Source organism: Tamandua tetradactyla, chromosome 9, assembly GCF_023851605.1.
Source record: "Tamandua tetradactyla isolate mTamTet1 chromosome 9, mTamTet1.pri, whole genome shotgun sequence".
Taxonomy (NCBI): Eukaryota; Metazoa; Chordata; class Mammalia; order Pilosa; family Myrmecophagidae; genus Tamandua; species Tamandua tetradactyla.
In genome coordinates, this window is record NC_135335.1 from 46,607,444 (window position 1) to 46,744,445 (window position 137,002).

Consider the following 137,002-nt stretch of genomic DNA (forward strand, 5'->3'; position numbering starts at 1 on the left):
TGGTAATTGCATGCTTAGTTTTCTTAAGAAACAGCCAAATTTCAAACTGATTCCACGGACCTACCAGAATTTGTTTACCCACTCACCTATTGAAGAATATCTTGGTTCCTTCCAGTTCTTAGTCATTATTAACAAAGTTGGTAAAAATAAGTATGTGTTGATTTTTCTGTGCATATGTTTTCAAACCAGTCGACCAAATATGCAGAAGTGTGATTACTGGATTGTATGGCAATACTGTGTTTTCCTTTACAAAGATTTGCCAAAGTGCCTTTTAATGTAGCTCTACCATTATGTATTACCAAGACCAGTTCACAGTATGATGTTGGGCAGTGGACTTCTCAATCCTGTGTATCCTTAGTGGTGGATGCAGCTTATGTTCCTTCCTATCCCTGAAGCTTCTCCAGCCAGCATTGATCTCTAAATCCTCTCTTGTGTGCATTTCATCTATTCCACTTATGGAAACTAACTCTATATAGGCTTGTGAATGTAGATGTGTTTCTAACGAAATTCCAATAATATTATTGGGTTTTGAGTTAATAGTTTAACTAGACTAGATTATTTTTTAAGCCATTAGAGTGGAATTCATATCTTACATGTTTTTGTTTTCTTTCACACCTGGAATAAATACCTTAATAATAGGCAATTTAAAAATGTCTAACGTGTATAGGGAAGAGACCATGTTTTTATTTATTTTTGTATCACCAGTGCTTAATATTGTGCCTGGCATTCATGTTGTGAATAAATGCTAATGTGAAATTATCTTTAGGTTGGAGTATCCTATAAACTTGTAAGTTTGAAATATTTCCTTGTGAAATTAGCCTCTACTTCTTCAGATTATTGTTTCAACTCTGCCTGAGCAGGGTGGAGTCAAGGCTGATTGATTTTCCTGAGGTCGTTTATAGTACCAAGCCCAATTTACCTGGACTCTAGAACATCTGAACCTAAATGCTCTTACATATTATTCAAGAGAACAAATAGTTTAGAGTACAGATTTTTGATATCAGAGAACTTGAGTTCATATTTCTATTCTGCCCTTCCTAGTTGTATTATTCTAGATACGTCTCTGTTTTGTTTGCTGTAAATTCAGATGGTAATGACTCCTCCTGCATGGGGATATTGTGAAGGTTAAATAAGGTTATATGTATAAAGTATTAGTACAGAAAAATGTTAATAAATAATTAAAAAATAATAACAACAGCTATTATTAATAGTAATTATCCTCTTTTTCTAACAGCTTTTCACCTGGTAAAATCAGCAGGCATTGTAAAGTTAAATTTTGAACATGTGGAGAGATTCATATTTCTCCATATTATATCAAATTTTGTTGGTTTTACTCTTTCAATATCAGCTCACTGAGAGATTTTTTTTTAATTTGGTAATCCTAATATTCTGTGTTTGCTCTCCTGTCTAGTTTATTTTTTTATAATCCACAAGCAAGTTATTTAAAAATTGCCTGGCATTATAAAAATAGTTGGGAAAATTTAACTTGAGTAGTTTGTCAATAAAATTTCAGCACTGAAATCTCTTCCTAAGTTTAAACATTTAGACTTTGAAGTTTAGCTCATCTTGGGATCATGTGACAAAGTGGAAAAGCCAGTGAATTACAAACAGGCAGATTTGAATTCTAAACCTAGTTTTCTCATAAGATCACTTTTTTACCCTTACCACTTTATCTGACAGTATTATTATAAAAGATGAATGACTAATATGTTTTTCAAAGATATTTAGGTTCACCAGGAATCAGAGATGCATAATAAAACAACATATGATTTTTAAACTGTTTAATTGGTGAAGATTAAACATATTTATACTGAGATTGACAACTGCTGTTATATACTGATGATGCAATTCAAATTGTTATGTACAGTTATTCTGGAAAGCAGTTTGGCGGTATGTATCACTAACAATGATATGGCAAATTCTCATTATATAAACTTCATTTTTAAAGAGGAGGGTAAAAAGTTGCATATGTAGGTTCATTCTAATTTTGCAAAAATATCTATATATATGTAGATGTGGGAAAGAGATTATAAATGAATATCTAGAAATTCTTTTAAAAATGTACTGATATGGTTATCTCTGATTTTAGTGATATTGTGTGACTTACCAAGTCTCCTTTGTACCTTTATTATTATAACTATATGTGTTATTTTTATCATTGGGGAAATTATTTTTTATATATTTAATTGCAACATATATACAAAAAAGCAATAAATTCAAAGCACAACACAACAATTGGTTGTAGAACAGATTTCAGAGTTTGGTATGGTAACAATTCCACAATATTAGGTTTTTACTTCTAGTTGCTCTAAGATACTAAAGACAAAAAGAAATATAAATTTAATGATTCATCAATCATACTCATTTGTTAGACCCTACCTTCTCTGTATAACTCTACCATCACCTTTGATCTTCCTATCCCACTCTCTAGGGGTATTTGGGCCATTCTAACTTTTTCACATTGGAAGGGGCTTTCAATAATATGGGGTAGGGAGATGGAACTAGCTGATGTTCTGAAGAGGCTGAGCCCTCTAGGTTTCAGGATTTATCTGGCCCAGGGACACATCTGGAGGTTGTAGGTTTCTGGAAAGTTACCCTAATGCATTGGACCTTTGTAGGACCTTGTATATTGCCCTAGGTGTTCTTTAGGCATGGCTGAAATGGTTTTGGTTGGGGATTGGCAAGTTATGATAAGTAGCAATGTCTAACTAAAGCTTGTGTAAGAGTGACCTCCGGAGTAGCCTCTCAACTCTATTTGAACTCTCTCAGCCTTGATACTTCATTAGTTACACTTTTTTCTCCCTTTCGGTTAGGATGGAATTACTGATCCCACAGTGCCAGGTCCAGACTCATCCCTGGGAGTAATCTCCCATGCTGTCAAGGAGACTTTACTCCTGGATATCATGTCCCATGTAGGGGGTAGGGCAATGATTTTACTTGCACAGTTGGGCTTACAGAGTGAGGCCACATGTGAGCAACAAAAGAGGTCCTCCAGAAATAACTCTTAGGCATACCTGTAACTAGGCTAAGCTTCTCTGCTACCTACATAAGCTTCACAGGGGTAAGGCTGAAGATTAAGGGCTTCCTCAAGATCAAGGGCTTTGGAGGGGGAAAATCTTATTTACACTGTAATACAAGATTTTGGAGATATGCAGTCAGGGGAAATTTTCTTTAAAGTACTAGAAATATTAAGTTATGTATATATATATATATATGTAGTGATCCAGGAGCTTTGGAGGGGGAAAATCTTATTTACACTGTGATACAAAACATTGGAGAAATGCAGTTAGATGAAATTTTCTTTAAAGTGCTAGAAATATTAGGTTATGCATTTATATAGTGATCCAGAAACTCCATGTTTACAATATGTCATGTTGGTTATTTTTTGGAAAAGTATTTATAAGTCACTGCTATATTCCAGTCTAGAATTTTCTACTTTCACCAAATAGTGTAGAGTCTAAATCTATAAGTAAAAAGTCTTACAAAGTTAAGAAAAAGTTTCTTTCATGAACTACAACAAAGTATCACTATTCTAAGGAATTGATCATATAGTGATATATGGGGGAAATATCCCTATTACAGGCAATAGACTGTGACAGTATTATTTTAATATTCTTTCATCAAAAGCAACAAATGTACCACACCAACACCAGGGTCAGTAATAGAGGGAGAAAACGGGGTATGGGGTGTTTTGGGTTTTTATTTTCATTTTTGCTTCTTTTGGATTAGTGAAAATGTTCTAAAATTGATAGTGATATGAATATACAACTATGTGTAATACTATGAGCCAAGGATTGTATACTTTGCATGGATTATATGGTATGTGAATATATCTCAATAAAATTCACATTAAAAAAGACATGGAGGAATCTTAAATGCATATTGCTATGTGAAAGAAGCCAGTCTGAAAAAGCTACATATTGTATGATTTCAACTATATGATATTCTGTAAAAGACAAAATTACAGAGACAGGAACAAGATCAGTGTTTCCAAGGATTGGGGGCAGGGGGGAAAGGACTGAATAAATGGAGAGCAGGAGATTTGTAGGGCAATGAAACTATTCTAAATGATACTGTAGTGTCAGAACCATGACATGCATTTGTCACAACACAAAGAGTGAACCATAATGTAAACTAAGGACTTCAGCTAATGATAATGTATTAATTAGTGATCATCAATTGTGACCAATGAACCACGTTAATGCAAGATGCTAATAATAGGGAAACTGTGGAAAGAGGGAAGTATATGGAACTCTGTACTTTCTGCTCACTTTTTCTGTAAGCCTAAAAACTGCTTTTAAAAAATAAATCTATTCATTTCCTGGTGCCTGCCCATGCAAATAAATAAATAAAGTCTACTACTTAAGAAAACATTACTGTTTGCTTCCATTAAAGCCAGGAGAGTAACAGTATAATAAATTTTAGTTTTGGAGTAAATAATTGTGCTGGTTTGAAAGGATGTATGCACCCTTGAAAAAACATGTTTTAATCCTAATTCCATTTTGTAAAGGCAACCATTTCTTCTAATCCCTATTCAGTACTGTATGTTTGAAACTGTATGTAGAAGAAACTGTAATTAGATTATCTCCCTGGAGATGTGACTTAGGGAGTCACATCTTGATGTGATCTTGGGTGATTAAGAGTGGTTGTTAAAATGAATTAGGTGGAGACATGTCTCCACCCATTTGGGTGGGTCTTGATTAGTTTGCTGGAATCTTATAAGAGAGGAAATATTTTGGAGAAAGGGAGATTCTGAGAAACTGGAACAATGCAGCCATGAGAAGCAGAGTCCACCAGCCAGTGACCTTGGAGATGCAGTAGGAAAATGCCTCCTGGGGAGCTTCATGAAACAGAAAGCCAGGAGAGAAAGCTAGAAGATGACACCATGTTTGCCATGTGCCTTTCCAGATGAAAGAGTAACCTTGACCATGTTTGCCATGTGCCTTCTCACTTGAGAGAGAAACGCTGAACCTCGTCAGCCTTCTTGAACCAAGGTATCTTTTACTGGATGCCTTAGATTGGACAGTTCTATAGACTTGTTTTAACTGGGACATTTTCTTGGCCTTAGAACTGTAAACTAGCAACTTATTGAATTCCCCTTTTTAAAAGCCATTCTATTCCTGGCATATTGCATTCCAGCAGCTAGCAAAGTAGAATAGTGTTTATAGTTAAGATAATAATGTTAACTTAAATAGATGTATGTGATTCACTTTTTATTTTGAAATACCCTCAAATACACAGGATAATTACAAAAAAAAATACAGTTCACATAGGGAGACTTCAGCATGCTCCTACAATTACCTCCAGATACCGAGCTCAATTTTAACATTTTTAGCACATTCATCACATCATTCTGTCTATCTATCTATCTATCTATCTATTCATTTACCTGTATCTCTATTTATCAATTGATTTTATGAATACTTGAGTGTAGATTGTATACATCATTCTCTGTGAACACTTCATACTGATGAACATTTCCTGAGAACTAAGATATTAATTTGTGTAACCACATTAAGTGTAGTTACCAAGTTAAAGCAACTAGCATTGGTATAAAGCTTATAGTAAAATTTCCAATATTTTCATATGTCCCAATATTGTCCCTTTGAGCCTTTCCTCTTCCAGTGCTAGATACCATCCAGTGTCATATATTTATGCATTTATTTGTCATTGTCTCTCTTGTTGCTTTCTTTTTTCTTCAACTATAAGAATATATACAGCATAAACTTTCACATCTCAAGCACTCCCAAGCACACCATTGAATAGGATTAATCATACTTGCAACATTGTGACACCTTCACCCCCTTCAACTACTAAAATTACCCATCTCCCCAAACAGAAAACCTACACCATTATGTTTAATTCTCCATACCCCTTTGCTTCAAGCCCCTGGCATCCTGTACAATAACTACTGTCTCTATGAATTTGCATATTCTCTAAATTTTCTTTGTATTTACAATGGGGCTTAAATATACCATCCCAAATCTGTAACAATCTTGTTTACTTTGATACCAAATTCAATACTATACACAAACGATGTTCCTATAATGAACCACTTTTCAACCAAAAGTAGGTCTTGCAACAGATTACATATTTATACATTATGAGTTCCAAACCATTTATTTATCATTACATTTTATGCATCTGCTTTTTAGATACTGTAGGAAGTAAAAACGTGAACTATAGGGTTCATAGTTTCATTTGTGCAAACTTTAACTCCTGGGCTTATTAGTAAGCCCAGGGAATGTTCATCTGGGAATGTTCATCTGGGAAGGAAAGAATTCATGACCCATTGTTAATTAATCAAGGAAAAGAAATCTTTGGTGAATTGTCTGTATCTGGCACAAGATTGATAACTCAATTGATACCAATTTTTTGGCCATATAGGAAAGGGTCTACATTTAGAAAAGAGTGCTACAGGCTGATAGGATAAGACAAGAAAGAGACAGGTCTGGAGGAGAGCATAGAAACAAAGATGATCAGAAAAGGTAACTAAAAGAGTAGAAAGAGAAAAATTTATAAGATGACATATAAAATAAAAAATACAAAATAGTTGAAAAAGTACGCTTTTATAGTAATAACATTAAATGAACAAAAAATTAAGATATGATGAGAGCTACCTTTCCCTCAACTTTATAGATGATAACATACCTTATTGTGCTTTAAGCAACAGAACATTTATGTATGGCAACATGATGTCACTTAAATTGTGATAACCCTCTGAGAGTGGAATTAAAATTAAATCATGCATAATTTACAGAAAAAATAATTTGATATTTTCATTATAGACATCATGAGTTTTTTCAAATCATATATTATTACACATTTTCAAACTAGAAATGGAGGAGCCATAAAAGCATTGTAGGATTGAATTTCTAATAAGGCAAGTATAGATAGCTATAATCCACAAAAACACAAAGCTCTTTGGGATCTCAATATATTTGTTAAAAGCGTGGAGGGTTTTTCCCTTACAAAAAAAGTGAGGGTAACCACTGTGGGTGATCCACAGACTGGACTGGTTCATTTCTTGCAATGACCTCACAGGGAGCCATTGTTATGGAACTCCAAGCACCTATATAAGTCCCTGGATCTTAGGTCCATGGTCTGCCAACCCAGGAAGCTGTTTTTGGTAACCCTTGGGACTTGGGCTAACCTTAAAGCTTATTTATATCTTTTTCTGTGGATTTTTTGTTTATTTTTTCTTTTGTTCCTTACTCATTTTTTCTCATTTTCTTTTCTTTTTTCCTTTACTCATTTTCCCTCAGGTTTTCTTTTTGTTGTTGTTATTTAAAAAATTATTTTACTTTTTCTTTGTTCTTTTTTGTTTCTCAATTTTAAACATCTTGTCCTTTTTCTTTTTCAATTCTCTTTAATTTTTGGGTATCTATTTCATTTTATTTTTAATTTTCATTATTTTTTTCCAATCAGTTTAATTGTTTCTTAGATAAATTCATCTTGTAGATGTTGGAAGAGTTTGTTGTTATGATGATTTTGACCAATTTTTCACCACCATTTCCCACTTGAAAGACTACCTAAGGACACTGGGTGCCCAGCAAAGAATCCAGGTTGCAGGTTCTCTCAGCCATATGTGCTGAGGAAGAAACTCACATTGGGAACTACCCACTCCTGAAAACCATTGGAAAAGGTGGCTTTTCCAAGGTGAAATTGGCATGGCACATCCTCACTAGGCAAAATGTAGCCATGCAAATCACTCACAAAAATTAAGATAGGGTGGAGCAACAGTGGCTCAGTGGCAGAATTCTCAGCTGCCATGCCAGAAACCTGGGTTTGATTCCCGGAGACTGCCCATGCCAAAAAAAAAAAAAAAAATTAAGATAACTTTGTCTCCTGAGAGATGAGCACATTGAGGACTTTGAAACATCCAAATATAATCAAATTATTCAACTGAGAATGACAAATCACTCTATCTTAATATGGAGTATGAGGAGATACTCTGTGTGAGGAGCAGAGGAGTACTCCATGAAGATATAGTGGCTCAAATCCCTGTGGAAAATAAGAATCCCAAGCCAAATTCAGATAGAATCCACTCTGCAGTATTGCCCCCAGAAGTGTATCACCCACAGGAACCCAAAGACATAAAACTTGCTGTTGCTGGTGGGAATATAAAATTTGCAGATTTTGGATTAAGCAACAAATTTACCAGTTGCAAGAAACTGGAAACCTTGGGTGGCTGTCTCCATAACTCTGCCCCCAAAATCTTCAAGGAGAAATTTTGTGATGAACATGCCATCAGTGTCTGAAGCTTCAGAGACATTTTATATACCATGGTGAGTGGGGATCTACCCTTTGATTCACACAGCTTCCAGGATCTCTAAGAAGAAGTACTGAGTGGGGAGTTTTATGTTCCACTGAACCTGTCCATGGACTGTAAATCTTATTTTTAAAGTCTTACCATAGGCCACAGTAAGAAAGCAATTCTACAGCATGTCATGAATGATCCCTGAATAAATAAGGGCTTTGAACAGTAAGAACTATAGTCCTATGTGGAGCCCCTCCTGGATTACTAGGACACCCAGCACACAGCACTGATGGTTTCCAGGGGCACACTAGAAAAGAGATCAATTAATCACTAACTAAAGAAAAGCATGATACAGTTATAGCAACTTACCTGCTGTTGGTTACAGGAGCACAAGGGCTCTACAATTTCTTTGAAGCCCCCACACCTCATCAGATACACTGTGGCACTCCATCCCTACAGCATGTGGAACAGCATGGTATGTCTTCCAAGCCTATTCAGCAAAAATTCATGAACCCACAATGCTCCCCTCAGATCCTTATCTAAAAACATTTATAAATACAGGCAGTTCAATTCAGGGACAAAAGTCTGGAGATAGCCAACATTCCTACCACCCCCTGCCAGGCCAGGACAGAGAGAAATCCACCACTGTCCCCTCCACACACAGCCTTTTGACTTGCAGTAGTGAAACCTGCAATACCCCTCTTCTAGAAAGGATCAACTTTGACCAGGTCTTCTTTGAGAAGGGTAGATAAAGCCAAAGCATATCAGAGTCAGGAGCCTTCAAGACTTCTGCTTCAGTGTAGACTAGCTGGTCCTGACTATGTCCTCCAGGATCACCCCAGCCAAGCCTGGAGCTATGCCCCAGGGAGAATCACTGCGAAAGACCCCAGCCTAGACCAACCCCCAGCTTGTCCCTGTGGCCTAACTGACTGCCCACCTCAACTGCAGTGGGAATGGAGAACCTGAAGGAACCAATTCTTCCATAGGTGTTTCCAAAGGAAAATGTGTCCACATGGGGCAATACCACATGAGAGATGAGCAGAATTTGCCCTGTAGAATGAGGCCACACTTCCCTTCTCACAATAGCCAGGGCCAGCAAGGGGCTATGAGGTAGTTCATGAAGTTTATCCACAGAAATATATGCTTAGGGTATATATATGCCATCAGGAAACAAGAGAAAGGGTAGAGAAAATGCCCAGGAGAGATATCTAATCCTCAGTAGGCCCAGCTGCATTAATGGTACTTTAAATGGAGGATGAAGATTATGAGCTCCTTAGATCACAAGAGATGATTCAGGAGAATTGCCATGTGATCAATGTACCTAGCTGTGAATGGAACCTGATCAAGTTCTACAGGCTGCTGTGCACATGTAGAACACTGGGCCAGGAGGATCTTCTTCAGTGGAGGTTGGAAGTGAGCAGATTGCTGTAGCAGTGCCTTCATGGGCTGCAAGTCAAAAGGGTATCTGAGATTTCCAAGACCTTTAAAACCATTGCTACCAATTTAGAAAAGGAGTTTCAGCTCCCAGGAACTGACAGGGAGACCACAAGAGGGGCCTGCAGGTCTTCGCTGTCAAGTGACCACTCCACACATCACTTGAGCATAATTCCAGAGACTCAATTCGTATGATTCCCCTAGGGCCCTGCTCTCCTTTCCTGCCCTTCTCATAGCCTTGAATAAACTGCCATCAGCCCTTTGATGGCCCCAGCTGTTGGTAGAATAAGAGCATGATGTTCCACTATAAGGAAAAGTATCCTGATTATCAACCTATGGGAGCTGACTAATATGGACAGAGCTCTTAGGGAAGTATCATTCTCTTTGGGGTTCCATCTCTGCTGGTGATTTTGTGGATGGAGCCTGTGAGGCCTTGCTGCAGGCTTTGCCGGAACATGGCCCCTTCCAAAAAATCTCTGTGGAGCTGTCCAGCGACCCTAATAGGCTGTTGTAAACTGTAATTTCAACTCTCTCAGATTCCTGATACTGGTAAGTGGTTCTGGGAAATGGTGGTGGAATCAGAAATAAGTTTGTTTCTATAAATCTGCAATGAGCAGTCAAAAATGGAAATTAAGAAAGTATTTCCAAATACAATATCATCTAGTAGAACAAATTCCTGGGAATAAATTTTACCAAGGAGATTAAAGATGTGTTTGCTGAACATAAAAAAACATTACTTTAAAATATTAAAGGTGATGTAAATAAATTGAAGGACAAAATTTATGCATGGGTAGGAAGGAAGACTTTGTATTTATGTAATGTCCATACTACTCAGAGCAATCTACCTATTCAACCCCCATGCTATCAAAATTCCAAAAGCCTTTGCTATTCTAAAATTGGAAAATAAGACCTTCAAGTTCATATGGAATTATAAGGAGCAATGAATAATCAAGATAATTTTTCAAAAGAAGAATGAACTTGTGTTGCTAAGAAGCTATACTAATTAAAACATATGATACTGGAGGCAAGATAATAGCATAGTAAGGTGTGAAATTTAGTTCATACTCCAGAGCAACTAGTAAATAGCCAGAAATGGTACAGAACAAATGCTGGGGAAACATCACTTACCAGATATCCAGCATACACCAGTCTGAACCAGTCAGAATTACTGAGATCCCACGCAGAACTTTAAATTCCCCTAGCTGTAGAGGCTGGTGCCCCTCCACCATGGGCATGGCAGGCCTGTTTCCCAAGGGGAAAGGAAAAATACTGTACTAGTAGCAAGGGTTTAGCTCAAGTAGAGAATTAATTAATAAATTCTGACTACTGAAGAGAGACCCCCAGCACAGATAAACCTGGAATAAGCATTAAAGGTACTAGGACTTTTTTCCCCAGCAGAGAGTAGGTAGGGCTGATGGGGAAAAAGTCCGGAGGATTTTTGAGTTGGACAGCACAAAATACTAGAAAAGGGCTGGACCCCAAGAAAAGGGGGCAAATAGAGCCTGGAGATACATAGGGCCACATACCAAATTGATTGAGAAACCAAGGAGTAGGAGTCCAGCTCTGAAAAGGCCATTTTGGCTTTTTTTTTTTTTTTTTTACTCCTTAAACAGTTCATGAGATAGAACTGAAAGCACTCTTAGGCTCCAGGACTGCCCCAGGCAAGGGTGGAATTAAATTTATCTGAGAGATGAAGTAAATATTCAGGAGAAAGGAGTTAATTCCCTAAAATATGTATCTTCCCCAAGAAAAAGGAGGCTAAGCCCAACTCAAGTAAAAATGCTCCTTCAAGGAATTCAGACCCCAGCGACTGGAAAACAAAAGCAATTAAAGCCATCCTACCACCTCACTTATGTCTCAACTATGTTGGGTAGAGAATTTAATGACAACAAGAGGCACACAAATATACATGTTGTGAGTGTCCCAGAAGGAGAAGAAAGGGGTAAAGGAGGAGAAAGACTAATGGAGGAAAGAATCAGAGAAAATTTCCCATCTCTTATGAAAGACATAAAATTACAGATCCAAGACGGTGTACCTCAAACAGAATAGATCCAATTAGACATACTCCAAGACACTTACTAATCATAGTGTAAATTGTCAAAGAGAAAGAGAGAATTTTGAAAGCAGAATGAGAAAAGCAATCTACACACCTACAAGGGAAACCCAATAAGACTATGTGTAGATTTCTCAGCAGAAACCATGGAAATGAGAAGACAGAAGTATGATACATTTAAGATTCTAAAAGAGAAAAACTGCCAACCAAAAATTCTATATCCAGCAAAATTGCCCTTCAAAGGTGAAGGGGAGATTAAAACATTTTTAGACAATCACTGAGAGAATTTGTGACATAGAGATCAGCTCCACAAGAAATACTAAAAGGAACACTACAGGCAGATAGGAAAAAGCAAAAGAGAGAGGAATGGAGAAGAGTGTAGAAATGAAGACTATCAGTAAAGGTAAAAAGAAAAAAAAAACAAATATGTCACAAAAAATCCAAAGGACAATATGGCAGAGAAAGGTACTGCCTTTACAGTAATAACATTAAATGTAAATGGATTAAACTCCCCAATCAAAAGACATAGACTGGTAGATGGATTGAAAAACAGGACCCATACATATGCTGTCTACAGGAGACTCATTTTAGACCAGGGGCAAAAATAGGTTGAAAATGACAGGTTGGGAAAATATGTTTCATGCAAACAACAATCAGAAAAGAGCAGGAATAGCTATACTATATCCAGCAAATTAGATCTCAAATGTAAACAATTAAAAGAGACAAAGAAAGACACTATGTATTAACAAAAGGAACAATCCAATAAGACACAACAATCATAAATATTTATGCCCTGAGCCAGAGTGCTCCAAAGTACAAGAGGCAAACACTGACAACACTGAAAGGAGAAATAGGCACCTCTACCATAATAGTTGGAGACTTCAATTCCCTGCTCTGATTAATGGATAGAACATCTAGACAGAGGATCAATAAAGAAACAGAGAATTTGAATAATATGATAAATGAACTAGATTTAACAGACATTTACAGAACATTACACCCCACAACAACAGGAATCACATTTTTCTCAATTGCTCAAGGATCATTCTCAAGGATAGACCATATGCTGGGTCACAAAGCAGGTCTCAATAAATTTAAAACATTGAAATCACAGAAAAAACATTCTCAGATCATAATGGAATGTAGTTGGAAATCAATAATAGAGGACCAGAAAATATGCAAGTATGTGGAGGCTTAAGAACACACTCTCAAACAACCATTGATCAAGGAATAAATTACAGGAGAAATCAGTCAATGTCTCAAGGTAAGTGAAAATGAAAATGCAACATATCAAAACTTATGGAATACACCAAAGGCAGTGTTAAGAGGGAAATTTATTGCCTTAAATGCCTACATTAATAAGGAAGAGAGGGCAAAAATCAAGGAAATAACTGTTCACTTGGAAGAAAAAGAGAAAGAACAGAAAACTAACCCCAAAGCAAACAAAAGGAAAGAAAAACTAAGATTAGAGAAGAAATAAATGAAATTTAAAACAATTGAGAAAACCAACAAAACCAGAAGTTTATTTCTTTGAAAAAATCAATAAAATCAATGGACCCTTAGCTTGGTTGACAAAACAAAAAGAGAGAGGATGAAAGTAAATAAAATCAGAAATGGAAGAGGAGATAACCATTGTCCTTTCAGAAATAAAGGAGGTAATGAGAGACTACTATGAGCAACTATATGCTAATAAACTAGACAATGTAGATGAAATGAACAATTTCCTAGAAATACATGAACAACCAACATTGACTTGAGAAGAAATAGATGACCTCAACAAACCAATCACAGGTAAAGAGCTTGACTCAGTCATCAACAAGCTCCCCAAAAAGAGAATCCCTGGACTAGATGCCATCACATGTGAATTTTACCAAGCATTCAACAAAAAATTAGTATCAATCCTGCTCGAACTCTTCAAAAAGAATTGAAGAGGAGGGAAAGCTATGTAACTCATTCTGTGAAGCCAACATCACCCTATTACCATAGCCAGACAAAGATACTACCAGAAAAGGAAATTACAGACCAATCTTTCTAATGAATACAGACACAAAAATCTCAAGAAAGTACTTATAAATCAAATCCAGCACCACATTAAAAGAATTATACACCGTGACCAAGTGGGATTTATTCCAGGCATGCAAGGATGCTTCAACATAAGAAAATCAATTAATGTAATATACCATATCAACAGATCAAAGCAGAAAAACCACATGATCATCTTAATTGATATAGAAAAGGCACTTGACAAAATTCAACAATGTTTCTTGTGAAAATATTTCAAAGGATAGGAATAGAGGGAACTTCCTCAACATGATAAAGGGAATATATGAAAAACCCAGAGCTAACATCACCCTCAGTGGGGAAAGACTGAAAGTTTCCCCCCATTAGGAACAAAACAAGGATGCCACTGTCACCATTGTTATTCAATATTGTGCTGAAAGTTCTAGCCAGAGTAATTAGACAATAAAAAGAAAGAAAACTGGTAGGCCATAGTTGCTCAGTGGGAGAGTTCTCACCTGCCATGCTGAAGACCCAGGTTCAATTCCAAGTGCCTGCCCATGCAATAAAAAAAAAGAAATAAAAGGTATCCAAATTGGAAAGTAAGAACTAAAACTCTCTCTTTACAGTGATATGATACTTTATTTTGAACCCCCCCAAATATCAATAGCAAAGCCACTGGGGATAATAATTGAGCACAGCAAAGTGTCAGGGTACAAGATCAACACCCAAAAGTCAGTATTGTTTCTGTACACTAGTTATGAGCAATCGGAGGAGGAAATAAAGAAAAAATTCCATTTACAATAGGAACTAAAAGAATCAAATGTCTAGAAATAAATTTCACTAAGGATACAAAAGACCTATACACAAAAACTACAAAAAATTGCTAAAAGAAAGCATGGAAGACTTAAATAAATGGAAAGACATACTGTATTCATGGACTGGAGGACAAAATAAGTTAAGATGTAAATTCTACTCAAATTGATTTATAGATTCTATTCAATATCAATTAAAATCCCAACAACTTATTTTGCAGAACTAGAAAACCAAAAACCAAATTTATTTGGAAGAGCAGGGTGCCCCTGCTAAAAATATCTTGAGAAAGAAAAATGAAGTGGAAAGTCTCACAATACCTAACTTTAAGGCATATTATGAAGCTACAGTTGTCACAACAGCGTGGTACTGGCATAAAGATAGATATACTTACCAATGGTATTGAATTGAGTGCTAATAAATAGGCCTTCTCATCTATGGACAATAGATCTTTGATAAAGCAGTCAAGCCAACCCAGTTGGGACTGAGCAGCCTCTTTAATAAATGGTATTTGGAGAACAGGATATCCATATGCAAAAGAATGAAAGAGGATACATATTTCACACCCTATAGAAAAATTAATTCAAAATGGATCAGAGGCCTAACCTTAAAGCCTAGACCATAAAAGTTTTACAAGAAAATGTAGGGAAATAGCTTATAAAACTTTAATACAGGATGCTTTCTTAGACCATACACCCAAAGCACAAGCATCAAAAAAAAGAAATAGAAAAATGGGATTTCCTCAAAATTAAACACTTTTGTGCATCAAAGAACTTAATCAGGAAACTAAATGGACAGCCTATGCAATGGGAGACAATATTTGGGAACAACGTGTCAGATAAGAGTTTCATATCTATAATTTATAAAGAGATTCTTTAACTCAACAGCAAAAAGGCAAAAATCCAATTTAAAAAACCGGCAAAAGACATGAGCAGACACTTCTCAGAAGAGGAAATACAAATGGCTAAAGGGCAAATGAAAAGGTGTCCAACTGCACTGGCTATTAGGGAAATGCAAGTCAAAACCACAAAGAGATATCATCTGACACAGGCAAGAATGGCCACTATAAAAAAAAAAACAAAAACAGAAAACAACAAGTGCTGGATAGGATGTGGATTAAGAGGCGCACTTTTCCACTGTTGGTGTGAATGTAAAATGGTACAACCATTCTGGAAAGCAGTTTGGTGGTTCCTCAGGAAGTTAAGTATAGAACTGCCATATGACCCAGCAATACCATTACTAGGGATATATTCAGAGGACCTGAAGGCAAGGAAACAAATGGACATTTGTACACCAATGTTTATAGTAGCATTATTTACAATTGCCATGAGATGGAAACAGCTCAAATGTCCATTAACACGAGAGAGGCTAAATCAGTTATGGTATATACATATGATGGCATATTACACCCTGTGAAACAGAATAAACTCCTGAGGCATGTAACATCGTGGATGAACCTTGACGACATTGTGCTGAGTGAAATTAACCAGAAACAAAAGAACAATTACTGTATGGTCTCAGTAATATGAATTAGCATTAATGAGTGAATTTTGGGAGTTGAAATTAAGGACACAGGTTATCAGGAAATAGAAATAGGGTAGAGATTAGGCATTTGGTGCTGAATGATACAGACTGTGCCACAGGACTGTCATGGTCAGGTTCATGTGTCAACTTAGCCAAGTAGTGGTACCTGTTTGTCTGGTTGGGCAAGTGCTGACCTGTCTGTTGCAATAACATTTCATAGAATTAGATCATGAGCATGTCAGCTCCATCCAAAGCTGATTCCATTTGTAATCAACCAAAGGGGAGTGTCTTCTTCAGTGAATGATGCTTAATCTAATCACAGGAAGCCTTTTAAGGAGGATTCAGAAGAGACAGGTTCTATTCCTGCTTCAGCTGGCAAGCCTCTCCTGTGCAGTTCATCCAGACCCTCCATCGGAGTCATCAGCTTCACAGCCTGCCCTGTGGATTTTGGATCTGCACTCCCACAGTCACATGAGACACTTTTATAAAATTTATATTTGCGAGTGTTCCCTGTTGATTTTGTTTCTCTAGAGAACCCTAACTAATACAAGGACTGATTATAAAAATTCATAAATGGATAGCACAATACTACTTGATTGTAGCATAATAATATAAGTACACTGAATGAAGCTGAATATAAATATAATTGAGGGATAAGGCTGGGAGCATGTATGAAATCAGAAGGAAAGATTGAACATAAAAACTGAGAAGGTAGAGCTTAGGAATGCCTAGAGTGGGCAATGATGTGATTAACTGTACAAATAAAAAATATCTTCTATGAAGGAGAACAAATTAATGTCAACATTTCAAGGTATTGAAAATGGTTTTTATATAGGAAAAGTACAATCAATTCAAGTTAGGGTTTATAATCAACAGTACCATGGTAGTATGCTTCCAGTGAATATAACAAAGGCATTATGCCCAAACTAAATATCAACAGGCAGGGTACATGACAGCTGAGTATGGATTCTTTGTAGAAGTAAAAGAACTGTCTTCATATAAATTATTGTGACAAAGTCTTGTCTATTCTCTTAGGTTGGATTGTAAGATGTGTGAATAAAGCTGTTTTAAAATGAATAGAGAGAAACAAGGGCTAGAGAAAATGCTGAGAAAGGTATATGCCTATTCACTCTCAGTAGAGAAACTAAGAGTTGTAGCCTCTTGGAGGGCAGTGTGGTGGTTCCATAGGAGGCTAGGGGTGGGATTGCCATATGATTCTGAAACCCCATTGCCCAGTGTATATGTGGAGGAACTGTGTGTAGGTCATGAATGGACATTTGCACGCTGGTGTTTATGGCACCAGTGTTTGTGATTTACAATGGATGGAGGTGGTCTGAGAGTACAGCAACTGAGGAATGGGTGGGAGAACTATAGTGTACACATACAATGAACTATTGAGCAGCTACAAGAAGGAATGAAGTTGTGAGGCATGCAATGAACCTTAAAGACTGTATGTTGAATGAAATGTCAGAAACAAAAAGAAAAATATGATCATGTCTCAATCATGTGGATTAAGTATAATATAAAAACTCTGTGAACTAAAGTTGAGAGCATGGGATATAAGGTTGGGGCTTATTGTAAAGGTTCCCAGATTGTAAGCTCTTACAGAGGTCACATATGTTCAGGAGTTGTAACTGTTATTTCTAAATTCTGAGATGCTGAACTGTTTGTGTATAACCTGGTCATTCTCAGAAATTTCTGTTATTTATGTGATACCTAAGACTCAGAGTTAGAGCTCTGAAGTCATGAAAGTCAGCAGTACCCCACCCAAGAACTGTTTAAAATTTTGAAAATGAGATCAGATTTCAACTAGGGATATGAATGAATATGATCTGGATAGGTCTGTGATAGATCAGAGTACAGGGTAAAGGATGATATCATCCATATTTTAAAACATCAACTTCTGTGTGAGACCAAAGGGAGAGATATTTAGTTGGTGCAAAATTTATATTTTGGGTAGGGCATTACCTAATTTAATTTGTATGGTCAATTTAGTTGAACAGCATAAGTGTATGGAATCTTGTATTGGGCATGAGATCTTGTTGGTTTGTCCAGGTTAATATGATGTCCTGATACATCCCAGAGCAATTTGGGCAGTGAATAAAGAACTACTTGCAAAGTCCCCTTGGGGGACTAGGTAGAAAGGAGGAAATATTCAACTTCCCTATTTGGATAATGGGTATTCTTGCAAGCAGTGGGGACAAACAAATCATTAGGCTGAGCTCTCGATCTTGGGGCTCACCCCTATGAAACTCATTCCTCCAAAGGATAGGCTAAGCCTACTTAAGATTAGGCCTAGGTGTCACCCACAAAGACCCTCTTCTTTTGCTTAGATGTGGTCTGTTTTTCTAAGCCCACTTGGTAAGTGAACTCACTGCCCTCCCCACTACATGAGACATGATTCCCAGGCGTGTATAACTCCCTGGCAACATGGGACAGAACTGGGATTTGCTGGGACCCAGCATCTTGGGATTGAGAAAGCCTTCTTGGCAAAAGGGGGAAGAGAAAAATGAGACAAAAAAATAGTTTCAGTGGCTGAGGAATTTCAAACAGAGTTGAGCGGTTAACCTGGAGGCTATTCTTATGCATTACATAGATATCCCTTTTTAGTTTATGGTGTATTGTAGTGGCTGGATGAAAGTTGAGCTGTGTTTCTGTAGCCTTGATTCTTGAGGATGATTGTATAATGATATAATTTTTACAATGTTACTGTGTGATTGTGAAAACTTTGTGTCTGATGCTCCTTTTATCCAGAGTATGGACAGCTGTGTAAATACAATATGGATAAAAAATAAATAAATAATAGGGGGTAAAATAAATTGTATAGAAGAAAATACTATTAGTCAATGAGAAGGAGGTTTAAGGGGAATGGGATGTACAATCAAATATATGTGTGAATATTTGTCAGTACAAATATTTTTAAAACAATATTATACTGCACTATGGACATGCATATAGAGCAAAGGAATAGAATTGATATTCTAAAAATAAACCTAAAGATTTGTGATAATTGATATTCGAAAATGGTCCCAAGTATATTAAAAGGGAAAATGAACAATCTCTTTAAGAAATTGGTATGGGACAGCAACAACTGCAATTTCATTCTTTTGCATTTCCACATGCAAAAGAATGACCTAAGTGTAATGCTTGTGCCGTGGTCAGTGGGTCCCTGTCTTTTGATGTATGGAACATCAGAACTGTGAAAGCAGGTACTAGGCAGAGAAGACCATGTTTCCTTTTTTATGCCAAGAGAGTGTGAAAAACTGCTCAAGGAATATCTCATCTCAGTCCACACAAGAGAATAACTTTGGAGCAATTTATGAAAGTTCCATGGCTAAATGTGGGTCATGAAGATGACAAACTGAAACCTTATGTTTACCTAATCCCCTAAGGACAAGGGCCCCAGCACACTGACTGGATGGTTTCCTTGGAAAGTTCCAGCCTTGGCTTCAATCCAGAAAGACATTTCATCCCAGCCAGTATCCAATACTCCAGAGCTCCTGATTTTGAATCTGAAGGGAAAAAGCAAGTGGGAGGTGCTCCCAACACACATGGTGGGCAGTGGAAGCAGTCGCCAGAAGAAGAAAACATATCAAGAGGCCAGGCTGTTCTAATGAGAATCATTGGAGGCCTCCAGGTGGAATATCTTCTTCTCTGCTAAGAGGCCATCACCTCTTATTTTACTGTTCCATTAGGGAGTTTGGGACCTCTTTCATGTGTAATCCAATATGGGATTTACCTGCAGAGGATATCCACACCTTCATGCCCTTCAAAAACATTGTCTCCAATGTATCTAAAAGGCTTCAGCTTTCAAGTGTTACAAGGAACTTCCTGGGAGATCAGAGCAGGGTTCTGCAGACCCTAACTGGCAGGTGGCCATTCACCCCCATTTGGCTAGCTGCAGACACTGCACTGCTATGTTTCCCTTGGAGCCCTCTTCCCCTCACTGCGTTTTTCCATCTTTTCCTTTGTTTATTGGTTCTGGAGAAATAAATTGAATTTAAATGAGACCTGAGTTTATCATAGCTGGCTAAAGCAAGGGTGTCAGCAACCATCTCTAACATTTGCCCAAAATAGGCAGGACAAAGAAAAGCTTCATAGTGATCAGAAAAGAGCATCATGTGTCTTCCCAAGGAAGGTTGTTGACAGTTGAAGCTGAAGGATAGCTGACTAAAAGGCATTGATGTGATTACTTGGGAAGCTTATTTGCCTTCCCCTGGTATGTCTTTATTTGGAAGAGGGGTTAAGAGTTGGAGAGCAGGAGATCCCATGAGAGGCAGGCCAGCAGTGGCAGCATAAGGCAGGAGAAGCAGGGCTTGTAAGCAGCGCACATCGGCGTCAGGGACCTCGGTGTGGTGGCTGGCAAGCGCTGACCGGCCTGGGACTCTTCTCCCCTGGTGCTGAGTGCTGGTTTGCAAGGCCTGGTGCAATCCTAGCCAACTCCCTTGCTTCAGTCATCTCCTCACTGCTTTCCCTGTGAGAGAAGCTGTTCACCAGGCTGAAGGCCTGCAGGGAGCGCAGGAGGGGTGTGGCCAAGATGGTGACTTAGCAATGTGCGCATTTTAGTTCATCCTCCAGAACAACTACTAATTAACCAGAAACAGTACAGAACAGCCCCCAGAGCCGTGTCAGTGACCGGACACACAGCGTATCCCAGTCTGGACCAGCTGGACCAGTTGCAAGCATCCCCAGAACTGTGAGGTCACCAAGCCACAGTGGCCAGCACTCCTCCCCCACAGGCTACTTCCCAGAGGGGAAAGGAAAGAGACTTTGCCAGCAGCAGGGGCTGAGCCCAACCAAACACCAATTCTGGATTTAATTAACAAATTCTGACTACCAAAAATAGGCCCCCAGCTCAGGTGAAACTGGTCAAAGCAGAGGCCACTCATTGGGCTAACAAAAAGAGGAAAGGGGAGGAAATGGAGGTTTTTCTGGCTGTGTTTCTACAGAGGCTTGGTTGCCTCTGGATTCAGCGGTGGGTCTTCTCAGGCTGCAACTGCCCCAGGCATAGGGAGAAACGGGCTGCTTTCAGGGCTTGTCTACCACCTGTGCCTTCCCCAGGGGAGGGGTGAAGCCCAACTCAGGTGGAATCCCTCCCTCAAGGAATTCAGACACCAGGGCTTGGCAATTTGAAGCCATTAAAACCAACCTACAACCTCTCCTCTGTCTCCGCCATGCCTCAAGCAGGGAGAGTCTGCCAAAGTTAAAGGTGCCACATCATCTTATGCTGGTGGGACCTGCAGGCAGACAAGCCCCACATACGGGGCAGAATAAGAAAAACAGAGCCCAGAGACTTCACAAGAAGGTCTTTAACCTGCTGGGTTTCACCCTAAGGGAAAACTGATGCAGGTCACTCCTTCACCCTGATAGGAGGCCAGTTTAGTCTGGGAAAACCCGGCTGGAGTCTATAATACCTACCTAGACCCTCCTAAGGGTGGAGGTGGGGGGAAAGGCACCATACAAGCAGGGCAAGAAACAAGAAAAGAATAACTGAAAAATTATCCTCTGTTAAACAAAACCTAAGCTAGAGGTCCAGAAAAAGCTAAACTGAATGTCAAAGAACAGATAGACAACAAATTCATCCAGCAAGAAAACCCTAGGTAAGAGAAGTGAAAGCAATCTCCAGAATAAACTAATTAAGGTAATTAAATGTCTAGATACCAGCAAAAAATAACAAATCACACCAGGAAAATTGAAGATATGGCCTAGTCAAAGGAACAAATAAATAGTTCAAATGAGATACAAGAGCTGAAACAATTAATTCAGAATATACGAACAGACATGGAAAACTTCATCAAAAACCAAATCAATAAATTAAGGGAGGATATGAAGAAGGCAAGGAATGAACAAAAAGAAGAAATGGAAAGTCCAAAAAAACAAATCACAGAACTTATGGGAATGAAAGGCACAGTAGAAGAGATGAAAAAAACAATGGAAACCTACAATGGTAGATTTCAAGAGACAGAGGATAGGATTAGTGAGCTGGAGGATGGAACATCTGAAATCTGACAAGAAACAGAAACTATAGGGGAAAAAATGGAAAAATATGAGCAGGGACTCAGGGAATTGAATGATAATATGAAGCACATGAACATATGTGTTGTGGGTGTCCTGGAAGGAGAAGAGAAGGGAAAAGGAGGAGAAAAACTAATGGAAGAAATTATCACTGAAAATTTCCCAACTCTTATGAAAGACCTAAAATTACAGCATACCCCAAGGAGAATAGATCCAAATAGACGTTCTCCAAGACACTTACTAGTCAGAATGTCAGAGGTCAAAGAGAAAGAGAGGATCTTGAAAGCAGCAAGAGAAAAGCAATCCATCACATACAAGGGAAACCCAACAAGACTATGTGTAGATTTCTCAGCAGAAACCATGGAGGTGAGAAGACAGTGGGATGATATATTTAAATTACTAAAAGAGAAAAACTGCCAACCAAGAATTCTATACCCAGCAAAATTGTGCTTCAAAAATGAGGGAGAAATTAAAATATTTTCAGACAAAAAAAATCACTGAGAGAATTTGTGACCAAGAGACCAGCTCTACAAGAAATACTAAAGGGAGCACTAGAGATCGATATGAAAACACAAAAGAAAGAGGTGTGGAGAAGAGTGTAGAAAGAAGGAAAATTAGATATGACATATAAAATCCAAAAGGCAAAATAGTAGAAGAAAGTACTACCTGTACAGTAATAAAACTAAATGTTGATGGATTGAACTCCCCAATCAAAAGACATAGACTGGCAATGTGGATTAAAAAACAGGATCCCTCATATGCTGTCTATACAAAACACATCTTAGACCCAAAGATAAACATAGATTGAAAATGAAAGGTTGGGAAAAGATATTTCATGCAAATAACAACCAGAAAAGAACAGGAGTAGCTATACTAATATCCAACACATTAGACTTCAAATGTAAAAATGTTAAAAGAGACAAAGAAGGATACTATGTACTAATAAAATGAACAATTCAGCATGAAGACATAACAATCATAAATATTTATGCACTGAACCAGAAGACTCCAAAATACATGAGGCAAACACTGAAAAGGGAAATAGACACATCTACCATGATAGTTGGAGACTTCAATTCCCCACTCTCATCAATGGACAGAACATCTAGACAGAGGATCAATGAAGAAACAAGAGAATTTGAATATTACAATAAATGAGCTACACTTAGACATTTGTAGGACATTACACCCCACAACAGCAGGATACACCTTTTTCTCAAGTGCTCATGGATCATTCTCAAAGATAGGCCATATGCTGGGTCACAAAGCAAGTCTCAACAAGTTTAAAAAGATTGAAATCATACAAAACACTTCCTCAGATCATAAAGGAATGAAGTTGGAAATCAGTAATAGGCAGAGAGCCAGAAAATTCACAAATATGTGGAGGCTCAACAACACATTCTTAAACAAACAATGGGTCAAGGAAGAAATTACAAGAGAAATCAGTAAATATCTCGAGGCAAATGAAAATGAAAACACAACATATCAAAACTTATGGGACACAGCAAAGGCAGTGCTAAGAGGGAAATTTATTGCCCTAAATGCCTATATCAAAAAAGAAGAAAGGGCAAAAATTCAGGAATTAACTGTGCACGTGGAAGAACTGGAGAAAGAACAGCAAACTAACCCCAAAGCAAGCAAAAGAAAAGAAATAACAAAGATTAGAGCAGTAATAAATGAAATTGAGAACATGAAAACAATTGAGAAAATCAATAAAACCAGAAGCTGGTTCTATGAGAAAATCAATAAGATTAATGGGCCCTTACCAAGATTGACAAAAAGAAGAAGAGAAAGGATGCAAATAAATAAGATCAGAAACGGAAGAGGAGACATAACCACTGACCCCATGGAAATAAAGGAGGTAATAACAGGACACTATGAACAATTTTATGCTAATAAATACAACAATGTAGATGAAATGGACAACTTCCTAGAAAGGCATGAACAACCAACTTTGACTTGAGAAGAAATAGATGACCTCAACAGACCAATCACAAGTAAAGAAATGGAATCAGTCATTAAAAATCTTCCCAAAAACAAAAGTCCAAGAACAGATGGCTTCATATGTGAATTCTACCAAACATTCCAGAAAGAATTAGTACTAATCCTGCTCAAACTCTTCAAAAAAATTGAAGAGGAGGGAAAGCTACCTAATTCATTCTATGAAGCCAACATCACCCTCATACCAAAACCAAAGATATTACAAAAAAAAAAAAAGAAAACTACAGACCAATCTCTCTAATGAATATAGATGCAAAAATCCTCAACAAAATTCTAGGAAATCGAATCCAGCAACACATTAAAAGAATTATACATCATGACCAAGTAGGATTCATCCCAGGTATGCAAGGATGGTTCAACATAAGAAAATCAATTAATGTAACACACCATATCAACAAATCAAAGCAGAAAAACCACATGATCATCTCAATTGACGCAGAAAAGGCCTTTAACAAAACTCAACATCCTTTCCTGTTGAAAACACTTCAAAGGATAGGAATACAAGGGAACTTTCTTAAAATGATAAAGCAAATATATGAAAAACCCACAGCTAATATCATGCTCAATGGGGAAAAACTGAAAACTTTCCCCCTAAGATCAAGAACAAGACAAGGATGTCCACTACCACCATTGTCATTCAACATTGTGTTGGAAGTTCTAGTCAGAACAATTAGACAAGAAAAAGAAATACAAGGCATCAAAATTGGAAAGGAAGAAGTAAAACTCTCACTGTTTGCAGATGATGATAGTATATGTCGAAAAACCTGAAAAATCGACAGCAAAACTACTAGAGCTAATAAATGAACACAGCAAAGTAGCAGGTTACAATATCAACACTCAAAAATCTGTAGTGTTTCTATACACTAGTAATGAACAATCTGAGGGGGAAATCAAGAAATGAATTCCATGTACAATTGCAACTAAAAGAATAAAATACTTAGGAATAAATTTAACTAAAGAGACAAAAGACCTATACAAAGAAAACTACAAGAAATTGTAAAAAGAAATCACAGAAGACCTAAATAGATGGAAGGGCATACCGTGTTCATGGATTGGAAGACTAAATATAGTTAGGATGTCAATTCTACCTAAATTGATTTACAGATTCAATGCAATACCAATCAAAATCCCAACAACTTACTTTTCAAAAATAGAAAAACCAATAAGCAAATTTATCTGGAAGGGCAGGGTGCCCAGAATTGCTAAAAGTATCTTGAGGAAAAAAAAAACAAAGCTGGGGGTCTCACACTGCCAGACTTTAAGGCATATTATGAGGCCACAGTGGTCAAAACAGCATGGTACTGGCGTAAAGATAGATATATTGACCAATGGAATCGAATAGAGTGTTCAGATCTAGACCCTCTCATCTAAGGACATTCGATCTTTGATAAGGCAGTCAAGCCAACTCACCTGGGACAGAACAGTCTTTGCAATAAATGGTGCCTAGAGAACTGGATATCCATATGCAAAAGAATGAAAGAAGACCCATATCTCACACCCTATACAAAAGTTAACTCAAAATGGATCAAAGATCTAAACATTAGGTCTAAGACCATAAAACAATTAGAGGAAAATGTGGGGAAATATCTTATAAATCTTATTATTGGAGGCAGTTTATAGACCTTACATCCAAAGCAAGAGCATTGAAGAACGAAAGAAAGAAATGGGAACTCCTCAAAATTAAATACCTTTGTGCATCAAAGAACTTCATCAAGAAAGTAAAAAGACAGCCTACACAATGGGAGACAATATTTGGAAATGACATATCAGATAAAGGTCTAGTATCAAACAACAAAAAGACAGCCAATCCAATTACAAAATGGGAAAAAGACTTGAACAGACACTTCTCAGAAGAGGAAATACAAATGGCCAAAAGGCACATGAAGAGATGCTCAATGTCCCCAGCCATTAGAGAAATGCAAATCAAAACCACAATGAGATATCATCTCACACCCACCAGAATGGCCATTATCAACAAAACAGAAAATGACAAGTGCTGGAGAGCATGTGGAGAAAGAGGCATACTTATTCACTGTTGGTGGGAATATCAAATGGTCCAACTGCTGTGGAAGGCAGTTTGGCAGTTCCTCAAAAAGCTGAATATAGAATTGCCATATGACCCAGCAATACCATTGCTAGGTATCTACTCAGAGGACATAAGGGCAAAGACACAAACAGGCATTTGCACACCAATGTTTATAGCAGCATTATTTACAATTGCAAACAGATGGAAACAGCCAAAATGTCCATCAACAGACAAGTGGCTAAACAAACTGTGGTATATACATACGATGGAATATTATGCAGCTCTAAGACAGAATAAACTTATGAAGTATGTAACAACATGGATGGACCTTGAGAACATTATGCTGAGTGAGACTAGCCAAAAACAAAAGGACAAATATTGTATGGTCTCACTGATATGAACTGACATTAGTGAATAAACGTGGAATATTTCGTTGGTAACAGAGACCATCAGGAGATAGAAATAGGGTAAGATATTGGGTAATTGGAGCTGAAAGGATACAGACTGTGCAACAGGACTGAATACAAAAACTCAGAAATGGATAGCACAATACTACCTAACTGTAATACAATTATGTTAAAACACTGAATGAAGCTGCATGTGAGAATGATAGAGGGAGGAGGGCTGGGGACATAAATGAAATCAGAAAGAAAGATAGATATTAAAGATTGAGATAGTATAGTCTAGGAATTCCTAGAGTGTATAATAATAGTGACTAAATGTACAAATTTTAAAAATGTTTTTGCATGAGGGGGAACAAAAGAGTGTCATTATTGCAGGGTGCTGAAAATAGTTGGTAATTAATATTTTAAAATGTCACCTTATATGTGAGACTGAAGCAAAGATGTTTGCTACAAAATTTATATTTTGACTCATGCATTTCCTAACATAACTTATGTAGATAGTTTGATTGAACACCATAAGTACTTGGAATCTCAGGTAGGACATGAGATTTTGTTGGTTTGTCCAGAGTGATGCCCTGATGAATCCCAGAGTGATTTGATCAGTGAATGGAAAAGTATCTGGAAAGCCCCCTTCAGGGAATGCTGAGAATGGGGAGTAATGCAACTTCCCCAAGTTGAATTCTTGATATTCTCACAAGCAGTGTGGACAGCCAAAGCTATAGACTGAGTCCCCAGTCTTGGGGTTTGTTCATATGAAACTTAACTGCACAAAGGATAAGGTCAAGTCTACTTAAAATTTAGGCCTCAGAGTTACCGCCAAGAGAGCCTCTTTTGTTGCTCAGATGTAGCCTCTCTCTCCAGCCAACACAGCAAGCAATCTCACCACCCTCCCCCTGTCTACATTGGACTTGACTCCCAGGGGTGTGGACCTCCCTGGAAACATGAGACAGAGATCTTGGAATGAGCTGAGACTCAGCATCAAGGGATTGTAAAAAACCCTAGAATGAGCTGAGACTTAGCATCAAGGGATTGAGAAAATCTTCTCGACCAAAAGGGGGTAGAGTGAAATGAGACAAAGTGGCAAAGGCTGAGAGATTCCAAACAGAGTCGAGAGGTTGTCCTGGAGGTTACTCTTATGCATTAAGTAGCTATCATCTTGTTATTCAAGATGTAGTGGAGAGGCTGGAGGGAACTGCTTGAAAATGTAAAGCTGTGTTCCAGTAACCACGTTTCTTGAGGATGATTGAATAACAATATAGCTGTCACAATGTGACTATGTGATTGTGAAAACCTTGTGTCTGATGCTCCTTTTATCTGCCTTGTCAAGAAATGAGTAGAACATATGGAATAAAAATAAATACTAGGGGGAACAAATGTTAAAATAAATTTAGTTTGAAATGCTAGTGATAAATGAAAGTGAGGGGTAAGGGGTATGGTATGTATAATCTTTTTTTCTGTTATTGTTTTATTTCTTTTTCTGAATTGATGCAAATGTTCTAAGAAATGCTGAATATGCAACTATGTGATGATATTGAGAATTACTGAATATATATGTAGAATGGAATTATAAAAAAAGAGCTGGAGAGCAAAACTGAATTTGATTGCGATAGGACAAATTCCTCCCCTCCTGTGCCTGATGTGTACAGGGGTTTTAGATCTTTCAGATTTTTCACTGCCCAGAAATTCCCCCTCCCATCTTGTCCCTCCCATCTTGTCCTGTGCCTGATGTGTACAGGGGTTTTAGATCTTTCAGATTTTTCACTGCCCAGAAATTCCCCCTCCCATCTTGTCCCTTACAGGGATCCGAGCAGGTGCAAGTGATAAAGGTTTGACATGGCTCTCCACAAAACAGGTTGCACAGAGAATTTCCTCAAAATGACAAAAAAAAAAAAAATTCTAGGGGCCACTTTTTTCTCCTGTTTCACAGTAACTTTTGAAATACATAAGTGTGATTCCTTCTACTTTGTTCTTCTTTTGAAAAAAATCGTCTTGACTATACAGAGCCCCTTGCAATTTCATATGAATTTGAAGATGTGCTTTTCCAATTCTAAAAAAATGAAGACTTTTGGAATTCAGGTTCTTTGTTTTCCTGTCACATAATGATGTCTTCTCTTTTCTCTTCTGGTTTCCTGCTGGCTTTTGGCAACCTAGATCTAGACCCAGCCTCATTCAGTTGGTCTGCTGTTCTAGTTTGCTAGCTTCCAGAAAGCAATATACCAGAAACAGAATAGCTTTTAAAAAGGGGAGTTTAATAAGTTGCAAGTTAACAGTTCTAAGGTCAAGAAAATGTCCCAATTAAAGCAATTCTATAGACTTGTCCAACCTAAGACATCCAGGGAGAGATGCCTTGGTTCAAGAAGGCCAATGAAGTTCAGGGTTTCTCTCTCAAGTGGAAAGGCACGTGGCAAACACAACATCATCTGCTAGCTTTCTGTCCTGGCTTCCTGTTTCATGAAGCTCCCCGGGAGGCATTTTCCTTCTTTATCTCCAAAGGTCGCTGGCTGGTTCTCTCTGCTTCTCATGGCTATGTCATTCGCTGCTCTCTCAGAATCTCCTGGCTTTCTCTCTTATCATTCTCTTTTATAGGATTCCAGTAAACCAATCAAGACCCATGCAAATGGGTGGAGACACGTCTCAACCTAATCCATCTTAACAACCACTCTTACTTGAGTCGCATCTCCAGGGAGATGATCTAATTACAGTTTCAAACATACAGTACTGAATAGGGATTAGAAGAAATGGCTGCCTTTACAAAATGGGATTAGGATTAAAATATGGCTTTTCTAGGGTACATATATCCTTTTAAACTGGCACAGGCCACACATCTTAACTAAAAACAACATAAATCAGAGATCCTCTTTACAATGAGTCATACCCACATGAATGTGGATTAAGATTAAGAACTTGTCTAAATTGAAGTACATATTTCAATCCGTATCACTAAAATTATAGTGGAAAATGAACATTGATAATATTAACTAGACATGTCATTTACAAAAGGCAGATAATTTTTACTCTTTAAACAATTGTGTACTCAATTTAAACAATTGCATACTCAATGTAAACAATTTATACTCTTTAAACAATCCTCTAACTTGCTATGAGTGCTCACAGACAGCACCAATTTCCACTGAGTCCTATGAAGGATTTTAGGAGGGAAATACCAAATGGGTCTTTAAATGCTTGGTCCTCATCAGCATTTAAGAGGTAGCAGACACAGCAGTTCATAAAAATACAAGCCTGCAAATGAAGAATAGTTCAAATGCTATAGAAGTTTATTTCTCTCTCATGTTAATCTCTAAGTGTTTTATCTGGTTGATGACTTGCTTTCTTCTGATTACTGATTGAGGAAACAAGGGCAATATTCTGTCTCCACCATTTTCAATGTTTCTGTACTTGTCATCATCAAGTAGGCAAATGGACAGAGCATGAAGAAATGCTTATGAGAAGTTTTCATGGATCAGTTCCAGGACACATAACTCTATCTCATATGTCATTGGCTAGTACTGAATCATATAGTAACATCAAACTCTAAATGACAATGGAAAACAGTCATGTTATATGTCCCAAGCAAGGCATAAATTGGTGTGCTGAGTAGGTTCCGAGTCACAACTAAATTTGATTCTCCAGTTTCCAGAAATATGTTTCATACCTCATCTTTCAGACCTTCATTGCCTCTCTCAGGGAGCCAACCCAGAGTTCTTATTCACAGCCTCCAGCTCCATGTTCCTGGCCCCAGAAGATGTGCATTCTTTTCCATTAGGTTTTGTGTGGCACTTTGCTGTTTGGTGAACTATGAGCTAAAAAGACAAGTAGTTGTTTGATCTCCCAAGTCCAACCCAATATATATGGAGGAACTGCATATGAAAAATCTTATTAGGAAAACTGCAATGAAAAATCTTATTAGGAAAGGGAAAAGAAAGGCTCAACAGTCCATGTCACATGACAGTTAGGAAATCCCAGTGGACAGGCACTGAGAAGGCTCTAACATTGAAATGACAGAAGTTCCCTATTTAGACCTCAATTCTTTTCTCTGGAAGGAATTTTTTGTACATTGTTCTTATAGCAGCTGCCTCTACCATTTGGGTGGCTGTTATTTTTGCATTATCCTCCAGGATTAACTTAAACTAGGCTGTGCAGCGTTTCCTTTCCTTGCAGGATGTATAGCTTTCAAGGCCCACTTTCCACCATTGCAGGTTTTGGAGCTGCGAGTTTAAAACTCAAATAGTAAAAGTCTATTTTTTCACAAAGTTCATCGTTTCTGTTGGATTGTTTTCATTTTTTTTTTTTTTGGCAATACAATTCCCTTACAAATTTGTGGATTTCTGATCTATTTTTTCCCAAAGAAAGAAATCTGTTTCGTGTTTCAGTATCCATTTCCAAAAATGCTTTAGTGTACAGTTTTCAACATTGATTTTTATCCTTGCTTCCTCACCTTCATCAACATAACACATGCTACCTGAAATGAGCCAAAATGATATGATCTTACACATATTTATCCATCCTTCTGTGTTGTATCCCATGCCTTTGTTAGAGAATTTTTCATCTTATATCTTTTACTGTTTGGGGTTTAGAAGAAGTCTGCTTTTCCAACCTGTACTCCCCCCTTTATTTTTACTTGTAGTCTGATTGCTTTTCTCCTGAAATCTTCCCTTTCCTCTGCTAATTAGCTTAAGAGAGAAAATAACAGCCAGTACACTCTATCAGCCTGATGATTTTCCACCACTCTACAGCTGCAGTCATTGTAATCATTTACTTTGTGTTTCCCTTTCCCAGCTGCTAAAACAAATAGCATGCAGTGGGTTGGCTATAACCAAACAGTATGATTTAATTGATGCACTGTTTTGAGGCTAGAAGAAGTCCAAAATCATGTGTCAGCAAGGACATGCATTCTCTCCAAAGACTGTGGTATTACAGGGATTGCTGCTGTTGATTCATGGTCCTTGACTTCTTTTCACATGGCAATACACAGAGAATTGTTTCCTTCTTTCTTTTCAGGTGCCACTGACTTCCAGCACCTTGCTTCCCTAGGCTCTTTGTCTGTGCTTAAGTATTTAATTCTTAGCTTATCCCTTTCACCTTACATTTTGTTACATGCTAGAAGCTGCACTTTCCAAACTTAGCATAGAAATGTTCTCTAATAACAATCCTGGTTATCATTTCCACATTTGTAGGTATTTTTTGTAGCTACATCCCATTCTCAGCTTCAAAATTTGTATTATTCAGGCTTCTCCAGACAAACAGAAATGAAAGGATGTGGTGTGTGTGTGTGTGTGTGTGTGTGTGTGTGTGTGTGTGTGTGTGTGTTGGGGTGTATATTGTATATTTATAGGAATGTATGTAGGATGTGTAAATATTATGAGATTTATCATAGGAATTTACTCACATGACTGCTAGGATTGATAAGTCTAAATTCCGTAGAGAAGGTTGCAACTTCAGAACAGTGATGAATATTTTGATAAATTCCCCGGGAGGAGATTTTGGCTAAAATAGAGATAGAAATTCTTTTTGACTGCTGAAATCTTCAGATATCCTCTTTTAAAAATATTTTTATTGTTTAATTTTTACACACATATGTTCCATACATGGTGTACAATCAATGGCTCACAATATCATCACACAATTGTGTATTCATCACCATGATAATTTTTTAGAACATATGAATCAATCCAGAAAAAGAAATACACAGAAAAAACTCATATATCTCATACCCCTTACCCCTCCCTTTAATTGATTACTAATATTTCCATCTACACAATTAATTTTACCCTTTATCCCCATATTATTTATTTTTGATCCATATTGCTTTACTCATCTGTACATACCCTGGATAAAAGGAGCATCAGAAACAAGGTTTTCACAATCACACAGTCACATTGTAAAAGTTATATCAGTATACAATGATCTTCAAGAATCAAGCTACTAGAACACAGCTCAACAGTTTCAGATACTTCCCTCCAGCCCCTCCAATACACCATAAAATAATAAAGGATAGTGACACAATGCATAAGAATAACATCCAGGTTAACCTCTCAACTCTGTTTGAAACCTCTCAGCCACTGAAATTTTATTATGTCTCATTTCTCTCTTCCCCCTTCTGGCCAAGAAGGCTTTATCAATCCCTTGATGCTGGGTACCAGCTCATCCTGGGATTTCTGTCCCACATTTCCAGAGAGATTTACACCCCTGGGAGTCATGTCCTACATAGAGGGGGGAGGGCAGTGAGTTCACCTGCTAAATTGGCTTAGAGAGAGAGGAACATCTGAGAAGCAAAAGAGGTTCTCTGTGGGTGACTCTCAGGCATAATTTTAAGTACCCTTAGCCTATCCTTCTCAGGAATAAGTTTCATAGGGGCAAACCCCAAGATCGAAGGCTTAGCCTACTGATTTGTTGTCCCTACTGCTTGTGAGAATATCAGAAATTCTCTAAGTGGGGAACTTGAATATTTCCTCCTTTCTCCCCCATGCCCTAAGTGAACCTTGAAAACACTTCTTTATCCACTGTCCAAATTACTCTGATATATATCAGAACATCATACTAAGCTGGGCAAACCAACAAAATCTCACATCCTATTCAAGATTCCATGTACTTATGATGTTCAACTTAACTGACCATACAAGTTAAATTAGGAAGTTGAAGTTTTAAAATCTCCAAACCCTTGATCTTGATACTTACTCTTGTGAAGCTTATGTATGCAGTGGAGAAGCTTAGCCTACCTATAGGTATGCCTACGAGTTACTTATGGGGGATTTCTTTTGTTGTTCACATGTGACCTCTCTCTCACTAAGCCCAACTGTGCAAATGAAATCACTGCCCTCCCTCCCTACATGGGACATGACATCCAGGGGTGAAAATCTCCCTGGCAGCATGGGAGATGACTCCCAGGGATGAGTTCGGACCTGGCACCATGAGATCAATCATGAAATCCTAAACAAAAGAGGGGAAAGTGCAGCAAATAAGATATCAGTGGCTGAGTAGAGTTCTTATAGAGTCCAGAGGCTATTCCGGAGGTCACTCTTACACAAGCTTCAGCTAGACATTGCTACTTGCCAATCCTCCAACTTAAACTATTCCAGCCAATCCTAAGAACACTTAGGACATTATGTAAGATTCTGTAAAGATTCCATGCACTATGGTAACTTTTCAGAAACCTACAACCTCCAGGTGGTCCCTGGACCAGGTAAGTCTTGAAATGCAGAATCAGTTTCTCCAGAATATCAGGTAGTTCCATCCCACTATCCAATATTATTGACAGTCCCTTCCAACATGAAAAAAAGTTAGAATGGGCATAGCCCAAATACCGCTAAAGAATAAGAGAAAGATCAAAGTTAAGGTGAAGTTAAACAGAGATTTAGCATTTAACAAATGAATATGACTGCTGAATCATTATATCAATATTTCTTTTAGTCTCCAGTGTCTTAGAGCAGCTAGAAGTAAAATCTTAAACTGAAATTGTAACCCATATCAAATCCTGAAACCTGTCCTACAACAAATTGTTGCGATGTGCTTTGAAATTTATTGTTTTATATATGTTATTTTTCATAAAAAGGGAAGTATATATTTCTTCTGGACTCTGGTATTTTGGAGCAGCTAGAAGGAAAATCTGAAATAGTGAAATGGCAACCCATAACAAACTCTGAAACTGCACTGTAACAACTTGTTGAAATGTACTTTGAAAATTATTGATTTTTCTCTCTTTTATTTGTATATATGATATATTTAACAATTAAAAATGTAAAAAAAAACAACAATAAAAAAATCTATTCCCAGAGCTGGTTCTCAGCCTCCTGGGCTTGCCAATGAAGATCCATTATGTGTCCTTTTTCTTGGTGCACATCCCTTTTCTAGTATCCTGCACTCAGTTAACTCCAGAAAATTGTTTTTTGCTTGTCACCCCTGCCCTGCTCCTACTAGGGATAGGGCTAATATAGATCTCTTGGTTTCTTGTTTGAGTTGTAAATTTATCTGTGCTTGGAACTGGTATTCAGCTGATTGAGTTTGTTAATCAAATCTGCAATTTGGGCTTGGATGAGCTCTCCTTCCCCTGTTCCTAGTAAAGAGGCCTCTGCTTTCCAGTGGGGAGAGACACAAGTCAGCCTGCTGGGCCATTTAGGCACCAGCCTCCAGAACATGGAAGAATTTACTTTCAGTTCTGTACAGTGATTTATCAATCTTGGTCCTTCCACTTGTTCCAGGCTGGTGTACAATATGTATCTCACCATGGAAGTCCCCCAGTCATTCCAGGAAATTCCTGGCGATTTACTAGCTGTCCTAAAGGACAAAATAATTCCCTTACTTTCCTAAAACAACATCTTGCCCCAGAATATTTGGTTTTATTTGCATTTCTGTAATGAATGAAGATGTTGAGCATATTTTCATTTTCATATGCTTTTTGGCCTTTCTTTGCAAAAGTGTGTTTTAAAAGTTTTATATTTCATGTGTGTGAAGATTTGTCAATAAAAATATTTTTAAAAAGAGTTTTATATTTCAGCTCATATATTTGCTTCCTTGAACCATTTGAGATAACTTTTTATAGTGTGAGATAGGAGCCCACTTGCATACTTTGCATGTGCATATCAAATTTTCCCAGCGTTATTTGTTGAGGAGACTATTCTTTATCATTGAGTGAACTTGGCACCCTTATCAATAGTTAATTTGCCACACCCCTGCCCCAATCAAGATGGCATAATGAGAAACTTCAGGGCTGAGTCACCCAACAGAATCTTTGAACAACCAGCAAGAACTGGCAGAAACATTTTTCTCAAAGCTCCAGAACATACTTAAAGGATTACAGTAACAGGGTGACTGCTAGCTCAGGCAAAGGCATTTTGAAAATGGTAGGATATCATGGAACACTGAATGGTCCCCCTCCATCTGCTCTCCAACTTGGCATGAAGCAGGCCTATGCCCCCAGTGTGAGTCCCTTACCCTTGTAAAAGAGGGAGCAGTGTACACTCATGCACCTATTGAGACATGTAAGTCTGGCCTAATCTCTCTAGTGGTGGACTGAATGAGATGCTAATCATGGAGAAGCCATCCAAGTTCACTGTTACAGATTTAGAATGTTAAATTTAAGCTCCATGTTAATTAAAAAGAAAATATCAGGGTATACACAAGCTGATCCAAATAGAAAGAAGAGCTTATGCTGCCAGGTGGGAAGAATGCAGAGTTTCTGTAAAATGGGTATAGGATTTCTGTCTCAGGAGATGAAAAAATTTTAATAATGGATAGTGATGAGGTCACCACAACATTGTGAATGTGATTCAGCTGACCAAATGTTAGGTTTGGAAGTGGTTGACATGGGAAAGCTTATGTTGTATATAAGTTCCACAATTAAAAAATAAAAAGGGCAGCTAAAGAGTTGATAGTATATGAGTTTTGATGTGACCTAATAAAGGAGAAGAAAAGTATCCAGAGGAAATTATTAGGATGTGAAAAAAATTGGAACATACGAAGTAAGCTTTACTATTAATGGTAGATTTCTTGACTTTAATAACTGCACTTAAGAAAGTTACATAAGTGAATATACTATTTCTGAGGAAATTTACATGGCAGTAATAAGTCTTCAAGGCTCATAATATATTCAATTTACTCTCAATTGCATAGAAAATGTCTTGATAAACAGATATTCAGACATGTAGAGAGAAATGGATGGACTGATACACAGATTGATAGATACAGAAAAGGGTAAAGGGAGAATACTGTTAAAATAGGCAGATCTGGGGATCTTAGGGGGAAAAGAGTTTGTTGGAGTTTTCAATATCAAGCTTGTATTATTTTGCAATGGTCCTGTAAGTTTGAAAGTATTTCAAAATAAAAAGGTTTGAAAAATAACTAGGCCATAGTTATAGGGGCTTACTTCTGAAATCTCAACTTTACTCTGTGGTCTAGACTTTGGTCTTCTTGACAGTACAACACTATTTTGATTTCTGTAGCTTTGTAATAAGTTTTGAAATCAGAAACTGTGAGTTCTTCCACTTCTTTTTTTTTTTTTTTTTTTTTTTTTTTTTAACATGGGCAGGCACCGGGAATCGAACCCGGGTCTTCGGGCATGGCAGGCAAGCACTCTTACCTGTTGAGCCACCGTGGCCCGCCCTCCAACTTGTTTTTTTACAACAAGGTTTTGACTATTTGGGATCACTTGCCCTTTCATAGGAATTTGGTCATTGACTTTTCTATTTCTTCAAAGAAATCTGTTGGGATTTTTAATAGGATTGCAGTAAATCTGTAAATTGCTTTGTGTAGTACTGGCTTCTTAAAAATATTAGTTTTTCCAACACCTGAACATGGCTTGTCTTTCCATTTATTTAGTTCTATTTTTAATTCTTTCAGCAACGATCCTGTTTTCATGCACAAGTCCTTTACATCCCTGTCTAAATTTATTCCTCAATATTTTATTCATTTAGTTGTTATTGCATATGGACTTATTTTATTCATTTCCTTTTTGGATGGTTCCTTGGTGGAATAAAAACAGATTTTTGCATGTCGCACTTGTGCCTGCCACTTTGCTGACTTCATTGATTATTTCTAGTAGTTTTCTTGAAGATTCTTTTTTATTTTTTATACTTAGGATCATGTTATCTGTGAATATGGAGTTTTATTTCTTTTCCAATATGTATGCCTTTTGTTTCTATTTCTCCCCTAATTCTTCATTAGGGAGAATCCAGTACTAGAGCTTCCAGTAAAATATTGAGAATCCAGTACTAGAGCTTCCAGTAAAATATTGAAAGGAAGTGATGAAAGAGAGCATTCTTGTCCTGTTACTGATCTGAGGGGGGAATCATGCAGACTTTCACTGTTCAGGATGTTACCTGTGGATTTCTCATATCTGTTTTTTTTTTATCATTTTGAGGAAGTTCCATTATATTCCTAGTTTTCTGTGTATTTTCATCAAAAAGAGATGCTGGATTTTGTCAAATATCTTTTCTGCATCAAATAAGATGATCATGTTATTTTTTCCCCTTCATTCCCTTAATATTGCATAACCATGCTACATTTTAGGGATCAACCAATTAGGTGATGGTGGATAATTTTAATGTTCAGCTGAATTTAGCTTGCTAGTATTTTGGTAATGATTTTTGCTATTATAAAAGTCATGATGGATATTCATTTGTAATTTGCTTTTCTTGTCATATCTTTTCCTAGCTTCCATATAAGATTGATTCTTGCCACATTAAATGAGATAGGAAGTCTCCCTACTTTTCAAATTAGGAAGATTTTGAAAAAGGAGGTATTCATTCTTCTTGGAATATCTGATATAATTCACCAGTGAAGATATCTGGTCTAGGATTTCCCTTTAACGGCTGCTTTTTGTTGTTGTTGTTGTTATTGTTTTCATAATTAATTCAATGTCTTTACTTGTTATTTGTCATTGGATATCTTCTATTTCTCTTTGAGTCATTTTAGGTATATTATGGATTTCTAGGAAACTATCCATTTCTTCCAAGTTTCATATGTTGGTGTGAAGTTGTTTATAGAATCCTCTTATTGTCACTATTTCTGTAAGGTCAGTATTAATGCTCCTCTTTCTCTTCTGATTTTATTTCAATCCTCTTTATTTTTGTCTCTGTCAGTCTTGCTAAAGGTTTGTCAATTGTATTGGTCTTTTCATTTCCTTTTTCTGATCATTTTAGGATGAGTATGCTGAACTTTTTACAGTTCCTTCAGGTGTGATGTTAGGTTACTCATTTGAGAAACTTCTTCAATGCAAGAATTCATAGTTATAAATTTATGTCTGAGAACTGCATTTGCTGTATATTATTCATTTCTAGCTTTATTCTACAGCAGTCACAGAATATACTTTGTATGATTTCAGAGGGTTTACATTTATTGAGACTTAGTTTTGATCTAAAACGTGGTCTATCCTGGATCATTCATGAGCACTTCTATATTCTGAGGTTGTTAGGTGAAGTGTTTTATATATTTCAGTTAGATCTAGTTGACCTATAGTATTTTTTAAGCTCTCTATTTCTTTTTTCATCACCTGTTAATGTATTCTATCCCTGTAGAAAGTGATGAGTTGAAGTTTCCTAAAAATGTAGAACAATTTATTCTTTTCCCTTTGTATCCACCAATGTTTGCTTCATGTATTCTGGGGCTCAGTTAGGTGCATATGTATTCATAATTGCTATATCTTCCTGATGAATTGACCCTTTTTAACAATGTATAAGGTCTTTCTTTTTCCCTAGTAACAGTTTTTGACAAAAGTCTATTTTGTCTGGTAAAATAGCATCTACATTCTCTCTTGGCTAATTTGTGCATGAGATCTTTTCCAACTTTTCATTTTAAACAAATTGTATGCTTGAATTTAAAGTGAATCTCAAATACAGCATATATTTGTGCCATGCCTTTCTTGTTTTAAATCCATCTCTTAATTTGACTTGAGAGTTAATCCCTTTACATTTTAAATGTCTAATATAAGATAGGACTTATTACTGAAATCTTGTCAATGGGATATTATTTTAAGTCCTATACATCTTACTTCCATCCAATCATCCATTACTATCTACTTTTGTTTTAGTTTCTCTTTTATAGTATTAACTTCTGTTCATCTGGAAATGTCTTATCCTCTCCCTCATTTTTTTTTAACTTTTTTGTTGTATAGTATAACATGCATACAAAGCAAAGAAATTAAAAAGCAATAGTTTTCAAAGCACCTTTCAACATTCAACAAGTAGTTACAGGACAGATCCCAGAGTTTGATCTCAGCTACCATAGGATCCTCTCAGATTTTTCCTTCTAGCTACTCCAGAATATAGGAGGCTAGAGGGCTTAAATATTTTTTATCATCACAATGAACTTTTTTCCTTCTTTTTTTGTGAAAAAATAACATAAATGCAAAAAAAGCAATAATTTCAAAGCACAGCACCACAGTTAGCTGTAGAACATATTTCAGAGTTTGAAGTGGGTTCAGTTCTATAATTCTAGGTTCTTACTTCTAGCTGCTTTAAAATACTGGAGACTGAAAGAGATACCAACTTAGTGATTCAGCACTCATATTCATTTGTTAAATCCTGTCTTTTCTGTATAACTCTACCATCACCTTTGATCTTTCCATATCTATCTTTAGGGGTGTATAGCCTATGGCCATTCTACCTTTTTCATGTTGGAAGGGGTCTGTCACTAATGTGGAGTAGGGAGATGCAACTATTAGATGTTCTGGACAGGCTGGGCCCTCAGGTTTTAGGAGTTATCTGGACGAGGGTCCCATCTGGAGGTTGTATGTTTCTGGAAAGTTACTCTAGCATTGAACCCTTGTGGAATCTTATATATTGCCCTAGGTGTTTTTTAGGGTGGAATAGTCCTGGTTGGAGGTTGGCAGATTATGAAAAGTAGCAAGGTCTAACTGAAACTTGCATAAGAGAAACCTCCAGAGCAGCCTCTTGACTCTATTTGAACTCTGTCAGCCACTGATTATTAGTTACACTTCTTTCCCCCCTTTTATTTGGGATGGAACTGTTGATCCCATGGTGCCAGGGCCAGACTCATGCCTGGTAGTCATCTCCCACATTTCTAGGGAGACTTTCACCACTGAACGTTATGTCCCATGTAGGGGGGAAGACAATGATTTCACTTGCAGAGCTGGGCTTAGAGAGAGTGAGGACACATCTGAGCAACAAAAGAGGTCCTCCAGAAGTAACTCTTAGGCATGCCTATAGGTAGTCTAAGTTTCTCCACTACCTACATAAGCTTCACATGAGTAAGCCTCAGGATCAAGGGCATGGCCTATTGATTTGGGTGTTCCTAAAGTTTGACCCAGTATCAGGGGATTCCATGAGGGTAAGGTTTAATAGTTCCATATTCTTTCTCCCATTCCTCAAGGAACTTTGCCAAAACTTTCTGATTATTGCTTAATATACTCTAGGATGTATCCAGGCATTACAATACTCTATACAGGATTACAAGACTTCTTTCTTATTCTGTGATCCATGTGCTTCAGTTGTTCAAATGAGCTATACAGATGGGTTGAGTTAGATTATGAGCTACAGAATTTTTGTTTCAGACCAAATAAACCTTTCTTCCTTTGGTCTCAAAGAGTATGTGTGGTTCCAAAATATAGACACTGTCTCCTTTACCCCTGTGTTCTGAACTACTTTAACCCCAACCTGATCAGTTTCATTCTTATTTTTAATTATCAGGTTAGATAGATAGACAGATAGATAGATAGATAGATGGATGGACGGACAGACAGACAGACAAATACCAGCCTTTTGAAATCTAGACATAATAATCACCACTCTGGACATGTGTCTGCTCTAAAAGCTTAAAATCCAGGTTTCTCACAAGAATTTTCTAAAAGAGACCATATCATTTTTGTTCTTTTGTTTATGGCATATTTTGCCTCACCAAATGTTCCACATGTTCATTCATATAGTTGTATTCCTCACGACTTTTTTCCCTTTTTGTAGCAGCACAACCTTCATTCATAAGTATATACCACTGTTCACCAATCTACTTCTCAGCCAGCGTGTCCTTCAGCCACCTGCATTCATCAGTCATCATGTATACTGCCCAAAGTCCACAGTCCATCAACACTTTCAATTTTAGATAATTTCATTGTTCCCAAGAGAAAGAAAACCAATAAACACACCCTCACCAAATAGGAAATTGAAACCGCCTCTTAACTCTTGTCCCTCCCCGCCCCCCCCCATTATTTACCTCTGCTATTGCTGTGGTAGTACTGATGTTTTCCTTTTGAACATAGCCCATAGCATGCAATAGCAGTTTCCCCCATAACTTTGCCTTAAGCACTCTGTGCTCAAATCATATCTTTGAAGTAATTCTTGCAAGAACTAATAAATATTTCTGGTGTTAATCAGTGGGACAGGTAGGTCTATACAACACTTTTCAATCTTTTTCATCTTCAGTATGGTAATATTACCTATAGACCCAGTAGAGAACCACCTTCACTCCTATCTATTCCCTTACACTGGAGTTCAACCTTATTAGCTAACAGATCACCCATCTCTAGCTTCTGTGTATCTCTAAGTCCCCTATATTCTATATTATAAGCCTCTGATTATACCTTTATGCTGGTCATAAAAGTGGAATCATACAGTATCTATCCTTTTGTGTCTGACTTATTTCAGTCAGCATTATGTCCTCAAGGCTCATCCATCTTGTCATGTGCTTTAGGACGTCATTTCACCTCACTGTTGCATAATATTCCATTGTATGTATATACCACATTTTGTTGATTCACTTATCTGTTGATGAGCATTTGGTTTGTTTCCGTCTTTTGACCATTGTGAATAATACTTCTATGGATATTGGTGTGCAAATGTCTGCTTGTGTCATTACTTTCAGCTTTTGTGGGTATATATTTTTTTGTGGGTATATAGCTTTTGTGGGTATATTGCTGGGTCACAGGGCAACTCAATATTTAGTTTCCTAAAGAACTGTCAAAAAGATTTCCATAGTGGCTGCACCATAATACAGTCCCACCAGCAGCGCATAAGTGTCCCAGTATCTCCACATCCTCCCCAACATTTATAGCTTCCTGTTTGTTTAATAGCAGCCATTGTTATAGGTGTGAGGTGGTATATCATTGTAGTCTTGATCTGCCTTGCACTTATAGCCAATGAAAATGAGCATCCCTTCATGTGCTTTTGAGCTGTCTGTATATGCTTTTCAGAAAAATGCCTATTCATATCTTTAGCCCATTTTATAATTGGGTTGCTTGCTCTTTTGTTGGTAAGTTTATATGATTTCTTTGTATATACAAAAAATCAAACTTTTGTCCAATATGTGATTTCCAAATATTTTCTCCCATTGAGTTGGCTGCCTCTTCACCTTTTTGACAAAGTCTTTTGAGGTGCAGGAGCATTTGATTTTGAGGATTTCCCATTTATCGATCTTTTCTTTTGTTGCTTGCACTTAGGTGAAAAGTTTAGGAAGCTACCTTCTATTACTAGGTCTTGAAAATGTTTCCCTAAATTTTCTTCTAGAAGTTTACAGTGCTAGTCCTAATATTTAGTTGTTTGATCCACTTTGAGTTAATTTTTGTGTAGGGTGCAATATAGTGATCATCTTCCATTCTTTTGGTTATTGATATCCAGTTCTTCCATGCCCAATTATTGAAAAGACTATTTTATCCCAGCTCAGAGGATTTGGGGGCCTTGTCAAAAATGACCATAGATTTGGTGGTGTATCTCTGCACTCTAGATTCAATCCATTGATTAACGCTTCTATCTTTATGTCTGTATTATGTTGTTTTGACCACTGTGGCTTTATCATAGGTTTGAAAGTCAGGGAGTGTTAACCCTCCCACTTTGTTCTTCTTTTTTAGGATGCTTTTAGCTTTCTGGGGTCTCTTTCCCTTCCAGATGAATTTGGCAATTAACTTTCCCAGGCCTTCAAAGTAAGTTATTGGGATTTTGATTGGTACTGTGTTGAATCAGTCAGTAGATCAATTTGGGTAGAATTGACATCTTAACTATATTTAGCCTTCCTATCCATGAGCAGGGATGTCTTTTCACCTATTTAGAGCTCCTTTGATTTCTTTTAGCAATGTTATGTAGTTTTCTGTGTACACATCCTTTATGCCCATAGTTAAGTTCATTTTTAGTTGCTATTTTGAGTGGAATTTTTTCCTTAAACTGACTCCTCAGCTAAGTCATGGCTTGTGTATAGAAGTGTTACTGATTTTTTCACACTGATTTTATATCTTATCAGAAAAATGCCTATTCATATCTTTAGCCCATTTTATAATTGGGTTGCTTGCTCTTTTGTTGGTAAGTTTATATGATTTCTTTGTATACACAGAAAATCAAACTTTTGTCCAATATGTGATTTCCAAATATTTTCTCCCATTGAGTTGGCTGCCTCTTCACCTTTTTGACAAAATCTTTTGAGGTGCAGGAGCATTTGATTTTGAGGACTTCCCATTTATCGATCTTTTCTTTTGTTGCTTGCACTTAGGTGAAAAGTTTAGGAAGCTACCTTCTATTACTAGGTCTTGAAAATGTTTCCCTAAATTTTATTCTAGAAGTTTATAGTGCTAGTCCTAATATTTAGGTGTTTGATCCACTTTGAGTTAACTTGTTAACTCAGCAAATTTGAGTTGCTGAATTTGTTTACTAGCTCAAGTGATTTTGCTGTAGATTTCTCAGGATCTTTCAAGTATAATATCCTATCATCTGCACATAATGAGAGTTTACGTCTTCCTTTCCAATTTGGATGCTTTTTATTTCTTTGTCCTGCCTGATTGCTCTAGCTAGAACTTCTAGCACAATGTTCAATAATAGTGGTGACAGTGGGCATCCTTGTCTTGATCTAATATTAGGGGGAAAGTTTTCAGTCTCTCTCCCTTGAGTACGATGCTGGCTATTGGTTTTTCAAATATTCCCTTTATCATATTGATGTAGTTACCTTTTATTCCTATCTTTTGGAGTGTTTTTATCAGAAAAGGATGCGGAATTTTGTCGAGTGCTTTTTCAGCATCAATCAAGATGATTGTGTGATTTTTCCCGTTTGATTTATTAATGTGCTGTATTACTCTAATTGATTTTCTTGTGTTGAGCCATCCTTGCATTTCTGGTATAAACCCCACTTAGTCATCGTGTATAATTCTTTTAATATGCTGTTGGATTTGATTTGCTAATATTTTATTAAGAATTTTTGCATATATGTTCATTAAGGAGATTGACCTGTAGTTTTCTTTTCATATAGCATCTTTACCCATCTTTGATATTAAAATGATATTAGCTTCATAAAATGAGTTAGGTAGAGTTTCTTTTTCCTCATTTTTGGGAAAAGTTTGAGCAGGATTGGTGTTAGTTCTTTCTGGAATGTTTGATAAAATTCCCCTGTGAAGCCATCAGGTCCTGGGCTTTTCTTTGTAGGAAGATTTTTGATGACTGATGGAATCTCTTTACTTGTGATTGGTTTGTTGAGATATTCTATTTTTTCCTGAGTTATTGGTTTTTTGTTTGATTGTTTGTTTCCAGAAATTTGTCCATTTCATCTAAGTTGTATAATTTTCTGGTAGATAGTTGTTCATAGTATCCTCATATAGTTTCCTTTATTTCTTCAGGGTCTTTGGTAACACGTGCCTTTCCATTTCTGATTTTATTTATTTGCATCCTCTCTCTTTTTTTTTACTTTATCAGTTTTGCTAGTGGTCCATCAACTTTATTGATTTTCTCAAAGAACCAACTTTTGTTTTATTGCTTCTATTGTTCTTTTGTTCTCCCATTCATTTAACTCTGTTTTAATCTTTGTTATTTCTCTTCTTCTATTTGCTTTGGTATTACTTTGCTGTTCTTTCTCAAGTTCCTCCAGGTGTGCTGTTAATTCTCTTTCTTGTTTTTTAGTATAAGCATTTAGGGCAATAAATTTCCTTCTCTACACAGACTTTGCTGCATCCCCAAAGTTCTGATAAGTTATATTGTCATTTTCATTCATCAACAGATAGCTACTGATTTCCCTAGCATTTCTTCTTTGACCCACTGGTTGTTTAAGAGATTGTTAGTTAATCTCCATATGTATTAGTTAGGGTTCTCTAGAGAAACAGAATCAACAGGATATATCTGTAAATACAAAATTTATAAAAGTGTCTCACGTAGTGTAGACACTTTTGGAGTTTGGAGTTTGGAGTGTAAAGTCCAAAATCCATAGGGCAGGCTGTGAAGCTGATGACTCTGATGGAAGGTTTGGATGAAGTCCACAGGATAGGATTGCTGGCCAAAGCAGGAAGAGAGAGACTGTCTCTTCTGAATCCTCCTTAAAAGCTTTCCATTGATTACATTAAATATCACTCATTCCAGAAGACACTCCCCTTGGTTGATTACAAATGAAATCAGCTGTGGATGCAGCGAACATGATCATGATTTAATTCTATGAAATGTTCTCATAGCAAACAGACAGGCCAGTGCTTGCCCAACCAGATAAATGGGTACCATCTGGCCAAGTTGCCACATGAACCTGACCATGACACCATGTATTTGTGAATTCTCATTCTTTGGTGGTTATTGAGATTCAGCTTCATTCCTCTGTGGTCAGAGAAAGTGCTTTGAATAATTTTAATGTTTTTTAATTCATAAAGACCTGTTTTTTTGTGCCCCAGAATATGATCTATCCTGGAAAATGTCCATGAGTACTCGAGAAGAAAGTATATCCTTGTGTTTTGGGGGTTCAAGGACCTACGTATGTCTGTTAGGGTTAATTCATTTATCAAGTTATTTAATTTCTCTATTTCCTTATTGGTGTTCTGTCTAGTTGTTCTGTCTATAGAGGAGGGTGGTGTTTTGAAGTCTCCTACTATTATTGTTGAAACATCTATCACTCCCTTCAGTTTTACCAATGTCTGTCTCATGTACTTTGGAGCTCCATGATTGGGAGCACAAACATTTATGATTGGTATATCTTCTTGGTGAATTGACCCTTTAATTATTATATAATGTCCTTCTTCATCTCTTAGGATGTCTTTACATTTAAAGTCTATTTTGTCCGATATCATATAGCTACCCCTGCTTTTCTTTTGGCTACAACTTGCATGGAAAATCTTTTTCCATCCTTTCACTTTCAAACCATTTGTATGCTTGTGTCTAAGATGAGTCTCTTATAAGCAGCATATAGCTGGATTATGTTTCTTAATCCATTCTGCCAATCTGTATCATTTAATTGGTAAGTTTAGTCCATTAACATTCAAAGATATTCCTGAAAAGGTGTTTCTTGCATCCACCATCTTATCATTTTTATTTGTCAAATTTATATATCCTTTTCCTTCTTTCTATTTTTACCCTTTAAATTACCCTTAATGGTACTCTTCAATTCTGTGCCCTCCTCCAGACTTCCCTCTCCTGTCTTTTTTTTTTTTTTCAATCAGCAGAACTCTTTTTAGTATTGCTTTTAGGGCTGGTCTCTTGTTGAAAAATTCTGGACTTGTTTCTCTGTGAAAATTTTAATCTCTCCCTCAGTTTTGAAGGACAATTTCATGGGGACAGAATTCTTGACTGGAAGTCTTTCCTTTTCAGGATTTAAATATATCATACCACTGCCTTCTCACCTCCATGGTACTAGTTGAGTAGTCTGAACTCAGTCTTATGTGGTTTCCTTTGTATGTAGCAGTTTGTTTTTCTCTTGCTGCTTTCAAAATTTTCTGCTTCTCTTCAACATTTGGCAGACTAATGAGTATGTGTCTTGGGGAAGGCCTATTTGGATTTATTCTGTTTGGAGTTCATTAGGCTTCTTTGACTTGTATATTTATGTGCTTTATAAGGGCTGGGAAAATTTCCCCCCATTATATCCTCAACTACTCTTCCTAGCCCTTTACTCCTCTCTTCTCCTTCTGGGACATCAGTGATTCTTATATTTGCATGCTTTGTTTTGTCCATCATTTCCCTGAGATCCAATTAAAATCTTTTCCATCTTTTTTTATTGCCATTTGCTGTTTTGAGTCTTCAAATTCAGTTATCCTGTCCTTTATATCACTTACTCTTTCTTCTACCGTTTCAATTATAGTGTTGTGTGCCTCTAGTATGCTTTTTATTTGGTTTTTATTTATTAACAGCATCTTTAATCTCTGATATCCACTATTTTTTTATTTTTTCTTTCAAATTCCTCTTTATGCTCTTATACTGTCTTCTTGATCTCCTTTATGTCATTTGTCATTCCACTTATTTTATTAAGTAGAGTTATATGAACATTTTTGATTAGGTGTTCCAATGCCTGTGTCTCCTCTGCTGTTTTAATTTGGTCATTAGACAGGGCTTTATCTGTCTGACATTGTGATATGCTTAGTGATCTGTTGTTTTCATCGCATATAAATATCTTTATTGATTTATTCTGGGAGTTAATTTCTTTCAGTAGTCAAAGGCTTTGTGTTTGCAGAATGGATGTTCAGCAAGGATCAGGGTATGAGGCAGGGCACAACTGTGGGGACTCATTTCAGGGCAAGTATAGGCACAGGTTGGTGATGTTACACTGATGCTTGTGAACGTGTGCACCCAGTGGCCAGGGAGGATGCAGCTGTGTGGGTGCATGTTCTGGGGTGCATAACCCTGGTGTGCACTGGTCTAGGGCATGGGGCCCTTTGTGCTCATGTGTAGAGCTGTGGCAGCAGGTCAATTTTATGCCCTCATTTGTTGGAGTCAGATGTGACCCAGCTGCATAGATCAGCACTTTCTCAGAGCTGGGAAATGTGACTGAGGGCCGTGCACATGCACAGGTCTAAGACTGCCATAAATTGAAGTTCCCAGAGCTGAATGACATGATTAAGGGCCCATGTGCATGCATGGGTACAGGAGTGTCATAAATTGAAGTTCCCAGAGCTGAAGGACGTGATTGGGGACTTGTGCGGATTTACAGGACTAGAAGTGCCATAAACTGATGTGCAGAGCTGGGTGGGGCAGGGTGAGGTCGTACAACACTATGGGTGGGGAGCGGAGGTACCCTGGGCATGGACGTTAGCACCTGTAGCCATTATGCACTGGCAACAGCCTGCAGGGAATAGGGAGGGGATTGTAGTGCTTGGGGAGGGTGGAGGAGAGGTGGGGTTGGACTTCACTTGGGGTGGGGGGGGTGGGGCAGTTTTGTGTGCTGGAGGCTGGGGGGCTGGGGTCCTTGGAACATAGGGAATGGGAGAAGGTGACAGGGTTTGGGTACATGGGGTGTGGGGTGAGTTGCCAGTCACAGGGCTGCACTGGTGAGGGTAGTGCATTCAGAGAATGCAGCCAGGCTTACTTCCTAGTCCCAGGCTCTTGTCTGTGCACTCCCATGGGCTCCACAACTCCATGCCAGGCCCCAGCTTTCTGCTTCTCAGTTCCTCGGACTCTGAAACTAGGGTCTCCCTCAATTTTTAAATAGTTTTGACATATATACACTTGATTGCCCTTTTTTCATCAGTGCTTTAAATATATCACCTCACTTCTGTCTTGCATTTTGGTTTCTGTTGAGAAACCTGCACTTAATTGAACTGAGCATACTTTGTACACAATGTGCTTCTTCTCTTGTGGCTTTCAAAATTCTGTTTAATATTTGACAGTTTGATTTTAATATGTCTCAGTATCTCTCTTTGAGTTCATCCTGTTTGGAGTTTGATGAACATCTGTGATGCCTATATTTCTGTACTGCAACAAATTTGGAAAGTTTTCGGCCATTGTTTCTTTGAATATTCTGTTTCTGCCTCTATTACCTTTCTGGGATCCCCATAATACAGATAATTATATTTTAATGGTATTGCAACTCTGAATATTTCTTCATTCTTTCTACTTTCTGATGCTCATACTGAATAACTGTTATCATTTGTATTTCTTCTCTAAAATTCTCATTTTGTTCATATATGGTTTTCTTGATTTCTTTTATTTCTTTGTCCATGTTGTCCTTTAGCTCTTTTGGAGACAGTTTTAACAGTATCTGGTATGTCAAAATACTAGAATTCCCTTTGATTTTTCTTATTGCTGCTTTATCTTGTTTATTTGAATGGGCCATCAATTCCTGTTTCTTTGTATGCCTTATAATATTTTGATGTTCACTGGGCATTTTAATACTTTAATATATTCCCTCTGGATTTTGGTAAATGACTGTCTGTTCCTTAAGCATGAATCCAGTGAGTGCTATGAGAGTGAATTTTCTTTGAATGCCTAGAGTTAATAAAAGAAAGTTAAAGAAAGCACAGATCTTGTCTGTGTGAGTACTCTCCTTCAGAATTTAGCCAGCCTAGGAAATATCTTAAAGAACAGTCCAGAGTGAAAGTGAAGACCCATCTTTTTAATTTTGCTACCATGAGTTCTGAGTCATGCAACCTGGCCTTATGAATTCCCATTTATAAGAATCCAAATGCCACTTTCCACCCAGGAGATAGTCTTTCCACTCAGTTCTGTATGCTATATTAAAGGTTTAAAATTCAGTCACTCTTTGTTCCAGCTATAAAAAGTTTGATTGTTTTCTTACAACAATTGAGTTTCCCCACAAGCCTGTTATAAATCCAGAGCAAGCTCTAGGACAGCAAGTCAGAGACAAACGTCTTGGTTCAGTCTTTCATGATGCACTGGTGATTGATAAAGATATACATGTGTCCCAGCATGTGTACAATTGTTAGCCTGCTCCCTCTGTAACCAGGACCAGGGAAAGGCACTTGGAACACAGATCAGTCACAGACTAAGCAAATGAGGAGAAAGGTCCAACAAAGGAATCAGGAGATTTTTACTACCAAATAAAAGTTGTCTGTTTTATTGATTTGGCACTTGCCATGCTACCGAAAAGCTTTAACTGTTTTCCAGACCTTTGCAAAAGATGGGGCTGTGCCAGTTTTTGTTGTTGCCTAAATCTTCCATGCCAGGGATGGAGCCCTGGAGCATCTCACCCTACTATCTTGACATCACACAATTTGTTTAAAGATTTCAAAAATCAGGGGAAATGTTATATTTGCCCACATATTTCTAATTTCTGATGTTCTCCATTCCTTTGCATAGATCAGAGTTTCAACTGGTGGCTGTATTAGCTAGCATTCTCTAGAGAAACAGAATCAGCAGGAGATATCCATAGATATAAAATTTATAAAAGTGTCTCACATTACCGTGGGAATGTAGAGTCCAAGGTCTGTAGGGCAGGCCACAAGCTGGCAACTCTGTTGAAGGTTCTCAATGAAGTCTCAGGAGAGGCTGACTGGACAACCATGGGAATGGAAGAGTTCAAAATCCATAGAGCAGGCTGTGAAGCTGATGACTCTGATGAAGGATCTGGAGAGAATCTACAGGAGAGGCTCACTGACTGAAACTAGGAAGAAGAGTGATTGTCTCTTCTGAATCCTCCATGAAAGCTTTCTGGTGATTAGATTAAGCATCACTCATTGCTGAAGACACTCCCTTTAGCTGATTACAAGCACAATCAGCTGTGGATGCAGACAACGTGATCATGATTTAAGTCCATAAAATGTCCTCATAGTAACAGACAGGCCAGCAATTTACTGACCATATGACCTGGCACCACCACCTGGCCAACTTGACACATGAACCTGACCATGACAGTCAACCCGTTGTCAACTTAGCAGCTAAACACATCACCTTAAACCATGCTTAATCTTTAAATAGAAAACAGTAACAGATACATTTTTTTCCTCACCTAACAATACTCAACTGTCCCATATACAACCAGAAACGCATCAAATCTCCCCAGAATATACTGCAAGTCCCTGGGTAATATAGACTTTTTTTCTTTTTTTTCCCCTTTATATACCAAACTTAGCCACATTAAATGACACTCAGAAACTGTGCAAATCTGTCTTAATATCATTTTTGTAAAGCCAGAATTTCTGATAATGTATTACAAAAATTATAATTAAACTGTATCATAAATTGAGTGATTCTAAAGTATCTTTTTCTCCAGTGATGTCCTTAAGAAAATGGTATCTGCATTCAATACACTGTCCATTTTCAAAATATTTCTTATATTTCTAGTCCATTTTAAAAGTCTTATTTAGAATAATACTGCTCTATTTCTAGTAGCTAAGTGGAACAATTTTTTAATATGTAGGGTCTTAAAAATGAATCAATTTGACATGACCTCCCAATTCCAGAAATGTAGTAAACCATGATCCAAGCTTCAATTTTTCTCTGAACATATTCTACTTTACCAAAATGAATTCTCATCCTGCACCTATGAAAAAGATGGAAATTATATTTAAAAATAATATTAAAAACAAAATCTCATTATTTAGTACTAGATTAATAATCCATAATCCTAATCTTAAAAATATCTATAGTTGGAACCTCTCTAAATTGCCAATTCACAAAAAATTAATAAGAGAAGTAATTAAGATCTAAACTTAGAGCAGACAGCTATTTGAAACAAACTATGTTATCAACAATTAAATGATAGATCATTCTTTATGGTTCCACTTAAGGTTAATGAGCACAATTTGTAATAAATTTTCCAGTAATTCTAAGAAACCAAATAGAATGAAAGACCACTTTTTAAATAATACTTTATAAAACTAGACTAAAGGTTGAGTTGTCTTATTTGCAATTAGCACCTAGCACAGTATATGGTAATGTAAATATCATTAAATACTTGTGGAATTAATAAACAAATGATAAACAAATAAGCAATCCAACACATTATTATCATTCAACTGCTTATTAGATGCTAAGTAATGAGTATTTAAAAGTATGCATAATAAAATGGAATAAATTCAAAGTATTTTTATTTGTAATAATGAGCACTGAAAGAAGTACTCATTTAACAATCCCTAATTAAACAGATTGTAGAATTGGACCATCACAAACCTACAATTTGGCTAATTACATTCTGCAACTGTATGATATTTTTCATTGAATCTTTTCTTTGTGAAATTAAAAAAATAGTGAAATGCAAGTTACAAGTTTCATTACAACAAAGAATACAAGGCATGATCTTGATCTTAGTTACAACATTTATCCCATGGAGAAGTTACTCTAAAGAAAGTAGTTATAAATTTGAGAGGATGAAGGTGAAAAAAGGAATGAAGTAACCATAAATATTATCATCTGACATAAGTCGCAGAAGAGACTTTCTGCTCCTATCAGTGACTTCTTCTTCATGTGTCATAGAAAGAGTTCAACATGCTTTACAAAATCCATTACATTTTAAGACCATTTCCAATATCTGCTACCATACAACAAGAAATCCATTTATTCAAGGTTACTTATGAAGAATTAATCTCACAGAAAATTTTAACAACTCCTTTTTCAGAAATTAAACTACTTTACTGCATTTGGTATTCCTATACATGATGATGTGGATTCAAAGATTGAAAGCATTAAGAGCACAAAATTAAAATGCATGGGCTTAGACATTTAAATTTTTTTAATATGTAGCATTCTCTGTAACAAATATTCCCAAAAGATAAATAAAAATATACATACAATGTAATCTCTTTTGGATTTCTCCTTGTACTTATATAGAATTATATAATTTGTTCCAAAACACCTGTATGTACTTGACATAATCTCAAAGATATAAAATTTAAAAATCTAAAAAAATGAGACCAACAGATTCAAGCAGTTTTCTAAAGCAATATGTATCAAGAACAGAAATTCATGAATTTCTTTATTTGTGATGGCTTCTAAAATCAATCTTTGTAATTTAGTGAGCAAATTTACTCAAAAAAGAAAAATAAACAGCTTAGCTTCACAACATTTACAATCTTTATTAAAACAGTATAGCCATTATGATAAAATTCAGCCATCTACATGCAACCTAATTTCCTATCTAAAACAAAATGAGAATAAAAGACATTTTATTTTAAATGGGACACAGAGGTGAAGTGCCAAGAATTAAAGTATAACCTTAAAATTTTAATTTCACAATCTGAATATAAAAAAGTAATAATTCCTAAAATCATGAAAATGTGATGACATAACCAAACAGAAAAAAAAGACATTTAAGTTATTTCATTTTTTCTTAATATTATAGTGAAAACTGATAAACTTATAACTTTAGTCTTCAGGTGGCATATTTCATAAGATCATTGTTCATTTAAAATAGTATAAAATGTTTACAAAGAATGTTAAAAAATTTCAGAGCTGTTTATAAGACAGTACATTAAAGAATGACATATATGAGGAAATAAGAGTCTCATCAAAAAGACAGTAAATTATGAATATAAAATATACCACATGCTAAAACCCTCATAGTTTTCTATAGGAAAATCAATAAAGATAACAATCTTTTTGGAGAAAAGTATTTAGCATTAGAAATTTAAAGTAAAAACTTTATCTATTAACTCAAAAAGGAATATCTTCAAATTTGTATTGCCACACAGTCACCCTCTACTTTGTGAAAAACAACAAAAATAATATTTTTTGAATATTTTGAATATATGTACTTCAAAATCAAAAAGTTAATTTTTACTTTTCCCTTTATTGGCAAGTTTTTATACATTTTTAGGTTTTGGTTACCAGAGGGTATTTTTTTTTACAAATCTTGAAGTTGCACCTCTGTCCAACTTCCCAGCATTTTTCTTGTCTGTTATTTCTTTGACTCTGTTCATCTATACTCTGATTCTTTCCAATTCCTGCTTTACTGGACATTCCTTAGGACTAACTCCTTGAGTTGGCAAATAAGCCCAAAACCTTGAATTCAATGTGTATGCAGAAACTAAATCTACTTTTGCTTGTGGGTCCAACTTCTGTAACAACTCATTTCTAGAAACAGACATCATGGTCTTGAGCATTTCATCCACAGCACCAATGGAATTCTTGAATGTTGATAAATACTCATGGATTTTTACTGGATAGTCCTCATTAACTTCTTCACTTGCCAATATGTCCAACTTGGATTCCAGTCTCCCTGAAAGAAGTCATATGAATATTCACTCTTAAACTTGATATCTTACAACTTAAATACTATAACATGAACAAAACAAAATTACAGTCCTTGTTTCTGTAACTGATCACATAGTCATAGTTTATATTTAGCACTATCTTCTTCCGCTACCCATTCCATGTTCCCTTTACACTCAGCAAGCACTTCAGCTGACCGTGGTTCTTTGCCTGGTAAGGTGATCCAAACCTTCATTCCTGAAGTTTAAGAGCCATTTGTTGTCCTGCCTGGATTGGGTTGTTGTCATTTTCCATTGATTTTAATCACAGGGTCTGGCAGTACTAAAAGTCGCCTTAGGGAAATTTCTATAGTCCAGTAAAACTTCTTTACCTCCATTGAGTAGTTGCAGTCCTATTTCCCCAATAGTCAGGATCAATCACCTCAGCCAGTAAAGAAATCTCCTTCTTGGCTTGTTGATCTAGGGGCACGAGTAGCCCAAAGTGACCAGGTGGCAGTCTTAGATTCCAGTTCGATGGAATCATTGTTGTTTCTCCTGGGGAAGCACTCCCCTTTCTGGAAGTAAAACCTGTAGATCAGCAAAACCCAAGGTCACAGGGACAGGAAGCAAAAATTTTCCTAGTGGATTGCAGGGGTAAGACTGAGTGGTGCCACTTCCATTTCCACCCCCTTGGTTCCTGGACCCATGGATCCTGGCTATGGGAGAAACAGCACCATACAGTGGATGCTGATTCAAAGCATACACAGCTTCTGGGAGAACATCACCCCAGCCCTTCAAGGTATTGCCATCTATTTGGCACAGTAGTTGATTTTTCATAAGGCCATTCCACCATTCTATCAATCCATCTGGATGATGGGGAACATAGTAAGACCAGAAAATTCCATGAGCATATGCCCATTCCCATAGTTCATTTGCTGTGAAGTGGGTTCCTTGACCAGAAGCAATTCTGCATGGAATACCATGATGATGAATAAGGCATTCTGTAAGTCCACAGATGGTAGTTTTGGCAGAAGCATTGTGTGCAGTGAAAGCAAACCTATATCCAGAGTATGTGTCTACTCCAGTTAGAACAAACTGCTGCACCTGCCTTGAATGGGAGTGGTCAAATGTAATCAACTTGCCACCATGTAGCCAGCTGATCACCTCGGGGAATAGTGAGTGTGGGTCTCTCCTGCTGGCAAATTGGGCACTCAGCAGTGGCCGTAGCCAGGTCAGCCTTGGTCAGTGAAATTTCATGTTGCTGAACCCATGCATAAACTCCATCCCTGCCACCTTGACCACTTTGTTCATGAGCCCATTGGGCAATGACAAGAGTTACTGAGAAAGAGGCTGACTGCTATTCATGGAATGGGTCATCTTATCCATTTGATCATCAAAACCATCCTCTGCTGAAGTCACCATCTGGTGATCAACTACATGGGACACAAATATCTTCACGTTTTTAACCCACTCAGAAAGGTCTATCCACATACCTCTTCCCCAGATGTCTTTGTCACCAATTTTCCAATCATTCTTTCTCCAAGTCCCTGGCAATCCAGCCAAACATTAACAACAGCCCATGAGTCAGTATACAAATACACCTCTGGCCAGTTCTCCTTCCAAGCAAAATGAACAACCAGGTGCACTGCTCAAAGTTATGCCCACTGGAAAGATTTCCCCTCATTGCTTTCAGGGATATCCGAGAAAGGGGTTGTTGTGCAGCATCTGTCCACTTTTGGGTGGTGCCTGCATATCATGGAGAACCATCTGTAAATCAGGCCTGAGTTTTATCTTCCTCAGTCAGTTCACTGTAAGGAACTCCCCAAGAGGCCATAGCTCTGGTCTAGGAAACAGAAGGCAATGTGGCAGGAGTGCAGACCATGGACATTTGGGCCACACATAGTGTAACTTGCTTGTGCCTTCAGGACTTGCTCTGGACTTATCTCCTATACACCATTTCCATTTCATGGTGGAGTGCTGCTGTGCATGCCCAACTTCATGGTTTGGTGGATCAGACAACATCAAGCTCATGATAGGCAACTCAGGTCTCGTGGTAACTTGGTAGCCTATGGTTAAGCATTGAGTCTCTACTAAGGCCCAGTAGCAGCCCAAAGGCTGTTTCTCAAAAGAAAACTAGTTATCTGCAGCAGATTTTAAGGCTTTGCTCCAAAATCCTAAGGGTTTTGCATTGTGATTCTCCTATAGTTACCTGCCAAAGGCTCCAGACAATATCTCTATTTCCCTGGGCATTTCCAGAACTACTGGATCTATTGGATCATATGGTACAAGTGCTGGTGCAGCTTGTTAACTGCCTGGACCTGTCACAAATCCTCCTCAAAATTAGCTGCTTTTCTGATCACTTGATAAATGGGCCAGAGTAGCACACCCAAATGAGGATTATGTTGTCACCCAAATCCAAAGAGACCAACTAGCTGTTGTGCCTCTTCTTTAGTCATAGGAGGGGCAAGATGCAGCAACTTATCCTTCACCTTAGAAGGGATTTCTCAACACTACTGGACACCTAGAAATTTCACTGAGGTGGAAGGCCCCTGTATTTAGTTGGATTTATCTCCCATCCTCTGACAAGCAAATGCCTTACCAATAAGTCTAAACTAGTTCTATTTCTTGCTCACTAGGTCCAATCAGCATGGTATCAATATAATTGACTAGTGTGATGTTTTGTGGGAGGAAAAATGATCAAGGTCCCTGTGGACAAGATTATGACATAGAGTCAGGGAGTTGATATACCCCTGTGGTAGGACAGTGAAAGAAAGCAAACTTTCTGGTGGTCCTTATTAAACAGCTATTGAGAAAAAAAGCATTTGTCAGATCAATAGATGCCTACCACATACCAGGGGATGTATTGATTTCCTCAAGCAATGACACCACCTCCAGAACAGCAGCTGCAATTGGAGTTATCACTTTGTTGAGTTATGATAATTCACTGTCATCCTCCAAGACTCATCTTTTTTCTTCATAGGCCAAATAGAAGAGTTGAATGAGAATGTGGTGGGAATCACCACCCTTGCATCCTCCAAGTCCTTAAGAGTGGCAGTAAGCTCTACAATCCCTCCAGGAATTTGGTATTGCTTCTGATGTACTATTTTGGTAGGTAGGGGAAGTTCTAGTCACTTGCAATTGGCCTTTCCTACCATAATAACCCTCCCTCTATGAGTTAGAGAGACAATGTGGGGATTTCGCCAGTTGCTCAGTATGTCTATTCCAATTACGCATTCTGGAACTGAGGAAATAAGTACAGAATGGATCCAGGGGCCCACTGGACCCACTGTGAGATGGATCTGAGCTAAAACTCCATCAATCACCTGACCTCCATAAGCCCCCACTCTGACTTGTGGAGCAGAGTGATGTTTTGGGTCCACTGGAATTAATGTTCTTCTGAACCAGTGTCTAATAATCCCCTAAATATTTGATCATTTCCTTTTCCCCAATGCACAATTACCCTGGTAAAAGGCCCCGCTCTCTTTGGGGAAGGCTGGAGGAAGATCAATAGTATAGATTTATGGCAGTTTAACAGCCTCCTCTCTCAAAGAGACTTGACCTCCCCCTCATTCAAGGGGCTCTGGATCTGTAAACCGTTGCAAGTATGGAAATTGATTAAGGGGTTGTGACTCAGACTTCTGTTCATTTTACCTAGAACTCTTGCTTATACAGCTTAAATAAGAGTTTAGTAGACTGCCCATCTATTGTACTTTTAGGTGCCCCATGACTTACTAGCCAATACCACAAGTCTCTGTGAGTCAGATTATTTTCACTCCTGCTCTGAGTCTGCTGTCCATTATGATAGCCATGTCTACCTTGTCTTTGGAGATTAAGTGCTGCCACCTGGCTTCTGTGAACTCAGAATCTGATCATCCCCATTGTGTTTAAGGATTCCAGTCAGTGACAGCAGTTCCCACAGTAATATCTGACCTACAGAGAAGGGTAACTACAGAGGTCTTCAGGGATGATGGAGCTAGTCTCACAAATTTATTTCTCAGTTCTGGTAAAATGTGCATCCTCGGAACATTCCTGGGGTGTATGAATGGCTTTCCATGATAAAACCACTCTAACATTCCAATCTTTCTAAGCTGTTGGATGCCCTCATCTACACTATCCCAGGGCAGTTCTGGCATTTGAACCTCAGGTAATATCGGCCACCTTTTGATCCATGTTTCAGCCAACATCCAAACTATTAATGTGCTTTCTAACCCCTCAAGGTATAATATTGAATGCAGAATATCTGCTTAGTGTGCCCATATCTAAATTCAGCCTGATCCAGCTTTATATTCCTCCCACCATTATCCCAGACCCTTAAAATTCATTGCCACACATATCCCCCTGATTTCTGCCTACATAAATTGGAAAGCTCATGCAGTTCTTTTGGAGGATAATGTACCTCCTCATGTGTGACACTTTGTACCTCACCTTTTGGGGTCTGTTGGGACTTTAGTTATAGGTTTGAAAGAAATGAGGGATGGTGGGGGTGATCATAAAAAGAATTAAATTATCTTACAAGCCAATTGCTTCAGGGCATTCATTTGCAGTTTCATCTGGTGAAACAGGATTAAGTATTCTATGGTAATCCCCTCAGGTGGAGTTTGGGCGGCCAACTCCTCAGGGAAGGCTGGAGGTGGGGCAGCTATGTCTTCAGACAAACTATTACAGGGTCATCTAGAAAAGACTCAGTACAATCTAGGATTTCAACCTCTCCACTGCCATTATTATCAATCCATACATCACCATCCCATTTTTCAGGGTCCCACTCCTTTCCAATCAATGCCCTCATTTTAATGGCAGACACCATGCAAGATTGGAATTTCAGTTTATGTTGTAGAGTTGCTACTCTAACAATGAAATTCTGAGTCTGATTTTCAGAGATCTCAAGTCTGCAGCTATAGGATATAGATTTTCTTTCAGGACACTCATAGAAATGTTTACATCATCATACAGAATGTAACCTTCTCATCTGAAGCCTTCATTTCATCCCTTTCCCTCATCAATGTATACAGTATATCTAACAACAAGCAGCCAACATCTGTATATCTATTTTCACAAAACCCCATAAAGGTGTCAAAAACATCATCCCCAGGTCCTGACTTCATATAAGCAAATCATTGGAAGAATCCAATGATGATATTTTGACTATCTGTTTTGCCAGCTCACCCCACAGATTGGCAGTGTCATTCTGATTATAGGAAACACAGAGTCCTTAGTGCGTTTGAGTCCAGTCAGAGTAGAAAACCAATCATAAAAACCCAGTTTTAAGATTCTGTTCCTTAAGAACCACTTCTGGAGAGGCTAGAAGGAACTCCTGAAAACAGAGCTGTGTTTCAGTAGCCATGTTTCTTGAAGATGATTGTATAATGATATAACTTTCACAATGTGACTGTGTGATTGTGAAAACCTTGTGTATGATGCTCCTTTTATCTATGGTATGGACAGATGAGTAAAACATATGGATTAAAAATAAATAAATAATAGGGGGAATAAATGTTAAAATAAATTTAGTAGATTGAAATGCTGGTGATTGGTGAGGGGTGGGGGAGGGCTATGGTATGTATTAATTTTTTTCTTTTTCTGGATTGATGCAAATGTTCTGAGAGGTGATCGTGGTGATGAATGTACTACTATGTGATGATATTGGGAGTTATTGTTTATAAACCAGGAATGGAATGCTAATATGCTAAGAATGTTTGTGTTTGTATGTTGTTATGTTTAAAAAAATTAAAAAATAAAAAATAAAAACCACTTCTGGTACCAAGTTGTATTAGTCAAGGTTCTCTAAGCAACAGAATCAGCAGGAGAGATCTGTAGATATAAAATTTATAAAAATATCTCATGTAGCCATGATAATGTAGAGTCGAAGGTCTGTAGGGCAGGCCACAAGCTGGCAAGTCTGATGAAGGTCCTCAATGAACTCAGGAGAGGCTTGTTGACTGAAGTAGGAAGAAGAGTGTGTCTTCTGAATCCTCCTTAAAAGCCTTTTGGTGATCAGCTTAAGCATCACTCATTGCAGAAGACACTCCCCTTAGCTTTAGTGAATACAGCCAATGTGATCATGATTTAAGTCCACAAAATGCCCTCAAAGCAACAGACAGGCCAGCACTTTCCTGACCAGATGACCAGGCAAAACTACCCGGCCAAAATTGACACATGAACCTGACCATATACAGTGACTAACCTTCATTTGTACCAAGCTATCCAGTTTTTCAACTTTAGAGTCTTGTAATTGCTAAAGACAGCCCCTAATATTTATTGATAAGGGGTCCTGTGTCAGCCCAGAACTAACCCACCCCTAATCTATCTTGATCGAGACTGGATCTAACCAAAGTGGGCCCAGCTCACATGCACAGTAGCTTGCCCTTTAACCTACAAGTCACCTATACCTCATTCTGCATTTTCTTTCATACATTCTGCGGCTAAGCATGCAATCACTCTGCACATACTCAATAATTAGATAACCTCTAACTACTTCATCTGGGACCACTGTGCTCATTATCCTAAACTCTGACCATCTTTCCTCTAATAAAGCTAGCTGAACTAGTGTAGTTCAGGGAGACAGATTTTGGGTGGCTAGGCCATCTGCTCTCCTACTACGTACCTAGTAATAAACTTTCTCTTTGAAAAAAAATTCAATCGCATATAAAGTTCCTTCTGTCTGAATGGCTTCCTTTAATATCTCCTGTAGCACAAATGTACTGTTAACTGTTACAGCTTTTCTGTGTGTCAAGCAGTGGTTGTTCCCTCTGCTCCTTTTGAACAGTTTTTTCTTCAGTTTCATCATTATCTGGGCTATTCAGTACTCAGCTAAAGATCCCAGTGCGGGGGGGGGGGGGCGGCGGGGGAGTTACTTTACATCTTCAGAGTTCTAACTCTGCTCTCCCTGGTGCTGAGAACTCTGGTTGGCTTGACCTCCTCAGATGCCCAATCCCATCCAGGGAAACCAATGGGCATTTCCTGGGTTAACTCATCCTGAACTGCATCCTCAAAACCTTCTCCAGGCTGAAAGCTAGGTGACTGTAGTCCTCATCTCATTTGCTTCTTCTGTCTCAGGGTCCACTATAACACACAGCCCAATGTCCAATATCTAAAAATTGTTCTCATATATTTTCTAAGGATTACTTGCTTCTAGCATGAAGTTATATCCAGTCCCTTTACTTCATCTTGCTCAGAAATGAAAACTAATAATTCACTTGATGTAGTAAGAAATGCATGCATAACAACACTTTTGACATGGATAACTGGATCTTGGATTTAGAATGTATCAAATTTCCATAAATGACAACTGGCTAGTTCCATCCTACAGTATTATTTCCAGTCATTTAAAGTATTCTCTAAGGTTTTGTTTCCCTAAAGTATTCCATTAGCTCCCTATTATTCTCACTTTCTCCCTTTTAGAATCAAGACAAGTTAATTACTATGGGTCTTGTTAGTCATCAGTAAAGTGGGATGTAACTTCTTAAATTTGTAAATATTAAAGAGATAATTATAAAATATTTCATTTCTGATAAATAGGATATTAGTAAATGGGAATATTAGAAGGAAAACTATTCTCAGGTGGAACAAAGATATAAAGAAGGAAATTTCTTTCTTGATCTAGACCTTGTAGTCAGGACATCTAAACTCTCCTGGTTTATAACATTAAAAGACAGTGCTACCCAACAAAAGTCTGAACATGGTAACATGTCTTCATATATTTTCCTCTGGCTTCCAATGTGCAATCAAATTGTACCTGTTTTCCAAAAGATGAACTCTAATTTTTGAAATAAGATTCTTACATTGCTTATACTGTATTACTATTTTTAGTAAACAATAACATTTTACAATTGTACCATTTTTATAACTTACATGCCTGTGGCATAGTTCAGCATCCTAAAATTGATAAATCTAAAATGGGTGTGGAATCTACCTTCAGAAGAAGCTAAGGTGTGCAGCACATGAGAACACATCTGACCTACTCTTGGGTAGATGTTGTGTATGAGCGGGCAGTATGGCATCGTGTTTAAGAGGCTGGTGTTTGGGAGCAATACTCACCATTTCAGCCACCCACTAGCTGAATATCCTTGGAACAAGTTATTTAACTGCTTTTCCTCCACTTTGGGGAAACAATAGAAATTAATCCATAGAGACTTAAAAAACATTTTAATATGTGTAAAGTACTTCAAACCATAAATTATACATAATGATACCTCAAATTCAGTTAATAAGGAAGATGGCATTTTCTCACAAATAAGTATTACGAACACAAACAGGTATTCCAGACTCTGTTTCACAAAAATTAAGGAAGAACTCTAATCACTCTACTTGCATGAGGGCCAGGGCTTCCATGAGAAACAGTCATAGACAGTGCAGCCGGTCGTGATGGTCTGGGATACAACATGTAAAAAAGTAATGGCCCCCAAACAGAAAAGGGAGATACATTCCATAAGCGTAATCATCAATATTTTTGCTTGAGACAATATATATTCCACATATTTTGAATGGAATTATGAACTATTTGTTGTTACATTGAATGTGATGAAAATGAATGGCCTGCTGGGTCATTCCTTTCTCTTTTGTTCAGTGTATATGTAAACATTCACTGAAGACTTCTTGGCTATGCACGTGCATTTTAGGGCACCTGGCCAATCCTCATCACTGTTTCCAGAAGGGAGTGAATGAGCTTCCTTACCTACAGAATAGAGACATGCACATAGAGTAACTTCCTATGGCTTCACAGGGGGACTTGTTGGCTACGGAGAACTAATGCCCACTATTGAAGATAATCTTGCTTTTTGTCTTCTCTATATGATTAAGCACCACTCCACCTACTGCCTGTGTGAGGTCTTTTGTTGACAAATCCAACATTTGTATGGTATGGGTTGACATCTCTGAGGACTCCTAAACTGGAGGTGGCAATAAGTGTCTCTTCCCAAAGGTTTGGTGAACACAATCACCAACAAAGCATCCTATGGCATGGTGGAGGCATATAGGGTCTTCAGTTCAGTAACACTAGAGTGGTTTTGGTTTGACACCACAGAAAACATGCCAAGTTACTTGCCTCCCTTCAGCTGCTGGGGACAATTGGGATGCGAGAAATCTTCCTGTTAACAAGCATGGGCTGGTGATTACGGAGGATGGATGTGTTGAGAAGTGGGTAGGACTTTACCCTGGTTTCTGGCTGTACACTCGAACACCAATCACCATGCAACAGCCCATGAGGTGGGAAGGAGATCAATGTATCACCATTGTTGATACACAATGCAAAAGGTCATTTGAAGCAGAACACAAATGGAATTTCCATGGTAACCAACCATGTAACCAAGAAGCTGCCATGATTGCCTGCTAAATCCTCCACAGGGCACAGAAGCCCAACTCAGATTCTAGAATGGGGCAAATCTAGGTGACTCACACCAGAAGCAGAGGTCAAAATCAGGACACAGTCATGTGACCCCTGACGAACCAAGGCCACACAGCATGGTGTACTGGGCCTTACTAGGTTGGGATTAGGCCCTGTATGAAAATGATCATTCATTCACAATTAGACTGCTATCCCTAGTCATGGATTCAGATATGGGACAGTAATTCACATGCTGGGGTCCATGTGCTGTATATTAGATACTTGATCTGATTGGAATTCAGTATATCAAATCACATACCCTACGTGTTTCTCCAAGGCTGCAATGGGGTTCCCAGCATCTACATGGGATATTGGGACATCATGTGAACCCATGCCTACAACTGGGCATTCCACATGCTTCCATTGGACGATGTGCCAATTTGAAGCTGTTATGCACCGCCAGAAAAGCCAAGTCTTTTTCCAGATGCAATTTTGTGGGGGCAGCCATATTTCTTTAATCCTCATACAATATCATAGGCAGAAAACCTTTAGATTATCTCCACAAAGATGTGGAATGCCCAATTGTAGGCAGGGGCTTTTCGTCAGATGAAGATGTAATCCCGCCCACTTAAGGTGTGTCTTGATTACTTTACTGGAGTCCTTTAAAAGGGGAAACATTTTGAAGAAACCTCAGATGCAGACTCTTGGAGAACATTTGCTTCAGAGCAAACAGAGATTTGGAGATGCTTGGAGTGCTGACAGAGAGCAGATCCCTAGACAGTCAGGGCCCAGCAGAACTTGCCATGTGCCTTCAAATGAGGGCTAAGCCAGCCACAACCCAGAGTTGTGGTAGAGAAACTACACAAAGGCCCACAGACTCTTAGAGAGGAAACCACTGGCATCAGAAGCTGGAAGCAATGAACTGGGAACAAGGACCAGCAGACTCCAGCCATGTGACTTCCCAGCTGATACAGGTGTTCAGATGGCATTAGCCTTTCTTGAGGGAAGGTAATGTCTTATTGGTGCCTTTATTTGGACATTTCCACAGTCTTAGAACTAAAAACTCGTCAGTTATTAAATTCTCTTAATGATATTAGCCTTTCATGCTCCATGACCTCCAAGCAAACGGGGCAACAACATTGGAATGAATAATTCAAGTAATAACTTCACAAAGGCCATAAAAACTTGAGTGGCACCCCTCTGCATTAAAGCAATGGGACAGTGAAAACTGCATTCTACTGTAAGGGAAACATGACAACAGGTCACATGGAATGAAGTGCCATGGAATTTTAGAGCACAAAGTTCCCAGATAAAGCTCCGCACTACTCCTATGAAAGACAGCTTCTGGTGTAATACTGGGGCTTGGTGGAAATGGAAATGATTACCTGAGGCTAGAAAGCCCAATCATGTCCTGGGTTCTAGGTAATCAGAATCCTTATTTGTGCAGTTCCCAATGACAAAGTATCATGGAATACAACTGGTTAATTCAGAATTGTTTGCTTGGATCCTTGGGAAGTATCATGCTTGCAAATGGTGTTGGTAGAGGTGCCCATCAAATGTGAGCCTAAGGCATTACAAGTACCTTCTCTTCATCTTTGGAATCCAGAGGAACCTGACACACAGATGTCCTAAAGATGCTCAGTTCTGGTTCATTGATGGGTCAGCCACACTGATGTATTAGGGAGCAGTCATTGCTTTCCTTGCCTTGAGCAAACAGTTTACCACCTCTGGAACTGGAAAAAGTGCCAGTGGCATCCATGAAATAGCTGAATGTCCCATGAATACTCTGCTACTTGGTGAACCCACCACCAAAATGGACCATGAAATATTGGGCCCAGGAACATGGATTGCCTCATTCAACAAACTTTTCACAAACAGTAATTGGATTTTATTTTTATTTCAGACCCTATGACATCCCTAAAATTAGTAATGGTCTTTAATTTTCTTTTGAAAGTTTAATAGTGGTTTCCATTTACCCAAACATGTAATCTGCAAACAAAAGAAGTTTTGTACCACCCCCCAAAGTTTTCATTTTGTTTCCACTGTTCAATTTATTACTATACATACACCCACCATTGTCTTTATATAATGGATCCTATGAGAAGAAATCTTTTTCTTGATCTCTACTTAGGGCGAAGTATAATGTGTTTCAATATTCCATAAAATATACGATGTAATGATGAAAACAGAAATACTTCAAGTGTCCCCGTTTTAGTAGGAGAGACTTCAGCAATCTTTTGAAGTTACAAAAATAATATAGCTGAAAAATTGCCATAAATTCAGGCCTTGGATCATAATTTTTCCAAATTAAAGTCAAGGACTGGATCCCACATTCAGCCTATCATAATGGCATTGCCTATGGCCCCTTTAAATTTTGGAATCTATTACCTTTAAGATAATTATTTCAGTGGGTTCTGATACTCCCTAATGGGTCATTAGTGAAGGTAAATGGGAATTATCTGACCTCTGCTTGACTCAGCGAACTACTGTGTGCAGGACCCTCTCACCCACTGATAAATACAGTTACCAAGATGGATTATTGTTCCCTCTAAGATCAAAAACAAAGCAAAAGATGACAAAGACTGAGATGGGATAATCTAGGAATGCCTAGAGTGTACACTGGTAGTAACTAAATATAAAATTAAAAAATGTTTTCGCATGAGGAAAAAAAAAGCAAACATATCTATTCCTATCCTTCAGATATTTAATCGCTGACCTAAGAAATGTCCATCACTTACCCATCAGCGGCAACCAGAGAAGCATATTCACTTACACCTGAAGACTTCCAAATCAGTCTTCATATTCTATCCCCACACCTATAGCATTTCCACCACTGATTTACATAATTCAACTACCAAATACCAATAATTTGCCCAATCCCCTCAAATACTACCCCTCACAGAGACACAATAACTCATGGCCACATTCTCCCGAATATTTGAACAGATGATTTCCCTTGATTTTACATTGAATACATTCTTCATCATGAAATTTACGAATCTCCCACAAGGGCTTTCATTCTCCTAATGAAGACTTTTCCCTCTTATTTCATGATTTTTCCCACTTATTTCATATTTTCGTCATTATTCCTAAATTGAATATTTTTTAGCACATCAAATCTTGTGTTTCACTTAATGACAGCAGACAGTAGTTACTGACCTAGGGTTTCAGTTCTATGGAGTCCACTCATTTAAAGGATAAATTACAAACTTAGGCACTCCTACATTGAGTACATAGAATTCCTCATGTATAATTCCTCCAGCTTATCAGTTTGAGTGGTAGTTGAGGACTTTCCACTTCCATTATATTTATACTGTAAGTTCTCTCATATATCACCAGACCACATACTAAGGGCCTTGCTACATAGATGACATTCTTACAAGTTCTCACCTGTTTGAACTTCCTTATATTAGACGGAATAGTAAATACAGCTAAAGGAACTACCATACTGATTACAGTGTTTTTTTTGTTTGTTTTTTTTTTCAGTATGGGAGTTCTCTGGTATGATTAAAGCTTAAAGCTATGTCTGAAATCTCTTCCACATTCAAAATATGTGCTGTGAGTTCTCTCATTCCATCTAAGTTCAGAATTCTAACTGAAAGCTTTCCCACACTGATGACACTCATAAGGTTTCTCTCATATTTGAATAAGTTAATGCTGCCTAAGAATAGAGAAATTAAGGTGTTCCCATATAATGACATTCTTATGGCTTCTGTCCACTGTGTGGTCTCTCATATGCCTGAGGGTAGAACTCTGAGTGAAAGCTTTCCCACATAGATGACATTTATGGAGTCTCCATCTACTGTAAGTTCTCTCATGTAATCTGACAGCAAAGGATTGAAACCTTTTCTACAGGTATGGCATTTATAGGGCTTCAATACTGTGTGCCATCTCATGTAGTCATAGGTAACAATATTGACTGAAGGATTTCCCAAATAGATGGCATTCATGGGGTTTCTCTCCAGTGTGAGTTCTTTCATGTTGTCTAAGATGAGAATATAGACTAAAGACTTTTCCACATAGATGGCATTCATGGGTTTTTCCTCCAGTGTGAGTTCTCTCATGTTGCCTGAGGGTAGAACACTGAGTGAAAGCTTTCCCACATAGATGGCATTCATGGGATTTCTCTCCAGTGTGAGTTCTCTCATGTCGTCTAAGACCGGAATACAGGCTGAAGGCTTTCCCACACAGATGGCATTCATGGGGTCTCTCTCCAGTATGAGTTATCTCATGTCGTCTAAGACCAGAAAATAAACTAAAGGCCTTCCCACATAGATGGCATTCATAGGGTTTCTCTCCAGTGTGAGTTCTCTCATGTTGTTTGAGGGTAGAGCACTGAGTGAAAGCTTTCCCACAAAGATGGCATTTATGGGGTTTCTCTCCAGTATGTGTTCTCTCATGTTGTCTAAGATGAGAATATTGACTGAAGGTTTTACCACATAGGCGACATTGATAGGGCTTCTCTCCAGTGTGTGTTCTCTCATGAAGTCTAAGATAAGAATATTCACTGAAGGTTTTCCCACACGTAAGGCATTCATGGGGTTTCTCTCCAGTGTGAGTTCTCTCATGTTGTCTGAGGTGAGAATACCGACTGAAGGCTTTCCCACATAGATGACATAGATAGGGCTTCTCTCCAGGGTGAGTTCTCTCATGTTCTCTAAGGTGAAAAAATCTAGTGAAAGCTTTCCCACATAGAAGGCATTCATATGGTCTGTCTACAGTTTTAGTTCCACTGTACTGTCTGTGGCCAGAACTTTCAATAGAGGCTGTAGCATTTTCATGGCATTCATATGAATTAGTTTTACTGTGAATCTGCATTTGTTGATTAAAAGATGATTGGTCACTGAGGACTTTTCCAAGCGGTGTGTTAAAATATGGTTTCTTTCCCATGAGAATTAATGCATGTTGAGTCACTGTGGATGTGAAAGTGGAATCTTCTTGCAAATAATTACACTGAAAAGAATTCTTTTGAGTGTGAGATATCTGCTGTGGGGAGATGGAAGAGAGACTATCAAATATTTATTCATATACACACATTTCTTTATTTTTGTCCATATGAATTTTCAACTAATCCATTAGTAAGTCTCCAATTAAATTTTTTACCATGTTTAATATGCACATAATTCACCTTCACGCATGGAGATATTCTCTATTATACCATCTAGTTGCATAGATATCTGATCAATATTGAACTTCATGATGTTTTAAAATTTAGTCATGTAAACCTGTTTCTATGGCTGTGGGTAATTTTTTCCTAGATTCTAGGAGTTCATAAAGTGATTCAGACAAGCATATATGTAACATCAGACTATAATTTTAAGCTTTCATGCACTAGTTACATTCTTACACAGCTATATATTAAAAAGTTACAAAAGATGAAATTATTTTGATGGTGGATCCAAGAATACTAAAAAAGCCTTCAAGAAAAAAAGAGATGAGATAAAATGTAAAAAATGTGGTCTTAAATAAGGAGGTAGGACAAGATGGCAGCATAGGGAAATACGAAATTTAGTAAGTCCTCTAGAGGAGCTAATAAAGAGGCAGTAACTGTCTGGAATAACTGTTTGAGGGATATCTGTGACCAGAGACACCAGTTGAGAATGGGTGAAAAGGCTAAGATCACAGCACAAAACTTTTAGGTAAAACTCCCCAAATGTGGATGCTGACACCCCTTCCCGACTGGCATACCTGGCTGCTAGAGATACCTCCCCATGTAGGAAAGAAGCAGTCTCAACTAGGAGCAAGGGAAGGTAGCTCAAACTTAGCTCCAATTGTGGTTTTAATTAACAAAATTAGACTGGTGAACACAGGCTCCTAGTACAGATAAACCTAGTGCAAGCAGAAAAGCAACCCTACAGTCTCTCCCAGCAGAGAGGAGAAAGGGCTAATGAAGAAAAAAATGGAAGCTTTTGGGGTTGAATGAGCTCAGAATATTGGAAAAGGGCTGTGCCCCAAGACAAGGGGCAAACAGAGCTGTGAAGTGACACTGGCTCTTTTTTATTTTTATTTTTTGTAAAAATAACATATATACAAAAAAGCAGTAAATTTCAAAGCATATCATAACAGTTATAGAACAGATTTCAGAATTTGGTATGGGATACAATTTCACAATTTTAGGTTTTTACTTCTAGCTGCTCTAAGATACTGGAGACTAAAATAAATATCAAAATAATGATTCAGCAATCATACTGATTTCTTAGGTCTTATCTTCTCTGTATAACTCCACCATCACCTTTGATCTTTCTCCCACTCTTTAGGGCTATTTGGGCTGTGCCCATTCTAAATTTTTCATGTTGGGAGGGACTGTCAAACTAGTTCATGTTCTGGAGTGGCTGGATCCTCTGCATATCAGGACTTATCTAGTCCAGGAACCCATCTGGAGGTTGCAGGTTTCTGGAAACTAATCAGCATACACAGAACCTTTATAGAATCTCAGATGAAGCCCTAGGTTTTCTTTAACATTGACAGGAATGGTTTGGGTTGGGATTTGGCATGCTATAATAGGTAGCAATGTCTAACTGAAGCTTGCTTTAAGAATGACCTCCAGAGTAGACCCTGAACTCTATTTGAACACTCTCAGCACTGACACCTTATTTGTTACACTTCTTTTCCAGTTTTTGGTCAGGACGGCATTGCTGATCCCATGGTGCCAGGGCAAGGCTCATCCCTGGGAGTTATCGCCAATGCCACAAGGAATACTTTCACCCCTGAATGTCATGTTCCATGTAGGGGGGGAGAGCAAAGATTTCACTTGCAGGGTTGGGCTTAGAGAGAGGCCACATCTGAGCAACAAAAGAGGTCCTCCAGAAGCAATTCTTAGGCATACCTACAGGTAGGCTAAGCTTCCCTGCTACATACATAAGCTTCACAAAAGCAACCTCAAGATCAAGGGCTTGCCCTAATGATTTGGGTGTCCCTAATGTTTGACACAGTATCAGGGTTTTCCTGGTGGTAAAGCTTAATAGTTTTACATTTTCTCTCCTATCCCTCAAGAGACTTTGCCAATACTTTTTGATTTTCTGCTTAATATACTCTGGGATGTATCCAGGCATTACATTAAGCTATACTGGATTAAAAGCCCTCATTCTTATTCTGGGATCCCTGTGTTTGGATTGTTTAAATGATCTATCCAGACAGGTTGAGTTAGATTATATGCTAAAGAAAATTTAGGTTTTGGACAAAATAAACCTTTCTTCCTTTAGTCTCAAAGGGTAGATGAGGTTCTACAATATAGACAATATCTTCCTTCCCCCATATTCTGAATTACCTTAATCCCGATCTGATTGGCTTTGTTCTTATCTCTAAATACCAGGTTATACATATATAAAACAGCCTCTCAAAATCCAGAAATAACAATTACTACTCAGGATTAAATGTGACTGCTTTAAGAGCTTGCAATCTAGGCCCCTGTTTTTTTACTCTACTATGTGCTCCTAGAATCTAGGAACAAATCAGCCACAGCCATACAGCATGGTGTGAGTACTCATTAAACTAGGATTTTCAGAAATCATCAGAGAGCTATTTAGTAGAGATAAAAATAAATTCTTCCCAGTTAAAGAAATTCCAATGAAAGCAATAGTTTGTTTGAAAATACACACATGCAACTGGATTGACATTTATTATAACCTAATTTATTTGAGGAAAAAAAAAGCAAAATGGATGGTCACTGCATAGACATTATCTCTAATTGTCAAAGTTGTTTAGAATGTCTTATGGCTAAGCAAGTCTCAATTCAGAGTTAAAATAAAGAATGTAGGCAGAATCATGGTATCAAAAAATAATTCAATACTAAAAATCTGGAAACAGGTATTTGATCTTTAGCTCAGTTGTCTTGGGAAATCATACATCAATTTATATTGCTTATGGAAATATTATCTTCTTTCCAGATGTATGAACCTCTGAATTCTTGTCATTGAATACTTTGTCCTGATCTATACAACACTTTCACTGCTAGATAAGTTTTATATTAATGGAGGTGAAGTAGCATGTGTACATGTTGTTTGATCATTAAAGTCATCAACACATAAGAGCAATCATTTTATTCATATTATTAGTACTTGGGTTTGTGAATCTGTGATGAATACAAACACTTTTGCTAAATTTAGCAAAGTAAATGAACTATTTGTTCATTAACGTATGACCAGGGCAATTTTTTGTGATATATATATTCATTAAAGTGGGACTATTATAAATGCAAAAAAAATTTAGTTATATAAACCAATCATGTTTTTATAAGAATTAAGCTTTGAGTTTTGTGTTCATTTAACTTTCCCCTAAATTCAAACTATCACAGCTTTTTGCTGGATTGGCATTTAACCCCAACATTAATTACAGCTAGGTTATTGTACTGAATTCCTAATTTATTCAATTCCCAATTATCTATTTGGAAAGCTAGAGTTCACACCAATGAAGCTTACCAATGACATCACGTTAGAATACTCATTCCTGCAGTTAAGTTGCATGAATATCATTCCCTGCTGTTCAAAGACACTTTTCTTGCCTATGGTAATTGCGGGGGAAAAAACACAACAAATTATTAGATAAGTATTATGGGAATGAAAATGCTAGGAAGTCCCAAAGGTCGCTGTCAGCATATTCACACATTGACATTTGAATGGGAAAGAATATCAAATTAAAGAACATTCTAGGCAGATGAAAACATTATAGGACATTAATAATCAGAGAAGATTTTCAGAATTGAAATATGGGAAAAATAAAAATAAGCTGGGATGTGAGGGAGGTAAAAAGAGGGAAAATCTTCCATGAGTAAGACCAGGGCAAAGCACATTATATGAAAGTTAAATTCCAATAGTACATGAATATTCCTTTTCCAAAGACAAAGATACATGAATTGAACTTGGTAAGAGTACAGAATAATGACCACATATGAAGAAAGTGTTCTCAGTATCTGTACCTACATTTCAGAAATCATAACCCACTTAAGGAAACCTGAAGTCAATATTTCCAAGGATGTATTCACTAAATGATGAGGCCCCTCTACTATTAATGCACAGGTTCCTAGAGCTCACCTGGACTCTGGATTTGGAGAAATCCCATTCCTTCCCTCCACACTTCCTCTCCTTGTGCCAACTGGGAAAGCACATCTGATTTGCAGACCTGATATCCTGTTTTTAGGAAAAAAGATACCTGGATTTTGAGTTAAATGTTAATAGTGCATTATCAAGTCCATGGCAGGCTACCAAAGAAAAAGGTAAGCATTTGTAATCAGCAAGGCAAAAGTACTTTGAACACAGAACACTGAACATATTTCACCAGCAAAAGGTTAACTCCTAACCTTGTTCCCATTACAGTGGGGACTTCTGGTGGTTGTTGTCCCATACCCAAGTTCAAAGAGAGACTAGACTGTAGAATCCTCCATATTCTAAATGGGGAGAAATTTTTTGTTTCCATGGTTGTTTACTATTTTCAAAAATAGTCCAATAAGCAAAAATTCCAACAAAACAATCTAAATTCTATATGGAAAACAATATGCAGTGTTTTTACTGTTATGTTCTGAAGCCTCTGCACACCCTTAGAACAGAATTATTTCAAAATGTTAAGTCACTTATTTGTCCATTTAAAAATGATTCCTTGGGAAGAAAGGTTTATTTGATCTGGAACTGAAATTTTCTGTAGAACATAATCTAACTCAACCTATCTTTAAGGCTCATTTGAACAACTGAAACAGGAACCCAGAATAATAAAGCGGTCCTTTAATCCTGTATAGATTAATGTCATGCCTGGACACATCCTAGAGTATATTAACCAAATAATCAAAAAGTTTTGGCAAAGTCCCTTGAGGGATGTGAGAAAGAATATGGAACTCTTATACCTTACCATCAGGGAATCCCCTGATACTGTGTCAAACTTTAGGGACACCCAAATCAGTAGGCCATGCCCTTGATCTTGAGTCTGTGAAGCTTATATAGGTAATAGAGAAGCTTAGACTACCTATAGGTATGCCTAGGAGTTGTTTCTGGAGGACCTCTTTTGCTGTTCAAATGTGGCCTCACTGTCTTTGAGCACAACTCTGGATGAAACAATTGCCTTCCCCCCTACATGGGACATGACATCCAGGGGTGAAGGTCTCCCTGGCGACATGAGAGATGACTCCCAGGGATAAATCCAGCCCTGGCACCGTGGAATCAACAATTCCATCCTGACCAAAAGGGGGACAAGAAGTAAAACTAATAAAATACTAGTGGCAGAGAGAGTTCAAATAGAGTCGAGAGGCTACTCTGGAGGTTGCTCTTATGGAAGCTTTAGTTAGATCCTGCTACCTTTCATAACCTGCCAACCCCCAACCAAAACCACTCCAGCCAATCCTTAAGAACACCTAGGGCAATATATAAGATTCCACAAGGGTTCCATGCACTAGAGTAGCTTTCCAGAAGCTGACAACCTCCAGAAGGGTCCCAAGTCCTGATAAGACCTGAAACCTAGAGGGCCCAGCCTGTCCAGAACATCTGATAGTTCCATCTCCTTATCCCATATTGGTGACAGACTCCTTCCAACATGAAAAAGTTAGAATAGCCATAGCCCAAACACCCCTACAGAGAAGAATGAAAAGATCAAAGGCGATGGTGGAGTTATACAGAGAAGATAACTTATAAGATTTAACAAATGAATATGAATGCTGAATCACTAAATTACTATCTCTTTTAGTCTCCAGTATCTTAGAGTAGCTAGAAGTAAAAACCTAAAATTGTGGAACTGTAACCCATGTCAAACTCTGAAATATATTCTACAACTAACTGTGGTGCTTTTTTATATTTGTGTTATTTTTCACAAAAAAAGAAAGAAAAAGTTGATTGTGATGATAAAAAATAATTTAAGCCTTCTAGTCTCCCATATTCTGGAGCAGCTAGAAGGAAAAATCTCAGAGGATCATATGATAGCCCATGACAAACTCTGGGATCTGCCCTGTAACTACTTATTGAAGAGTGCTTTGAAAACTATTGTTTTTTTTACTTCTTTGCTTTGTATATATATTATATTATACAATAAAAAAGTTCAAAAAAATTATTCCTTGACTTCCCAGTACTGCTCTGACTTTTGGGGATTGAGGTTCAAGAAATAAATAGTGATCAGTAAGATTAAATTAATATATTTCATTTGAGTAGTTGGGTATGTTATAAAATAATTATATTATATATACAATATAAAACAAGAAAATATAAAGAAAAAGGTTATACAAAATTATGGAGAAGCTGACCTAGACAACTGAAATAAATTAAAAAAAAAAAGATATATGATAGAGGATAGACAGATAGGTAGAGAGTAGATTAGATGGCTGACAGATACATATCAATTACAGTGAATTTTCAGACTCACCCACTGAGACCAGATGATCGATATTCTCCAGCATCACTTCTCTGAACAGCTTTCTCTGGGATGTGTCTAGCAATGCCCACTCATCTTGGGTGAAGTCTACAGCTACATCTTTGAAGGTCATTAATTCCTAAAATATCACAGAAATTTGGGTACAGACAAGGCCACCCTTACCAAAGTCCTGATGTTCAAAATGACAGCACTGATGAAGCAGTCTGTTTAAAAAGCTGAAAATCTGTTTGGAGTTCAAAAAAGATCACTCTCAATGTTGAATTGCTATCTTCCTTCCAGATACATTCACAGATACACAGACATCCTGAATACATACAATTCCATTGTAAAGGAATACATACATGTGGTATGATATACACCTAGAAATTTTCCAAGACATCTGTAATTATGACTTCCTGACGTTGATTTTAATACTTGCTCTAGAACATTCTCAATATTTTCTGGGGCCTACACACCACTTTTCATTTTCCCTCATACCTTCATTTCATCTGTTCAAAATTAAAAGAAACCCCATCATTGTTTGTGGTCTCTCAAAATTTTGAAAAATTTTCACAGCACCACAGATTTTACTCTATCAAAGGGAACAATACTTCGTATACATGGCATCCCGTTATAAAATTTGAAAAATCTGACCTACAAAAATTGAAGCTGGGTAATTGGGAAAACAGTTGCAAAGAAAATTTTAGTTTTCTCTTTTTGAATATTGCAAAATGCGCAAACTTCCCCATCTGCTGGCAACAGTGGTGTAGCTTCATTTAAAGAAGAATTCCCTACTCACCTGCGGTTGCATTGTTAATAGCTGAAGTGATAACTGTCTTTCTCTGGATTTTCACGCAAAATCAAATGAGCAGTGTTGAGCAAAGCTGAGAAAGGAGATAAAAGCCTTCAGATTCAAGTCTTGACCACAATTTCCAGACTCATTTCTTACGAATCCTAAACCCTTCACCTGGGAGCAAACCCAGTCCAATCAACAGGAACATGCAGAGCACTCCAAGAGAAATAGGTGAGGCCTTTCAGAGAGTAAAGACATAGGAAGTCCTGGCTTCTCTAGCAAATAATGATATGAACACCTTAATTATACAGATAACATGAAAATCACTGAATTGTATGCATTAATATTCCTGTGTTCAGAGATTTAATTCCCTCCCTGATTAAAAAACAGAAATTCCTGACCCATGTCCCTATAGGAATTAAATCTCAACCAACAGAGAAAGCAGTCTGGAATTTCTCAGATATAACTGGTTGTTACACTAGCATTGGTTCTCCAACATCCATCCCTATTCTCTGGACTCCTGTCCCTGCTCTAACCTGCACCTGCCCTCCTGGGTACATCTGTCCATCCTGCTCCTTCTACATGTGATGTATAACAATGTAACTCTCTCAGCATCTCATACCAATGGGTTTTAATATCAACCAAGAAACTTAATGTAATTATGAGTTAGATCTATTCAAGGTTTTGATCAATTTTGAGGGATAAATAGCTCCCATCATGCAAATGTAATCAGGAAAATCCACTGGACCAGAAAATAGCTGAAGTATATAATGTCATTGTCATCCCAATATCCTCATAGGACTAAGAGGTGTGAAAAACGTAAATGAAGAGATTTGGGAGAAAATCTATTTGCTTGAGCTGTTATTTTGTGAATTAGTAGCTGAAATATTTTCCTGTATTAACATGTTGGATCATCAGCTGCATCATGCCACATTTCACTATTTATGTAAGTGAATGGATGTATATACTGTAAATAACACTCTAAAACATGACATTTCATAAAAAATGGTAATATGTCATAAACAGAAGTAGGATTAACTTACCCATTTGTACCCGAAGTCCAGAGAAAAAATGGTTATATTAAACATACTTGAAGAATTACATATTTTTAAAGTTTAATTCTCATACTAACTCTGATAACAAAGTTTAATTTACACTATATACTTCCTGAGAACATTTCTGATGTCCCTGTATTTACCCTATCAGTTAATAAACACCTGAGCATGTACCAGATCTGTCCCCATCAGAGGTGACTCTAATTACCTGTTTTGTCCATTACTGTATCTGACACAGCACATTATTAAGTTATTACTGCATCTGACACAGCACATAACTAAGCTACTGCTTTAGGCTGAAATGCAGAGTAATGATTCTTAGTTCTTTTAGATATATCTTGACAATTGAATCATTCTTCTACATTCTATAATCACTTCAAACCCTCTGTAGTTCTTGAATCTTACATACTCTCACATTTCTTTCAGCAGATAGGTTAAACTCATAACAACCGGATAAATTATATAATTTGAAAAATTAGCTTAGCACCAAAATCTCTACAACTATTCTGGCATTCATATCCATTAGTTATTCTTTCTTGTTGAAGGGGCAAGTTACTCCTGATTAAGTTGTCTGTCTCCAACTGGATTCCTGTCTTTCCTATTTCTTCAGAAACCATACTAGTGATTAAAATTGAAATCTTTACCAGCAACTTCTCCTCTTATTACAATCAATCCCCTCATGATTTAAACTCATTTTCTCTATTTTGAAACAAAATATCCCTGTACCAATTCCCTTTATTATGCCTGATAGATACGCTGTTCCTCCTTTCACATCAAATTGCATAAGCACTTTTATCTTTTCCTCACACAGTTTAAAATGATGACTTACTATCATCACTAAAGATTCCTCTTAAATAAATCATGCTACCAGCTCAAATGAGCTCCACATAAATAAATCCAGTCTGAGGGCCTCAGTCTAAAACTCGGAACCAAAGAACAATTGGAATATGACCTCCTTTTGGTAATGTTCTTTTTTCTGGCATCTCAGCCATTTCTAGTCTACTTTGTACTAGAGATTCTAGAAAGCGAAATAATGAAAAAAGAAAAGAAATAAAAAGGGAAGAAACAAAACTGTCAATGAGTTTAAGGTATAGAATCGTACATGAAGGAAATCCAAAAGAACCTACAAATTATTAAAATTAATAAATAAATTTAGCATGGTACCTGAACATAGGATAAATATGTGAAAATCATTGGTGTTTCTACATACTACCAACCAATGATTAGAAAATGAAATTTTCAAAAATACCAGTTAAAATAGAAAAAAAGAATCACCAAACAACTAGAATAAATCTAACTAAAGATTTCAAGGCCTCTACACAGAACACTATAAAACATTATTGAGAAAAATTAAAGCATATCTAAATAATTGGAAAGATATTCCATAGCAATGGACTGGAAGCCAATACTGTAAAGATGTCTATCCTTTCCCAATTTATCTACAGATTTCATGGGATCTCAAAATCTCAGCAAAACTTCCTATGGAAAAATTTTTTAGCTGACCCTAAAATTTATGTGGAAATGCAAAGTATCTACAAAAGCCAAAATGATTATGAAAAAGTAATACAAAATAGGAGGACTTACACTATCTGATTTCAAGGCTATCAAATTACAGTAATCAAGACAGTGTGCTATTATGTAAGAACAGACACTCAACTCAGTGAAACAGAATAGAGAGTGTAGAAGCAATTACATTGATGAGGTCAAGTGACTTTTGCCCAAGGTGTGCAGAAAAGCAAAAGCAATTCAATGGGGGAAAAAAGTCTTGTCAATAAATAGTCCTGAAATAACTGGCTATTTATCTGGCAAAAGTGAATCACAACCTGTCTCACAGATTATATATAATGAGCTGAAGATGGACTATAAACTTAATATAAAAGCTAACACTAGGAGTTCAAACACCCCTAAAGAGAAGGATATAAAGATCAAAGGTGATGGTGGAATTATACAGAGAAGATAGTATTTAACAAATGAATATGATTGCTGAATTATTAAATTGATATATTTAGTCTCCAGTATCTTAGAGCAGCTAGAAGTAAAAACCTAAAATTGTGGAACTGTAACCCATGTCAAACTCTGAAATATGTTCTACAACTAATTATGGTGCTGTGCGTTGAAATGTTGTTCTATATATGTTATTTTTCACAAAGAAGAAAAAAAAGTCGATTGTGGTGATTAAAAAAATATTTAAGCCTTCTAGCGTCCTATATTCTGGAGTAGCTAGAAGGAGAAATGTGAGAGGACCATATGGTAGCCCAAGACAAACTCTGGGATCTGTTTCGTAACCACTTATTGAAGAACACTTTGAGAACTATTGGTTTTTTAATTTCTCTGCTTTGTACATATGCTATACTACACAATAAAAAAGTTTTTTTTTCAAAAAGCTAACACTAGGGAGTGCGAGGGTAGTTCAGTAGTACAATTCTCGCCTGCTATGCTAGATATGCAGGTTTGATTTCCAGCCCATGTACTTCCCAAACAGACAGACAAGCAAATGCAAACCAAAGCCAAACAAAAAAATTCAACAAATGGTGCTGCAATAAAGGGATACTTGCATTGAAAAAGAATGAAATTCAACCCCTGCCATATAGCATACAAAGAAAAAGAAAAAAAAAACGAACACTATAAAGCTTCCAGAAGGAAAAAAAATGTTCATGGCCTTGAGGTAGGCAAACGTTTCTTCAACAGGACACAAAAGCCTTAACCATAAAAAAAAAAGACTGATATACTGGGCTTTTAAAAGGATGAACCATTAAGAAAGTCTTTCTAGATGTGCACAAATTAAGTTTTACACTTAAGATCTGTGTACTTTACTATATACAAGTTATACTTCAATTTTAAAAATAAAAATTCTAAGTGAAGAAAAAAAAGTCTCCTACTATTAATGTAGAACCATCATTTTCTCCCTTCAAATCTGACAGTATTGGTTTTATATATTTGAGGGATCTGCTACTAGGTGCATATATGTTTATAATTATTATGTTTTCATGGTGAATTGACTCCTTTATCAGTACATTACAATATCTTTGTCCCTTATAACTGTTTTGCCTTAAAGATGATTATATCTGCAATTAATGTAGCTACCCCAGCTCTCTCTTGCTTACTTGCTGCATGGTATATATTTTTTAAGCCACCCTTTCACTTTCAACCTACTTGTATTGTTCAATTTAAGGTTAGTTGCTTGCAGAGAGCATATAATTTGGGCATATTTTTTTATCCAGTCTGCCAATATCAGCCTTTTAACTGGAGAACTTAATTCATTCACATTTAAAGTCACATATATTTTAAACATATTTTCCTTATGGCTATCATGGGGTTAAAATTTAATATTGCAAATATAAAGCAGTCATATTTAGTTTGCTGTCTACCTGACCTCCATAACTTTACTTTTCCTTATCCATCTGTCCCCCCACCTTTTTTTAGCACTTATTAACAATTATATCTTTGTACATGTCCATATGAAAAATTTATCATTTCTTTTTATTCATTTGCATTGTTTGGACTTATATACCAAACAACATACTATATTAGCATTTATAATAACTGAGTAGCTACCTCTACTAGAGGTTTTTATTTCTCTGTGCTACTTTGAATCACTGTCTAGTGTACTTTCTTTCAATCTGAAGAACTTCCAGAGTGTAGGACAGGCCAAGTGGGGATGAACATCCTCAGTTTTTATTTATCTTGAAATGAATTAATTTTTCCTCATTTTTAAAATAAATCCTCATTGTACATCAAATTCATGGCTGGCAATTGTGCTCCTTCAGCACTTTAAGTATTTCAATCCAATGCCTTCATGTTTCTAACGTTTCTGATGGCAAATCAGCACACCTTCTAAATGAGACTCCCTTGCACATATAAAACAATGTATTTTTCTTAAATGTTTATCATATTTAGTGTTCTCTTGGATGTACATTTTCATGTCTTTTGATAGGTTTAAGAAGGTCTCTGTCCTTATTTCTTTGATTATTTCTTCTATTCTTTTTTCTCTTTCTTCTCCTTCTGGGACTCCCATAATGCTTATATTGGTACACTTAATAATGTCCTAGAGGTTTCCTAAGCTATTTTCACTTTTTAAACTTTTTTCCTTTCTTCTTCTCAGCCTGATTTATTTCAAGTGTCCTGTCATCAAGTTCACTGATTTTGTCATCTGCCAGTTCCAATCTGCTATTGAAACCCTCATCAGAATTTTTCGTTTCTCTACTGTGATCTGCAACTCCAGTACTTGTTTGGTTCCTTTTTTAAATTTCTGTATCTTCACTGAGATTTTCATATAGCTCATTCATTGTTTTCCTGATATCCTTTAGTTCTTTCTCTGTATTTCCCTTCATCTCCTTGATGTTTCTGAAGATCATTTTATACAAGCCCTTGTTTGACATGTTCACATTCTGGTCTTATTCATTCATGTATTCTGGATTTTTTTATCCTCTTTCTGTGGATGGGGCCTCATTTGCTCTTTGTCTTGTACTCTTGTTGCACACTGTACATATTTAATATTTTAAAATGTTAACTCTGGGATTTATTCCCTGAGATGTCTTTTTCTCAATTTTGTAACCAGCTGGTGATAAGACAGATTTTCTTGAGCTTCAGCTCTCCTATAATGAAGGTCCACCCAAGGCACGTGCAGTGTGCAATGTCTGCTCTGCTTCTCTGGGCCTGTCTTTTCTTGGGCTTTTGCTTGTTAGTTACTGAGTTCCCCTGCTTGTAAGAGTTTGACTGTCCCCACTATTTTCCAGGAGACAGATCTCCCTATCCCAGGTGTTTAAAGATGCAAGACTTTACCTTAATGATGGACAAGTAAAACATATGGATTAAAAATAAATAAATAACAGGGGGAACAAATGTTAAAAAAAATTTAGTAGATTGAAATGCTGGTGATTGGTGAAGGGGAGGGATAAGGGGTATGGTATGTATGATTTTTTTTCTGTCTTCTTTTTGTTTTTTCTGAATTGATGCAGATGTTCTAAAAATGATCATGATAATGAATATACAAGCATGTGATGATAGTGAGTTATTGATTATATAACAAGAATGGAATAATCATATAAGAATGTTTGTATGTGGTTATGTATCATAAATAAAAAATAAATTTTAAAAAACAAAGGGGGGGTAAGGGGTATGGTATTTATGAATTTTTTTGTTGTCTTTTTATTTCTTTTTCTGAGTTGATGCCAATGTTCTAAGAAATAATCCATGATGATGAGCATGTAACTATGTGACGATGTGAATAACTGATTGTATATGTAGAACGCAATAATCATATGTTAAGAACGTTTGTGTTTCTTCGTTGTCATATTTTTTTTTAATTTTTTAATTGATTAAAAAAAAAAAAAAAAAGATGCAAGTCTTTGCCCTAGGTTGTGCACCTCTATAGTTTCTTAAACTCTTTTCATCACCTGAAGGCGCTTTTCCTGAAGGACTAATTGGGGTGGGGGGGTGGGGGGGGGTGGCGATGCCAGAGAAATGTTTCCCTAATCAATTTTTCTAAGCCAAAACAGGGTTAGGAACCCATGGAGGTGAGGCGGACTGGTTCCAAATTGCCCTCAGGAGAGGATCAGGAACCACAGTTCCCTAAGCTTTCTTGACCTGCCCAGCAAATGCAGCCCTTGACCTTTTCCCCAGTAGCCCTAAGGAAGCATTACATCTTTTAAGTCTCCTTGCCTGACACCTCTGTTTGGGGTAGTTTGGAAAGCTGGTTACTCTCAGAGCTGGATCCCATTTCATCTGAAGTTTCTTATCACAAGCCACGATCAGTCAACTTCTTTGCCCACTCCTTGTCTTGGGCAAAAGGATTTCATATGCCTTCCTGTCACAAGCAAAGTTGCCAGGGGCTAAACCCCTGGGCAGCCTGCCACAAAAGTGAATGGGCACCAGTAACCACCAGAGAGCAGTTTTTACTGTAATTTACTATACTCATCCTCCTGGTCTTCCCTGGATGCTGGTAATATTTTGCTTTCAGTACTTTCAGTATTCCATCCCACTGCCTTAGAAACTCCAGGATTTTCTTTCTGCCTCTCAGTCTAAATGAATTCAATTTTTCTATTTCTACGGTCACTGATTCATTTTTCTGCCAGCTCCGATTTGCTGTTGAACTCCTCCAGGGAATTTATGTTTTGGGGTTGTAAGCTCTTGTTTAGTTATTTTTATTTCTGTATCATTATTGACATTCTTTTAATTCATGTATCAATTTCCTAATCTCCTTTATGCCTTCGTCCACATTTTCTTTCAGTACTTTGAGCATATTTGGGACCATTTTAAATTTGTCTGGTGCATAAGAGGTCTAGTCTTCCTCTTGATGTTTCTAATGCTTTATATTTTTCCCTTACCTGCAACATCACTTCCTATTTCTTTGTATGTTTTGCAATCTTTTGTTGCTACCTAGATATTTTGATAGTTTAACATATTACATATTAAACTGAGATAATTAGGTGTATATTCCTTAAGCTTGTATCCAGCTAGTATTATGAGAGAAAAAAGAGAAGAAAAAAGCCACCTTTTTCAGTCTTTTCAGATTGGTGCTCTCCTTCAAAGTTTAGCTTTTTAAAAATAATTTTAAAGAGCCTGAGGCAAAAGTATAGGGACCTCTCAGGTCTTTCCTGCATATGTCTCATTCTGGGATTCTTCTGTTTATCCTTTCCCTAGTAAATAATGACTCCTTACATACCAGGCACTGCATTGTACATTCCACAGCCAGCAAATCTTTGCCCCAGCTGCAGTCTGACTGCTATTCCAAAGCTTTGTGTTAGTTCTGGGAGATGCCATTACATGTAGGACAAGTTCTGGAATAAACTTTTGATAAGTGTGTGACTATTCAGTCTTTCATGTTGTCACTTGAAAGACCAGCACACACATACATGTTCCCATTATATTCACAGTGGTTACTCTGGTCCCTTTCTCTCTGGAAACTGGACAAGGGATCCCTATTGGGAGCATTGTTGGGCTACTTCTAAGCCAATGAGGCTTAGAAGCCAATGAGAAGGGCCAGCCAAGGATCATGAGATCTTACCAAGTTGCCTTTGCCTTGATTGAGTGCTTTCCCTGTTATTATAACCTTTTAAAGCCTCTTCTGGAGCTCTGAGAAAAATTATTCTGCCAGTTCTTGTTTGTTGTATAAAACTGCTTTGGAGGGAATGGAGTGTTGGAACAGCACACACCACCACGAAGGTGACTCAAAAGTGCTTTAAAACTTTACTCAAATTTCAGGATGAAAGTCCTGGTCTTGGGTAGATGTTGGAGATAAGAAACACAGAGAGAGACATTGCACCGGCAGTGGGGGAAGGTTTATTGGCGGAGGAGCAGCCGGGGGAGTTGACTTAAGAATTCAACTCCCACCTGCCTGGATTTGAGTAGTTTTAAAGAGAGCTGGGGGTAGAGTTAGGCAGGTTATTCATAGGGGGGTCCTTGGGAGTTTTGCAGCTTTCCATTATTGAAACACTGCCTTAGTTCTGCAAGGTTGTAACTGCCGGAGGGGGAACATTTGGGTAATGGAGTTTATCACAAAAATGCTGCAAGGTCATAACTGCCAGAGGGCAGACGTTTGTGCACAAGGGTTGATCACCAGAATGCAGCTGCTGGAGCAGTGGCCAGAGTTTTGAGGTGTTGATTCTCTGTGGCGGTATTTTTGTCCTTGCTGTTTTCTCTGGTTCAGCTCTCACACAGGACAGCAGATGCTAGAACATGTTTAAATTCTATGATGATAAATCACACTGATGACAGGCAGTAATTTAAGATATAATCTACAATGTATTAATAATAATACAAAATTACTGATATTGTAGGAAATTATTGAATTAGATGCAGATTTATAGATGAAAATCATAGCTGGGGTTAAAGATGATACCTTGCCTCTTATGGGAGAGATGACATAAACACAGATGTCAGTAGAAATACTTTCAATTGTTATGGTCAAAATTATCTATTTCCAAATTTATCTATTTTATTTGTGAAATAGTTTAAAACATCTACTTAATGTGAGAGAAAGTGCAATACTGTGGTGATTCAAAGGTCATGGCAAAGGTTTAAAATATTATTTATCCAATAAATATATTTTTTAAAAACACTATTTATCAAGAAAAAATAGAAGTGATATATGAGACTTACTAGGATTGTCTGGAGTTTTTGAGAAATATCCCCAATTACCTGGAGTCAAAGCCTCATATCCACTGCAATACCTATTATGATCATGTACCCTAGTAGAACTGTTGCCTCCTGGGAACCAGGTATTTTAACCCAGTAAGACCTATCTATACAGGAACAATTGTTTCTGTGGGGACTTAACATAGAACTAGCATAGTTCTAGCTTAGAAACCTTCAATACACCATTTTGGGACCCAGAGTAATAAGAAGCTGGGACAAGGAAGATATCTAACTCTTAGGTTTAACAGAAACAGCTAGGTCTCCAGGAAAAAATGGATTTTAAGGTTCACTGGGCCTGAAGGCTGGGATTGTATATAATGATCCCTGATGTTTCTAATATTTGCAGAGCCCTGGGATACATTCAAGCACCACTTACGATTTATGTATCCCAGACGTTTTTACTATCCAAGCTTCTAAAACAAATACCATACAATGGGATGGATTAAACAATGAGAATTTATTCGTTTACAGTATTGAAGTTAGAAGACTTGCTTCCTCCTAGGGTTGTTATCTTCTAGCTGGTTAGCAATCTTTGGGATTCCTTGAAGCTTCTGTTACAAGGCAATGTACATGGCATCTTCTCCTTTTTCTTCCAGGGTCCATCAATGTCCATCTTGTGAATGCTCCTGGGTCTTCAACTCCTGTACCAAATTTCTTTTGCTTTTAAGGACTTCAGCCATACTGGATTAACGCCTACCCTCAATTTGGTCACACCTTAATAATCTTAAAAATTCATATCTACAAGTGGGTTCATTCCCACAGTACCAGACTCCCCTTTTGTGGGGGACATAATTCAATTCCCATCATGAAGTAAGGTCATCTTCCTTCTCTGTCTTTATTTCATTTGTAAAATATGGGTGATATTTTAATCAACTCATATACTCTGAATAAAATAATGTGATACATGTACAGTACCTTAAAGTAAGCTTGATAAATGCTTAATAATTAACAATGTTAGTTATAATAACTTAAATAATAATAGTAATAGTAATTATTATTGAATTTTCAGTTCCAGAAGTACTTTCGGAAGCCAGAGTATGCCTATTCATGCTCTCCCTATGAGAACTATGAAATCTGAGCCCTAAGATATTTTATCAATTTAGAAAAATTTACATGCAAGTTGAGCAGAATTTTATAGAAATATCAAATAAGGGATTAAAATATAAGAATCAAACAATAGGCCAATTAAAGAGAGAGGGACATTGTCACAATTTTTCAAATTTTCTAAATATTATCAAACAGCTCCAAGTCAATTATTTATTTTTGGAAGGAATAATTTTAACAAGACCAAAAACCTGACAGAATGAATTAAGAAAAGAGCCAATATACAGAAAAATTTCCAGCTTTAATATTAGAAAATCTGAATTTATCATGAAAATAGCTAAAAGGGATACTTACAATAGATGCTTTAAGTCATCCAACAATTATTCTTAATAAACTAGATATGAAGCATGAAAACAATTTTGATAAAATAGAAAAAAAAGGGAAACCTTGGATATCATCTAATGGGTCCCCTAAGGAGCATGGGACCTTTATATATGAAATATACTTCATATACTTGTCTACTAAAAAAATGACTTCCTGAGGCAAATTCATTGTCATTGCTGTTACTGTTTTAAATACTTTTGAACATGAAATCAGTGTCTAAATATTCATAAACTTTAACAGTTTGAACTACATGTTCTCTTTTTGTGCCACTGTCAATCATCTCAGTTCAGGTTTCAGTGAAAGGGTTTGTTCAGTGCAAATCAACAGCTTTTATTTATCTATCTCTGAAACTAACTCAGGAAGTCCCTATATACCTAAAAATTAATCTCCAGCATTCCTTGATTGGGCAGTGACTCCTTCAAGCTCTTCAAATATTTCCCTGAGGAGTGGTTTCCTTAACATTAATCCCAAAACCTGAGCTTTAGTAAGTAACAAACGCAAAACCAGTGTCTATTATTCTGTTCATAAAGCTTCTGAGCGTCTTCATTTGCCAAGCTGAAGTGTTCAAAGGTGAGACAGATAGACCTGGTACCTGATGTTTTGGAGCTTACTGTCTGGAAAAGGACGCATGCAAGAAAAGTTTATTATCAGTAGCACATCCATTGGTAAAAACACAGAGGTAATGGTAAGTTTTGGAGAGGCGCCAACATTGGACTTGAGTATTCAATGAAGACTTCCAAATTCCTGAAACCCAGGTCAATATCTGAAAGAAGGCCATGCTGGATGTTGCTGCAAGGCACTCCAAAAGTAGAAGTTTGCATGGACAAGGCACTAATGCAATTTTAGAGGTAGGAATCTCCCATTTGCATCACACTTTCTAAGGCAATGAGAATGAAAAATATGATAAATTGTTTAGACTAGGAAACATATACAGGACATTCCACACAACAGCAGCAGAATATATATTTTTCACATGCACATGGAAAATTCTCCACAGTAGGCTATGTCTGGTCATTAAATCCAACATTTTTAAAAGACTAAAATTACACAAAATATCTTCTCCAACCATAATGCAATGAACTGAAAAAAAATCAATAACAGAAGGAATGCTGGAAAATTCAAAAATCTGTGGAAAATAAAAAATATATTTTTATGCAACCAGTGGGTCAAAAAGTAAATCACAAGGGGAACTAGAAAATACTTTGAGATGAATAAAAACCATAACACAAAATACCAAAAATGTAATGGGATGGGATGATAAGTATACTCAGAGATAAATTTATAGGTAGAAATACATAATTTCATGAAGAAAAACCTTACATCAAGTAACTTAAAACCTAACTCTACATATTAAGGAACCATAAAAAGAAGAGCAAACTCAATTCAAAACTATGAGAAGGAAGGAAATAATAAAAAATTAGAGTGGACACGGGTGGAATAGGGGATAAAATCATTAAACCAAAAGTTGGTACTTTGAAAAGATCAATACAGTTTCCAAACCTTGAGTTTGACGGACAAGGAAAAGAGAAAACATGAACTAAAGTAAAAAATGAAATCGTGGGCATTAGTACTGTCTATAGATATTAAAATGTTGTAAGGTGATACGGCGAACTGAACACTAACAAATTTGCTGAGATGAGAATGGAAACAGTTCTAGAAACACAAAAAATACAAAAACTAACTGAAGAAGAAATAGAATATCTGAACAGAACCGTATGAAGCAAAAAGAGTGAATCAGAAATTGAAAACCTCCAAATAATGAAAAGTCTAGGACAAGATAACTTCATTGTTGAAATATATGATACATTTAAAGAAGAAATAGCACCAATCTTTCTCAAATTTTTCCAAATAATAGAAGATAAGGGGATATTTTCTAACTAATTCTATGAGTCCAATACTGCTTTTATGAATACCAGATAAAGGCATCAAAGTTACAATTATCTCTCAAGAAAACAGATGCCAAAATCTTCAACAAAATACTATCAAACAGGACGGGCCACGGTAGCTCATCAGGTAGAGTTCTTGCCTGCCATGCCAGAAACCCGGGTTCAATTCCTAGTGCCTGCCCATCCAAAAAAAAAAACTATAAAACAAAACTAGCAGAATGTTAACAGGACTACCTATTATAACCAAGTGGGACTTAGCTTTAAGAATCCAAGAGATATGTCAACATATAGAAACAAACCATATAATACTTCATATTAAAAGATTAAAAAAAAAGATTAGTTTGATGCAGAAAAAATTTTTTTATAAAACTCAACACTTTTCATGATGAAGACAATCAACACACTAGGGCTAGAATGAAACTTCCTTAACCTGATAAAGGGGATTCATGAAAAATCCACAGCTAGCATCACAAATAATGGAGAAAGCCTGAAAGCTTTCCTCTTAAGATCAGAAACAAGACAAGGATGCTTCTATTTCTGTTATTAAACATTATACTGGATATTCCTGTCAGAGCAGTACATTTAAAAAAAGAAAAAGAGCAAGCAAATTGGAAAGACAGAAATAAAATTATTTCTATTGTAACCTTATAGAGAATTCTATAGAATACATGCAAGCACTTACACTTACACACACATACAAACACCCAACCTATTAGAGCTAATAAGCATAAACAGTAAAGTTGCAGGGCACAAGATTAACATCTATAAATCAGTCACATTTATGCAAAAATTATGAAGAATCCAAAAAAGGAAATTAAGGAAAAAAATTTACAGTGGCATCAAAAATATAAAAATTCCTAGGAATAAATTTAATCAAGATATACACTTGTATACTGTTATCTATAAAATCTGGCTGAAAGAAATTAAACAGGACCTAAATAAATGGAAAGATACCCCATTTCATGGACTGGGAGTGTTAGTACTAGTACAGTTCAGGTGGCAAGACTCTCCCAAATGATTTAGAGACAACTGCAATATCTATAAAAATCTCAACGTTCATTTTTTTAAAATGTAAAAGTTGACTCTTAAAATTATAGGGAATTATAAGAGATTTGAAATAGTTAAAATAATATAATAATACACTATATTATATTATATTATATTATAAATAATATAGAATAAAATAACAGAACAAAAGAACAAAATTGTGGGATACCCAATTGTATTTCAAAGCATATTATAAATCTACCATAATCAAAATAGTATGATACTAGCATAAGAGTAAACATATGGACCAACAGAAAAGAATCAATAGTCTAGAAATAAACCCACGAATCTATAGTCTATTAACTTTAAACATGGCACCAAGATCCTGCACTCTGGAATTAGTGTCTTCAGCAAATCTGGTGAGACTAGAGATTCCAATACAAAGCATGAAATTTAATCCCTATCTTACAGTAATCACACACAAAAAATTAAGTCATTTAGGGAGCTAAATGTAAGATTATAGCACTCTTACAAGAAAATACAAAACTTCATGATGTTGAATTTGCCCAGGAATGCTTAGATATGATATTAAAAGTACTAGAACCAAAAAAAAGAGACAAATTGAACTTCATAAAATTTAAAACTTTTGTTTTTATTTTCCAATATTTTCATCCAAACGACACAACAGAGAGAAAAATAAAAATGGAAAATTAAAAAAAAACACTTGATATTCCTCTCAAATCTACAATTGTGAATGAAATGGCAACAAAATTACGTACTGCACTATATGATGTGCTGAAATTTTTAAATAATTTCTTCTTATAAAAAACAAATATAAAATTGGCATCCAATTTTGTTTATGATAACATTTCTAATTTGTTTTAAAGAGTACTATGTGGCCTCTACCTAGCACTCCCAACTTCCTTTCTTTGTCCAAGTAACCTGTCATTAGGCATGTGGGAAAATTCATATTTACTAATCTTCGATTTATTTTTATTTCCAGATTTATACAGAGAATTCTAGCCATTTCTCTGTAGAGTCCCAGTGTTATTAGATTCCCCGCTGAGTGTCCTGGACCTGGAATATTTCCTGGTACACATAATGCAGTAAGGATTTATATGTGAATAAAGGTATGAATGAATTTTCAAAATTACCCTTTACAACAGCCTTATATATACAACATCATAGGAGGGTTATAATTTTGAAATTGTCTAGTAGATTCAATCAAGATAAACAATTGAGTATCCCTAACAATGCAACATTGACTATGTTTATTATCTTCTGTAATCAGGTTGTGATCCCTGGAATATACATATTAGGTTTACAAACCAGGGGTTTATTCACCTTGAGAAGCAGCAGCTGGAAAGGGTAGAATTTGGGGAGAAGAGCAAAGTGTTGCTCTCCTTTTAACCTGTCTCTGAACCTTGCTGACTTCACCAAATCTTCCAATTTTTTGAGTTCTGTTGAGTTCTCCCAATAATACATGTGAGCAGGCTTCACTGTGCCAAATACATATAGGAGAGCTTTTCCAGTTAATTTTCAGTCCTTAGTATTTTCTGTCAGTATCTTCTGGTTTTATTTCCTTTGGAATAGGGTATATTGGTTATTCCTTTCAAATTTTTGAGGTTTTCCTCCACCTTATTTTATGAACCATTTGTATGCTGGTTCCATGAGCTTCTTAAAGAGAGGTTTTCTTTTGGGGGATGTGGTATTTTCAAATAGATATTTGTTGAATAATTGTGGAATTCAATTTTTTTAAAGAACTAAGGATTTTTATTGTCAAAACAAGTAAGAGACACAAGCATAATTGATGATAAATAAGCTAAGCAGGCCTGAAGATGGAGTCCTGTGTACTAAGCCCATGTCAACAAACCAAACCTTAACTTAAGTTCCAGTCTCCTTTAAGTACTCCTTCCAGAATCTGAAGCCTGAGACCAATCATAATTTGCCAGGTCCCTTTTTTTTCTATAGCTCAGGTTCCTCTAAGTTAAGTTTAAGCCAAGGAAAACTATTCTGCACCAATCAATAATATTTTTTAGAACTACCTTGTTCTGCCTATATTAAGCCTTGTTCTTGCTGTCACTCTTCAGAATTCCACTGTTACTTGGATTGGATATTGCCTCATTCATGAATTTATTCAGTAATAAAGATGTGAGATTCAAAAAATTTATTTCCTGTGGATTTTTTTTATTGGCAGTCTCGCTAACAATAGGACATGAAGGCAACTGCTAAGGACTCAAGAGGCAAACTACTGAACTCTTTGAGTTCTCTATTTTCTCCACGCTCTCCAAGGTTCACGAGTGAGTATCTCTCACATCTGAGCTCCAGATGTGAGAGCTGATTTCACAAGCTCTCCTTCCAAAGGTGAGTCAACCTTATTGATGAAAAGATCAAATTTTGAGCCTGAATCCCTAGCCTTTTTTGTGCAGTCAAGGTTTATTTCAATGACTGGAAATATTCAGACTAATCAAAATGGTACTACTGTAAATTCTTAAATACTTCATATAAACTTTTGAAAATGCTGATAGTATCTGATTTTTTTAAATGATGGCTACCTATAAAATTCAAGTTACTAATAAAATATCAGAAAACTTTCATATACTTGTGAGAACATAATTAGCAGCAAACCAGTCAAGCAAACTCAACCCTAATCTGTTTTTACAGATAGCATACTTAACTCAATATCATAAAAGCAAAGGTAACGGAGGCATATTTTGTTCAAGTATTTTATTTCTAGCATTAAATTACATTTTCTAGTAGAAAATTGTGCCCAGTAGGAGCTGTTCACCTATTTTTTCACCATAAGTTTCTAAAAGAAATGTTGTAAAGTTGGATTGATTGTGGATCTATGGTAAAGATAAGGCTCCCAAATCAGCTCTCCCAAGAAATTCTGTCTTCAATGAAGTTGCTTCATTACTTTTTCTGGGTGCTGATTTTTTTTTTTAACATTTTTATTATAAACAATGCCAAACATACAAATATTCTTGACATACAAACATTCTAGATATGGTTACAATCAATAGCTCACAATATCGTCACATAGTGGTGTATTCATCACCATGATCATTTCTTTTGAACATTTGTGTTCTTTCTAGCAAAAGAAAGAAAAAAGAAAACAGAAAAAACTCATATATGCCATTCTCCTTACCACTTCCTTTCACTGACCACTAGTATTTCAATCTATTCAATTTATTTTAACCTTTGTTTCCCCTATTGTTTCTTATCCATATTTTTTACTCATCTGTCCATACTGTAGATAAAAGGATCATCAGACTCAAGGTTTTCAAAATCACAGTCACACTGTAAAAGCTGTATAATTAATTACACAATTATCTTCAAGAAACATGGCTCCTGGAACACACAGCTTACAGTTTCAGGCACTTCCCTCTAGTCACTCTAATACACCATAAACTAAAAAGGGAATATCTACATAATGTGTAAAAATAATCTCCAGGATGACCTCTCGACTCTGAAATCTCTCAGCCACTGACATTTTATTTTGTCTCATTTCTCTCTTCCCCCTTTCAGTCAAGAAGATTTTTCTCTCCCCCCTTTCAATCCAGACGTTGAGTCCCAGCTCATCCTAGGATTTCTATCCCACGTTGCCAGGGAGGTTTATTCTGGGTGTTGATTCTGAAAGTGAGCTTACTCCAATTACTGAATGTTTACCACATAAGTTGGACACATACATTGAAGTTGCTTTAAAAAGAACTGAGATATCCATTGTTTGAGTCAACTGCAAAAAATATCAAAATTTAAAATGTACATTCTTTTTCTGTAAATGTGTATTATGAGAAACAAAGAATGGCAGAACAAAAAAAATTACATTTTCTAAACATTTTTATAAAGAAATGAAAAATACCACAAGCTGTTGTTTGCCAGTCATACACCATAATGTAAAATACAACCAATGAATGTATCCATGTCCTGCTCAATCCAATGCGATGTTTAGATGGTTTTTAAAACACTTTTGAGAAATATTCACACATATATTATACATAAAATATTATACAATTAACGTCTCACAATATCATCACATAATTTTGTATTCGTCACCATGATCATTTTTAGAACACTTGCATCACTCCATAAAAAATAAAAAGAAAAAAGAACTCATACATCCCATACCCTTTATCCTCCCTCTCACTGATGCACAGTATTTCAATTTAGCCAATTTTTATCCTTTATCTCCCCCTATTATTTATTTTTTATCCTTATTTTATTCATACCCTGGATAAAAGGAGCATGAGACACAAGGTTTTCACAATCCCAGTCACACTGTAAAAGCTATATAGTTATACATCTTCAAGAATCAAGGCTACTGGAACAGCTACAGTTCAACAGCTTCAGGTACTTTTCTCTAGCCACTCCAACACTCCCTAAACTAAAAAGGGATATCTATATAATGCATAAGAATAACCTCCAGGATAACCTCTGGATACTGAAATCTCTCGGTGACTGAGACTTTGTCTCATTTCTCTTCCCCCTTTTGGTCAAGAAGGCTTTCTTATTCCCATGATGAGGGTCCCGGCTCATCCCCCAGAGTCAGATCCCACACTGGTAGGGAGATTTACACCCCTGGGAGTGATGTCCCATGTGGGCAGAAGGGTAGTGAGTTCATCTGCCAAGTTGCCATAGAAAGAGAGTCCACATTTAAGCAACAAAAGAGGTTTTCTGGGGTGACTCTTAGGTATAATTTTAAGTAGGCTTTGTCTCGCCTTTGCAGGAATAAGCTTCATAGGGATGAGAACTGCCTGCAAGAACACCATGAATTCTCCAGATGGGGAAGTTTATTATTTTCTCCTTTCTCCCCAGTACCCCCCCATGGCATCTTCACAAATACTTTTTTATTTCTGCCAAATTACTCTGGGATCTGTAGGGGCATCACACTAACGTATACAAACCAACAAGATCTCATGCGTGGTACTTAGATTCAGCTGTCAATTGGCCAGGTGAAGGTATCTAGTTCTGTTGCTGTGAACATGAGCCAATGGTACGTGAACCTCATCTGTTGCTCATTACATCTGCAGTTGGCTAAGAGGCATGCCTGCTATAATGAATGATGTTTGATTTAATTGGCTGGTGCTTAAATGAGAGAGCTCAACGTAGCACAGCCCAAGCAGCTCAGCATACCTCACCTCAGCACTCACAGCTCAGCCCAGGCCTTTGGAGATGCAGAAAGCAATCACCCCAGGGAAAGTTGTTGGAACCCAGAGGCCTGGAGAGAAGGCCAGCAGAGATCATCCTTCGCCTTCCTGCGTAAGAAAGAGCCTCAGTTGAAAGGTAGCTTGCCTTTCCTCTGAAGAACTAATGAAATAAATCCTTTTATTAAAACCCAATCCATCTCTGGTGTGTTACATTTCAGCAGCTAGCAAACTAGAACAGATTTGGTACCTGAGAAGTGGGTGCTGCTGCAGTTTGCAGATATGTTGGAATCGTTTTTTGGATGGATAAGGGGAAGATTTTGGAGGAACCAAGAAGAGAATGATGGAGAAGTCCTGTAGTGCTTGAAGAGACTGTTGGTGTCAACAGAACCACTGCCAATCTGGACAAAAGGGGACAAACTGGAGTTTGGAGAGTGAGAACCATGGAAGCTCGGGTTTGAAGCCAAGAAACCTTGGCCAGGAGAGTGGACCCACTCATATACATGGAGAGGGTGAGCTTGCCCTGAAGGCAGAGGATGAGTGTCCCATCTCATTGCAGTGGAAGAGTTGTGCAGCCTCAGGTCTTTGAAAACGTACAGCACGCTCCTTGGGGACTGGGGAGAGCCTGGCTGCCACCACATGGAAGGGTTAAGCGTGTGCCATGGAAATGGCAAGAGAACCCAGGTGTGGCCCTGATGCCTGGAGAGTGGAGCCGAGAAAAAGGTGGTCTCAATTCCCCACCCCCCCCAGGTTGTTTTGGAAAGAGGCAGGCCACTGCACAGGCCCTTGGAAAGGGTGGGACTGCCACTTTCTAAAGGATAAATGACTTTCAGACTTTGAAATCCAATGGTGTTTGCCCTGCAGGTTTTCCAATTTCTCCCTATGGATCCTGTGACTGTCCCCCCTTTGAACATTGGCACCAGACAACATGTTTTGAGATTCATAGGTCCACAGCTAGAAGAGAATTTTTTGCACCTTGATATTGTTTAAGGTGATGGCATGTAGTTGCCAAATTGACAAGAGGTGGACATGTGATAGTTAAGTTCAGGTGTCAACTTGGCCAGGTGAAGGTATCTACTAGTTCTGTTGCTGTGGACATGAGCCAATGGTATGTGAACCTCATCTGTTGCTCCTTACATCTGCATTCGGCTAAGAGGCGTGCGTGCTGTAATGAATGATGTTTGATTTAATTGGCTGGTCCTTAATTAAGACAGCACAGCCCAAGCAGCTCAGCTTACCTCCTCTCGGCACTCACAGCTCAGCCCAGGCCTTTGGAGATGCAGAAAAGAAATCACCCTGCGGAAAGTTGTTGGAACCCAGAGGCCTGGAGAGAAGGCCAGCAGACATCATCCTGTGCCTTTCCACATAAGAAAGAGCCTCAGTTGACAGTTATCTGCTTTTCCTCTGAAGAACTAATGAAATAAATTCCCTTTTACTAAAACCCAATCCGTCTCTGGTGTGTTGCATTCCAGCAGCTAGCAAACTAGAACACTCATGCCTTATTCAAGATTCCATGTAATTACGATGTTCAAGTAAACTGACCATATAAGTTAAATTAGATAATGTGCTACCTGAAATATAAATTTTGCACCTAATAAATATCTCTCCTTTCATCTTGCACAGAGGTTGAAGTATGAAAATATGGGTCATGTCATCCTTTCCCCAGTATTCTGATTTACCTTAGTCATATCAATATGAGCTTCATTCATAGCTTAAATGTTTTCTGATATACTTTATTCAAAATTCCTTATGCAGATTAGGAAAAGCTGATTTACAATGAGTTGTTTTCTTCTTTAAAATTACCTGTTATATACTGCCCCTCCTTTCCAGTAATCCAGTGCTAAAGTGAAAAATGATGTACTATTTCAGGGACCCAAAGCAACCTATACCTTTAATTTCCCAAATATCATAAACAAAAAGACAAATAGCCAAAATGTACATAATAAGCAAAAGGAAACTTCATGAGATGAAAACTATGTAACTACAACTTTATTTGTGCTTTCCCCCCCAATCTATACATACTCTTTAGACCGGCATTAAACATACACAACTACAGAGGTTAGATTTTATTAGAAACATAATTATAAAAAATAGTGGCGGTGATGTAACAGTGGCTCAGTGGCAGAATTCTCACCTGCCATGCTGGAGACCTGGGTTTGATTCCCGGTGCCTGCTTATGCAAAAAAAGAAAAAAGAAAAAAAAAATGGTGGAAGGAGGGTGTCAAGAACATTTAGAATTGAAGCAGGTCTATGTAAAAATGGAACGGAGTTCAATGATTTCAGCTCATGAGGAAAATGACTGAAATTAAATTTCACAAGTCTTCATGTCTACATAAAATATATTAATGCAAATATAAGTCAATGCACATTTATTTAAAAAAACAAAGTCTGGATTTTTCTTCCTGGGTTTATTATAGACTACAAACCTCTGTTTAATGCTTTACTTCTACATGTCTGCTCTGTTTAGTAGCACATACTATACATGTACATACATACATACATACTGGTATTTTACCATGAGAATCATATATCTCATTTCAAACTGTGATACGTCTTTTGTCCATATTTACATATATTTTATTTCCAACATAAGAAACTTAAGATTTTTCTAGTGGTATATTTTAGAAAGTGCTGAAATTGTTTTTAATCAACATATTACATGAAAAAGAATTTTGATTTTTAAATGAAATCCTTTTAGTACTGTGGCATGATGGGTTTAATTTAACAGTTGAAGCATAAAATACAGTAATCACACTGTAGTGTTGAATTCACAGCTATAGGAAAATGACTGATTTTAAAAGACAGCCAACATGAGAAAGTGTAATTATGAGCAATGAAATAGTAGAAAACAGTGAATAAATAAATATGCCAATTTTTCAGCACTGGCCATTCATTATTTTGCTTTTAATAATGTGGAAGAAATTGTCTTCTTTGAGTTTCAAATGTTTGGTAATTCTAGTTGTTTATTTTCTTTTTTAATGCAATTTTATTTAGATAGATTCACACAGAATAGAAACCATCCAAAGTATACAGTTACTGGTTCACGGTATCTGTACACGGTTGTGCATACAGCCCCATGATCAAATATAGAACATTTCCATTACTCATTAGTCAGGTCTTAGCTTCCTCAATATCACCTTGCATTGCTGAAATAAGTGACTAAAGAATTAAAAGTTCTTTTCTGGTCTGAGGTAGCCAATGATGGCCACGTTGAGAATTTCCCCACAGAATTTCTCTTTGAAGGTACACATGAGTTTCCATGGACTTTTTCATATTCTTGTAGCATGGGTCCCATCCTATGTTCACCACCATTTTACAGACATCTCCACTTCCAACACTGGCCCAACCGTAACAAATGCCAGTGGGTATATCAACTGGAAGATTATGTACTACTTGTTCAGGAAAGTTAGCAGTGGGGATGCCCAGCTGCTTGAAGCCCACAAGATTGATTAGAATTCAAACATTGCTTTTCTAGAGTATATAAATCCTTTCAAACTGGCACACATACCTTACATATTTAAGTTATCAGGAATATTTTGGAAACTGTCTTCAAGCTAACATCCTTCAAAACAATATAATTCTCTTGTAATCACTAAAGACAGCCCCTAATGTTTATTAACAAAGGCGCTTGGGTCAGCACAGAACTAACCCACCTCCAGTCCAAAGTTATCTTGATAACTGGGACTAGAGCTAACCAAAATGGTCCTGCCTGACATGCACAGTAGCTTAGACTTTAACCTAAAAGTCATCTATACCTCATTCTGCCATTTTTTTTACATGTGTTCTCTAAGCGTGTAATCAATCTGCACACGCTCAATAATTAGATCACCTCTAATCATACCATCTGGTGCCACTGTGCTCATTATCCTAAACCTTGCGCATTTTTTTCTCTAATAAAACTATCAGAATCACAGCAGTTCGGGGAGACAGAATTTTGGCTAATAGGCTATCTGCTCTCCTACTACATGCCTAGTAATAAACTCTCTCTCTTTGGAAAAAAGAACAATTACTCTTGAAATGCAAATTCACATTTTTCTTCTTAAAAAAACTAGTAGATGTAATGCTAGCTTATTTGATCAGTAATCCTGTATAAGTAAAAGAATATACCCATGTAGAATAAAATTATATACTTATATTGCATTTACTTTGATAATTCCAAGACACAGCTATTTACATTTAACTAATATTAGTTCTGTTTGCCAAAGATTCAGCTGAATTATGTGAACTTTTATTTTCTTCAAGACACTTGAATACAGTTCTATGAATTATCCTTTTCTTTACTAGAAATATTAGAAGTTTGGTTTCCTTAATTTCTGGAACTTAAGGAGTATTAATTTTTATGTAAGTGCTTATTTATCTTGAACCCAGTTTGAATAGAGCTCTTTAAAGGAGTTTTATCAGTAATATGGGATGGGGTATGGAGCTAGTTGATGTTCTGGAGAGGTGAAGCATTAATCTTTATCTCCCTGCCTTACTCCTCTAGAACATGGAAACACTCATTGAATATTGTTATTTTTTGGCAATATAATTACTCACATTGGTTTAATCAGAATCTGTCCTTCCTAATAACAGAAAATAATCGGTGTCAATGACTATATAATCAAGTCTTAGGAATGATAATTCAAGAACACAGATATTCCAAATCTATGGTACCCTGCAACTTGATGCAGTTGCCTCTGCTTACCCAAACTGTGTTAAAGCTAAAGCAGGAGCTGCCAATTAATCAAAGGCTCAGCAAAACTTAACGCAAGAGGAAACCCAACATTTTTCCTCCAGAAATCTAACTTCTTACTGCCTTCTGCTCTTACCTCCTAATCTTCACCTAAAGTGCTGAGTATTCTTAACCCTGCTACTCAGCTGTCTTTATCTGATGAGGCAGAATCCCATGACAGGAAATTGGTAACTTCACAATTAACGACACCATACTTGCTCCTTTAACCATCTGTGGTAGTTAGAGTCAGTTGTCCAACTTGGCCAGGTAAGCGTACCTAGCTTTGTTGCTGCGGACATGAGCCAATGGGACGTGAACCTCATCTGTTGCTGATTTACATCTGCAGTAGGCTAGGAGGCGTGCCAGCTGTTTGACTTAATCTGCTGGTGCTTAAATGAGAGAACACAATGCAGCACAGCCTAAGGAGCTCAGCATTCTTAGCACTCCCAGCTCTGCTCAGGCCTTTGGAGATGCAGAAAGAAGTCACCCCGGGGAAAGTTGTTGAAACCCAGGGGCCTGGAGAGAAGGCCAGCAGAGACCATCCTGTGCCTTTCCATGTAAGAAAGAACCTCAGTGCAAAGTGAGCTGCCTTTCCTCTGAAGAACTAACAAAATAAATCCCCTTTTATTAAAAGCCAATCCGTTTCTGGTGTATTGCATTCCAGCAGCTAGCAAACTAGAACACCATCCCAGATGTCATTTTATTTGTTAATGCTTATGATAGAAATTCTGAAATTCCAAGCAGGCTATTCAGTTACTACTCACTCTGAGCTGACTGAGGTAGCCCTCTCTAATGTTTTCCTGCCCAACAGACTGAACTCTATGGTCTGATTCCAGCCTGCTTTCTATCTGAAGGAAAATCTGTTAACATCTATATTAATAACAAATATCCTTTTGGTACAATCCTGATCAGCAGGCTATGAAGACGAAGACAGTTTCTCACTTCCTCTGGAACCACAATTAAAAATGGATGAGTAAAATAATGTATTTTCTGCCACTTAACTCCCATCCTGGTTGCGAAGATAGAAGCTCACACAAAAAGAACTGAGACTGAACACACACACACACATACATACACACACACACACACACACACACAGAGTGAGAGATAGAGAGAGAGAGGGTGAGAGCAAGAGAGTTAGAGAGAGAGAGAGAGAGAGAGAGATTTCTTGTAGACTTTCATGTGGAAAAAGCCTAAAACAGCTGAGATTATAGACTTAAAGTAAAACTGTTTAAATTAACTAAAGAAATTGGGTTCCCTGAACCAAATTTTTACCTTGGACAAGATGATTATTCATATCATTCCCTTTGTGACACAAACTCTCCCCATGTGAAACTGTTATTGGCAGACCTATGACTCTGCAAATAAAACTGACACTGGTCACTTACTGTCACACCATGACAAGACCCAATTTGCAAACCCTTAATGCATTACACCAAAGATTATCTTCAGTAGGTTAAGGACAGAAACCCCATTAGTTATAATCTAGGACCAAGAGATTGGGTCTACTGGAAATAACACTAACAAAAGACAGCACAAGGACCGCATTAAAAGGGAACCTACCAATTGCTATGAACTTTGGCCACTGCAATTAAATTATAGGGTATTGACATGAGGGTCCACATAAATGAAAAAGGCTCAGAGTACTGGACTTGTTTTAATGCTGGAGACTTAATAATCAAACTAGCCAGGAAGTGAAGGAGACCATTTCACAAGGTAGACTACTTATTCCCAAGATGATGGCTCAAATCCTCACACGGTTTTTATCTTATCCGATACTTTTAATGCATAAAACCCTTTCTATTCCCCTATGCTTTGTCCTTGCACTGGCCTGGAAAGGCAACACCACTGTCTGCTTTTCCCAGGCTATTTCATTTCAAAGGGTGATATTCTAGTTTGCTAGCTGTGATATACTAGAAACATAATGGCTTTTAAAAGGGGGAATTCATTCAGCCACAAGTTTACAGTCCTAAGCCCATGAAAATGTCCCAATTAAAGAAGTCTATAAAAATGTCCAAATTAAGGCACCAACAAGAGGTTACCTTCACTCAAGAAAAGGCAATGACATTCAGGGTTTTTCTCTCAACTGGAAAGGCTCATAGCAAACATGATAACATTGGGTAGACTTCTTTCCAGTCTTCTTGTTTCATGAAGCTCCCCTGGAGGCATTTCCTTCTTCATCTCCAAAGTTCACTGGCTGTGTGGGTTCTTGTGGTTCTCCTAGTTCTCAAGCTTTCTCCAAAATGCTTCCTCTTTAAAAGGATCCCAGTAAACTAATCAAGACCCACCTGGAATGGGAGGATTCACATCTCCCTCTAATCAATTGGGTGTCACATCTCCATGGAGATAATCAGGATTAAAAGAAATGGCTGTCTCCTAAAGATGGATCAGGATTAAAACATGGCTTTTGTAGGGTACATAATCCTTTCAAACCAGCACATTCTCCCCTCTGGACCCTAAAAAAGACATGTTTTCCCCATATATAAAATACATTAATTCCATCACAAATCAGAAAGCCTTAAACCATTTCAGTAATAATGCAAATGCAATACAAAGTGAAAAACAGTACAAGATCTCATCAAAGTCAGCTATAGGCATGGTCTGTCCTAAGGCAAAATTTTCCTCTGGCTCTGGACCTGTAAAACTCAGAACAAGTTATTTGCTGCCAATATACCAAAGGAGGGACAGCCACAGAATACATATTTTCATTTCCATAGGGAGAAACTGTAAGGAACACAGGGGTCATGGACCCAAACAGTCTCAAAAACCTGTCGGGCAAACTCCATTAGATTCCAATGTCTGAGAGTCACTTATCTTCTGGGCTTTAGAAATTGGCAGTCCCACCCTTTCCAAGGGCATATGCAGCAGCCACCTCTCCAAATGCAACCCTGGGGAACACTGGGGAGACCATATTATATTGTTCTCAGCTCCACCTTTTCCAAGCATCACAGCTGCACCTGGGCTCTTTGCCATCTCCAGGATACACAGTCAACCCCTCCATGTGGTGGTAGCCAAGCTCTCCTCAATCCCCAAGGATTGTGCTTCACCCTCTCCAAGGCGTGAGCTGGCACAACTCTTTCACTGCAAGGAGGTGGAAGGCCCATCCTCTGCCTTTGGAGCAAATTCATCCTCTCCACATGCTTGGGTGAGTCTGCTCTCCTGGCATGAGGCTTCTTGATTTCAGATCCCAGTCTCCCTGGTTCTGTCTCTGAAGATATTTTATCTTCACTTTGTTTTCTGAATTCCCAGCTCAAGATTGGTAGCGGTTCTGTTTATACAGTCCCACAGCACTCTTTTTGGCATTCTATGTAATAAGTAAGGATCATGCCCTTCAGACAGAAAGGGTTTCCACAAACCCTTCCTGGATAATTCCATCTCCAATCCTGGCTTTTTCTGAAATAGCTCCAATCCTGGCTTTTTATGAAATGGCTGACTGGTTCCACATCTGGCCAAATCCTCAGGTGGGGCACCATTCTCTGGGGTGTCCCTTCCTGGAAGCCCAGAATTTTCCAGAACATCAACTTCTGGTTTCTTTGTATGCAAGCGTTCAGCTCTCAGCTTATCTCTTTCCTGTTGCATTTCACTATGAGCTACAAGAAGAAATTAGGCTGCACTTTCCACATTCAATCTAGAAGTCTCCACAGCTAAGTATCCAATATCCAAATTCATGGCTTTTAAAATCTGCCTTCCAGCCAAAGCCACAAGTCAATTTTGCCAGATTGTGTGCCATTTTAAAACAAGGATCACCATCCTTCCAGTGTGCAATAACACATGCCTCATTTCTGTCGAGAGCTTAGGCAGAGGTATTTTAGAGTCCACATTTCTAGCAACAGTCTCTTCAAAGCATTCTAGGTTTTCTCTATCAAGCTTCTCACAACTCTTCAAGAATCTTCCCCTTATCCATTAAAAAAGCCGTTCCAATATGTTCAGTATTTGCAAACTGCAGCAGCATCCCACTTCTCTGGTACCAGAATCTGTTCCAGTTTGCAAGCTGCCAGAATGTGATATACCAGAAATGGAAAGGCTTTTAAAAAGCAGAATTTAATCAGATAGTTCCATCTCCCTACCCCAAATTACTGACAGATGCTTCCAACATGAAAAAGTTAGAGTGGCCATTGCCCAAACACCCTTACAGAGAGGGACAGACAGATCAAAAGTGATGGTGGAGTTATACAGAGAAGATAGGATTTAACAAATGAATATGACTGCTGTATCATTAAATTGATATCTGTTTTAGTCTCCAGTATCTTAGAGCAGCTAGAAGTAAAAACCTAAAATTGTGGAATTATAACCATGTCAAACTCTGAAATATGTTCTACAACTAACTGGTGCCATGCTTTGAAATTTATCGCTTTTTTGAATATACGGTATTTTCCACAAAAAAAGAAGGAAAAAAAGTCGATTTTGATGGTAAAAATATATTTATGCCTTCAAGCCTAATATATTCTGGAGCAGCTAGAAGGAAAAATCTGAGAGGATCATGTGGTAGTCCACAACAAACTCTGGGATCTGTCCTGTAACTACTTGTTGAAGAGTGCCTTGAAAATGATTGCTTTTTTCTTTCTTTGCTTTGTTATACAATAGTTTATACAATAAAAAAGTTATAAAGAAAAAGGGGGGGATTTATTAAGTCGCAAGTTTTTAGCCCATGAAAATGTCCCAATTAAAGCAAGTCTATAAAAGTGTCCAAATTAAGGCACCAATAAGAGGTTACCTTCATTCAAGAAAGGCCGATGACATTCAGGGTTTCTTTCTCAACTGGAAAGGTACATGGCAAACATGGTGACATCTGCTAGCTTTCTTTCCAAACTTCTTGCTTCATCATGCTCCCCCAGAAGCATTTTTCCTTCTTCATCTCCAAAGGTCTCTGGCTCTCGGGTTCTTGTGGCTTTCAAGCTTTCTCCAAAATGTTTCCTCTTTTAAAGGATTCCAGTAAACTACTCAAAACCCACCTGGAATGGGTGGAGTCACATTTCCCTCTAATCAAAGGTTAACACCAACAATTGGGCACGCCATATCTTGGTTGAGATAATATAATCAAGCTTCCAACCTACAGGGATTAAAAGAAATGGCTGCCTCCGCAGGATGGATTAGGATTAAAATATGGCTTTTCTAGGGTACATAATCCTTTCAAACCAGACCAGGAGGTAACCTCACCGAACACTGGATTTGTCACTATAAACCTGATCTATACACACTGCAGGGAGCCCCATTGTTCTATACATAAATTTCTTTCTTACCTCAAATGCTTCACTTTCCTTGGATTAAATTGTACCATTTGTTTCATATTAAACATGAATACTAGACCCAAGGCCTCTTTACTCTGCCTTAACCTTTCTTAGACTTGTAACCTCACTATAGACACCAATAGCCTACATAATTATACACATATCACAGAATAATTTGGAGACCTTACTTTAATTGTGCACTTATCCCAACAAACTACAAGTTATATTAAGAAATATATTTAAAAAGTTGGAGGAATGAAAGTTGGAAGCTGGAGTCAAATATTCTTTCCTTATCATATTAACCAAAAGGAGAGAACAAGATCAAGTAATAACTTAGTAATGTCTCTTCCCTCGTCCACTTTTTGAAGAAACATACAATATTTGTTGAAGAGTGCTTTGAAAACTACTGTTTTTTCTATTTCTTTGCTTTGTATATGCTATAGTATACCATAAAAAATAAAAAAAAACTTGATACACAAATTCCTGATATTATATTGTACTAATGAAAAAAATAAAGAATGGCATAAACAAAACAAACAAAAAATCAATCTGACACTTCTCACTGAACTCTCAATCTACATTCTCAGCAAAAATTGGATTTAGCCAGGGATTTCACATAGATTTGCCACTTTTGGCAGACTGTTGCTACCTTGGACTGGAATTATGGAAATATGATTAGAAATCAATTAATCACAACAACAGAATTTGCTGAATCTACTACTAGAGCTATAGCTACACAGCAATGATCATTAGATCAAGTACCTAATCTCGTCTAAACCTAACATTGTTGTCCTTGAAGTAACTAAAGGAGGAGGCATTTTTGCCATTGCCAACACTACCTCTCGTACTTGGGCAAACACCTCTGGGGAAGCTGAGACACATTGTAGGAAATAACTGAACAAGCCACAGGTCTAACAGGTTAAGGTCTTCCTCAGGGTCAATTTTAAATTTCTTTGATTTCAGTTGGTTTAAATCATGGGTCCTGAGTTTAGAAGTATGTAGAGAGGTGGGAATTTGGGCATTTTATTATGCATAGTACTCATCATAGTCTCTCCCTAGTACACTGTTTTCTCTCAGGAGTATTAAATGGGGGTACCCAGCCACTTGTTAATCAGCAAATACTTTCTTTATACTTAGAATGTAAAAAAAAAAAGAGATGAACAATGAAAAATTGACAAAATCATGACCACTTATGAGCTCAATATCAAAACAACCTGCAATTATTACGTATGCCAGTTTGAATCTGTGATGTACCCTAGAAAACTCATGTCCTTTAATCCTCATTCAATATGCTGGGTGGAAGCTTTCTGATTATCCATGGAGATGTGACACACTCAATTGTGGGTGGCAACATTTCATCAGATGGTTTCCATGGAGACGTGCTCTATCCATTCAAGGTGGGATTGCTTACGGAGCCCTTTAAGAGGGAAGCATTTGGAATAAACTTTAGAGCCACAAGATTCCATGCAATCAGAAACCTGTGAAGACGAAAAAGGAAAATGCCCCTGGGGAAGCTTCATGAAACAAGAAGCATGGAGAGAAAGCTAGCAGATGTTGCCATGTTGCCATGTGCCTTTTCAGTTGAGAGAGAAACCCTGAATGTTATCAACCTTGAAGCTAGGCATCTTTCCCTGGGGGCCTTAGATTGGACATTTATACAGCCTTGCTTTAATTTGGACATTCTTACATATAAACTTGCTACTTAATAAATGCCCCTTTTTAAAAGCCATTCCATTTCTGGTATATCACATTCCAGCAGCAAGCAAACTAAAACACTACTCAAAGACTTTAGGCAATAATTGACAGTTGTGCTCAAAACCAAAAATTTTTACCACAGCTGTCAATGGTGGACAGAACAAAATGGGGGAAACTGTTAAATATATGAAATAGGCTGCAGATGGAGTCCCTGATGCTAAGCCCTATGTCAGCAAACTAAAGCTAAACTAAGTTCCTATTTTTTGTGTCTGTTTTCTCAGAACCTGAAATCTGAGAACAGCCAATTATAATCACCAGCTCCCAGTTTCTTCTGCAGCTTAGTTCTTTCAACTCAAGGCTAAGCCACGGAGAACTTTCCCATACCAACCAATAAAATTATTTACTTAAATACTTTCTTGTTCTGCCAGTATAAGCCTCCATCTTGCTCTTCAGACCTCCCCTCCACTTTAGGGATTGCATCCTATCCAATTCATGAATTAATGAAGTGCTGAAATCCAAACAATTCATTTCACTTGGATATATTTTTTGGTCTGTTGACAAGACACAAATTATCTGTTCTGATCTCTGGACTTTTCTATGGAAAGATCAGCTCTTATGTAAACAAGGTAATAAATAGCCAAGACATAAAACAGCAGGAATTTGAGACAGGTTTCAAGGCAATGACTGAACATTCTCACAGAGAAGAGAAACAAAAAGTTTCCCTCCTTCCTTTCATGAGTAAGTTATGTTTGTTTATAAAGGTTTGAGGCTCAGTTTGGGGAAAAAATGTTTTCATATAGCTAAATCTTAATTTCCTGCATGCCCCAGAAAAGAAAAACAGTCTCTAGTCCTGGGCTGTGCAAGGAAAAAAAAACATATGACAAAAGTGTTAACATAAAATACAAGACTATAATCTAACTGCGGTAATCTTCTTTACTTCAAAAAAGTTTAGTATTTTTTTATCTATACCAATCAGTACACTGAATTTTTCCCCTTATAACATTTTCAATGAAATTGGAATTAATATTATTTTCAAGGGCAAGAAAGGATATGCAAGACTACTGTTTGCTCCATTTGACACGTAAGACAAACATCCCTTCAATAGCACAGGCCTAAGAAATAATGCACAAAGCACTTATGCAAGACACAGTGACTCATCAGCACAAAGAAAGCAGCTGTAGCATAGGAAGAGGGATCCCTGCCATGTCTGCCTTTTAACAGTACCAGATCTCAAGCCCCTCTCACTGACAAGGCCAGGGCACTATCCAGAACAGAGGGCCAAGGTCATTTAAACTAGTCAATGAACACCACTACTCCATGATTTGTGAATGTACATGTTGCTAGTGGTACAGAAATCAAGAAGGTTGTGTTTTGGAACATCATCACTATTTATCTAGTAAGCAATAATGAAAGTTATTGTCTAAGGCAACTGACAAAATTTAGTTTAACTTTAAACTAAAGCAATACATAATGGCTTCTTTCACATAATAAAAGTAAATTTTGCACTAATATTGCACAAAAGACAATTATGTCTCCAGTTTCAGCCTCAGTTTAACTGGTTTTTATAAAATATTCCTTTAGGATGTCAGAGTCAAGGTAAAAATGGAGTTGGGAGCATGACATTACATGTCCAACTTGCGTGGCTTGAAGAATGCTGGTTCTTCAGCTATTTAGGTGGCTTGAATGTGGATCAGTTCTAGTGAAGAGGGCTTCTGAACTCCTGTATAGGCCTGGGTAGCCAAGTCCCCTGAATCATACTTCTACAGGGATACTAGTCCAAAAAATTTCCATTTTTATGATATGTTTTGTCCTTATCCTCAATTCCAGATTCTACCATGTTAGATTTTGGTCCAGATAAAGCTGTGGAAGAATGAGAAATGTATCAGCCCCTGCCTTCTGCTTCAGGGAAGAGCGGATGGTATTTATTAGAAGAGACTGGGCTGATGCCAGCTGCTTTTCTAAATAAAGTTTCTCCAATCTGAAGCTTTAGTCTGTGGGGTGTTTCTGCCATTCATAGGTACTTGGTACTCTTCATAAGGCCCTTGTGGGGTGTCTGTCCAGCATCTCTAAGCCCTACATCTTTCAGCCCTGCCTGTTACTCAACATGCTAAATTCTCTTCTGGATCTTTTTTCATAATGTGAGAATTCATGATGACAGTTGGTAGCTTTAGCCTTCACCACTGAGACCATGATTATACTATTAGGCGCTCATGGCAGGTACATAGCAGAGGAGAACACACTAGCCCCACTGGCTTCCAGAGGATGCTGTCCAAGTCTGATGTTGGAGAAGCCACGGGCATAGGGTCCTGGAGGACACCATCATACGTATTTTACAACAAGTAGGGATATTGCTTAGAGGCTAGCTAGGCTCAAGAGGAAGCACATCTGTTCATCTGGAAGCCACTGTAAGACTAGGATCCAGGAGTTTTTTCTAGATAGAATTCCAGAGCAAAGTCACTCCCACCACAGTATAATGATGTAATGATTATGCTGACAGATACAAAGGAATATTTTCCAACTGCTGCAAATGAGCAAAGCTTAAAAGGGAAGAGTTCACCCAGAGATTCTGTTCCTCCTCCACCACAGAGCTCTGTGGGCTGAGCTCTGACACTAAAAATTCTCCAAGGACCCACATTTCCCTAGGCGCTGTGGCTCAGTCTGGACCCAAGCCACATTGTAGGTGGCCCGGTGCTGTGGAACACTGAAGATGTTGGGTACTGGCCAGGTACTGGAAGTGTCACAATAAAATCTTGAATTCATTCTACCTTCATCATTACTGAATTTCTAAGCATATATTTATGCTATACATCAAGAAAGGTTGGGATCTGATGTATACCCAGTCTGAGAGGGTAAGGTGTTTTAATTTGCTTAAGATGCCAGAATACAATATACTAGAAATAGACTGATTTTTACAAAGGGGATTTATTAAGTTACAGTTCTAAGGCCTTAAAAATGTACAAACTAAGACATTAGGAAAAGATCCTGTGCCAGTTTGAAGCTATTATGTACCCCAGAAAAGTAGTGTCCTTTAATCCTCATTCAATACTGCTGGGTAGGATCTTTTTGATTGTTTCCACGGAGATATGACCTACCCAACAATGGATGGTAACTTTTAATTAAATGGCTTCCATGGAGATGTATCTCCTCCCATTCAAGGTGGGGTAGCTTACCAGTGCCCTTTAAGAGGGAACCATATTGGAAAAAGCTCAGTACGGGCAGAGCCCACACAGCCAGAGACCACTGGAGATGAAGACAGAACACCCCCACCCCCTGGGGAAGCCACTGAAGAAGCCTGGAAAGGCTAGCCATGTGCCTTTCCACCTGAAAGAGAATCCCCGAACATCATCGGCCTTCTTATGTCAAAGTATCTTTCCCAAGTACCTGGGAAGCTTCCAGTACCTGGCTTTAATTTGGACTTTTTATAGCTTTGCCTTAATTTAGACATTTTCATGGCCTGAGAACTATAAATCTGCAATAAATTCTCTTTTTAAAAGCCATTCCATTTCTGATATATCACGTCCCACCAGCTTTTACAAACTAAAACAGATACCTTGACTCCAAAGAAAGGCCAATGTCTGTCACTTGGGAAGGCACATGGATGGTATCTGGTGGTCCTTATTCCCAGTTCCATTGTTTCCAGCTTCTGATTCTAGTGGTTTCCTCTCTAAACGTCTGTGGACCCTTACTTAGCTTCTCCTAGGCAAAACTCTGGGTTCTGGCTTGCTTTGCATCTCACAGGAAGGCACATGGTGATGTTTGCCAGACTCCTCTCCAGGCTTCTGGCTCAAAATGGCTCTTGCAGATCCTGTGTATCCTCGTGGCTTTTTCTCAGAACCCCCATATGTCTGTGTCTCTTTTAAGGACTCCAGTAAACTAATTAAGACATGTCTTAAATGGGCAGGGGTCACACCTCTATGCTAATAATTTAATGAAAAGGTTATGCTAACAATTGGGAGGGCCACATCTCCATGGAAACAATTTAATCAAGAGGTCCCATCCAACAATACTGTATCAAGATTAAAAAAACATGGCTTTTCTGGGGTACATAACAGTATCAAAACAGCACAGTAGCTTTATCATTTACACTATTTATTGGCAGATATATTTGTTTGAATGCAATACTTTCTTCATATTAAAGCTATTTTATTCCTTGGCTAGTCTTTGCATTTCTCTGTATTGCAATAAGGTAAGAGGCGTGAATATTCATTTTGTTTAACTACCCACTGAAGTCTCTAGTACCTGGACTGGTGTCCAGCCCATGCAGGTGCTGGGATTCAAGAGGACCCACTCAATATCATCTCTTTTCCCTGCTGCATTTCCAAACTTAAAGGAAGATAAATAACAGGTGACTGGATATCAAATATTAGATATTTATTGCCAAATCTATTGTGGATTTGGCAATAAATATGTGCTTGTGGAGCACATAGTTTTGTTGCATGGAAACAAAAGAGGAACCTAATATTAGACCACAGCATCAAGCCAATGTATCCAAAAGTCCAAGGAAAGTTTGACAACCACAAGCCTGCCTATGCACAGCAGGAAATGCACTTACATGATAAGGCCCAAATGAGAAAACAAAATGCCTCCTTCATGTTGGTTATTGAAGAGATCTAGAGGAAGAGCCTAAGTTGCACACTTGGAATTCTAACAAGCATTTCAAGAAGATTAGTAACAATCCTGCTCAAACACTTAGAAAAAACTGAAGAGGAGAGAATGCTACCTGACTCATTCTAAGAAGTTGAAATCATCCCAATATCAAAGCCAGGAAAAAATAAAACAAGAAAACTACAAATCAATCTTTCTAGTGAATATACATGAAAAAATTCTCAACAAAATACATGCAAATCTAATCCAGAAGGACATTAAAAGTTATATACCATAATCAAGTATGTTTTACCCAGGTATGCAAGGGTGGTTAAAAGAAAATCAATTAATATAATATGAAACATTGGCAAATTAAAGGAGAAAAATCCCATGATCTTCTTCCTGACTTTAAAGCATATTACAAAACTACAGTGGTCAAAACAGCATGATAGTGTACAAATATAGAAAGCTGGTACACGAGCAAGAACAAATATATGTCACCATCATAAGGTGTTAAAAATGGGATGGTATATGGAAAATATATAATTAATGCAAACTAGGGTCTGTGGTTAACAACGAAACTGCAATATATTCTTTCATTAACTATAAGAAAGGTGATACAGCAAATCTAAATTTCAATAAGAAGGGGAAATAAAAGATGGTACAAGATTTTTTTTTCCTGTGCAGAAGAAATGGAAATGTTCTCATATAGATTGTTCTGAATGGCTAACTATGTGGATACACAGCCAGTGATTATACAACTAGGATAGCTTATATGGTATGTAAATAAAACTGTTTAAAAAATAAACAGAAAGATACAAGCGCTGGAGAAGATGTGAAGAAGGAAGCGTACCTATGCAATAAACTGGGAAGTAAAAAGATGCAGTCCTTCTGGAGGGCAGTGAGCTATTCTACAGGAGGCTAAATATAGGGTTGCCATATAATCATGCAATCCTGTTATGAGATATATACCTAGAAGAGCTGAAGATAGGGATATGAACAGACATTTGCACACAGATGTATATGATGGCATTATTCATGATTAACAATGGATGTAACAGAAATTAGGATTTAATAAATGATTATGACTACTGAATCAATATATACAGATTTCTTTTTAGTTTTTGGTACAATACCTGAGGAAATACCTGAAATTGTGGAACTGTTACCCAGGAAACTTGACCTTTGATAATGACAGTGTAACTATTCAGCTTTTATTATGTGACCATGTGATTGTAAAAACCTGTGACTGACACCCCTTTTATCCAGTGTTATGGTTAGAAGAATCAAATAAAGGTATGCTTTAGTAAATAAAAAAGCAGAATGATAAGGATAGGTATACTGACCAATGGAATAGAATCGAGAGTTCAGAAGCAGAACTTCTTACACACATTTATGGTAGTTTGGAGCTCTTACGCACCACTGAAAAGGCCATGATCTTTTAACCCACTTCTGTGGGTGGAGACCTATTGCAGATGGGACATTTTGGTTAGGTTATTTCAACTGAGATGTGACCACTCCATTTAAGGTGGGTCTTAATCACTCTCCCACAGTCTTTTATGAGCTGATACAAGACAGAAAAGGCCCAGAGAGTCCAAAGAACCTGAGAGATGAAATTAAGGGAAACTTATTTCCTTAATTAAGAGAAAAGTCCCGGAGAAGCTAAGGGAGGATTTAACAGAGGAACCCACTGGAACCAGAACCTGAGAGCAATGAAACCCATAAGGAAAGGACCAGCAAACAGCAGTCATCTACATGTCTTCCAGGTGTCAGAGGTATGCCAGATGCCAGCAGCTTGTCTTCAGTTCAGATATCATGTTGATGCCTTAATAGGGACATTTTCACACCCTATAACTGTAAAATTATGTTATTAAAACCCATTGTAAATGTCAATCCATTTAATGATATATTGTATTCCAGTAGCTTTAGCAGACCAAAACAACAGCAAATTGATTTTTTTCTTTAATGCAATTTTATTGAGATATATTCACATACTACATAACTACCCAAAGTGTACAATCAATGGTTCACAGTAACAAATAGCTGTACATTCATCATCACAGTTGATTTTTAAACATCTTCATTATTTCAAAAAGAATAAAAATAAAAGCAAAAAAAGAGTCCCTATTCTAAACCAATAACAACTAAGGGAGAAACCTTAACAGCTATAAGTTTTCACCAAACTCCTTTGCCAGGATCCAGTCCATCACCCTGCTCGTCTCTGTCAAATCACAGGCCAATGCAATGAGCACCATACACCTCCCTTGATTTAAAAAAATAAAATTAAAAATTGAAAGCAAAAATACAGTAAAAAACAAAAAAATATTTTAAAGAATGTATCTTTCTAAAGGACTGAAGTTCAATCAAATATCTGTAAATACTAAAGGTCACAACCTTGTCAAGTGTTAACTTTTAAGTTAGATTTGGCTTTTCATTAATAGAAATCAAATTTTGTTTTGTTAAAGCAAAAGCAGGTCACTGCAAAGGGTTGTATGTAATTTTATTTCATTTCCTTCATTTGAAAGCAATACAAGGTTATCAAGCAGATGATCTTGTGTTAAATCATGAATACCAGTCAAGTCCCACATGTTAAAAACTTTTAACTTTTTTGTTTTAGTTTTCAAGTAAACATAAATATGATATATACAGGACCTAATATAGTAACGCACCATGTAACAAAGCCTAGTTCATCCATGGCTTTTAATTCTCTTAACACTATAGATAAGGACTGTATTACAGCTGCTGTAGAGGCAGAAAAATATCCATTTGGCTTCCTCTGATTACCAAAATGAGAATGACCAAAATCATGAAGAGATGACCAGACAGTTTGTTCCTGGGATCAGAGAAAATGCAGAAGTGGTGTCATTTGGATTTTTTCTGCTCATGAATGTTGCCAGCCAGTTTGGTTATGAATGTCAGGGTTACCATTTGCATTTAGGGGAATATTGTTTTCCGTGTTTTCCCTGGTATCCTGTTCTGAGGTATTCTAGGCTCTGTCTTTCAACCAAGAAAATAGACTTTTGGTGTTTCTTTTATTGAATTTTTAACAGTTTTTAGTAAATACAGGTAGTTTAATTGTTTTAAGAGTTCAAAAGATGACAAGTGTCTTTTCTAAAAATAAGACATTTCTTGACAACTTTATCATGTATAACACACTTTTGCCTGTTTTTCTGTCTCCTTGTTACAAAGAAAGAAAAAAGAAAAGGGAAATGTGTTTAAAGTTCATCAGTGTTAATTTTTTGCGACAGGGATGAAGGAAAATACACTTCTTGCGACAGGGATGAAGGAAAATACACTAAGTTCAAAAAACAATAATGAGGAAAGCTCTCTACAAAAGACTGAATGTAAAAGTAAAAAGTGCACGTAGTTGTAAAAAAAGAGTTTTTAAACATGTTTATTTTCTATGCAACTTTTCATTTTAAGTCTAATTAATAAACATGTCAAGTTGATTGCTGTAAAAAAGAACACTCAAAACTTTAATATTTTAATATTAACTTTAAAATTTCCACAGTCCCTTAAGGGGACTTTGCAAATATTTTTTTCTTCTGCCCAGATGTATAATGACATCGCACTAACCTGTACAAACCAACAAGATCTCAGTACTTATTCAAAGGTTCACACAATTATGGTATCCAAATAAACTGACCAGACAAGTTAAATTTGATAGTAGTGTGCTACCGAAAATATTAATATTGCACCAAATAAATATTTTTTCCTTTGGTCTCACATAGAAGTTGAAGTTTTAAAAAAACAGCAACACTGGGAATGCAAAGGTAGTTAAGTGGTAGAATTCTCGCCTGCCATGTGGGAGACCTGGGTTCGATTCCCAGTCCATGTGCTTTCCGCCCCCCGAAAAAAACAAATAAGCAAAACAAACTAAAATTCAACAAATGATGCTGTAATAACGGGATACTCACAAAGAAAAATAATGAAATGTGATCTCACCACACACACACACAAAAAAAACCAAAAAAACAGTCAGCATCATCCTTTACACTTTAGTGTGTTTTACCTTAGTCCCAACTAATCAGTTTCATTCACATCTCTAATTGCAGTCTGATCTCTTTTTCAGTTTTGTTAACAGTTACCATATGTAGTAATACTGATTTTCATAGCTGCAGAACTCTAGCCCTGAGTCTCAGGTGTCACACAGATACCCAAATTCAAGGGAACAGCCAAGTAATAGTTCAGCATATCAGAATTTAGAAACAGCAGTCACAACTCAGTAATAGATGTGATTGCATGTAAGAGCTTACAATCGAGAATCCGTTACCATAAGCCTTCCCCTGATAACTATTCTAAGAATTCGCACATATATAGTTAGTCCATTATAATATATTATAATCTGTATTTCACTTCTGGCTTATTTCACTCATCATACTGTCCTCAAGGTTCATTCACACAGTTACATGCCTCACAACTTCATTTTTTCCTGCAGCCGAGCAATATTCCATTGTATGCATATACCACAGTCTGCCCTTCCACTCATCAGCTGATGTACCCTTTGGCCACCCTCATCCATTGCAAACTGTGAATTCTGCCACCATAAACACCAGTATGCAAATCTGCATTCCTGTCCTGGCTTTCAATTCTTCCAAGTATATACCTAATAATGGAATTGCAGGATCATACAGCAACCCTATAGTTAGCCTCTGTGGAACCACCACACTGCACTCCTGACAGTATGCACCATTCTACTTTACCAACATGGAATAGGTCCATTTCTATGTCCACATTTTCTCCAGCACTTGCATATCTCTGTTTATTTATTTATTTTGGCCTGGGCAGGCACTGGGAATCAAACCTGGGTCTCTGGAATGGCAGGTGAGACTTCTACCACTGAGCCACCATTACACATTTCAGATTATTTTTAAAAGTTTTATTCACACACCATACAATCCATCTGTACCCATTTGAATCTGTTGTCTACCCCAGAAAATGAGGTCTAATCTCATTCAAAATTGCTAGTGGGATCTTTTGGATTGCTTCCATGGAGATGTGATCCACCCAATTGGAGGTAGTATCTTTTGATTACATAGTTTCCATGGAGATGTGTTTCTACCTAACTTCATGGTGGGTTTGCTTACTGGAGCCCATTTATCCAAAATGGAAACAGCTTCAGAACCAACAGAGCCCACACAGCCAGAGACCTTTGGAGATGCAGAAGGACAATGGCCCTAGGGAAGCCTTATGAAATGAGGAAAGAAAGCTAGCACAGGTCGCCACGCACCCTACCAGCTGAGAGAAACCCCAAATTTCATTGGCTCTTTCTGTGAAGTTAAAGTATCTTTCTCTGGATGTCTTAATTTGGACATTTTCACAACCTTGGAATTATAAACTTGCAACCTAATTCCCTTTTCAGAAGCTATTCTACCACAAGTGCATGGAACCTTGAGTAGGGCATGAGATTTTGCAAGTTTGTCCAGAGTGATGCCCCGATAAATCCCAGAGTGATTTGAACAGTGAATAAAAAGGTATTTGTAAACAGTGACTAAAAAAGAATGGTGAGAAAGGGAAAATTTCAGTCTCCCAAGTGGAGAGTTCTTGATGTTCTCCTAAGCAGTAGGGACAAAGCACAGGCTGAGCCCCCAATGTTGTGGTTGTTCATATGAAACTTAACCCCGCAAAGGATAGGCTAAGCCTACTTAAAATTAGGCCTAAGAGTCACCCCCAAGAGAACCTCTTCTGTTGCTCAGATGTGGCCTCTCTCTCTCCAGCCAACATGACATGCAAACTCACTACCCTCCCCCCCTCTATGTGGGACATGACTCCCAGGGGTGTGGACCTTCCTGACAAGGTGGGATAGAAATCCAAGAATGAGCTGAGACTCAGCACCAAGGGATTGAGAAAACCTTCTCGACTGAAAGAGGGAAGAGAGAAATGAGACAAAACGGAGTGTCAGTGGTTGAGAGATTCCAAATAGAGTCAAGAGGTTATCGTGGAGGTTATTCTTACATATTAAATAGATATCTTCTTTTAGTTAAGGTGAAATGGAGCGGCTGGGAGGAACTGCCTAAAAATGTAGAGCTGGGTTCCAGTTGCTGTGTTTCTTGAAGATGACTGTATAATGATACAGCTTCCGCACTGTGACTACGTGATTGTGAAAGCCTTGTGTCTGATGCTTCTTTTATCTACCTTATGGACTGATGAGTAAAACATATGGATTAAAAATAAATAATAGGGGAAACAAATGTTAAAATAAATTTAGTAGATTGAAATGCTAGTGATCAATGAAAGGGGGGGTTAAGGGGTATGGTATGTATGAATTTTTTTCTGTTTTCTTTTTATTTCTTTTTCTGAATTGATGCAAATGGTCTAAGAAATGATCATGATGATGAATATACAACTATGTGATGATATTGTGAATTACTTATTATATATGTAAAATGGAAAAAAGAAAAAAATAATAATAAAAAAATAAAAGCTGTCTGTTTCTGTTATATTGCATTCCAGCAACTTATAAACTAAAACAACATCCTAAGTTAACAATCAATGATCTTTATATGATCACACAGCTACACATTCACAAGCAAAATCTATGAGGACATTTCCATTTCTTCCACAAAGAAAGAAGAGAAAAAGAATTAAAAATAAGATAAAATAGAATAAAAAGGAGAAACAAGAACATCAATAATCGCATAGCTCTCCCTTATATCCCCTCTTATTGACATTTAGCTTTGGTATACTGCCTTTGTTACATTTAATGGAGGCATATTACAATTTTATTGTTAACTATATACCCTACTTTGCATTGATTGTATTTTTTTCCCTATTCCATCCCATCTTCAACCTTGTAATGCTGACATTCATTTGTTCTTCTTCATGCAAAAACATTCTTATATTTGTGTCTTTAATCCCCATCATTGTCTATTCTAGGTTTCACTAAGTTATACAGTTCTAGGCTTGATCTTTTTTCCTTCTGGTGTCATACATGCCCCTAGCCTTCCTCTTTCAACCATACTCATACTTAGCTTTGTCCAGTGTACTTACAATAGTGATACCATCAAATAGTATTACGCTATTCAGTTCTTGGTCTTCAACTAATCCTGTTGAACATCTATACTCCTTCAGCATCAGTGCCCCATCTCTACCCTTCTTCTATCTCCTAATAATCAGGGTCTCAATTTTAACTCTCAAAGTATGCTCATTAATGCTAGTTCATATTAGTGTAACCATACAGCATCTGTCCTTTGGTTTTTGGCTAATTTTCAACATAATTGCCACAATGTTCATACACATTTTTGAATGTGTCACAGCTTTACACTGAGGTATTATATCTTATTATTTCTCTCTTTTTATACTTACTGATAGTCTCCATTTCTACAATTTTTCCTATCTCCCTATAGTGCTGCCTTCAGTATTTCTTGTAAAGCAAGTCTCATTCACAAATTCTTTCAGTAACTGTCCGAAAATATTTTAAACTCTCCCTCATTTTTGGAAGACAGCTTTGTCATATATAGAATTCTTCGCTGGCAGTTTTTCTCTTTCAGTATTCTAATTATATCACATCACTGCCTTCTTGCCTCCAGGGCTTCTGCTGAGAAGTTTGCACACAGTCTTATCAATCTTCCCTTGTATGCGATAGATCAATTTTCTCTTGCTGTTTTCTAAATCTGCTCTTTCTCTCTGACATCTTACAGTCTGATTAGCAAGTAAGTGTCTTGGAGTAGTCCTATTTGGATCCACCCTGAGCTTCTCTGACCTGTAGTTTTATGTCTTTCATAAGATATAGGAAATTTTCATTATTTCTTCCATTATTTTTCCTGCATTTTCCCTCCTCTTCTTCTTCTGGGACCCCCATATCATGTATATTCATGTGCTTCATGTTGTCATTTAATTCCCTGAGACCTTGCTCATATTTTTCCATTCTTTGCCCTATCTGTTCTTTTGTATGCAGGATTTCAGATGTCCTGTCCTCATGTTCATTAATCCTTTCTTCAGTCTCTTCAAATCTGCTGTTGTATGCTATTGTGCTATTCATCTCCCCTACTGTGCCATTCATTCACATAAGTTTTGCCATTTGTTTTCAAGCTTTAAAGTTCTTCCTTATGATTGCCCAATATCTCCTTTATGTCCTTCATCTCTTTTGTCCTATCTTCCCAGAACTCACTGATTTGATCTTTTAATTGATTCAACACGCTTTTTTGAAAATATTTAATTAGTTGTACCAACTCCTACATCATCTTTAAAATGCTAGCTTGTTCCTTTGACTAGGCCATGTCTTCATTTTTCTTAGTGTGACTTGCAATTTTTTGCTGGTGTCTAAGGATCTGATTTCCTAGATGACTTTTATTCTGGAGGCTATTTTTGCTCTTACCTAAGGTTTTCTTGTTGGTTGGCTTTGTTATCTATGTGTTCTTTGGCATTTAGTTCAACTTATTCTAGACATCTGGCTAGATGTCTAGAATAATTTCAGAATTATTTCAGAATTTTTCAGCTCTTGCTTTTCTGATTCTTGTTGGTTCTATTCCTAGTCACCCTCCAAAAACAGACAACCAAAGCAGCCTGCCTCAGGGATGGGGGTAGGCACTAGCCACACAGTAAGGTTTCTGTCTGTGGATAAAACAAGTCTGCTGGGTCCCTGATTTTTTGCAGGCCCACAAGACCTGAATTTGTTTTTATGTTACTGCATTAACATATTTCTCAGCCAACAAGGGACATGTTTCCAAACAGGGGGTCTAGATCAGTCCCAATGGTTCTGACAGATTCTCTGGAGTATCTGAAAAAGTCCTCAAATTCCCCTTTATGTTCTGTTTTATCCAGCAGATAGTGCTGTTTGGTAAATGAACTGTTCTCAGATGCTGCTTGCCTTGTAGCTCAGGCTATCTCTGACCCAAAGGGGCTGGATTTGTAGGTATTCAGTGCCCTTACTTTGCCAGCAAAGTAAGTAAATTGATCCAAAATCTGGATCAATATGTGGCTTCATTCCCTACTTTATTTAGGGCAGATGACTTATTTATAGCTGACCATCAGGCTGGGGTCACACCGCCAGCTGTTTCCTTCAGGGATAAGTAAAGGGCTTTTGGACCCAGGGCTGGAAATACAGACTTATATACGTTTTCACTGACATAGACAGTTCTTCACTGATCTGGGTCTTGAGATGTCCTCCCCTGTCCCCTGGTCTGCAAATGAGGGGGTCTGTTCACTGCTGTGAGAAAATTTTTATTCTGTGTCCCCAGGGGAAGAGATTGCCCCTACTGTTTCTGTGCCCACCCATGCTGTGTGTGACAAAATGGGGTGAGGAAAGCAGTTCATCTGCTCCACTATGGAGGCTTCCTACCTGAAATTATATCTCTCTTCAATTCGGCAACTGTTGGCTCCTGCTCCAGTCTTCCTCCAGAGCTCTGAAAAATTCAGAATTGTCTTTTTTCTGTTGAATCCCTGGGGAGAGATTTTCAGCAGCTATTTTTGTTGCCACATTGATAACAACACCCCACAACTGACTTTTGACTAGATCACCAAATCCACTGAAGTGAGACAGAATAAACTGTTCAACAAATTGTGCTGAGAGAAATGGATAACCACATCCAAAAGGATGCAAGAGGATCCCTATCTCATACCTTTCATCCATTTTGAAATCAAATATATTTTTTTATTTTCAGAAGAAAATACAGGGAAATTTCTTAAAGATCTTGTGGTAGGAGGTAGTTTCCTGGACCCTGCACCCAAAGCACAAGGAATGAAAGAAGAAACAGATAAACAGGTTTTCCTCAAAACTTAATACTTCTGTGCATCAGTGGACTTTGTCAGGAAAGGAAGAAGGCAGTCTACTCAATGGAAGACAATATTTGGAAACCACATATCTGATAAGGATGAATATATAAACAAATCCTACCACTCAACATCAAAAGCACAAACAACAATTTTTAAATGGGCAAAAGACATGGATAGGCACTTTTCCAAAAAGGAAACACAAATGGCTAAAAAGCATAGGAAAAGATGCTCAGTTCCGTTAGGGAAATGAAAATTAATACATTTATTCACTGCTGGTAGGAACATAAAATGGTGCAGCTGCTCTGGATGCCCCATTCTCGGGAAACATCATATCTGATCCCGAACAAACAAATGAAGAGGGCCTCATCTCATAAATACTAACAGGATGTTAATATCTTTCAAAATGGGAACTGGGTGAGGTAAACAAAATCCAAGACCCAAATGATAAGAATAGAATAGAATGTTTGTGTACTAACTTATAAAATCTTTTCACTGCAAAAGTTGAAGCAGGATAATATTTTCTATGCTGTCATTTTCACTCTGTGAAGTAGGAACAGACAGAGAATATACTTATCACTAAAGCTTATCCTGAGGATGACTCTGGCAATTTTTATTAATTGTAAGAATGTATCATGATACTTATCCTCTCTTTGCCTAAGATTTTTCATCTATCAATGTGAACAATAATTATGACCATCTCCTATGTAATATTTTGTGAGGAATAATAAGTGAGTGCACTAAATGTACAGAGAATTTTGTCTGGCGTACATTAAAGTTTCAAGCAGGATTTATTATGACCAGAAAACCCTCCTATGCTTTAAAAATAAAGGTCAATTCTCTTCTGAGAAATTTTTATCAAATTAGAAAAATGTATGCAAATCGATAAAAACCATAACGAAGAACTGAACTAGAAATCCAACAGATCAATACAAGTACCTTCAATCACCGAGAATATACGAGCGATTGCTTACAATTTTCTTAATGCATACCATTTTTTCGAAATCTTAATGCATTCTTATTAGCACAGCAACATCTTTACGAGCTGGGTCACGGATTTAAAGTAAAATATTGTACTTAAAAATCTTTACATGATATTCGCGGGAGGGTGCTGCGAGCGCACTGCCCCTACCGCCCTCTTGCACCCAGCCAGCCCCCGCGATGAACGGACGCGTGGGCTCTCGCGAGCCCCGGTGACGGCAACCGCGCTTCTGGGACACTCTCCGCACCAAAGGCCGGGCCAGCTACCCGCTCCGGCCGGTTGAGGTGAGAGGCCCTCGAGAAAGGCCGACTCACTTACCAGAGCTATGGTCGCTGTCCCCACCTTGCGTCCATCCCGATGGCCTTACAAATCCCAGAACGCTGCTGCCTTTGCGATCTCAAGTGTTATGGACGCTGGCGGAAGCTCCCGGGAGTACGGAACTCTCGCGTTAATAGGCCTTTTCTCCGCGACCAGGAGAAGGAACGCTCTTCCGGTGTCGTCTCCTCACGCTCACCAGTGAGGCACGGAGATGGACGATTGATCTGTTCCTTGCCTGTAGGCGCGTACTCCGCCGCAGAAGCCCATCTCCCTAAACTTCAAGGTGAGAACAATGACGAAAGAGCCGCCATATTTCATCGATTTTAAGACGCATGTTTTTTTGCATTTTAACATTTCTAAAAAGTGAGGATGTGTCTCAGTGAATGGTGTTTTCTTGCAGAATTGGCAGTATTTTCTCGTTCCTAGTGACTCAGGAAACAGTCTTGCATCTTGAAACAGATGGCATCGTAGGTTCGATGAAACGCAGTAGATAGGACTTTATAACGCAATTGATGGCACATGTGAAACCAATTCGTCGTGAAGGGTCTGCAGGAAGAGTCCTTTTGTTCCCAGAACTGTTTTTGTTTTGTTTTGGGTGCATGGTCTTGGAATCGAACCCGGGTCTCCCGCATGAAAGGCGAGCATTCTACCACTGAACTACCCACGTACCCTCTCCTGAACTGTTTTTAAAACTGTTTTCAGGTGATCATTCGTGTTTAGGGGGCAATTATCATATGTGGACCGTTTTCCGGTCTGGGAGGAGCCAATTCTGTAAGCTCAGGCACCCAAGATTGTTGGCCCAGTAAGAACCTCAACAAAGTGGCTCCCCCAGTTGGTCAATTCTCTTTTCAACCCCCTGCAAAGTTTAGAATTTAATACAGAAAACCTCTCGTTAAATATGGCAGATTTACCTCCTCTTTCTCCTGAGACCCTACTAATATGATAGGAAAGGGCTTTTATAAAAGCAAAAGCCCATATGAGGGCATAAGGGAGGGAATCTTGTGGAGCTGCAACTGGATGGACAGTGGTTGCTGCATTTGAAGACTGGGGCATGAGGGCCAGTGGCTGAGGCATCCTGTATGAGAATGCAGATGGAAAAGAAATAGACCGCAGACCTCTCTCCGTACCCGTGCCCCTGGCAGGCATGGTCCCCTGCCCCAGCTGTGACTGGGAAGTGAGCTATAGGAGAGGCACTCAGAAGCTCAGCCTGCCCGTGGCAGAGCCCTGTTCTGAGGCTCCTTGGAGGAGGTCTCTTCTCCCCAGCAGCTCCCAGCTCAAAAAGAAAGATTGGTAGTTAGGGGGTCTCCTAGCAGAATGGTCCAGCTCAAAGTTCAACAGCCCCAGGCTCTGGGAGCGCCTCGCTTCCTTGCGACCGAAATTCCTGGGTCAACAGACACTGGAGTAGAGGGGAAAATAACAAAGAGGGACTAAGAAGAAACAGAGGTGATTCTTACACAAATCTCCTAGGCTTATATTAAAGGTTTTTCTGTGCTCTTTCCCTCGGAATAGAATTGCTGGGTAATGAATTCTGCATTGTTCAGCATCATAATTTAAAACCAAATAATTAATATCAAATTGTTTTTCAGAAATTCCAGAACCTCTTCAAACAGCAATGTGTTTCATTTCTCTTGTTCTCGGTGAAACTGAGTACCTTTTGATATGTTTATAGTCCCTTCATGTTTCCTTTTTGGGAGCATGCTCTTTCATGTCTTTTTCCTATTTTTTTCCTGTGGGTTTTGTTTTTTTAAAAGTGACTTGTGAGCGGTGGTAGAATGCTAGCCTTCCATGCGGGAGACCCGGGTTCGATTCCACGCCCATGCACTTCCCCCAAAAAACAAACAAAAACAATAATTCAATAAATGGTGCTGCAATAACTCATATGGAAAAAGAATAAAATGTGATCCTGCCATACAGCATGCAAAAAAAAAAGTGAGTTATGATTCTTCATATAGTCTAGATACTAATACTATTCGGTATCATAAATATTGTATCCCAGTTTATAACTTGTTTTTCACTTTCCTTGAGTGTCTTTTGATGAACCTAAGTTACTAATATTAGTATACTAAACTTTTGAAACTCTTCTGTTTGTGTATTGTCTGATTTCCAGCAATGTTGTTAAACTTTCTTGTTCTAAAAATTTATCAGTAGATCCTCTTGGATTTTTAGATATTAATCTAATCTGTGCATAATGGTAATCTCTGATCAATTTAATGTCTTGTCTAGTACCTCTAGAAAGGATTATTTATAAGTAGTGATAATGGGCATTGTATTTTAAAGAGAGTGCTTGTAGTATTACTTTAGATATTTTTGCAGGTCTTTGTTAAAGAATATTCCCTTTTATTTCTGCTTTGTGAAATGGTTTTTGTTTTGTTTTGTTTAATTTTGAAAAAGTATCTTAAATGCATAGCAAACCTACAGGTATAATAGGCTTTTTTAATCCCTGAAGCATTTTAGAGTGAGTTGCCCACCTGTTGTAGTCTCACTCGTAAGTAGTTTATATTTCCTGTAAACAAGGATATTCTACATAATTTCAAAGTCAGGAAATTAGCATTGATAAGATACTAATATCTAGTCCTCAAATCTTGTCTCCTTCATTCTGGAAGCAATTACACAGTCTTTCCTTGACTTTCATAACTTTGACATTTTTGAAGATCACAGGCCAGTTATTTTATAGAATGTCCCTCAGCTTGTGTCTGACACTTTCACATGATCAAAACCAATTGCATATCTTTGGCAGAAATATCCTGAAAGGGATTTAAAATGCCTCCTAACAGGTGAACTGTGGTTTCTGTTTGTTCCTTTACCGATCATAACTTCAGTCACTTCATTAGAAGTGGTGTCTGGTAGCGTTCTCCATGGTGGAATTACTCTTTGGGTTTTTTTTTTGTTTTTTTGTTTTTTGTTTTGTGGTTAATAATTAATTTATATGAGGTCCATTGAGACTGTATAAATATTCCATTCCTCATCAAATATTCTGTCCGTTCCTTATCTAGCTAGCTAGCATGTATAGGTGCTCTTCTTGTTTTTCTCCCTTCAATCTGTTTCTGTGGAAAATTGTATTAATTAATTGATTTTTTAACAGTAAGAAAACTTGTTTTTCTGTGCTAATGCAATTTTTGTACATTGCTAGATTCACTTTGATATTATTTTGTTGGGAATTTTACATCTCTGTTTATGAATGGCACAGTAATTATCCTTTCTTTCACTTAGCTCATTATCATATCTGATATATTCTTGCTGCATAGATTTAATTGGAGAGTGTTCCTACTTTTTCTGTTTTCTGGTGGCTTTTGTGTATGATTAGGGTTATTCCCTGAAAGTTTGAAAGACCATCAGAAGTGCATGTGCTTTAGTATAGGCCAGCTTCCTGAAGACAAAAGCATTCTATATTGTCTTAATCAAAATATATTCTCCTTTTTTGTTGATCATTAAGTTACTCAGATCATTTTTACTTTCTTTATTTATAGAACCCCTTTTAGCACATTTGGAAAATCCTGTCTCTTTGTCTCGCTTTACAAACAATCTGTTTTTAGTAACCCATTTCTGAAAAATATGCCAACTGCAAAAATATTTATTCTCCTTGCCATTATCACCAAAGGGGAAATTGTGCTTTTCTAGGACTCATGATATTTTTGAAAGATGAAAGTGACACTCAAAAACTCGTTTTCAGAAAGTGTAATCCAATTAGATTTGTACTACTTTTTGTTTTGTTATACAATCTGAAAGTTTACTAGAATTAGATGATAAATTCAAAATTGAGTATTTGTTTTCTAAGATATGACCTGATCTCATGATTTTAAAAAACATTTAGAAAGTAAGCATCATCTTGAAAAGTTTTTTTGATTTTGAGAGAGAGAATCTGTTAAGAGCATTTTATATAAAATGGTTTTTAAATAATCGTTAGCTGACTTCTATGCTTTGGATTAATAAGTACAGTTCCTGAAATCAGACAACTCTGTTCTGAACTGGGAAATGTGACTGTGTGTTTGGTCTGTATTTTATAAACCTGCTTGGGGAACGCTACTGTTAGCCAGGAGAAAGTACGTGGCCTTTAGTGGCTGTGTACAGGGCAGCCATTGGGCTGAATGTTCCATATGAATAAAATCTACTGTAAGTATATTTTGTCGGAAATTTGTCTTTAGTTCAGTTGAGCATGTGTAGTTTGTCAGGTACACTGCTGCTGCTAAACTCTTGCCCACAAGGTATGTCTTAAGTATGAATTGAGAATGTTTATGTATGTATATTTCATTTATTGTGCTGTATAAAAATAAATTATGTGACTACTTTCAGAATATAGTATGTTTATGCATATTTAAGTATAAAGACATATTTGCATTGACAGAGAAGCATTCTGTTGCACTATTAAAATCTCTTTTATTGTGTTATTTTAAGAGTTAGTATTATTAGCCTAAGGTAAATCTTATGCTTAGATGATGGCTATCTAAAACTCTGAAATTAACATATAACTCTAGGTGCTTAGATAAATCAAATAGGTATAATTAGTCATAGAAATTTATTTATGGTGATTCTGTTTTCAACTTCTCAAAAATCAGTAACTGATCTAATCTACTTTGAGTACAATAGGGCTGATCTCAAAATCAGTGAACATGGAAATTAGCGCATGGTGATGCCACATCCTTCTTTAAAGTATACTAGTGGTTTTATCTTTTACTTTTAAGGGATCTTTGAAATGCAGGAGATCAAGCAGTCTTCTGACATATTAAGTCTCCATTTTAATGTGTCAAATTGCCCTTTTTATAAAGCAAGTAAAGATTAATATTGGTAGGTAAAGAACTCAGTTTTGTTTCTTTTTATCCATGTTTCAGGGCCATTATGCATGGGTAAGAATCTGTTAGTAAAAGGGAATTCACACAATTGCTATATAACTCTCCTACAAAATCTATTAATTTGACAATAATATCAGGTGTATGTATTTTTATTTTAGTTACTGCCTCTTAATTTTGGAGCAATACTCTGTATTAATTTAAGGTGCATTTTTACACTTTCTCTGGATATAGAGGTTTTTTTTTTCATGCTTGGTTAAAGCATGTATTTTTTTCTTTCTAGGCTGTATCTATGGAATGGCTATAGGAATATCAAGTTATTTTTGTTTCATTTAATTTTTGTTTTGTAGGTTATTCAGGGGTGCTTTAGTTATTTGGAACTATCACACTGAAATATTTAACATCTTAAATCTTTGGCATTGCGGATGATGTGAGTGTTTATTTTGCTTACATTTAAATGACTTGATGAAAAAGCTAATAATGAACTATTTGTGTTATTAAAGTGTTACTGTTTAAACCAAATTCTAGGATGGAGTCTGCCTACTTAGTATTTTATGTATTTACTATATATAAAATAAATTAAATGTGACTGTGTGTATGTCTTTATTCTACAAATCGAATTTCTTGACACAATTCTCTTATGTTACTGATTTTTCTATTTCACAAAGATTTTAAAATTTTAAAACAAGAAACTTTAGACATTTTAGCACATTTTAAGTGTATACAGCCATTTTCTCTGGCTACTATGATCCATTTGTAATAAATAAAGATACTATAATCAGAGCCTCTTAAACTGTAAATCATAGTATAATCCTGCCCTCCCTTTTTCGTTTTTTGCAAATTTCTGGTCGGTTCTTGTAAAAGTTTTATTTATTAGGCTTTGTGAACAATAGGATTTCAAATGAGCTTCAGTATTTTCAAATTTAATCTAATTTAGTCCTATTCAGAGAAGATTTCCCCCTCCTTGGAAGGTGAGTAGAAGAGAAAATAAAATGAGAGGAATTCTGGTTCATAATTTTAAGGATTCTTCATACCCATGATGGTTTTCCTCTTTTTTTTTTTAGTTTTCTAATCGACAGGTCTAAGGTCAGTTGGCTCTCAAAGACTTAAAAGAAAAAGCAACACAACAGTCAACAAGGAAAGTGTAAAATATACATTATTATCTTTCTTATATTCATTTTTATTGGCTATCTTTCTTACTTCTGTAATAGATTAAAGCTCATTTTGAAACCGGGTTCTGTGAAGCCCTAAGATTTCCAAGGGCTCCTTCTGGGGCCCATCTGCTTCCCTCAGGTCCCTCCCCTGCTAGCTTCTCTTTCCTCCAGAATAGCTTCATATCAATCTCTTATATCCTGGACATTTGCATAGATATTCTTATGAACAAGGGAAATTTTTTGCTTAACAAAGGTTGAAAACACCTGGGCATCTAAACTCTGTAGCGACAGTTTTTAAGACAATAAAACTATAGTCTCATAGATTCATTTATTCATCTATTCTCCGTGTTCTACCTGCTCTGTGCTTGAGGGTAGAATGCATGCTGGAGATACAAAGCTCAGCAAGGCATGGGAACAATTCCTAGCAATTATGGTATAATGTAGTGAATGCTGTGATAAAACTAAAGTATAAGTGTTGCAGAAATCCACAGAGAAGGCTTCTGGAGATAACTGTTAAAATGAGAGCTTAAAAGGGTATTGAGTCAGCCAGGATGTAAGTGAGCAGAAAAAAAAGTGAAACAGCCCATATCCCAGCTTTATGGAACCTGCCTTCTCACTGGAGGAAGCGAAGCCAGTTAAAAAATAGATTCAGATTAAAGTGACTATTGTCATTTCTGTCACAGCCTTCTGTCATACTTGGCACATAAAAAGTACTGCAGACAGAGGGTGTGAGGGTAGTTCAGTGTTAGAATTCTCACCTTCCATGTGGGAGACCTGGGTTCAACTTCTGACCTATGTACTCCCCAAACAAATAAACAAAGAAACCAACAAAAAACAAACAAGGAAACAATTCAACAAATGGTGCTGCAGTAACGGGATACTCAAATGTGACCCCGCCATACACCATACAAAAAAAAAAGTTCTGCAGACACAGTTACTTCCAAATTAGAATTAATTTAGCTGTTAAGTTTAATACTGCTAGGATTCTGTAATACTGTTCAAGGACATATGTTAAAGCTGTCTGTTTCTTGGGAAGTATTTTTCATGTACCCTTTTCTGTTAGGATAATTTCTCAGTATATTCTCACTTTCCCATCCCTTTTCCTGTCAACACTCTGGTAGAAGCCTAATGAGCTGGACTATGCAGAAAATCTTTCCAATTTGCAAATTTTATTTGACTATCAGCAGTGAATTCTGGAGGCTTTGACAAAACACCTTGCTGAAAACAACTTGCTGTTTCAGCAGAGTATAGCATTTAAAATCATGGGCTCTACTATCAGGCAGGTCTAAGATCAAATTGTAATTGCCATTTTTTATCTGTGAGATTTTCAGGCAGTTTACCTAAATAAAAAGCACTTGCATAGAGTGGCGTGGGTTAGTACTCAATAAATCTTGGCTGCTGTGTCATTTTTTATTGTCATGAGAAGATCTTGAATTTGTCAGATGCCTTTTCTGCATCTATTGAGATGATCATATGGTTTTTCTTCCTTAGCTTATTAATATGGTTTACTACCTTAATGTAGTAAACCATATTAATATTGATTTAATATTTCAAATATTAAATCAACCTTACATTCCTAGGATAAATCCTAGTCATGTTTTTTCACCGTTTTTATATGTTGCTGAATTTAATATTTTCTTAAAGATTTTTTTGTACCTCTGTTCTTGAGGGATATTGGTTTGTAATATTTTTTCTTGTGATGTCTAATTGGCTTTCTTGTCAGGATAATACTAGAAAGAATGAGTTAGGAAATGTCCCCTGAAACTGTTTGCATAGGTTTTGTGTTATTTCTTCTTTAAATTTTTACTAAAATTCACCAATAAAGCTATCCGGCCTTAGCCTTTTGTTTGTGGAAATATTTAAAATTACTAATTTGATACCTTTACTTGTTTGTCTTTCTTCTTGAGATACTTTGGCAATTTATGTCTTTCTAGGAATTTATCTATTTCATCTAAGTTGTCTAGTTTGTCGGCATAAAATTATCTAATAATGCTTTATCATCATTTTAATTTATCTTGGATTATTAGTGATATTACCCTCTCTCATTCCTGAAAATTGTAAATTTTGTCTCTTATTTTCCCCTTCAACCATCTACCCTAAAACTTAATTTGTTTGATCTTTTCAAAGAGTGCTTTTGATTTCAATGATTTTATTGTCTTCTGTTTCGTATGTCATTGTCACCTCTCCTCATTATGAAGTCCTTCCTTTTACTGGTTTGGAGTAAATTTGCTATTGTTTTTCTAGTTCTTAAGGTGGTATCTTAGATTACATTCATGAGACTTTTTAAATACAGGTCTTTAAATTGCATAATACAATTTGTGTCTAATTGTTATCTTTAAATTTATACATTTCCCCCTCTATACTGTTTTAGCTGAATTTCATCAGTTTTTGTTCTCACTTATTTCAAAATAATTTCCTATTTCCCCCGTGATTTCTTTTTTTACTTGTAGGTTATATAGATGTGTGGTGTTTAATTTCCAGACATTTGGGAATTTCCTTAATTCCTTTCTGTTTTTGATTTTTAATTTGATTCCATTACATTTGGAGAACATACTCAAGTATTTTAAAATGTATTTAGAACATTTTATTGCATAGCATGTTAAATAGTGTTCCCTGTGTATTTAAAAAAAAAAGTGCCTTTCATAAAGTGCAATGTGCTATAAATGTCAAATAATCATGTTAGCTGATAGTATTTTTTCATGTCTTTTATATACCTGCTGAATTTGTGTCTATTATCAGTTATTGAGAGTAAGATATTAAAACCTCTACAATTGTTTGTTTATCTCTCTTTTCAATTCTGTCATTTTTTTGCTACATGATTTAGGGCCTCTGTGCTTGCATAATACAGTTGTTGTTCCATCTTCCAGATGAATGGCCATTTTATCATTATGAGGTTTCCTCTTTGTCTGTAAGTAATATTCTTTGCCTTAAAGTCAACTTTGATATTCATTACAGTTACCCCAGCTATAATAGTTACTGTTTGCATGGCATATCCTTTTCTGTCCTTTTACTTTCAACTTATTTATGTTATTGCATCTAAGTTATCTCTTGTATACAATTTATAGTTAGAGGTTACTTATCTATTCTGATAATATCTGTCTTTTGATTGGAGTGGTAATCCATTCATATTTAATGTAATGATGATAAATGGATGCAGTTATGGTTTCCGTTTGCTGTTTCCTCCCCCTGTCTCATGGTTGTGTCTGTTGGGGCGGGGGGGATCAGTGTGTGTTTATACCTCTGTTCCTCTTTTCTACCTTCTTTTATGTTAAACAAATACGTTGTTTGGGTTTACCATTTTAATCCTTCTGTTGATTTTTCAACTGCATAGTTTTTAGTTGCTTTGGTTGCTATGAGATTACAATATTTTTTTAAAGTTTTTGTTGATGTATATTTTGTATTCATGTAATCATCCAAAGTGTTCAATCAGTGATTCACACTATCACCATATAGCTGTGCATTTACCATCACAATTGACTTTTTTTTCTTTTTTGTGAAAAATAACATATATACAAAAAAGCAATAAATTTGAAAGCACATCATAACAATTAGTTGTAGAACAGATTTAAGAGTTTGGTGTGGGTTGCAGTTCCACAATTTTAGGTTTTTATTCCTAGCTGCTCTAAGATACTGGATTCTAAAAGGAATATCAATATAATGATTCAGCAATCATACTCATTTGTTAAGCCCTACCTTCTCTGTATAACTCCACCTTCAACTTTGATCTTTCTCTCACTCCTTAGGGGTATTTGGGCTATGGCCATTCTAATTTTTTTATGTTGGAAGGAGCTGTTGATAATATGGAATGGGGGATAGAACTAGTTGGTGTTCTGGAGAGGCTGGCCTCTGCATTGCAGGACTTACCTGGCCCAGGGACCCATCTGAAGGTTGTAGTCTTTTGGAAACTTACCCTAGTGCATGGAACCTTTGTAGAATCATATATCTTGCCCTAGGTGTTCTTTAGGATTGGCAGGAATGGTTTTGGTTGGGGTTTGGCAAGCTATGATATGTAGCAGTGTCTAACTGATGCTTGCATAAGCATGACCTCCAGAGTAGCCTCTTGACTATTTGAACTCTCTCAGCCACTGATACCTTATTTTTTACACTTGTTTTTCCTCTTTTGGTCAGGATGACATTGTTGATCCCACAGTGCCAGGGCCAGGCCTATCCCTGGGAGTCAACTCCCATGTCGCCAGGGAGACTTTCAGCCCTCGATGTCATGTCCCACGTAGAGGGGAGGGCAATGATTTCATTTGCAGAACTGGGCTTAGAGAGACAGAGGCCACATTTGAGCAACAAAAGAAGTCCTCTGGAAGTAACTCTTAGGCATACTTATAGGTAGGCTAAGCTTCTCTGCTACATACATAAGCTTCACAAGAGCAAGCCCCAAAATCAAGGGCTTGGCCTATTGATTTGTGTATCCCTAATGTTTAGTACAGTATCTGGGGTTTCCCTGGTGGTAAAGTTTAAATAGTTCCATATTTTTTATTCCCATCCCTCAAGAAACTTTGCCAATACTTTTTGATTATCTGCTTAATATACTCTGGGATATTCAGGTCAGCACTTGCCCAGAGTTGGGGGTTGTGATGGGAATGTGCCCATATGCAGATCTGGGGGTACTAAGGGCTGATAAATGCATGTGCAAAGCTCACAGGGGGCAGGGCGGGGTGCGCCACTGTATGAGCTGGGGACGTATGTGGCCCAGATATGAAGGTGACCGCCTGCAGCCTGGATGCACAGGTGACCACCTGCAGGAGACAGGAAGGGAGATGTAGGGTTGAGGGGTTGGGTGTGGGTCTCAGGAGGAATGGGTCCAGACTGCACTTGTGCAGGAGAAGTGGGTGAGGCTGGGACAGGCATGCGTGCATGCTTGGGGCAGGTGTGTGGGGCAGGAATTTCTGCGGGAGTGGGGCGAAGAGTGGTGGGGGGGTCGCAGGGCATGGACCATGCACATGAGTGTTGTGCGTTCAAGGAACATAGCCTGGCTTCCTAGTGTCTGTTTGTGCACTCCTGAGGGTGCCAGGCCTCCATTTGGAAAGGGGTGCGTTAGGCTGTTTGCACTGGCTGGATGGCCTCCAGTCTCTGTGTCTCAGTTCTTCAGCTTTTGCTGACATCTTCTCTAGGTAACATGAAATATGTCTTCATGCCAATATAGGTATTAGCAATTATTGCTATATAGATAACACAAAAATCCAGAACTGCCTGTGCATTGTTTGGGAAACTTTTACTTTAGGTTGAACATGTGACTTACTTAGTGCCTTCTTTGTTTTTTTGGCCTTTGAATTTGATCAGTCCATCTCACACACCATCCCATCTTTCCCACCAGTAGCCTAATGATTTGATTGATTGATGTGATGAGGATGAATTTTGGGGTGATTCGTTAATGCCAATAAATCCCAGGCTGCAAATAAATCAAAGGATAATGTACATTACATGTTTACTTAGGGTACAAACCCATACCAGAAAGTGACTTGAAACAGTGGTATAAATATCTCAAAGCCTGAGACAATTTGACTCAAGTTTGAAATGCCCTGATTCAGTTAAATGGGGTTAGTTTAGGCATTCTTCAAATTTTGATTGATGAAAACCAAAATCATATATTATTTGCTCCAAAGATGGCAAAATTTAGGAAAGTACCCAGAGATTTTAATTGTCTTGAGAATATCTATTTAAAATGAAAATATTTTTAATTAATTACTTTAGTAGGCTTCACCAAACAGTTTAGAGACTTGAAGCTGATCTGTGTTTTGTTTACAGTTAGGACAATCATATAATTTAAAGTCCTTCTTACAATTCTGTATTGGTTTGCTAAAGCTGCCAGAATGCAATATACCATAAGTGGAACGGCTTTCAAAAAGGGAATTTATTGTTACAGGTCTACAGTATAAGGCCATAAAAATGTTCAGGCTAAGGAATCCAGGGAAAGATACATTGGCTCAAGAAAGGCCGGTGGGTAAAAAATACCTCTCTCAGCTTGGAAGGCACATGGCTGGTATCTGCTGGTCCTTTGGCTTTTGGTTTCAAAAAACAGCTTTCCCAGGGAGTGTTTTCTTTCTGCATTTCCACATCTTAGTCTCCTGTTGCCTCTAAAGCAATTTTTCTCCAAGTGTCTGCACCTGAGGTTTCTCCAAAATGTTTCCCCTTTCAAAGGACTCCAGTAAACTAAGACCTACCTTAAATGGGAGGGGTCATATTTCCATCTAATCAGGAGGCCACACCCACAATTGAGTGGGTCAGTCTCCATGAAAACAATCTAATTTAAGAATTCCACCCTAAACAATAGGTCTGGCCCTACAAGATTGGATCTGGATTAAACCATGACTTTTCTGAGTTATGTAATAGTTTCAAACCATCCCAGATTCCAACACCTGTGTTATCTCAGTGTTGTCATCTATTTGCTTGTCTCCTCTCATTCATTTTTTAATTTTTTGAGCTCTTGGTATAAGAAATCATTTTCCTTTGAATCCTGGATTCTGGGTTTATGTTATGTAACCCTAGATTCTACTGATACTTCTCTGCCTGTGGTCACCTTGTTGAAGTGTAGTATATTGGCCCAGTTGGAGGAAGATATTTGCTCCCTGCTGGGTTTACCTGACACCACCCCAACACAAAGTAGAGCCCTGGCTGGTCCTACCTCACCTTGCCTCAGCCCATCTGGTAGCTAAGTGAGATACAATGTTCAGCTCCCTCCATGGTCTTCTGGTACCAGGGAGAGAGTAGGAAGAGGGAGGGTATGCAAAGGGCTGACTAGCACTGCCTTGTCCTGAGTCATTCTGCCTCACTGTTGCTTGATAAGGATGGAACTTCAGGTCCCCCATGGGCCCTGCTGACACCACCCCTACAAAAGCAGACCACCAACTCCTGCTGCCTCCATACTAGCTTGTTGCTCCCAGCTGGGATGAACATTCAGCTCCCTGGTTCAGCCTTTCTGACAACATGGGCAGCTTTTCCTTTGTTCTTTGGCCATGTGATTATCAAAAACGTTTTTGCTGTGCCTTTTTGTTTGGTCATTTGGCGAGAGGCACAAGCCTCTTTGTCTGTACCTGTTGGTTCTGGGTTGTGGGCTTCTCCAGCCGCCCACTTGGAATATATGGGAAGCAAAGGCAAGTCATGGCCACATTTTCCCTAGCCAAGTCACGTTTTTCTTTCTATCATTCAGTCATTCTTATAAATACATAATAATACATACATTCTTATAAATACATTTTTCCTGTATTTGTTTATTTGTTTGTTGTATGAGTCCCAAGATTTTTTGTTGTAACAAGGAGGACCAGTGAGGAATGAGACTAATCCATCTTGACTGAAGCCCAAAGTTTGATAGTTGGATTTAAATCAGGCAAGCTGGGCCCCTTTTAAAAGGATATGATATCTGGGTGTTGAACAAGGAAACAGAATATATAGTCACCACATCTGTGGTCCTTGTTCCTGGATAATCTGAAAAAGGAATCACTATCACCTTCACTCAAGTTCTACCCATCTTTTCAAGGGCCCAGTACTACCAGATAGTGTTGAGGTCTTGCTTTATTCTCTTGGGCACTAACCATGTTATTTCCATTCAGCACTTGTCCTAGTCTTCTCTGGTTAAAGCACCCAAGAAGAGCCAGGGGTTAGAACACTGGATGTAGAGAGGGAGGCTGCACCCAGCCTAAGCCTTTTCCATCCCTGATAGGAATTTGTGCCTCAGTATCTCCAAGATTCTCTGCCCTTGATGCTCACTTTTTGAGGCACAGTATGCTTCTGGCCACAGATCTCTTGTCTTTCAGGCCTCAGAAATTTCTCTTAATTTTTACGCTGCTTCACCCCCGGTTAAATCTATATTCTAGATTCTTATTTTGAGTCTGGCTTATTTCAGTGCGATGTCTTCAAGGTTCATTCTCATCAAAGTTATCAGAACTTCATTTCCTTTTGGCTACATAATATTCCACGGTTGTGTACATACCACATTTTTAATTAATCGACATTTAATCTACATACAATAAATTTCCCGCTTTTTTGGTACATGATCTGTGTTTAACAAATTTCAAGTGAAACCACCACTACAATCTAGATATAAAAAAATTAATCAACTCCAAAATTCCCCTTGTTTCTCAAAATCGTTGCCTAGGTTTTAGAGTTAAGCTGTTCATAAGTTTATGAACAATTATGAAGTGTTCCTCCTCTTTTATTTCTTTGGAATGGTTGGGGATGATTGTCACTATTTTTCTTTTAAATGTTTCATAGATTTCAGCACAGAAATAATTTCTGTGCTGAAAAAAACAAAATCTGTTTTTTTCCATGTGAAAATTTTTTAATTAGAAATTTAATTTCTTCACTGGAAAATTCAGATTATTGGTTTCTTCTGTCAGTTTTGGTATTTTGTGTATTTTAACGAAATTTTCTATTTTGTTTAAGTGGTTTCATTTAGTTGCATGAAGTTGTTGATAATATTTCTTTCCTTTCCTTTTAATGACTTTATGTTTAGGTGTGTTATCTTCTCTCATCCTCAGTATTGTTATTGTATATTCTAATCTGTCCAGCTAGATGTTTATTAGCTTCATTCATTTTTCAAAGAACTAACTTTTTATTGTTGTTTTTCCTACTTTTATTTCAATGTTTTCCACAATTATGGGCATTATTTCCTTTGTTATTTATTAAGGTTAACTTTGCCTTGCTTTTCTAGCTTCTTAATGGGCGCCAAGAACACACCCACCCTCCCCCATACCACACCTCCATGCCTCTGGTGTGGGGTTTTCTGCTCACTGGAGGCCCGGGCCCAGCAGGGGGCGCCCAGGAACCACAGCGGTGGGGGGGGGGGGGGCAACCCCATCCCAGCCCCACCTCGGATTCCTTGAAGCCTCAGCCCCAAGCACTGTGTCGGAACTGTGCCACTCCACCCCGGAGGGAGGCTGTTGGCAACTCCAGCTAGCTCCTGGCAAAGAGAAGAAGGTCGACGTGGGTCCTGTCTCCCATATCTGCCTGGGAAGTTGAGACTTTCTTTTTTTAAGTACTAGCATTTAGAGCTCTAAAATTTCATCTCAGCACTGCCTTTGACCTGACTCAGAAGTTTTGAAATATTTATGTTTTCATTTTTATCGCTTGAAGATACTTCTAATTTCCCCATGATTTGTTCCTAGATCCATTGTTTGTTTAAGAGTTTATTTCCACGTATTTGTGAATTTTCCTGTTCTACCTCTGTGATTGAGTTCTCTTTCTTTTGATTGTGCTTGGAGAAGGTGCTTTATGTGATTTCCATATTTTTAAATTTACTGACATTTCATTTTTTGTTGAACATAGCTATCCAGGAGGAGTCTGACCCATGTACACTAGAGAAAAATGTTTATTATCTGCTGTTGAGTAAAGTGTTCTTTCTCTAAATATGTTAGGATTAGTTGGTTTATAATATCTTCCCAGTTTTCTATTTCCTCATTGCTTTTCTGTCTCAGTATTCTGTCCAATCTGAAAGTGGTGTATTGAGACCTCCTACCATTAATGTTCAATTATTTCTCTCTTCAGATCTCAATATTTGCATCATCTATTTCAGGGCTCTGCCCTTAAGTTCATATATATGTATAATTAAGTCTTCTTGTTGAATTAACCCCTTTATTGTATATAGTAACCCCTTTATTGTAAATAGTAACCTTCTTTGTTCCTCATAACAGTTTGAATCTGATAATAGTATAGCTGCTCCATCTTTGCTTTGGTTCCTGTTTATGTGTTATATTTTTCTTCCATCCTTTTGCCTTCAACCTGCTTGCGTCTTTCAGTTTAAGGTGCTTCTTGTAAACAGCAAGACTGATAAATGCTTTTTAATCCATTTTGCCAATCTCTACCTTTTGACTGGCAAGTTTAATCTATTTACACTGAAACTAACTGCCATTATTCTATTTGCTGTTTATAAGTCATATATTTTTACCCTCAGTTCTTTCCTTCATATCTTCTTCCATGCTAACTTTTTATTTTGTATCATTTTTTCTGTATTTTCTTTGTGGTTACCAGCAGACTAAATTTAGTATCATA

At 37.3% G+C, this 137,002-nt stretch overlaps 1 protein-coding gene, 1 long non-coding RNA gene and 1 pseudogene across 2 annotated transcripts; 1 reads left to right on the forward strand and 2 right to left on the reverse strand.

Annotated features, from left to right (window-relative positions):
• Positions 1 to 53,349: 53,349 nt before the first annotated feature.
• LOC143645676 (nuclear nucleic acid-binding protein C1D pseudogene) lies at positions 53,350 to 65,830 on the reverse strand (annotated as a pseudogene).
• Positions 59,262 to 121,260, reverse strand: LOC143647081 (uncharacterized). The gene is made up of 7 exons (XM_077116707.1): positions 121,069 to 121,260; positions 119,338 to 119,438; positions 75,210 to 75,294; positions 74,423 to 74,549; positions 72,118 to 72,213; positions 71,506 to 71,588; positions 59,262 to 68,074 (listed from the first exon to the last, which is right to left on the reverse strand). The coding sequence occupies exons 3-7, from the start codon at positions 75,219 to 75,221 to the stop codon at positions 66,989 to 66,991; spliced, it is 1,404 nt and encodes a 467-aa protein (XP_076972822.1). The 5' UTR covers positions 75,222 to 75,294; positions 119,338 to 119,438; positions 121,069 to 121,260; the 3' UTR covers positions 59,262 to 66,988.
• Positions 85,014 to 107,447, forward strand: LOC143647085 (uncharacterized). Its single transcript, XR_013157824.1, has 4 exons — positions 85,014 to 85,204; positions 89,699 to 89,825; positions 90,893 to 91,059; positions 107,301 to 107,447. It is a non-coding gene; the product is annotated as an uncharacterized LOC143647085 (long non-coding RNA).
• Positions 121,261 to 137,002: the final 15,742 nt, after the last annotated feature.

Coding starts and splice junctions, on each gene's coding strand:
- LOC143647081 (XM_077116707.1), bottom strand. Junction 72,214..74,422: donor CGATCATCTGGTCTCAGTGG/GTGAGTCTGAAA, acceptor TCCTAAAAACAG/GATATCAGGTCTGCAAATCA. Junction 68,075..71,505: donor ATTCTAACGTGATGTCATTG/GTAAGCTTCATT, acceptor ATCTCCCCACAG/CAGATATCTCACACTCAAAA.